Raw genomic sequence first — 121,896 nt, 5'->3', positions numbered from 1 at the left:
CTATGCCAAATTTATTGAATGAGTTGAGCAATGCCAACTCGGTCCTATAAATAAATTTGCAAGACTGGTTTCCTTGTGTAGCTCATAAGCCAGATCTAGCTGCAATCCTTCTAGAAGCTGTCCCAAAAGTATTTTGAGCCGGTTCTTCAGGCGCTGGAGTCCCAAGGCCAAAGCTGGCTTCTCAGCTGTGGTCGGCTGGCGCAGTCCTGTGAGGAGCTGTAATGCTGGGAGTGGCCACAAGAGGGGGTGCGTGTTCCAGATCCCGCCAGCAGAGCCTCCGCAGTTGCAGCAAAAACTTTTCATAAAGACGGCGCGGCTGGAGCAGCTCAGTTCCCACTTGGTCAGTACCTAGCAGAGCTGCCGGTGCCTCCTCAGAACATCTCTGGATTGCTGCTTGAGGCTGACGCAGGCGACGCACCAAGACAGAGAGCCCCAGGTGCAGACCCCCTCTCCCTCCGCCACCAGGTTGAGTCTTGCCTCCTGACCTGGTGGTCCTGCAGAAGTGACCCTGTGGCCCTTGTCCTGAGACAAGTCACAGAAGTGACCCTGTGGCCTTGCACCCTCTTTCTATGACTCCGTCTGGATTTGGCTGGCTGTGGAGACAAGCTTGGAGGGGCTGCCTGGGTCTCGGTGGGACATCAGCCAGCTCTCTGACCACCATGGTGAATGCCAGGAACTGAGGGGACAGGCTCTCCAGCCTCAGCAGAGGGACTCAGGTGAGTCTTGACACTAACCTTGCCCTGGTGCCTACCAGGGCATGGTGTCCCAAAGGCAGCTGGAGGAGACCCGATGAGCCAGATGGAGCAGAGCACTGTGTTTGGAAGTCTTTGGGAGGCAAAGCCCCAAGGTGCCTGCCCCAGGTGGGAGGGTCCCAGCCAAGGAGCCTGTGGACATCCACTGGGCCCTTATCCAGTTACCTGGGCTGGAGAGTATCAGCCTACATCGGGGTGTCAGAGGGAAGCTGTTGCCTTGGTAGCAACTCTGCCTGGCTCATGTCACAGCTGGAGACCCTATTCAGGGAGCAGATGGATCGGTGGACAGCCCCTCTCCCTGTGCTCTGTTTGTGTATGTGTGCACGTGTGCCCAGTGAGGGGACATATGATACAACAGGCTATTTATAAAACATCTGCACCTCTTCAGCTGTGGGTTGTGCTTTGGGTTAACTGAATACAGTTAAAGGAAGAAAGAGTTTAAAACCTGTGTAGCAATTTTTTTCTCTAGGGCCACATTTAGGGCTTTTTTTTTTTTTTTTTTTTTTTTTAACAAACTTGGTTTTGATGAGTTTAAAATGAGACAGTCCTAAGAAAAGCTGTGAGCTCTGTAGGGTCAGAGGCTGGAAGCCACAGGAACCATCTTCAGAAGAGCAGGCAAAGCTCCCGCCACCCCCTGCTCCTAACCTCAGCAGGAAGAGTTCATTCTGTCCTTCTGATGCCCAAAGAGGGGCTTTGAGAGTCAGGGTCCCATCTATGCTGCATCTCTGGCTGGAGGATGTTTGTTTCCACCTGACTCTGCCACCAGCTGCCCTGGGTGACCTCATTCACAGAGCCCTCCATGTTCATTGTCTCCTATCAGTCTCACAGTTCCCCTGGTGGCAGCAGGACAGACCCCCATGGTAGAGGTGATGCTTCTGGGATCTGGGGCTGGATGAGGTCGAGTTCTCCAATTATAGATGATAAGACTAGCCGGGACAGGATCCTCTGAACTCTCCATACACCGCCCACCTCTTGCCTGCATGGAGGGGTGCAGGTGGCCGAGGGCTTTCTCTGCTCTCAGATGCAGTTTGGAAGCAAATCCTTGGCCTCTAACCTGTGCTTTTAAGTGCCTTGGGTAAAACTGCCTGGGAGTAAATCCTCCCCTCCCTATTCATGGGATGACCTCACTCTGACTTGAAATGCCAGAGTCCAGGCTCTGCAGGCTTTGTCCACAGTCCCTGTGGCTTTGGCATCCTGCATGGGTGTTCCTCTCTAGCTTTGAGTCTCTCTCCACCCAGCCCCCACCTCCTGGGGCGCACTGACTCTGCACTGCCTGGTCTGGGACCCTGAAGGCAGGCACCCATGCATTCTGAACACAGCAACCCGGTGGCTGAGCCAGTGCCCTGTGTGGGAAGCCCCTGTCCAGCTGGCACCCTTCCACTCTGACATATATTAGTTCTTGCCTCTGTGGTCTTGGTTAGCTTGTCTTTAAAATGGGAAAGATGGGATAAAAAGGCTCAGTGCTCCCGGAAGGAGCCCACAGGGAGACCCTGGAGGGTCAGCGCTCTGCACCCTGTGGGGCGTGTTTGTGTGTGAGCCAGCAGTTTGCCACACCTCACCAGTCAGCCCATCCTGCCTGAGAGCAAAAACAGTCCGAGGGTGATAAGACTCAAGATCTAAGGGTCCAAATGCCCCCAGTCCCCAAGAACGAAAAAGCAGCCCCTAATAAAACCGGGGCCGGCAGAACGGGCGTATGTTTCATTTCCAAGTAACGAACAGCTGAGGTTTCCAAACGCATCTCACTCACATCTGGCCCTAGCCCCTCTCCCAGAAGGGTCCCCTGGGCTGCTGCACTGACCAGCTGAGGGGCGGGGAGGAGGCAGAGGAGGGGCCGCCTGGCAGATACATTCCAGATAACGGGCCTCCGCTGGCCGGGAGCTGACCAGGAGAGGAGGACAGTGGAATGAAGCTGGGGCTCTGCACCCCATCCGCACGGGCCGTGTCCTGTCCACTCTGGCTGCGGGCTCTGTTGCCTTTGGCAGAGTGAGGGTTAGCAAGGCAGAGGAGATGCTGGGCCCTGCTTGCAGCTCCCCAGGAGCGGGGCCAGAGGGAGGGGTGCCGCACACTGAGCTCGTGAAACAAGGGAGGCTCCCCTACAGCTGAGCAGTGACAGAGCACCCTGGCCCCACCTAGAGGCCCTCACTGGGTGGAGGCCTTGGACAGAGGGCGTGTATTAGGAGGCTAGCAGACTAGATACCCCGGGGGAAGGCACAGAGAAGCTGGGTGGGAGCCGGTTGGGCAGGAGGGATCCTGGTGGACGATGGACCTCCCTGCTCTTCTGTCCCTCCCATGGATTGGAGGGAAGGCTTCAGAGACTGGGCACACATGATTTTGGGTGTGCCTGTGCGTACACAGCGTGTGTGTGTGAGCCTACATGCAAGGGTTGTGGAGTCTCATTACTTTAGAGATAAGAGCAGAAGCCCCATCTTCCTGGGTCAGCTGAAGGGCAGTTGAGCAGTAAATGGTCAGTTCTGGCCTCTTCTCAATCTCAAAGCCAGAGGTCTCTGGAGACCAAGTTCAAGTCATGAAATGGGCTTTGGCGTTTTGCTTGAGGCCCGCCTCCCCCTCATTACCCGTCATGACGGAGCAAGGACAATGCCTCCTTTGGCCTCTGCCTCTGAAGAGGAGCCCACTGGTCCTGTGATCAATGGCCTTGCTCCCTCTAACCCCCGACAGGCTCCCTCCTCTCCTGGCCCAGAGACGCTGCTCAGCTCCTCTGGCTTCCAGTTGAGTATGCTCCTTTCTAGACCTGGGACCCCACGCTCCTGGGGTCATGTTAAATATCCAGAAGTCAAAAAGCATCAGAAACAAGGTTGACATAAACTTATGACTGACTAAAACTGTGATAAGAATGAAGCACAATTGGTTAGATCACTGAGCACACATGTGAGAAAAGGAATATGAAATATTTTATGTAAGTAATTTGTAAATTGGCTTTTTAAAAGGATTTTTTTTGTGCTACACAAAGAATGTAAATGCATCATAGAAAACTCAGAAAATCTACAAGCAAAAAGAAGTACCCGATCCCCACAGTCCCTCCCAAAGTCCTGCCACACCAGAGCCTCACCAGAGCCAACCAGCCGCCTCTGAGCACATCCTCTGTGCCCAGGTGCATTACCAAATGCACACACTGTTGTGCAAATCGGTTTGTTCACCATAAGTGACAGAGGATTTCCCCAGTCAGTGGGGACATCCCTGGAACACTATGGGATAGACCCAAGAACCAGAGGGTCGGGCTCAGGGACATCGAGGCAGGAGCCCTGCCTTGGTCTAAGGCTGCTCCATCTCTATGCTTCTGGGGACTCCAGTGAGGCCCTGCTGTGGTCCCCCAGGGATTTGGAGTAGTTCTTTCTTCCTCGGTTGTGTTAGCTGGTGACCTTGTATCCTGGACACCCCTGTGTGTCCCTCATTCCCAACTCACAATACAGCCCAAGTCTCTCTGACACATCCAGGCTTCCAGACGTCTCAGAGCTGTTCCCTGATCACCTTGTGGGTAGCCAGTTCAGCTCCCTCAGGGCTCACCCAGGGTGGCCAAGGTGCCCCCAGCCCAGGGCTCCAGCCCCACCAAGAGCTGTTGATGGAAGTGTCAGGCTCCACGACCAGAAAAACCCAGTGCCTTGGTCTTCCCACTCAGGGAGTGGGTTGGAGTCCCGAGGACCTGGGGGGTGGCTGCTGGCTCCTGTTGATAGGGAGATGGTCCCTGGGTTCTGGTCCAGGGCCACTTAGGTGGCCCCTTGGTCTGACCCTTTGTTCCTGTTCCCACCTGTAGTTGACTGTGTCTCTCTCCCTTGCCCCCCCACCCTGCCCCACCTGCCATCCCTGTGGCTGCAGGACGTGATGGAGAACAAGGCCATGTATCTGCACACCGTGAGCGACAGGGACACCGGCTCCATCTTTGAGGAGCCCTTCGATGGCAGGAGCCTGTCCAAGCTGAACCTGTGTGAGGATGGTGAGTGCTCCTAGCTGCGTCTTGGGGTGCATTGTCTTCCCTGGGTTGGGGAAGGATCCCTGCCCCCCACCTGACCTTGGCATTGCCCCGGGCACTGGTGATCTCCAGTCTAATTCTGCCTATGTTGAGTTTCATGCCTTGAAAGATCTTTCCATGTGCTTTCTCATTCATTCGTCTCAGCAAACCTGTGTGCTTAGCAAGATGGGTACCCACTTTACAGATGGGCTAGTTGAGGCTGAGGACAACTTGATCCCACACTTGATGCCATCATGGAGAGGTTCCTCGCTCCTGGGCCAGTCCTTCTGCCTCTCACAGAGTAAGGCTGGGGTCAGACCAGGATATCTGAGCCAGCCGGCCCTCACCCTTTCAGGATGAGGAGGAGCCTCCTTTCCATTTCCTGACACATTTGTGAAGGGAGAAGGCTCCGGTCATGCTGGAAGGCACTGCATCTTGAGGTTGGGTATTTGCTAAAATTCTGGAGGTTCAGTGGGTACAGCGTATCCAAGGGGTCCCTGAGCTCTTTCCCAGCACCTGGTCCTGGTGCACCAGCATGGAGCTGGATACTAAAGCTGTTTAACAAATGCTGACTGCATGGGCGAATCCATCCTCACTAAAGCATGTGCAGGAGGGGAGCATCCACTTCAAAGAGGATGGAGTGCGTCTTGCAGACCACCAGGGAGAGCCAGCCCTTCATGCGCGGGGTCTTTCTGAGACCCCCACAATCGCGCTTTGGTTTGCACGACTCTGACAATTGCCTTTATCCTGAAATTACTCAAAAGAAATGACTTCCTCTTTCCTCCCATAAGGTGCTGATGTGGGAGGGAAGTGGGGTGGCTCAGCGAGGCAGGGAGTGGGGACAGTCCCAGCAGGAAGAGGGGACAAGGACACTGGGGCTTCTGACCAACCACTTCTCAGCCTACCCTTGTGAAGAACTGTCCACTCTTGCACGTAGCTGTTCCTCTGGAATGCAGTACTCAGACATATGTTGAGGACCTTCGATGTGTCGCGTGATGTGCTAGGTACCAGGGAGCCTCTGAAGAGAAATCAGAGAAGCTGTCGTGGGAACAATTCCCCCAAAGATGAACTGGGTCGAAATATATGGACTTGAAGACTGAAAAAGATTTTATGAGACGTTGGAAAAAGGCCTACAGCTTGTTCCCTGGGCCGAACCAGAGCTTCTGTTGCTAGAGTCCTTGAGCCTGGGAAGAGAGGAGAGGCCCTGGGGGCCTGGCCCTGCTCTGCACATCAGCAAAGGTGATGTTGATCCTCCTCTGTCCCCACTGGCACCTAGGAAAGAGGCCTGGTTTAGCCGGAAGGAACTAGGGTACAGTACAGTGGGGTGATTGGAAGCAATGATCAGCACCAGGTTGGGGTGCCTGGGGGCCACAGCAGTGCGAGAGGCATGGGGTGGGGCGATGTCACCAGGACCATCCTATCCTCTCTCCCTTACCTCATCCCACCCTTGGCTTTTCTGGTCCAGATCAAGAAAGTTCATTTGGACCAGAAGGGTCCAAATGTTGTGCTAGCTGTTGTGCTGGCCAGGTCCCTAGCTGTGGGCAGGTTTGTCAGAGGGCAGCTTTAGAGCCATGCTGAGAGGGTCCTGTGCACACAGGGTCCCCAGAGGCCTGGCTCTTGGTGAGGTGCAGACAGTGGAGGCTGGAAGCTGTGAGGCCCAGACTGCCTCCATCACATCTGTGGAACTCAGTGTCCTCATCTGCCAAATAGGGTTGCAGGGGACAATTCAGGTCCCTGCCAGTTCCAAAATTCCATGCCTGAAAACAGTTGTGGGTGGTGGGTGGTGGGTGGTGGGTGGTGGTGTGAGAAGCCAAATAGAGCCATGTTGGGGTGAAACCAGCTTCTGAAAACTCCTGGGATTCTGGTTGATTCCTCCTCCCTTTCATCTTCCTAAGAGGAAGATGGAGAGCCTGAGGAAATCCAAGCCAGGTTGGGTCTGTTTCTGAAGAATTTCATTGCTTCTGGATCAACTCTGGAAAGTAGAACAGAGAGGGAGAGGAAGGGGTGGGGCCAGGCCGGGGAGAAAGAGGAAGGTGGAAAGAGATGGGAAACCGGAGGCCTGGGCCAGGGCCACCCCCATGGGCCTTAAGTGAATCAAAATGGTGTCTTTGAGAGGGAGGAGGAGTGGGCACTACTTCCTCCTGTTGGAAGCGGGCTCTGGGATCTTGGCACCGGGAAAGAAGGTCCTCAAAGTGGGGGCCAGCTATTAGGTGTGACTCAGACCTCAGTGCCCACGGACCTTCAAGATAGCCAGGTGTAAACCCATCCTCAGGTAGAGGTTGCTCCCTGGTGGCTCCCTCTCTAACCAGCGAGGTTTCCAGGCTCTATCTTGGTCCCTTGGTCCACCCCCAACATGTCACTCTCAATATGAATCCATGGGGTCTGTCTGTCCTTCCTGCTCTGGGCCTTGGTGTCATCCTCCTTGGTGCCTGTTCCCCACCCCATATTCTCTACCTGTTAGAACCCTCCCAAGTTTCACACCAGACCCTATGGCTCACAGTCACCAGCACGTCCCTGCTCAGGGCCCAGAGTTCTAACATCCAAGATGCCTGAAACGCTCTGTGTTGCTGCTGTGTTTTGGGGGGCTCTCCTGCTCTGTGCGGTCCTACTGTAGGGGGTTGGTTGTTCATCCTTGATAGACTCTTGAATCCAGGGAAGGGGATTGGCTGTCTCTGCAGTCTCTGCATCAGGAGATCTTCGAGACTAACTATATGACTTGTCCAAGGTCACCAAGGGGTTAATGGCAGGGCTGAAACCTGACTGGGATCTTCTTTCCAGGTTCCCTCCTAGGAAAGGAATTCCAAGGCGGTGGGCTGATGCTCCTGAGAGGTAGCTCACTGCTGGGAGCAGACCCTGTCGGGGAGCAGACTTGGAGCCAGGGGCAATTCAGGGGTGTGGCCGGGACCTGCAGCTGGCTAGCTCCCCTCTGTCCCTGTGAAGTCCTGGGCAGGAGTTCTCTGGAGGACACATTCCAGGCAGGACCAGCCAGACCCCACTGATCCTTACCTGGTCGCCTCCTCCTAAAGGGGTACCAGGTGGCTCCCAAGGGAGGAGGCAGCACTTCCTGGGGAGCTGAAGGGCTGAGAAGTGCTTATTTTAGGATCTGGAGCAGAAACCCCAGAGAGTGAAAAAAGTTCCCCCAAGCAACCAGGGGTGGGGGCAGGAAAGAGGGGAGAGGAGGTCCTGGGGAGCAGCCTCCTGCTGCAGGCTGGGCTGGCTCCCTCAGTGCCCAGGAAGGGACCCTCCCCCCAGGAGTGGCTCCTGCTGTCACCCAGGGAGTGGCTCCTGCTGTCACATCTACTTCTTCACTGCACTGACCTCTGCATTCCTCCCCCTCTTCCCGCCCCCCACCTCTTCCCCTCCTCTCTTCCCCCTCCCTGCCTTCATCCCATCCCTTTTGTTCACTAACCAGGTTAGAAGGGAAGGGAGGTCTGTGGCCTGTCAAGGGATGACCTCCATGAGGCCTCCATGCCCAGCTCTGTCTACCTGGCCTCCTCCTTGGAGCCCACTGCTCATGCAAAGGCCTAACAGGCAGGGACAGTCCCTCTGACCTGGTAGCTCCCAGGCCATGCCAGAGGGCCACCTGTGGTGCCAGGCCTGCTTGGCAGGGCCAGTCCCAGAGGGTGTCTTGAAGGCGCTCACCCATGCCCTCTCTGGCTGGAGCTCCTACCTCTCCCTCTGACCGGAAACCCAGCGGATGGACACGGGCCAGTGTGGCCTGCTTCCTCTTCCCTCTCTTCTTGCTCCTCCTCTCCCTCCCCTCACCTTCCCCTTCATGCCTCCGTGTCCCCCTCCCCCCTGCTGTAACAACTGGGGACTGGGGAGGAAGCCTGGCCTGGGAGTGGGTGGTGCCTGGCTGGGCCTGGCTTCTCGGAGGCACTTTCCAAGGGCCAGAGAGAGGTGTTAGTGTCAGAAAAATATTGCAGTCCTGCTCGCCATGGCCTCTGCCCCTCCCCCACTCCCGTGGCGTCATCGTGGCCGCAGATGGGAAACTGGCGGAGGTAATGAGTTGCACATGCTCCTGGCGGCGGCTGGACGCCTGCAGCCGGGCTGCTGGCTGGGCCCAGGGGCTCCCCGTTCCTGTGTTCCTTCCCCATAAAATTAAACTGTTCTCCTAGGGGAGCGCGGCATCCACCTCCCCATCCATCAAATCTCCCTGCCTCATTTGGCATGGCTGATGGCTGCGGGCGGAGGCCCAAGGGTGGGAGTGGATTTCCTGGGAGGGTCTGCCTGGGGCCTCCTCAGAGGCCACTGGCCTCTGCAGGTTGGAGAATTGGGCCCTGGAGCAGGAGAAGGGAAGGGGGTTAACTGTTGAGCACTGCAGTGCTCTCAGGAGGGGCTTTGCTAAGCACCAGCTGAGAGCCAATCCCTGGCAGAGGAGGCTGTGGGCTGCAGGTGAGCGGGTGGCCAGGCGGCCTCCTGGCCTCTGCTGCCTGATGGGCCATCCCTCCACGATGGGAGCAGATGGTGAGGAGAGAAGAGCCCGGCTTCCCATGAGGGTTTGTTGCTCAGGAAATTAAGCACATACTTTTGTCCTTTTTCCAATAAATACTAGTGTTTTAATAGTTTTTTTATCGTGGTGATCAAACTACCGGACAACAGCTTAAAGGAGGCCAGTTTACTGTGGGTTCCTGTTTCAGAAACTCGGTCCATAGACAGCTGACTGTTGCTCTGGGCGTTACATGAGACAGAACATCGTGGCAGAAGGGCCCAGTGGAAGGAAGCAGCCGGAAAGCAGGAGCCACAGGAGGAGGCACCCTTTCAGGGACAGTCACCCCCAGTGACCCACCTCTTCCAGCTATCTCCTCCTGCCTACAGTTATCACCCCACAGTCCATCCAAACGACGATGGACTAATTGGGTTAGAGCTCTCATAATCTAGTTATTCCATCTCTGAATATTCCAGCATTAACGGCAGCCTTTGGGGGGCACCTCATATCCAAACCATAATGAGGAGGTTCTGTAGGAAATACTCTGGGTCCACAGGCTCTGGGCTCCATGACGTGGGTCTTTTCTCTGACTGGAGGTCATTTGCTATGAGGGTCCTTCTCAAGGTCTGCTCCCTGAAAGGCTGAAGGTGGGGTCTCATTGTCCCCACGTGGAGGCTGGTGTCTCCCAGAGGTGTCAGGGAAGAGGAGAGGATCATAAATCTCCCAAGGGCCGCCTTCCCATAGATGGACACAGGCAGGAGCCTCTCCTCTCTGCCTTTGCCTGGACCTGGAGCCCCTAACCCACACTGTCCCCCATGTGGTGTGGGGGCAGCGGGGCTGGGGTGAGAGGATGCTCAGCTTGTCCCATTAGCTTGGTGTGCTCTGGAGTGGGCAGTCTTGGAGGACACCCAAGTGGGCCACAGGTGGGCATTAGATGCCTGGGAAGAGGGGAGGTGGTTGGGGATCGTGGTTATTCTTTATCACATCACCATTTCTGCCCAAGTCTCGCTCTCATGCTTCCCGCCCTCCATTCCCTTGCTCGTTCATTCATTCATTTCTCCATCTTCATTTTTTCAACAGAATGTTTCCAGGGTCCCTGCTGGTGCCACCCACTGGCTGTGTAGTCAGGGATGCCAGGTGGCCCAAGACAAGCTCCCGATGTCTATCACTTCACCTGTCCTGCTCCTTCTCCTCCCTCCCGCTGCAGACCCACACAGAGTTGGCTCAGGTGCAAGGCTACTGACGTGTGACCCAGTGGGAAGGGTTTCAGTGCGGTGCTGTGTCCTTGGTGCAGACCTCAGGCAGCCTCCCTGGCCTCAGGCACCTGAGTGCTACCGGCCTTGCTGTCTCCATTGTGGGTGATATTGCATGGGAGCCCAAAGCCCAGTCCTTGGAGCTGGACAGCTGGGCTAGGCTCTGGCAAGCTGTGAAGCCTTGATGAAGCTCCCAGCCTCGGCTTCCCCGCTTCTGTAGATCAGGCTGTCAACGCACCAACTCTGGCTTATTGTGAGGACGACATGGATAATTCCACAGCAAGTCCTTCCAACGTGGAATACATGTGGCCCTTTGTCCAGGGAAGATCTCCCTTCAGCCTGTTTCCTTTTACTCCAGGGCCTGCCCATGGGGCCCCTGTTCCACCCTAGTCTCTGTTCCTGGTCCCTAGAACAGTGAGCTTTGTTCCTACCTCGTTCCCAGGTGTCTGTGTTGACCCAGGTTTCAGATAATGAGCAGCATGGCTGGTCCCCTCCCGGCTTCTCACTGCCTCTTTCCTGGGCCTGTGGCCTCCCCCATCCCATAATACCCACATTCACAGATTTGCTACTACTAGGTGCATCTTGGTTCCCCTCTGACTCCTTGATGGCAAGTACTGACTGCCTTTGATTCATCTTAATGTCCCCAGGATCTAGCATTGTGACTGCCACGTGGCAGGCGCCTTAGATTCTTGATTGAATGAACACATCACCAAATCCACAAGGACCCAGATGAAGGAAGGTTGGGAGGAGAGTTTAAGAGGAAGAAAAGAAACTGAGACTTGGTTCATCCCACACATGGGTGTCATGTGCTGCCGGGAGGCAGAAAAGAAAGGTTGCTTACTGCCCTCAGGGGGCTTAGCATCCCCCAGCGATACAGGCATGTGACTTGACCTGGCTTGTAATGTGACAGATACCCTAATGGAAGTCCTGCACCCTGGAGAAAGCTGGGGGGACCATGTGTCTGGGGAGGAGGGCAGGCCTCCATGGGATAGATAGTGGAGGAAGATGGAAGGACCAGCAGGATGTGCTGTGGGAAGGGGCAGGGAAGAACTTTCCAGGCCTTCGAGGGAAGTGGCACCGAGCTCAGCTGAGGAGGGGCCCCTCCTCGTTGCTTCTGTACGCTCAGTCAAGTAGACACCGAGATGCAGGAGGAGGCTCCCCTGGGAAGCAGTGTCCAGGAGAGGGGGAACAGAGGGGACAGCTGCGAGGACCCTCTTGGACATGGAGTTGAAGTCAGCCCGGTTGGTGTGGTGCCTGGTCTCCTATTGTCCAGCTCCGCTCAGTGTCTCAGTTCGTTTTCTGTTGTGACAACATTATACCCCAAACTGGGTGAAGAAGTCCTGGAGGTTGGGAAGTCCAAGGGCATGGAAGTCCAGGGATAGCATCTAGCAAGGGCTTTCATGCCGCATCATAGCATTTTCTTGTGCATGTTGAGCCTGCGTCTGTGGGGCCAGCCCGTTTCCAGGGCTCATGGTGAATGGCTAAGGTGGATTGGGAGCAAGAAGAGCTTAACTGGAGACTGAGCAAGGGTGGTGACAGAGACCCTGAGAGGGAGGACAAGGCCACTCTTAGTAATGAGAAGTGTGCCGTTTTGTGACAAGGAAGGAAGGAGAGAGAAAGTTCTGGAAGTAGTGAAGAGCAACTCCTACCACACTCAGGTCGGTTAATGTGGCGCTCAGGAAGGAAAAGTCCTCGCCTGGTTGTGGCGGAGGCGAGGGGAGCACAGAGGAGGGCGGGGTTTCCTTCAGAGGAAGAGTAACAGGAGCCCGGAGCAGAGACGGAGGGGATGTGCGATTCCGTGGGTGCCTGGCTGGGAAGTCCACGGGCCACCGTGGGAAGATGAGAAGCTGGCCAGGAAGCTGGGGCCACAGGAGGAGGAGCAGAGCTGTTGGTGATGATGGGGGGTGAGGGGCTTCTGGGAGTGGTGGGTTTCTGTGTGTGCAGTGGATTCAAGGGCCGTGTCCCCTCGAAATTTACTCATTGAACTTTTCATCTGCAAAGTGATGGTGAGGAGGTGGGCCTCTGGGGGGTGACGAGGTCATGAGGGTGGGGCGCTTGGGAGTGGGATTAGGTCCTGGGTGAAAGAGCCCCCAGAGACCCCCTGGCTCTCTTTCTACCATGTGTGGACCCAGTGAGAGGCTGCAGTGTGGCCTGCAGGAGGCTCTCCAGAACCTCACCCTGATCTCCCAAATTCCGGCCTCCAGAGCTGTGAGAAGTCAATCTCAGGGGTTTCCAAGTCGCCTACTCTAGAGCATGTGGTCTCAGCAGCCCCCTCTAAGACGGTGGGGCTGCTGGTTATCTCAGGGCAGAAACTGATGGTGGGGCTGGGAGGTCTGCAGGGGAGGAGTCTGGCCACGACCACCCAAGGACCCGAGTCACCCCTCCCCTGCCCTGCCACAGTGGTGTGTGGGTCAGGGTCAGGGTGGCCTTGTCCTGAGGCACCAGGAGACCAGCTCATTTTGACTCTTAGGAAGGTGAGGAGGCCCATGAAGGCTAGGGGAGGCTAGCGGAGGCTGGTGGAGGCCCGGAGAGGCTGAAGAAGACCAAGGGAAGGGTGGCAGGGGTCCATTAGAAATGATAGTGCAGGGGCCCCCCTCGACTAAGCACAACATAGGCAGGAGCTGAGCTCAGGGTGCTCAGAGCCAGAGGGTGGGGAGAGGCTGTGGGAGCTGGAGAGTCTCTGCGATGGCCAGAGAGCAGAGTCCTGCTACTCAGGGTGGAGGTGGAGCCCTTTGGGGCCAAGACGAGGCTGGAGCATAGCGGGGGGCATAAATGGCGAGAGCAGGGAGCAGACAGGATGAATTATCCATGAGGGGCTGCTCCAGGAAAGAGAGATGCGGGTGGTTTGGATCGCCAACACGTCGACAGGGCCCTGGGTGGCTTCTGAGGAAAGCCTGGATGCTGACTTCAGGTGGGAGGATGCTCTCCCCTCCCTCCCCATCCCACCTCCAGGGTCTTCTGGAGTCTCATGACCCTGTGGGATGATTCCACTGCAGGTCTTTGAGATATAAACATATCTGTGAAGGGGGCCTGGCAGCCTGGGCTGGCCCAGCCCCATCCTGCAGACGTGGTACCTGGGTGACACCACAGCCCAGGTCCAGAGCTGCCTGGGGCCCAGGGTGCCTCAGGACCATGGTGCTTCAGGAGATTCAGTTCAAGTCAAGATACCCTGGGGGTCACAGTGGGTGGAGGCCTTGCCTGTGAGGAGAGAAGGGGCTTGTTCCTGGCCTTCCCTCCTGACCCTGCATTCTCCCAAGGTGGCCTTGGCCAGCACAGGGAATCTCACTGGTGGAGGAGGGACTGCGAAGGTAGGACATACCAGAGTCCAGAAGGGGGCAGCACTCAATTGGGGAGGGGAGTGACCTACTGAGGGTGGGGGAACTGAGGACAACCTGCCTGATAACTGTCAGGCCTCCCGATTTGCAGGTGACACCCAGGTTTACCCCTCTCTCCCTCCTGTTGATGGCCTACAATTCTCTGTTTGAAAGGGATGATGTGATTTGTCCTTTAAGTGAGCTTGACCTTGATCCCCTGGCCCATGCCCCCCCCCCCAGCATCTAGGTTCCCCAGTCCTGATGTCTCCGTATACCCTGCCAAATGTAGGGAAGAATACCATAGTCCCGCCAAAGTTACCAGGACTCCCCAGCCCAGATCTAAGGGTGTGTGTGAAAATGTAAATGTGACCTCATAAGGATTTGAAGCGTTTCCAGGTGCTCAAAGAGAGTGTCTTCAGTTTGTAGGATTGTATTAAGGATCCCAGAAGGCAGCTGATGGGAGGAAGGCTGGAGAGTCCTTGTCTGGTCAGCCAGTGGTTGTGAGAAGAGTGTGCTGATCTCTGGATGCCCATGGAGTCTCCAAGGCTGGCCTTCCTTTCCTTGGGCCCTTTCCTTGCCCTTCTTTGACTGTCCCTAGTAAAGGAGGTGCGCTTTGTGATCAGGAATAGAAAAATGGTTGTTCATGCTGCTGTTTCTAGATAGGTTTTCAAAGCTCCCAAGTCTTATTTATAGCTGATGTAAGTCCTGTTTTGGGGAAGAGAACATCTCTAGTCCCAAAGGAAACTCAGAATCAGAACAGCCCCTGGATACAGGGGTAAATAAGTGATGGAGAGGAGGGCATTTCTAATCTCTTGACCCCTGTCTGGGGGTAACCAGTACAGATCAAGCCAGCAGCCATGGAGCGCTCCCCTGGGGGTGCCCAAAGTAGCATTCCCTCCAGAACTGGGGAGTCCATGGGCTTGAGACGGTGGCCTGAAGGACCGAGAGCTCCTGTCTTATGGCTGATCTGGGCAGTGGAGGTGGAGCCTGGGCTCAGCTGTCCTAACTGCTACCCTTCGCTCAAGAAAGCTCAAGTAATGAGTGCTGCAAGAATGAACAGGGGTGGGGATGCAGCTCGGTTGGTAGAGTGCTTACCTTGAATGCTCAAGGTCCTGGGTTCAATCCCCAGCACCACACACACACACAAGAATGAACCAACTCTCCTTCCAGGTACCTTGCCCTGACTCCCTCTGCCACACCATCGTCCCTTTTCTGGGTCTCACGTTTCCCCCTTTCTTCAGGGCTAAACCTTCCCAGCTCTGCCGCTTGCAAGTCACCTAACCTCTGAGCTCAGTTTTCTCCTCTGCAGAAGCAGAGCAATAACACCATCTCTGCGACTGTCATTGTGTTTAGAATTAAAGTATCTAATGTTTGGCCCAGAGCCAGTGGTGGGGAACTGACAGCTATCACCCTGAGTGTCACGCTGTCGCAGGCTCCAAATCTGTTGTAAAATGCAGAGCTTATTGTTATCCAACATGGTGAGCCCAACAGAGCAGGAGATGACTGCCACTGACAAGGTGTTTGTTACTCACAATTCACACCACTCCATGAGGTCACATGGGCAGCACCAGGGCCGGTCAGGAGGCAGAGGGATCCAGCAGGGGAGGCTGGGAGCCTTTGTTGTGGTTTCTGTGTGACCAGAGGAGGCGGTTAACCAGCTCAGCATTGACTGGTGTGAATAATTCCAGTGGGCTTTGGGACACAGAGACCCTCGTTGTATGGCACCTGGCCGTGGGGTAAGACCCCAGTCATGAAGATTGAGCTTGGGCTCTGGACTGGTTGGTTTGCATCTGATGTCTGCTTATGGGTGAGCCCTTTATTATCTCTAACAACTCTCAGAGTCAGCAAGGGCCCAGATGTCAAAGCATCAAATACAGAAACTAGGAAATATGATTACTACAAAAGCCAAAACAGAGTACACACAGATAAACCCAATGGCTTGTGGTGCCCATTAAATTTATGTCTAGTGTATTAGTCTCATTGACTGAGTCAAGAGATGTTGACTGAGCACTTGCTGTATACCAGGACCTATGGGATGACAGGGATCAATCAAACACAGACTTTGCCCTCCTGGACTGGACCCTTGAAAGTCTCTATTATTTGTTAATTGATTAATGGGTGTGGCTGTGTTCACCTGGGCCACCATTGGCTGTAATCTCCCAGCAGAATCTATATGGGTCAGTTGCTGGTTCCAGGACTCCCGCAGTGACGAGGCCCACCTGGTCTGCCCACACCTGCTGCTTCCCTCTGTGGCACAGCCTGCCCTGCTTTTTGTGCAGAGGTGGCAGAGCTGCTGGCTTCAGAGACATGGCTTACTGAGTCGCATACTGGTGGCCTGGGCTGAGATCTCAACTTTCCTGTCTTGAAAGCTGGACACTCACAAGAGCCTTCCAACATCATTGAGGTGGGAGTGGGAGAGTGAGACAGGTTCCATTCCTACCCAAAGGGGAGATCTGTTCAACAAACCAGCAGAGGAGGAGGTGGGAGGGTGGGTGCATTAGCAGTTAGCACCCCAGAAAGAGTAGTGCCTTAAACACGGAAGCGCAGAGCCCGACTTCCACCTTACAAACATCTTCCAGTGAATTACTGCCTTTGACAAGGGGCCAGTAGAGGAGTTGGGGAACTTTTAGATCAGGGTCCAGGGCCTCTCTGCAGGGGGAGGGACCTACTGTCTGAATTTGGGCAGAACCCTGAGCCAGCAGCTCTTTGAGTCTCTCTGCATCAGATAACATTTCTTCCATCCATGCACTGTCCATCTTGAGGAAGAACAGTGGCATCTTCCACCAGTCCCACCACCCACTTGTTCTTCCTGGGGGTGCTCTTGGCTCTCTCCCTTCTGCCCAAGTCTCAGTGACCAGCCAGCTCACCTTGCCTGCCCTCCCCTCCCCGGCCCTGGTTTTTCTCTCTATCTCTTAGCCTCAGCTGCAAAGGGGACTGCATACCAGCCAGTGGCCCGTCTTTCTTGTGCTTGCTTTCTGTGAAAAATAAGCACAATCCCTTGGTTGTTTTCAAGAATTTTTACTTGGAAAATAGGAGTTGGAAAAAATAGATTTCATGGGGAAGTGACAAAATTATAAGATGTCTCTGAAAGTACAAGGAGAAACTGCCTTTGGTCATCATGAAATCTACATGGAATTAGCTTTGACTGTCCCTTCTTCTACCCACTCTCCCTTTCTTAGAAATGGATGTTAGAGACTCACTTGACCATGTAGAAAGCCATATCTTCCCCGGTACCTGCTCTAAGCTTTCTTCCCTGAGGTCTGGGGTTTGACCGGTCAGAGATAATTGGTGCTCATTACATCCCAACTGGTTGTTCTGGAGACAGGAAAAAAAGTTAAGCCCAGTGTTTTTTCCATTCTCTCACTTGACAATCCACAGAATATGTCATCTCGGGTTGCCAAAATGAGTGGGATTGCCTCCCACCAATTACCAACTCTGCAGCTGAGTCTCCAGTGGACACCAGCTGGTATCCTGAGGTGCACTTCAATTCTGACACTGTCTACCTGGTGGTGACATCAGATCCCACAGGTGGAGGGCTCCATCCCTCTACTGTAGATGTCAACTGTAAGTCCCATGTTGCAGCCTGTGCTGACCAATGGGCTATAAACCAGGGTTCCCATAACCCCCCTCCTGGGGTTCAGTTAATCTGCTGGAGTGGCTTATAGAGCTCAGGAAAGCACCTGACTTGCATTGGCCCCTTCATCCTAGAGGATGTTAACAAAGTCTACGGATGAAGGGCCAGAGGGAAGAGATGCACAGGGCTTGGAGGAAGGAGGGAGCTTCTGGGCCCTCTTGGGGCTCACCATCTCTAGGACCTCCCGTGTTCAGCTCTCTGGAAGTCCTCTGAACCCGATCCTTCTAGGGTTTGGGAAGCTTCTTTGTGCAGCTGTGGCAGAGTGAAGCACCGGCCACTGGTGACCAGCTGGACCTCAGCCCCTTCCCCTCCCCAGTGGTTGAGGTGGGGCTCCCAGGGCCAGCCCTGGGATCATGCCTCATCGGGGACCTTCAGCCACCAGCCACCTCATTAGCATACAAACCCCGCCCAGCATTCCCAGCATTATCCCTGGCTTTTTAGGGGTGTGGGGAGCTTTTCTGCCAGGACACACCCACATCACACCTGTTGTTCAGGGCCCTCCCAGGCTCAGGTGAGGCTTGTTACCTGGGTCCACTCTTTCTTCTGGTGGTGGCTTTCCTTGGCAGTGTCCCTCTTCTGAGGGAGGCAAAAGGAGGTCCCTAGGAAAGCCAGAGATGGTGGCAGTTCAAAGAGAGAGGTCAACCGGGGCTGCCTCCTACCAGGCAGACTGGACCAGGAAAACAATGTGTGAGTCAGTGCGGGAGATGGGCAGGCGGCTCCCTAAAGTCAGACTTGGGCGGGTTGAATGGAGATCCTTCTGGGGTCCCTCCCAACAATAAAACCCCGTCTCCACCTGCCTTTTATGAACTGCAGGACCAAAGAGAACAAAAAGAAATGACAGAGCGTGTGTTGTTAAAACTTAATTAGGTGATTAGTGAATCATTGCGGTCTGTTTTGGCTTTTATTTTTATTTTTTTTAATGCTGTTTAGACCTAGTTTCTGTGGAGATAAAGAAACACCCACTTTTATCAGGTCCAATCTGTGAGTATTCTTGTAAATGGGAGGAAAACAAATTTAAACAGATAACTCCCCAAATGCTCTATGATTATGATGAAGAAGTTGAATATTATTTTTTCAAGAAATTGAAAGTTGGGGCTGGGGGTGTGGCTCAGCGGTAGAGCGCTTGCCTAGCACGTGCAAGGCCCTGGGTTCGATCCTCAGCACCACATAAAAATAAGTAAATAAAATAAAACTATTGACAACTACAACCAAAAAATAAATATTAAAAAAAATAAATTGAAAGTTGAGTTTTTGAGGAACGGTTATGTTGATGAGGGGGGCAGCTCAGAGTGCTTTCTCATGGGCCCCCAGTCACTAGGTGCCAGGGCAGGACTTAACTCTGCCTCCACGGAGCACCAAGCCCCTGTCTGCCTCTAGGGGTTACTAGGGATGCCCACTTGCCTAACTCAGGGAGGCCGGGATCCCCAAGGCTCCCACTGCAGGGTGGCCTTGACACTGGAGGACCTCTCCTTACTCAGCTCAGCTTCCTGGGACTGAGGGGTTTTTATAGAAAATTTCTTTTGTTTTCTTTAATCCCTATTACCAAACACCTCGACATGCTCAGCCTACAATATTTTAGCAAAAGCTCTTTGGGCGTATTCTGGTTCCCATTATTTTGAGGAACCATTCACAGTTCTAACCTCTGGGAATAATAAAATAGTTTGATACAACCTCATTTTGAATGTGTCCCATTAAAAAAGAAGTCAATTTTTTTTCCAATGAATTGAGCTCTTATAATAGTAAGACTTTTCATTCACTTTCCAAGAATGTGTCTTCACATCTCTTTTGATATGATAAATACTTTACTCTTGAACCAAGGGCCTTCATGCCCAGATCTCAGATGTCATCTCCGAGTCAGAATGGGATCCAGGATCAGGGCTCAGGCCTCAGAATGTCTTAGAAGCTCCACATGATTCCAATACTCAGCCATAGTGAGGTGTCCATTCAGCTCCAAGGAACTGTTCACACAGTTTACCTACCTGGGCCCTAAGTGGCAACTGGAAGTCCTGAATATGCAAGGGAAGCTGAGCTTTTGTTTATCTTTTCAAAAAAAAGTTTTGCTCAAAATTATGTTTTTATATCCAACTAGAATTTGTCAAATTGTTTGCATAAGACAAATGTTAAGAGATGATCTTTGTAGCAAAAATACATGTTGTGCACATTTGTTCTTGCAAAGAACCATATTAGGCTCTGCTCTTCGTTGGGCAGTGCTGGGTGATGGGGAGGCAAGCAAGTGCCTCAGAAGACCTTGCAGAGGAGTGGGGAGACAGAGATGCATGTAGACAATCACACCTGAGGAGGACGGTGCTAGAGAAGCATGCAAGGTTCTGACATGGTATTTTTGGCGATAGTTAGCAATCCATGATGTACTACCTTCCAGGACATTCTTAATCTTGAAGATCTAAAACATTTGGTTTTGCTCTTTCTAAGTGAGACCTCTCTGGTGTGCATCAGCTCTCTTCTTGCAACTTGTCATTGAACCATGACTGACTTACTTTTTACGGATGTCACCCTTCCCCAGAATGGGACAATATGCACTACCCAGTGGTTATGGAGACAACTTTGAGCTGTATACTGGTGTGAATGTGCCATGTTAATAATGAGGTTTTTATCAATATAGAATAGTAAGATACTAGTGTTTCACATGTGATGTTGTCTTTGTAAAATAAATTTAGCTTAAAAAAAACAACAATAGTGGGGTGATGTCAAAAAATCAATAGCCCAGGGATGCCCAGCTGTGAGCAGGTGGGACAGTTCTATGCAGATGAGATGCCTAGAGATGGAGGCCACTGCTGCCTGCCTGCAGCAGGCATCAGGAAGCCACATGCTCCACGCTGGTATCATCAACCTCTCCCAGCCTAGCATTCTGGGCTCGCTCTTCAAGTTGCTTAGCATTTATTTTTTAGGTTCTGTTTGTTCACGCAGAGCCACTGACCCTCTCCAGATCTCTCTCTCTCTCTCTCTCTCTCTCTCTCTCTCTCTGATACTATGGATGGAACCCAGGGCTTTGTTAGGCAAACACTCTTCCCAGCCTGTCCCCACCCCTCTGGAGAGCCCTTCCCTTGGCCCCCTGATCTCTAACAGGCCACCGTCACTTCTAGAGGCCACAGCAAGATGGGAAAACTTCGCCCGAGATCCTCCTAGAGCTTGGAAGCATTTTCCCTGTCTTCTCCACCACTCTGGTCTGGAGTGTGCCCGCGCCTGTGAACAACAAGGTTTAATCACTAGCAGCTCCGTCAGAATCTGCCCCCAGAACTGTTCTCACATGGAGGAACAAAGTTTTCCTCTTAAAGCCATAGTTCTAAAATTAATAACTGCACATGGGATGATAAGGCAGAAGACAGAGAGGAAGGACTTCAGCTTCCCCAAAGGCCTGACCCTCAAGCCTCCTGGCTTGTGGTTTCCTCTGCATGGACCCTGGGCTCCCCCCACAGATGCGATCCCCACCTCTGTACATGGGAGGCACTTGCTCTGCCCATCTCTGCTGCTTCTTCCCTGGTCACACGCCTTCCTCCCCTCCCATGCAAGCTTCCAGAGGACAGCAACCAGGGCTGAACCTCTCTTCAACAAACACTCGCTGAGTGTCTGCAGGTGCCAGGCTCTGGCCTGGGAACTGGGAAGGAGGGGTGAAAGGACTCGGCTCCCTCAAGCAGCCTCCTGGGTTTGTATTCCCCGGTGTCTGTCTTAAGTGCCTTTTGATCTGCTGCCACATAACAAATTACTCCCAAACTAACAGCATAAAACAGAAACTTACTCCTCACACATTTTCTGCAGAATTCATGGGTATGCAAGGAAAGCCAAAATCGTGTTGATTTTTTTTTTCAGATAAAGTTTTTGCTCAAAAATATGCTTAGGTGGAATATGATCTGAGAGGAATCCCAGAGCAGCTTGGCTGGGTAGTTCCAGCTCAGGGTCCCTCATGAGGTAGAGCTGGGGCACAGTCACATGAGGGCCGGCTGGGCTGGAGCATCCAGGCTCACCCGCGTGGCTGTTGGCTGAAGGTCTCAGTTTCCATGACACGGGCCTCTCCCTGGGGTGTTGGTGACATGGCAGCTGGCCTTCCCCCAAATGCATGTCCAGAGAGAGAGGAGTGAGCAAGAAGGAAGCAGCAGTCTCTTCTGTCTCATCTTGGAAGGCACACATCAAATTCTATTCTCTTGGTCACACAAACCAGCCCTGGAGGTTACACAAGGGCAGGCTTGTGGGGAGCCATCTTGAGATCTGGCTGTCACTGTAGGGCAAGTGATAGTGGACACTGAATGAATGTGTTATTTTTACCTCTACAAAGCTAAGTCAAGGCTTCTACTTTTATTTTTAATAGAGTTTTAAAAATTTTTTATTTTTAAATTTTTATTTGTTCTAATTAGTTATGCATGACAGTAGAATGCATTTTGACACATCATATACAAATGGAGTATAACTTCTCATTCAACTGGTTGTACATGATGTGGAGTTACAGGTCATATAATCATATATGCACATAGGGTAATAATGTCTGATTTATTCTACTATCATTCCTACCCCCATGGCCCCTCCTCTCCCTTCAAACCCCTCTGTCTAGTCCAAAGTACCTCTATTCTTCCCATGCCCCTTATTGTGAATTAGTATCTGCATATCCAAGAAAACAGTCGGCCTTTGATTCTTTGAGATTGGTTTATTTCGCTTAGAACAATATTCTCCAGTTCCACTCATTTACCTGCAAACGCTATAATTTTGTTCTTCTTTTATTGATTATTATATACCACAATTTTTTTTATCCATTCATCTGTTGAAGGGCACCTAGGTCGGTTTCATAGTTTAGCAATTGTGGAATAAACCTTATTTATTTATTTTTTTTAGCAAACTGTATTTTATTTTAGGTTTACAGAAAAAATAAATGAAAAGTGCAGAGAGTTCCCATACACCCCCTACCTCATGCACGGTCTCCCTCAGTGCCAATTTCCCCACCAGAGTGGTACATTTGTTATGATTGAAAAACCTCCACCGACTTATTATCACCCAATGTTCTTAGTTAACATTAGGGTTCACTGTTGGTGGTGGACATTCTGTGAGTTTCAACAGATGTATAATAACATATTTTAAAATTGTACACAGATGCAATTTATATGTCAATATGGAAAGGCGGATGCCATTGAATGAAGAATCTACTCCTCAGATTTCTTGAGAGAGAAGTACACACACTGTGCATCATGTGTGGGCACAGAGGAAAAGCCAGGTTTGGGCAGGGGGAGGCGTAAGGCGAAGGCCAGAGTCTGTGTTGGGGTGTCCTAGAATGTTGGCAGGGCTCGGCCAATATGTCTGGGCAGGCTAGTGTGAATGGTGCAGGCCAGCTTTGGGCTATCGTGCTATTCTGGGCTGGCTTGACCCTGAACCCGGTCGAGCCTGGGTGATTTAGGGTAGGAAAATATGTGCATGGTGCCTCAGAGTCAGACATGCAGGTGAATGGGGACTTGGCCTTGGACCAGCTCTTCAAGTTAGTAGTTTGGCAATGTGATTCCTGGATGCTAAATAGACACATGGAATCTAGGAAAACATACTGAGAGCATGTGCACCCACTGTGACAGTATCACACAGAGCAGGTCCACTGCCCTGCAGATCCCCATGCTCTGCCTCCTCATCTGTCCCGCTGCCCCAGCACCTGCCAATCTTCCATTACCTCTGCATGAAAGCTGTGTGGTTGGAATTACAGGGTGCACATCTTTTTCAGATTAACTTCTTTTACTTAGTAATATGCATTTAAGGTTCCCCCCAGGTCTTCTCATGACTTATAGCTCATTCATTTCACTTTTTTAAAAACAAAAAAGTAACCATGATTTTTGCCCTGGCTTTGCTCATTGTATCAGTTTTGTATTTTTAATCCTCCACTAAGCTTAAATAATCTGAATGGTTTACCCAGCTAACATTTTGCTGAAGAAAAAAAAAATACAACTCCATAGTGTTTGGGGAAGAACAGGACTCATCTTGCTCTTAATTTCTATCTTTTTCCCCTTCAATCGTATTCTCTAAGCATCTTGCAGAGCATGCTTGTTCAGTTTATCTATTTGTGGAAAACCACTCTCCGAAAGCCTTATCATATTCTATTTAAAATAGACTTTGTTTAATATACAAAATAATCAAGTCTTACTGAAGGGACTAAGTTTTCTCCGGGGAAGGTCTGTGTTCTCTGCGTTGGTTGATGAAGGAACCTGTGCCAAGAGGCTACTCGCTATTAGAGATCACAGGTAGAGGGCAAAAGCACTATTCTCTTTTCACGGGGGAAAAAAAATAGAGCAAGATCATTGCAACGTGACCCATTCCTTCAGTGAGCTAGCAACACTCGTGCAAATGACAAAGTTAACAGTATAGATGGCTGTGTGGCTTTCTTCCCCTCGTTCCACAGTGAGGCTCCCAAGCAGGAGAGCTGAACTACCATTGGGATAACAAGAGCCAATATTCGTATAACACTGTACAACTCTGTGCCACCATTCTGGCTCTTGAGGGAGAAAGACTTTTCTCTGAGAAGGTGGGTAGCGGCTTTCATCCAAAACAAAACACACAAGCAAAAACCAGGAAATGCTATCAGATGCCTATGTACTTAGGAGAAAACCAGCCACGGGCCCCAGTGAATGGAGAGGGATAGAAAGCCCTAGGAAAGGAGATATGGAATGAGTTAGAATGTTAGCTTGTTCAAGTCTTAGAGGACAATCAAGGGGACTCTTTAAAATCAGTCAGCATTTAAGGATGATGAAAATGCTATTTGAATTTGTATCTATTGACTGCTTGCTCCGTGCTGCACCCAGTGCTCTGTGGATGTGTGATGTAATTGTTGTGCTCAGTGGTTTTCACAGAAATATTTGTAACAAAATGTAGTAAACAAGTGAAAATGTTCCTCGGGCCACAGCACCTTTGGAAGTCCAGGGCTGTTTGGATCCTGAGGCATTGTGTTAGCCAGTTTTCCATCACTATGACGAATACTTAAGATAATCTACTCAAAAAGAGAAAAGGTTTATTTTGGCTCACAATTTTGAAAGTTCCAGCCCAATCAATCGACCCCGTTGGTTTTGGGCCTGTGGCGAGGCAGCACGTCATGGCAAGAAGCAGGAGGCAGAGCAAAACAACTCCCCTCGCGACCAGGGAGCAAAAGGTGGTGAGGAGGCTGCGGAGGGGGTCCCACATCTCCTCCAAGGCTTTCATCTAAAGACCTCTCAGTAGGGCCACCTCTTAAGGGATCTACCTCTTCCTAATAGCACTACCTTGGGGACCAAGCCTTAAGTGCCTGGGCCTCTGGGGTCATTTAAGATCCCTATGACAGCAGCCATCAATAGTCACCCCCCTGTCCCTCATGGTAACAAAACCTCCTGAGGCCAAAGGATACCTGAGACGTAAAACATGCCTCGAAGTATCTCCTTAAAAATAGAACCCTACCAAGGGATTGTAAACGCCACACCATCTTTCAAGACTCTTCTCTTGTCTCCCTTCCTTCTTTTCTTTTCTCTTTCCTTCCTTCCTTCCAAATGGGGTCTTGATACGTTGCCCACACTGGCCTTGAACTTGCGATCCGCCTGCCTTAGCCTCCTGAGAAGATGGGCTACAGGCATGTGCCGCTGCGCCTTGCTAAAAATGCTATCTCCTAATCTGATGCTGGGATCAAACTTTTTTTTTCAGAGATGAGGTCTTGCTATGTTGCCAGCCCAGCCCTGATGTCTCCTGCTTCAGTCTCCCAGGTAGCTGGGGTTCCAGGCATAGCCACCACCTGGCTTAAGACATATTCTAACTATCAATGATCTGTCAACACACGTCGGTTTCCACACCTTCCTCACATGCAATGCGCTTTGGTTAGCAGCACTCTCAGTGCAGGGACAGTCCTTCCACGGGGGCTGGTGGGAATAGGTAATCGGGGGCATGTGTGCGTTGAAAAACGTCCTGCAGTGATTCTCTCGAGCACTGCGGGACTCAGGATGGGACAGCATCCCTTTCTTTCCAGTTTCAGTTGATGTAGCAGGTAGAGGTGAGTCAGTTTCCTGTCCTCTGCATGGGCCATCTGAGAAGCTCACCTCAAGGGACAAATTCAACTCAAAGATCTCCTGGATCCTGAAGTGGGGTTGCCAATAATTAACAGTTGACATTTTGCGGGGCTGGAGGCATTGAGGATTGAACTCACGGGTCCTTTACCCCTGAGCCTCATTCCCAGCCCTTTTTTATATTTTATCTAGAGACAGGGTCTCACTAAGTTGCTCAGGGCCTCACTAAGTTGCTGAGGCTGGCTTTGAACTTGTGATCCTCCTGTCTCAGCCTCCCTCATCTACAGTTGATATTCTTCATCTGTAAGTCAAAGGTCGGGGTTGGACACATGGTCTATAAGGTCTACTACAGCAACGATATTTCACTGTTCCATTTGGGGAACAGGGTGAGGTTCCTAAGCTTTCCATCCAGTAAATCAAATCCAGTTGGTGATGGTCAGGTCTGGCTTGCCAATGTGTTTATTTAACTTTCCAGTGTTATTGGCTTTTAATTAATTGCCAATATTTTAAAAATATGGGGATGTCTCTTATTTGTTTCTAGCTCATCTTGGAAATTCTGGATCTGGCAACACGCAAGCCCTCAGTCCTGGGCGACAACCTTTTACAGAGCGGGGCATGCTTGTTCACAACCCCACTGGCCCGTTTTCCTCATTCCCATCGCTTCCTGGTCACTATGGAGTTGAGTTTGCGAGTCCTGTTTTAAATTCTCTCCGTATTCCCTGGACCACAAGAGACAGTGATGCTTGATAGAGGGTCCATATCCAAGCCTCTTTCCATGTTTTTCTGCTGCTTACAATGACTCAAGGGAGGTGTATTCTGTGAGCACATGGGCTGTGGCCATGCCTGCCTGTTGGTTCATGACCACAGAGGGTGGGAGGAGAGCTAGAAGCTGAACGTCTTGTGATGGTTCCAGAAAGCTCCCCACTAATGACAGATGGGCAGAAAGAGCAGAAGGGATGCTACGTAAACATCTGTGTGCATGGGTGAGAAATGAGATCCACAGAGAAAAAAATGTATGGGGTTTTCACGTGTCTTTTCCCCTTCCTCCTCTTATCCTTATTGTCCAGGTCCATGCCACAAACGGCGGGCAGGAGGCTGTTGTACCCAGCTGGGCTCTCTGTCAGCCCTGAAGCATGCTGTCCTGGGGCTGTACCTGCTGGTCTTCCTGATTCTCGTGGGCATCTTCATCTTAGCAGGTAAGAGCAGCTCTTTTCAATTCTGGACTTTAGGATGAGAAAGGGAGACGTGGAGCCTCTGTCCCTCCTTCCTAGTGTCATGAGCCCACACGCTGTCCGTGTCACCCTGGAAACCACAGAGGGAGAAGCCAGCTGGTCTCTCCACCCAGGCAGGATCCTTCCATAACTTTGCTGGCTTCATGTGAGAGCAACTGGCGGGTGTCACATGAGCTTGTGGAATCTCTGCGTCTGGCAGGGGAGGTCTGGTGGCTCAGTGTGGCTTCTGACACTTGCTGCACTGTCATGAGACCTTACTTTACCCTGGGTCTCCTAGACCCTGGAGTGTGGTCTGCACTGAGCAGGCTGAGCATCTTCTTAGCTCCTCGTCCTGGAGTGTCGTGGAAATAGTCCCAAGCCCCTTGGGTGTTGAGGCTAATTGAGATCATGGTCAACCCACGGTTCTTTGCAGCTCCTGGGGGTGAGATGAGTTTGTCCCAATTCAGCCAGGCTCTCCTCCTCAATTTCTATTTGCAGGATGGGCAGCTGATGGGCTGGGGTGTGGAGCCATTCTCTAGCCAGGGAGAAGTAGAGCTCATAGACTTAGGAAGGGTCCACATGGTAGTGGTGGTGGCACCGAGTGGGGTCTGTTGACCTTGTGCTTTGAGCAGCCAGGCTCATCACCTACAGGATGTCCCACCATGATGGAGACAGGAAAGCAGTAAAGCTGTGGTGGTCTCCTCTGGTTCCCTTCCAGAGAAGGGCTACCGAGTTCCCATCTTTCTCATTGGAGAAGCTTGATGAAGTAGAGACACAAAGCCACTTTATTTCAATCCAATGTGTCTCTCATGGCTGTACCAGGCTCTGTGCTAGGATTGGGTACACAGCTAAATAAGACCCAGAGGCTTCTCTCAAGGAGTTTCAAGTCTGGAGGCTGAGGCAGGGCAGATAGAGTCCTCTCTCAAGGTGGAACACAACAAGCCCTCTGATGGGACATAAGTAGCACCATGGTGAAGCCCGGGAGGCAGGCACTCTGGGAAGGAGGCTATTGCGTGGAGGAGGGTGGGGTTGGTCCCAATGAGGCTTCTGGCCAGGAAGAGCTGACTTGCAGTGCCGAGGGTGGGGTCCTTGAGTTAACTCCAGGGCAGGAGTCTGGAGGTCCAGCCCTTATAGGTCACCCTTTGTTGGAAAACTGAGGTAGATGCCCAGGATCTCTCTGGTCTTGGAGCATTACCCAGCAAGTGGGACTACTCACTTGGGCTTGGTAACGGGATGCCCAGTGCTACCTGTGCCTTCAGGCCTCCATGCTCAAGGCATCAGGGGTGATGTCTGTCCCACCAGCCAGTGACCTGGGGGGCAGCCAACAGCAACAACAAGAGAAACTCATGATTCATCCCAGGGACCAAAGGACGGTGTCCAGCAAGATCTCTCCTAGGCCAAGCCAGCCAGAGGATGATTTGAACATGTTCTTGGGCTGCTCAGTGAGAGCTTGGGATCTGGGTTTTGTGGGTTTGGCTGCCAGGACCATAACAAATTTCTGGAATGTTTGGAGAGTGTTTCAACCCAGCAGGAAAGCCAGACTGTGGTGTTAGAACTGCCCTACAGAACAGGAACTTTTAGGTGACAGAAGGGAGTATAGAGGAAAGGCACACTGATGGTGGGGCCAGGGATGGGTCTTGGACGCCTGGAGGGCCCATAGGGAATCATCCCCTGGGGAGAAAAAGACTTGCAGGAGAGGAACGTTCCCTTCTGTTGGCTGAAGGGCTGCCATGTGGAAAAGGGTGGACACTGTTCTGTATGACCCAAGGGTAGAACTAGGACCAATGGGTGGTTATGGTGAGCAGGCAGATTTCCATTCACAACAGAGGAGACTTTGCTAAGCAGTTGTTCTGTCCAGCTTGACGCAGAAAGGCTTTCCCCTGGCTTGGAAGTCGAATGGGATTTATGATGACATCTTGGAATCTTCAGAAACGAGGGTGGAACAGGACTTCCCAGTCCCACGAAAATGTTGCCTCGCTTCCTGAGTTGTTCCAGGTGGAAACCTGGGAGGATCTTCTGATCATCATGGTCACCTTTAAACCTAAAGATCTAGGGCTCCATGTGGCCCGTGTGGAATGAGAATGTTGAGGGGGTTGGACTGAAGAAGCAGAGTGTCATGCTTTATCTCTTTGCTCTGGGTGTGGGCCACTGTCACCTCCCCAGGTTCCTGTCTGAAAAATCCTCTGGGAGAGGCCTGGGGAAAGTGCCAATGAAGAGTAAGGTCCCTGGCTCCCTCTGTCACAGGGAGGGGAACGCGGTGGGCAAGTCTGTGTTCCTTCAGGAGGCTCTGCCTGATCTAGGGGGGCTTCTTCAAATGACCCGACTGAAGGCCTTCAGTGATACGCCCTTTTCAGCAAATGCTAATATGGCGGAGAGGGTCACATGTGTCAGTGTGAATCAGAGCTTGCTTGGTCTTCTGTTGGGGTCTTGCTATGGGACTTCTGCTTCTTGGATAAATCCTTGCCCAGGACATCTGTTTGAACCACTCTTAATCTTCAAAACCTCCTTGTCGACACAAAGAATGAATGAATTATCCCCTGTAACAAGTGCCATGTTGGAACACCTGGCTGGCCGTATCTCACTGGAGTGCCAATACTTGTATTCAATATTACAAAACCATAATCTCATTATGCCAAAATATTACTCTTATAAACCCCCCATAGACTTCTCACAAATCATACCCTTGCTCAAATATTCAAAATAAAAGGCAAATACTAAGTTCCCAATGAGCACTTCAGGCAAGATATTCTCAGTGAGAGAGTAAAGGGAGGGAAGACTCTGTCTCACCCACAAACATTGTGGGACAACACTATGGTGACTAACTGTGGTCATCTGGAATCACCTCTTCCTCCTCTTCCCAGTGGCAACTCCATTGACAAATTTGAGAGGCAGAAAGGGAAGGTGCCAACACCTGGGGAGCTGATTTGGGGGATGTTACAGCATCCTAGCAACAAAGAGGACCTGATCCAGGGAGAGCTCCTGCTGAGACAGGGTCCTCTCCCACCTGAGCCAACCTTCTGAACAGCCAGCACCCATCATTGCCATCTTCTTTTGTCAATGCTTTCTTCCTGTGCACTTGGTGGGTAAAGGGTGAAGGAAAACCCTAGGAATAAAAAGTCACGAGATACGATAGATGTACTGGGTGGGTTAAAATGCTAAACACACACACACACACACACACACACACACACACACGGGTAATGTGATGTCACTTGTGCTATGTGCTAAATTATGCCAAGGAGAGCCTGATTCCTGAGGTTGGCAGGTTGGGGAAGGCCTCAACCTGGGGGAGACTTGTCCAGATATTTGAATTAAGTGACCCTTTTTTTTTTTTTTGAATCACCTTGTTTCAAATAGGTGAGTCCCTGGACTCCACAGAGCGCTCTGAGCCCACGTTATTCATACGGTAGATCTGACTCCATCATGCACCTTAGGAATAAGCGCATGGTGCCCCCAGCCTACCGGGACACTCCGATCAGAAACAACCCCCTGAGGGTTCGTCCTCCTCATTCTCAGGATGCTGCTGGGGATGTTGTTCATGACATCCCAGAATGTTGACTTCGGAGGACCCAGGAGGAATTATTTTCTGTCTCAGTTGCAGAAGGAGGAATGCTTTCTTTAAGCAATTAGTTTGTTTTCACTTTGAGGAGGCTGTGACTCTGAAGTCATTAAAATTACTTCCAAGGGGGCAATTAACACAGACGGAGCCAGCTGCCATCCCATCCTAACATTCAAAGATGATTAAAATGAGATCCAGGAGACGGGTGGGTGGTCCACCTGTAGCCAGCGCACAGACTGTAGGGAAAACATTTTTGCGAGAGGCTCATTGCTGTGCCAGCAGTGTTTCCCTACTCGTCCCCCCGTGTCTCCCTCTGCTTCTACATTGGTGTATGCGACATATCCTTATGAACCGCCTTGATCCCTTTTGGAACAAGGAAGGGTGTTGTGAAGTTTTGTCTTTAGAAAAAAAAAATCCTCCCTGTTCTATTTGATTCTTCAAGTGCATGGTGTCTTTGAATATGTGAATGGATGAATAAATGAGTGATGGAGATAAGGAAGCTTGGAAAAGTACCTGGGATTATTTCAATTTAACCAGGCAACTCGAGGACATGAACAGTGAATCACCATGCTAGGACTTAAGTAGGCGTGCAATTAATTAAGTAAACACACTTACCATAATGTGTACCAGACTGGCTCCAAAACCCAGATGTGTCCCAGTGGAAAGTACTACCTGATCCTCCCTGTCTCCATGTTCTGAGTGTTGTGGTGGCATTAAACCCTGGCTTCTCCGTTACCAGCTAGGTGACATTGGCCAGGTTACCTGACCTTTCTGGACCTGAGTCCCCCCATCTGAAAATGGAAGGAACTGGTGCTCCTGCCCGCCTCACTGGGTTGCTCTGAGGGTTAAAGAAGTTGGTATGTCTAAAGCAACCAGAGCAGAGGCTGCCCACAGTAGCCTGGAGGAAGCAGGAGCCTGTGAGTGTTGTCATTACCCCAGTCGTGCCTATTATTGGTATCGATGCTCTTTCTTTTTCTTGGTTTCCTCTGCAGCCAGTTAAGCCTGATAACATAAATTGAAATTCAATCCCGGCTCATCTACTAATACTCTGTACTCTTGGAACATCATTTTTCCATCTGAATATTAGTACATTCGTTTGTAAAATAAGCAGGTTGACCAGGATCTAGACACATTTTACACCCTGAACAACACACACATGGAATCGTAACTCAAATAACTGAGTTATGATGACCACTGATGATTTTCTACTCTATTTTTTTTCAAATGGTCACAACCCATCCATTTATTTCACAATCCATGAATGGGTCACAAGTCGTAGTATACAAAACAACAGGCTAAATGATTGTTTTACTTTTCTCTGTGTCTTTCAAAAATTTTAAGAGAATGGCTTTATTCCCTTCAGAATGTGGGCTTTGAGGTCAAATATCTGGGTTCAAACCCAGGCTGTGTCTCAGAGGCTCTATCATTTTGGGGCAAGTGAGGTAGCCTCTAGGACCTCTGGTTTCCTCATCTGTAACATGGGGGTGCACCCCAGAGCACTGATGTGAAGACTAAATGGATTAATCCGTGAAGACTCTAAGACCTTGGCACACAACAGGAGCTCAACATGTATATTATTATTATTAACATGTCCATAGGGATGTTGTTTTCAGGTAGCTCTTGTTTGGCCAGAGGACTGTGCCACTGTGACGGGTGACGGACTCGTCTTCCTTATCCCCCTTCACTCCCTCCCACGGCTTCCAGTTCCTGTTCCAGGAACAACTCAGCAAGGCCTTCCCCCATCCTCACGGTGTTGGTCATGGAGTTGAAATCCCCAGAGCTGGCCCTCCCCCCACAGTAGTCACCCCTGAGACCGGGTCTGGAGACCTCTGTGTGTGGAGGCCTTGCGTTTCACTTCCACATTGTATTGAAACAGCCAGTTTTGGTGGCCGCACCCCTTCCAGTCTGCTAGAGCTTTCATCCTCATACCCCTCACTGCCCAGCACAATGCCTGCGTTGTGGGCTAAGCCATGGCCATCTTGTCCCCACCCTGTCACAGGTTTGAGTAGGAAACACAATTGGACATCACTCGTGGTGTGTCTAGATCCAGGTCAACCTGCTTATTTTACAAAAGAATGTACTAATATTCAGAGGGCTGAGGGCAGACGGCTGTGGCCGAGTGGGATCTGGTCTACCCATGTTGCTGCAGCCTAAATTAGCCTGAGGCCCTCCAGAGGTGATGCACAGTACTGCACTTCCTACCGCATCCACAGCAGGAATCCCACGCAACCCATAAACGTCACATCCATCCCCTTCCTCCCCAGCCCCAGGTCTCTTTCTGAGGACACTGAGGGCTGCCCATTCCGGGCCAGTGCAATCAATCGGCTTTGTTGGTTTTATTGTTGCTTCAGATGTTGTCAGTCCTCCCAGTGGAATGTCATCACGCTGGCTCCTGCCAAGTGTTGCAGGCGATTAGATCCACTTGACTCTGGAGGCTGACATCTGTCATTTAGTTTTCCCTTTCAGTTTGGTGCCATCAGCCATCAGTCATGTCTGAGCCAGAGCCTCAACCCAGTCCCCATCCCTAGCCTGCTGCCACGTGTCCAGTTCCCAGGAGGACGTGACCCGGGGCTCACAAGTGCATGCGTGTCCTTTACCCTGCGAGGGCCAAGTCCTAGGAGGTGAGGCGGGGTCACGTCTGGGATCCTTGCAACCTCTTCCTTGAACTGAGACTCACTGCCTCGCCTGTCTGTGTCCCCCTGACTCTATGGGCTCCCTACACTGTCAGAGCTCCTAGCAGAAGGTACCCCACTCTCACCTTAGGGCGTGGGAGAAGAAGGGCCAGGAGAACTCTGCCACCTTGGCTTTCCCCACAAAAGATTCCTGCACCAGGTTGGATGGCCCTGAAGTCCCCCACAGTGAGAAAAGCAGAGGACAGAGGCAGCCGACATGCTACCTGTGAATGAGGTCATTGTACCCTCTGGTCTCAGCCACATTGGTACTTACAGTCATTAGAGAGGAAAAGGCAGAGGACAGGTCTCAGCCACATCCTGCTGGAGTCCTGCCAGACCAAGGGCCAACTCGGACCTCCACGTTTGTAAATAAAGTTTTATTGGAACACAGCCACACTCATTCATTTACATAGTCTCTACGGCTGCTTTCGTGCCACTGTGGTGCTCAGTGATGATAGTCAACGAGGCCTGCAGAGCCTGAGATAGCTACCACCTGCCCCTTTACAGAAAAAGTTGGCCAACCCTGTGCTAGGCTCAGCTGATCCCTGCATTTTGAGCTTCATAGTTTTCAAAGATTTTTACATAATTCTGTCATCTAATCCTTATAATAATCTAAGAAATTAAGAAGGTAGTTCATTTTCTAAGGGAGGAAACAGACCCCTGAGGAGCTGGTGAGTTTTGCTCCCACAACTGCGGGTTGGGTCTTGTGGTTACATGAATGTGGATCTTCTCTCACCCGAATCTCCTGGTCTGAGGCTGGATCTGCTGCCCAGTGCTGAAGTGCACAGGTGCTGGAGCCAGACTACCAGGGTACAAACCTCGGCTTTGACACTGACTGTGTGACCTTGGGCAGGTTATTCTAGCTGTCTGATCCTCAATGTCCTCACCTACAAAGTGGACGGGATTACCTCCCCACTCACAGGGGCGGGGCAGGATGCCACTGATCACCATGTAATAGCCTGGAATATGGTTGGTGTGCGCTGGTGTCTGTCAGGTGAGTATAGCCAGGGACAATCCAGCCCTCATTTCACCTTGCTCCATTGGACTGTCCAGGGAGACTCGTCAGGTGCTCTGATTCCTGTCCCGGAGCCCTGATAGGAACATGCTGGAGAGCCCTGGCAAGGAGGAGGAACCCTCCTCCCTAAGCAAAGGGAGAGGGTGGGGGGCTGGGGAGCGCCTTCTCTTTTCCCAGCTTTGCCCTCCTCCTTCATGGCGCAGCTTCTGTACCTTCTCAACCCACTTTCCTTCTACCACCTTCTGCTGGGCATGCCCAGGCTGTGAAGAGACTTTGCCAACCACCGTGGCTCTGCATTTGGACCGAGATGGAAGCAGATCAACTAGCATGCCCTTGTTTTCCACCCTTTCAGAGAGAAGGAGTAAGAAAGTCTTGGAATTTCTATGACAATCCTGTAGGCATCATGCCTGGCTGACCCCACCCAAGGGCACGGAGCCCTCTCCCACCCAATTCAAAACATTACTGACAGAGCGCCAATGATGTGCTTGGCACCATGTGAGACACTAGGAGGTCTGAAGAGGAATAGGAGAGGCCCTGGCCATAAAGGTCAGGCCAACTGGTAGAGCAGATAGGCATGGAGTAAACAAGACACAGCAAGGGATGGGCATTTGGAACCAGGAAAGCCTGAGTTCAAATCTCAGCTCAATTGTCTGTGAGCTGTGATCTGGGGAAATTACTTCAGCCTCTCTGAGCCTTATCTTTAAAGACTGTTAAAATGGGACTAAGAATAATCCCTTGATGGTACTGAGACTCAGCGAGATGACTCGCAAAGTGTCTTTGCACACCGCCCACTTTCAACAAAGGGTCAATAAATGCTTCCCTGTAAACCTCAAGTTAGAAGTACTGAGGCCTCTGGGAAGCTCCCGTCCAACTCACTGGGTGTCCTCGGTTGCCCCACCCACCTCACTTGACATCTCAAGTGACTAGGAGCTCACCTTGTGCTGCGCCCTCCTCTACAGTCTCCAGCTGGTCTCTTCCCAGTGACCATCATCGAGTCCCATCTGTCTTCTCTCTAAATTTTGCCCTGGATCCCAGACTAACATGTTTCACTACCCCCTGTGACACCCCACTTGGTTATTTAGGAAGCGTCTCAAACTCAGCTGTTGATTTTTCCTTCCAGACCTGTTTCTGCTCCATCTCTGTAAGTGACACTCTGATCTACCCAGTGGTACGGATCCAAAACCAAGCCATGCTTCTAGATTTTCCTCACCTCCTTTCCACGTCCACTGCACCAGCAAGCCCTGACGGCCCTCCTCATCTCTTGCCTGGGCTCCCTTAGTTATCTCCCATGTAGGTCGCCAGAATTAGCCAAGAAAAATATAGGAAGCCCAGTTACATTTGAATTTCAGGTAATTCTAGTATAAATACATCTTGGTATTTGGTGGGAGGACCCAGGAAAGGGGAGAGGGAAGCAGAATATTTCTCATATAACCCATAGTCTCAGGCCTGAAGGGCTGTTTTTGTTATTGGTGTTGATAGCATTGGTGGTGTTGGTGATGGTGGTGATGGCAGTGATTGTTGTTGTTATTGGTGGTGTTGGTGTTGAAAATGGTGGTATCGTGGTGGTGGTGATGATGTTTTTGTTGTTGGTGGTGTTTATGCTGTGGAATTGGTCATGCTGTTGGCACTGGTAGTGGTGGTGAGGGATGTGCCAGTGATGGTGTTGGTGTTGGTATTGTTAGTGTTGGTAGTGTTGTTGATGATGGTGTTGTTGCTTGTGGTATTGGTGTTGGTGTTGACATTGTTGTTGATGTTGTTGGTGATGCTGGTGTTTATGTTGGTGCTAATTGTGGTGGTGTTATTTGTGTTGTTGTTGGTGGTGGTGGTATTTGTGTTGTTGGTGGTGATGGAGTTAGTGGTTGTGTTAGTAGTGGTGATGACATGGTTGTTTTTGGTAGTGGTGGCATTAGTGGGTGGTGGTGTTAGTGTTGGTGGTGGTGGTTTTGGTAGTAGTGGTGGGCAGTAACTCTTCCTAGTCTGTCTCTGGTTCCAGAAGAGACTAGTGGCCTGTAGCTGTGGCCTCCAGGGAGATGGCATGTTTGGTTTTGTAAGGACAATGTCCAGATCCATCCCACACCTTCCATCTCTGAGAAGCCCTTGAGACAAGAGAGAATCTTCCTTTGCCCCAGTTGCCCTCTCAGTGGGCAGGCCAGCATGGTCTGAAGGCTCTTAGGCTTCCCTGGACTCCTGCTGCTGTCAAAAACCCTGAGATCTGGCCAAACCGCTGCCCAACCTTTCCAGTACAGTGTCTGCCAGAGTTTTTTAAAGCTGCATCTTTCCTGGAGGGCTCGAGGAAAGGCATTCTTATAAACCCATCAGCACCTGCTCCTGACCGCCCACCACGGCCGGGGATCGAGGACCAAAGGGCGATTTCCTGCAGGAGTCAGTGTGCTTTCAGGGTCTCTGGAAGCAGTTTATTCCCTTTGGCTGTGAAATCCCAGTCTACTTGTCTCAAGGAAACAATGACAAAGAAGGCCAATGGCATAGGTACAGAGCTCTTTGGAACATTATTCATAATCACTGAAAACTGGAAAAACCCTAAATGTCCAGCCTTTGGGGATTTTAAAAACTAAATTAACACAAAAAGAATATTACACAGCCATTTCAAATGATAAGTAGGAGCACCACAGGAGAGCTCATGTTAAGGACAAAAGAGACCTCTTGGGTGCATACACCATGAGGCCATCATGCAGATATGCATACAAAAGGCCAAAGAGGGGATGAGAACTTGGAGAAGTGAAAACCACCGTGGCCAGCTGTGTGGGAGGCTGGCGGGATATATTTTTCTCTTTCAAGTTCCTCTAATGTTGGTGCTATTAATAGCCACAGGACTCATTCTCCAACCCAGAGGAGTTTCTGCTGTCCTGAGGGAGGGCAGCCTGGCAGCCCCCAAGTGGGCAGCAGGTCTCTTCTAGCCTCTGTCCAGGTGCTGTCCCCACCTGGCTAAAGGTCTTTGGCCAGCAGAGGCTCCTGGAAAGAGCTGCAGCCTGAGAGTGCAGGGGAGGGCAGAGGCAAGGAAGAGGAGCAGTGTAAACCGGAGCCCTGGTCCTGAGGGCTGTCGTCCCTCTGTACATGGGGCCCAGGCCAGGGGGGAGAAGCTCCGGGACCCCAGCAGTGCACCTCTTCCTTGAGGGTCCCCAGACACAGGCTTCCTGGAGCCTCCCTAGGTGCTAAAGTCTATTGCTTTGCTAATTTTTAAAATTAGCTCTATCTTCTCTGGGAGCACGATTTCCAGGTCCCAGTTTCCCTCTCAGCTGCTTTTCTAAGGTGCCTCCTCCCGCCTGAGAGGCACCCCTCAGCGATTCCATCCCCGAGTCTCCTAACATGAATCCCTGCCACAGTCGGACACCTCCTGCATCTTCTCTCTGTGCAGGCAACACCTTCTAAAGAGCTGCCCATGAGGACTCCAGGGACTTCCCTCTCCAGGCCCCAACCTAGACTCGCCGTCCCCATCCCCGCCTCCCTCATTCCTCACCGAAACTGATGGCACAACCATCCAGAGCCTGGAATCAACCTCGTTTCTATCGTTGGACTCTAAGTTTTCCAACTCAGCACCTGAGGGACAGGACAGAGCCGGGGGCAGTGAATGAGTTCTCCATTGGCCAGGAGGAGGCCGCGTTGCGCCCAGGCTTCCATGGCAAGGAGGAGCAGAGGGCTCCTGCAGCCTGCTCGCCCCCACCCCTGAGCTCTGGACTCGCCGACCCCACCCAGGGCAGCCTTTCTTGACCCCAAGGGAGGCTCCCAGCTGATCCTGGCCCCTGAGTACCTTTCCTCCCCGCTCCTACCTCTTCCTCTTAGCCTTTGGCCCCAGTTGTCAGCCTTGAGCCATTAGTTGCCCCGGATTCCATTGTAGAAAGAGAAGGAGGTGAAGAAGATCAGTGCTGGGTTCTGCTTCCGGGTGAGGCGTCCAAGTACATCGGACTTCCTGCAAATGTGACCTGCTGCCACCCGAATGAGACGACATATTTAAGCCCCTGTCTCTGTGTTGAAGGGTTTCTGTCCCCTTTCTTTCTCTTTATGGCTTATGACAGGGTCCCCACCTGTTATTCTAGCCGGGACTGTGTCTGGTCCCAAAAGGAGTCAGTGTGTGTCATGTCTAAAAAAGGGCAAAGGGACAAGGGGAAAAAATCCATTCCATTCCTCAGTGTTTTGCTGCACTTTATATGGAACAGCAGAATTTTTAAATTATTTTGTCTGAATATGTGCACATGGCCCATAAGAAAGGTCTTGTTCCCTGTGGGAAGTAGGGTAGGTAGCAGTATTTCTCAGGGACATGGGAAAAGATGCATCCTTGGCCTTAGATGGTGGCAGCAGAAGCAGAGAGGACCCTGTCCATGACTTTTGCAGGGACCTGACCGTACAAAATGGGAGTTGATCAGAAATGACTCCCAGGCATGTCAGTCTCCAAGGGCTGCTATAATCAAGTGTTGTGAACTGGGTGCTTTAACAAAAGTTCATTTTCTCAAGGCTCTGAGGCCAAAAGTTCAAGATCTAGGTGCTGGCAAAGCCACCTTCCCTCTGGAGTTTCCAGGGAAGAATCCTTTGTGTTTTCCAGCTCCTGGTGGGACTGACTGTCCCCAACATGTCTTGGCTTGTAGCAGCCTCATCATAATCTCTGCTTCCATATTCGTGTGGTCCTCTTCCTTGTCTGTGTCTCTGCCCACTTACCCTCTTCCTGTACGGACACTGGTCACGTTGGATTTAGGGCCCACCTTAATGTAGGATGACCTCATCTTGATCACATTCACAAAGACCCTATTTTCAAGTACCGTCGTGACATTCAGGGTTCTGGGTGGACATGAACTTGGAGGTGTGTCACCATTTGACCTGGAACACCAGGGCATGGAAGTCCACTTGAAGTCATTCCTCGTGAAGAGCTGAAAGGATAAGAAGCATCCTAGACCCCTTTCTTCCAGCTGAGTCTGGGGAGCCTCCCTGCTGTGAGAGAGAAGGACTTGGCTCCCTCCCACGGCTGCAGGAGACACTTCCCCAGCTCTGCCGACTTTCCAGCCCTCCAGGTGGTCTGGCGGGGCACCCTCCTGTTCTAGAGTGGGCTCCACCTTCTGTGGGCAAATCCATGGCTGCACCAGGAAGGCAGGTCTCCAGGCTGGTGGACCAGGCTTTGCCCCTTTCCCACTGTTCCCCTTTGTGGGCGTTCAGTGGCTCCTGTCCTGCATTGTATGGAGGCCAGGTGTTCTAGGTCTGACCCCGCTAAGCTGGGACCCCCACATGAACTAGCTTTGGGAGTCCCACAGACACGGCTTTCTGATCCCATTCTGTTCCCATTTTACTGTGACTCTGGGCAAATGACTGAAGCTCTGAGAGCTTCAGTTTCCCTATCCACAAAGGGGATCCTAATGCCTCCTAGGAGTGCTGTGGCAATCCCTGAAGGAGACTCTGTATTTAAGCACCTGCCATCCCTCTCAGAAAGGAGTGAGTCCCAATATATTTAATGGCAATTCTTGGTGCGGTGTTCATAAAAAACTGCTTACTTCACAGTCATCTGTTTTTTTGCTCATAGAGCTGAGCACTCAATAGGCATTTTATAATAGCTTATGTGGATTGACTGAGGGCATAGACAATGTCTGTGAACACATATTCCAAGTGTAACGTGGCCACTGGGTTCCTGGGCATTGCTGAGGATGGACAAGGTCAGCATCACTCTGAGACCAGGCCCTTGGACTAGAGTCCCCACTCTGGTCTACCAAACATTAGAGGGCCCATTCTGTTTTTTATCTGGCCAAAGACCAACCCACAAGGTGAGGCTAGAACATGCCTGCCTGGAGCCCATGTCTCCTTCTTCTAGAGCACGCTCCAGGGACCTGGGACTATGCAATTTCCTTCCCTGAAGGTCAGCTTTCTTCCAGGGCCTCTGGTCTGCTGAGGGTGAACCACATGGCTGGCTGGAGGGTGGTGAAGGGGGAGCCTTTTCAGTAGAACCTGGGGGTAGAAGTTGGACATGCAGGTGGGGATGTCCCTGGGCGTGAGTTTAGGGCCCACGGTGTGGCAGGTCTGCACAGGGGCAGGGAGGTACTCCTCAAGAGGCAGGGCCTGGACCAGTTTCTGGGTAGGTGTCCATGTTCCTGGCACCTATGAGGCCTGGCTCTGCTCCAAGCCCAGGCACGGGAGATTTAATGACGCTGAATATGTTGGTGTCACTGCCTCAGCCCCTGGGGCTGCTCTCCAGTTGGCAGAGAGGATGTGCTAAGCCCTTTCCTCTCGTTGGTAATTTTGGACCTCCGCTGGCCACAACACTCAGCTCCAAGGTGGCCGCTGAGTGACGCTGCTCTGGCTGTTTCAGGGCTCTCAGCTCAGTGCCCGAGGGAGGAATGATGATGTCTGGAACATGTTCACCACCTCCCAGCCTCTCTGCTCAGGACCTGCGGGCACTGCCAGAAGCCAGCCTGCTCTCTCCTGGTGTTCTCTCTAGAGAGCGGGCGGGCTGGTCTCTGGCAGTGCCTGCAGCCCCCAGGCCCTCTTCAGAGCCAGACTCCAGTGCACATTATTTCCACGTGCAGACAGACTGTATGGGGGTCTCAACCCCCAAACACTGTCAGGGTTTCCACCTGGCTCCAGTCGCCACGGTCATAACGGTTTCCACTGGAAAATCCCTGACATCTGGTTATGGGGGGAGGAGGTCGGGTGGAGGTGAAGGATGTGCTCCTGCTAATCCCTACTTCTCTTGCCTTCCTTGGAGAAGCTGTTTGACAACGTTGGCCTGATGTCCAAGCTGCCCAATTTATAGCACCGCAAACACCCCGACCTTCCACATTTGGCAGCTGCCAACCAGCACCAACTCCGCCACTGTGTTATGATAGTAATTATATTTCACATAAAATAGCTCACGTTGTCCTCCCAATACCATGAGACCTGCGACTATGAGGCCATTATCCCCATTTACAGATGAAAACACTGAGGTCCAGTGAGGTTTCTAGTTCTCAGAGTACAAAATATGTAGGTGCTTATTAAATTTAAGTGGTAGTCAGGGTCAGGGCTGGGGTTGACTGTTTTCCTAGTCAAGAGCTTGTCCCACAGACCTTTGCCCCACATGATTTCCACCTGGCCCCCCAGAGGGAATGCAGGTCAGCTAGCCTGGAGCCTGAGCCAGGCACACAATCACCCACTGGGCTGTCCACCGCCCCACGGGCTCCTTGGCAAGAAGCATCAGGGAAACTGAGGCACCCAGAAGTGAGGAACCAGAGGGCAATTTTCTCCAAGGAAGGTCAGTCCCAAGCCAATTGGCGTTTGACCCTTTAGGGCTCGGCTCACACAGCCTGGCTTGGGTGGGGGGGGGGGGTTTATAAGGTCTGCGTTAGGCACAGGCTGGGGCATCCCATTGCAAATCACGAAGCGAAATGCATGAACTCTCAAGGACGGATTTTTAAATTTTCTTGATAAAACGGGCTTATGGAAGAGTTCCCATTCCCTCCTGTAGCCCATTGCTTTCAATTTAACTAGGCTTTGGGGGCTGGAATCGTTCTTTTCCCCCTTTTGGTCTTGGAACGCATCCCACAGCTGCAGCGGCCTGCTCTCAGCTGTTTGTTTTTCTTCCTAGGAGAGGGATCGGGAATGTACCCACCAGGCCCCATGGGAATGGCCAGTCTGAGGCGCTGTCAAGTCCCCAGCCACACAAACCCCAAACACGAGGGGCCCATGCTGTGCCCTTCATCCCATCCCTGTGGGCTAGTGGGCAGAGGCTAGCCCGCAGCCCAGATCTGCCCACAGAGCAGGCCCCGCTCTCTCCCCTCCACCTTTTTATTTAATGGTAGAGAAGACCGAGGGGGGAGGAGAAAGAAGACTCCAGCCCCCGGGCTCCAGGCCAGGTCCTGAGACTTGAATTGTGAAAGCTGAGCTGGGGCTGCTCTGTCCCTCCCAGTTGGAGCAGCCATCCTCTAGGCCTGGGTGGGACTGGGCTGAGTCTGAGTAATTGCTTGCCTGGAGTGCTTGCCTGTTTGGATCCAGACAGACCCTCCCCTAAGTCCCCACCATCCCCTCTGGGGTGAAGCCGGAGACCCAGCCCAGGCTTAGTCCATCTTCCCACCCCCACCCCACCCACACTGCTGCCTCTTAAATTACCCGTTAGAATGGTTTTATTGTGTTAAAATGTACAACATAAAATTTACCACTTTAACCATTGTTAGTGTGCAGTTCAGTAGCACTAAGCACATTCACATGGGGCTGCCAACATTGCCACCCCCAGCTCCCAACCGCTCATCTTCCCTAAGGTGAAGCTCTCACCCATTCAGCACAAATTTCCCATTCCCCCTTCTCCAGTCCCTGACAACCCCTATTCTACTTTCTTTGAGAAATGTGACAGTTTTAAGTACCTGATCATGAGTGGGATCACACAGTATTTGTGCTTTTGTAACTGGCTGATTTCATTGGAATTACAACTTTGAGGTCTCTGTGTGTTGTAGTATGTGCCAGAATGTCCTTCCCTATATAGACCGCACTCTGCATATCCACTCATCTGTCCATGGACACTTGGGTTGCTTCTACCTTCTGGTTGCTATAACGGCTACTGCTGGTTGAACAATGATCTGTTCAAGTTTCTGCTATTAATTCTCAGTATATGCCTAAAAGTGGAATTGCTAGTCCTGTGGATTTTTAAACTAGTTTGCCCTTGAAAGTCGAATAGGACTTTCTGGCCACTAGGACCTCTGTCTGCTGGGAGAGACAGAATGTTATGCCAGATTCATGGGACCCCAATAGAGCTCCAGGAGCCGAATCCGATGCAATCACACGAGAGTCTTTATTGCAAGCTGGAGCCTGGACTCACAACCGTTCCCGACGCGGTCCCAGGGAGTGAGTCCTGGTCCTTTGTTCAGTGAGATTTTATAAGTTTTGGGGGGATACTCTATGCGTCACAACATCACACCTCAAATCATTCCATACCACGGGAAAATCAACAACTCTTAACATTGATTAGCACATTCAATGGCGGGAACAAGTTGGGTAGGGTGATTGGTTAATACCAGAGGGGGATTCCTTTGAACTGATTGGTTTAGGCCACGAGGGGTGTACGTGCTAATCTACATGGTTTCCCAACATGTTATCAACCACCATAAACTACTGGGGGGTCATCTGGCATTCCAGGTATTTTCCCTGTCTAATGCTGATTGGAGATTGCAAGGGGGGGGTTGCTATGGGTCCTCACCTAGCCTAACTGAGTCAGGGACATCTGGTGCCTCAGACCTCTCCTGTTATTTATCTTTTTATTTGTTTGTTTGTTTGTTTATTTATTTTTAAAGAGAGAGAGATTTTTTTAATATTTATTTTTTAGTTTTTGGCAGGCCCAACATCTTTGTATGTGGTGCTGAGGATCGAACCGGGCCGCATGCATGCCAGGCAAGCACATCCCCAGCCCCTCTCCCGTTATGTATAGACAAACAACTCAGCAGGGTGGGTATGTGCTCAGGAGTGCTCTGTGGGTTTTTCCAAGGATAAGGGTCATGCCCCCTTCCTTGGACAGGCTTTGCTCTGAGGTAGAGGCTGGTTTCTCAAAAATGGAGTCACATTAGTTTCTCAAGAGGTTGAAAGAAGATAGAGAAGAAAACCAAGAGCTATGAGGATAATGGATGTCAATCATCCTACAGGATCTCAGCCCAGCTAGGCCACTAAATGGGACAGGAAGGGGGTTGTTAATAGAAATGCAGATTCCACCCATTCCTGAGTCAGAAAGTTTGACATTCTACTTACTGGCTGAAGATGGGGAAAGGGGTCTTAATCAGAGTCTCTCTGGCCTTCAGCACACATGGGGGTATCAATAATGACCATGTAGCCACCATACCCATTCTTCTGATTGGACCCTTACATATGTATGGCAGTTAGCCACACCTGACTGGCTTGTCTCTGATGGTCTGTATTAGTGTGTGAGAGCTGCCACAACAAAATACCACAGACAGGGTGGTTTAAGCAACAGACATTTATATCTCACGGTTCTGGCAGCTGGTAGTCCAAGATCAAGGTGTAGGCAGGTCTCTCTTCTTGGCCTACAGATGGCCACCTTCTCCCTGGTTGTCACTCCCTACACATAGGCCCAGGCTCCCGTGTTTCCTCCTCTTTTTATAAGGACATGAGTCAGATTGGATTGGGGCATACTCTCCCAGCCTCATTCTACCTTAGTCACTTCTTTAAAGATCTTTTCTCCAAATCTTTGCCTTTTGAGGTGTCAGGGCTGGGGATTTCAACATATGAACTTTAGGGAGGCACCGTTAAGCCCATGACATGCTTCTTGCCTCCATCAGTCAATGGATGATTATTTCAGATTCTTTATATTGCCCATCAGAAGAGTATCATCAGGATACTGATGATTTACATTTTTTCCCATAATTCCATTGCTCTTAGGGTGGGTACTTTCAATAACGCCAGTTTTCATTGAGTCCTTGGGTTTGAGTGTGTGTGAGCATTTGCTTCCTATTAAAGCATACACATTTCCTGTGTTGTTACCCAACAGGCCTCATGGATGTCATTTTGAGGGCTTTAATAAGTCCATCCAATTGATATGCCCTGATCTAATTGCTCATTCACGCCTTCCCCAGGTTTTCACACTACAAATCAGAGGACAATGAATTTCTTTGCGCTATAGCATTTCCCATCTTTTGGATTATTCCTTAGGGTAAATTCCCAGGAGTGGGATTATTTTACAAAGGATCCGAGTATTTTTATGGCTTTCGATACATTCTGCCAGAGTGCTCTCCAAAAGAATTTTGCGCAGTCATCAGCAATACATAAACACACTTGTGTTCCCCAGTCTCTCCAGCATGATGTAACATTGTCGCAGGATTTTTCAAGAGAATTACTTTTTTTCCCCGCTTTTCTTTCTTTTTAAAAACTTTTTGGAATTTTTTTTTGATAGCTGATGATCTCATAACGTTCTCCATCCATTTGATTATTAATTGCATCATCTCTTAAGGGGACTCACTTGTGAAGCCTTTTGCTTCCGGACTGTAGAAGGTCCCAACGGGTATCGATGAAGTGTCTGCCACATGCTGACCACTATGGGGTGCTGTGGGATGAACAAGGAGGCAGGAGGCCTCCTTATCTTGCAGAAAGCTCTAATCAGCAATCACATCTTGTTTATTTGTTGTTGATTTCTTTGTACCCGACCCACTGCTTTCGATTTGTGCATGCTGAGTGAATTTTTGTTGTATATAGTTCCAACCCAGATGGCATGTTTATCTTCTCTGTGGTTCGCAGGGATCTGCACAGAATTCAGAGGAATGCAGAATCAGAATCCAATCTGAGCCTGAAACCCGGAGACAGAGCTCAGATCTGGCAATTCCATATGATGAACATGTGGTCGTGCATGACAGAACTGGAGAAGATGAGGCTCCACAATAACTTCATTTTTTACTTTAAGTTGACACATGATAATCGAACATTTTTATGGAGTACAGTGTGAAATTTCAACTCATGTTTGACAACAATTAAAGCAAGGTTTGGAGTTTGAGGTTGGCGTTCTGCTCCACATGAGTAAATGTGTGATAGAGCTGCCCTCCAAAAGCTATTGTGACCAGTTCCATTGATAGCGATGGAGTGGGTAGAATAAGGGAGGTGATGGTCCTGTTCAGCTTCATGAAGGTTAAAGAATTGCTTCATGTTTGACTTTTTTTTTCTTTTCGATTGTTTTTTAATTTGAAAAACATTTGAACCTGTATAGAAGTTGGAAACTCTAATGAGTACCCCTATAGCCTTTACTTTGGTCCATCAGTTGGGAACATTTTGCTATATTTGTGCTCTTTCTCGTCTTCTCTTTCTCTTTCTCTCTCTCTCCTGGTTATAGCCTTATAAAAAAATTTTGTGAAACCATTTGAGAGTAAGGCACAAATCTTACCCCTAAATACTTTAGTATGTATTTATAGGAACAAAGACGTTCCCTTATATCCCAACAATATTATTGAATGGGATTATCGAGTTTAGGAAATTTAACATCCATATAATATGATTCTAAATATATAGTCCATATTTAACTTTCTCCAATTGCTCCAATAATGGCCTTTAGAGGGTTATTTTTTTTTAAAAGAGAGAGTGAGAGAGGGGAGAGAGAGAGAGAACTTTTAATATTTATTTTTTAGTTCTCGGCGGACACAACATCTTTGTATGTGGTGCTGAGGATCGAACCCGGGCCGCATGCATGCCAGGCGAGCGCACTACCGCTTGAGCCACATCCCCAGCCCATAGAGGGTTATTTTTACCCTGATCAGGATTCAGCCCAGGATCACACATGTAGTTGATACGTCTCTTTCACCATCCTCTGTCTTCTATATTTCATTTTATTTTTGTGTTTGTTGGCACATTCTAGTTACACGTACTAGCTGCGGTCATTTGACATAATCATACTCTTTGGTCTTCTTTTGTCTAGAATGGCTCCTAGCCTTTCTCTGCATTTTATGACACTGATATTTTTGAGAATACGGGCCAGTCAGTTGGTATATTGTCCCTCAAATTGGGTTTGTGTGATTGTTTCCCCATGACTGAATGATGTAGGTTACACATTCTTGGCGGTAACTATGAATCCTGCGTAGGAAGTAAATTGTGTCAGCTTGTTCCTCTTTGGTGGTGGTAAATGGCATCCTCCAGGTCTATCTACTGAGAGGCATCTTTTATTCTCTTCATAGTTTAGAAGTGATCTGTGGGAAACACTCTGAATCTGCACAGCTGTACTTCTCCCCTTCACTCAGTGATTTTAGCATCTACAGATAACTCTTGCCTTAATTAGTTACAGCTTGAGTATCCCTTAACCAAAGTGCTTAGGACCAGAGGTATTTTATATTTCAAATTTTTCTGAATTTTGGAATATTTGCCTATACATATCAGATATCTTGGGGATGGGGCCCACGTCTAGACACAAAATTCATTTGTTTCAACTACTCCTTATACACACAGACTGAAGGTAATTTCATGCAATATTTACAGTGTACTTGTGCTTTGACTGTGACCTGTCACATGATGTAAAAGGTCAAACTTTCCACTTGTAGCTTCAGGTTGGTACTCAAAAAGCTTCAGATTTGAAAGCATTTTGGACTCTGATCTAGAATCAGTGGAGTTCATGAAAAATGACTTTTATATTCTTGGTAAGGCGGGTACAGAGTTGCTTGAAAGAAAGAGACAGCAAGGCAGGCTTGAGCATTAGGGAACACAAAGGTGTTGGATAGCTTTGATTGCAGGTTAGCTGGTCCTGCCTTTCTAATCTAACTATGTCTAAGGATCACTCTAATGCTATGCAATTCTAAAATCCATTTCCTCTGTACAACTTTGTACACTTCACACAAAGCTGCCAGTTTTTGAAAAATTGTAAAGAAGAGATTCATGTGGTGTTTTTTTATTACAAGATGTTAAACGTTGTCATCAAAATTTTTCTCTTTTGTAGGAAAGGCTCTGGATCTATCTAATGCCATGTTGTGATTGATGATTATGTCTGGAACAATTTCATATGACTCTTTTGCAATACTAAATGTTTTTACAATAGTGGAGATATCCAACCAACTTAATAATGCAAAGTACTCTGGGGACCAATCAATCCTCAGTAACTCTTACTCTTAGCATTAATAAGTTTTTAATTGAAAAAACTCTGCCTATTTGTGTAGAAATGCCTTTGCATTATTGTCAGAGATGAATTCACATGGATGGATGGATGGATGGATGGATGGAAGGAAGTATGGATGGATGGGTGGGTGGATGGGTGGGTGGATACCTAGTTCTGGTTTCCTCAACAGCAGTGAGGTATAGTAGAAAGAATATAAACAAGGTTTCAAGAAATATGAGTACTAGCCCTGGTTCTGCCTCCAATGGTCTAGGCAACCTGGGACTTTTCAGATCATTTTTTGTCCGCTTCTTCATCTGAAAATGAGAAGTAAGGGGTTACTGAGGTCACTTTAGGCTCGAGGGTGTATGATCTTCCTGTTCTGTGACACTTCTCTTTGGAAAACAGAGATATGAGAAATTTGAGGCTCCAAACCCCATGTTCTGAGTGAGGAGACCCAATAGAGTCTGACCCAGATTCCTTACATACTATTAGTGAGAATGATTTCCAACCTCCTTAAAATACTTTATGACAAGCTCAACAAGTGGAGAAAGACAGATCTGAGAAAATCAGCCAACATCGCTCCAACCAAAGGCCGCGTGGAGCCCCTGGGGGAGCAATGTTGAGCTGTTGAAAAACAAGCACTTATGGAACAAATTGTCCAGAAAGATAGAAACAGAGAAACACGCTGGCTGCCCTCGCTGATTTCAGACTCCAGCCTCATGGGACTGTGGCCAGGAGGCAGCCTGGAGGAAAACTGGAGGGGCTCTACCCAGCCTCGGTGGACTCCTGCTGGAGCGAGAGGGTGAGATTGTGCTGGGTGGAGCAAAATTGAGGTGCAGAATCTGGGCTTCGATTTTGCATTTGCCGTTCACAAGGGTGTTATCCTGAACGAGCCACCGGATCTCTCTCAGCCTCATATCAGCCTCATAATCTGGGTATGTGAACAGTGACCTCAGAGGATCACCTGAGATAGAAGACTTGCTGTCCCCACCCACCACCTGGCACTAGGTAGACCTCATTAGTATGACCTTCTTTTCTTCTTCTGTCCAGTCAGGTGGATGGACTGTTGGGTTCCTTGTCCCCGTGCCTCTACTGAACTGCACGGTCTGATCTAAGAGGGTTCTTCTGTCCAGGACTCCCTGTCCTTACCTGTAAAACAGAGAGGGACGTCCAGGTGGTCATAGGCACCCCTCGGGCCTGACAGTGCTGTTGTGTGGCCTGATTCCTGTGGCACCAGCAGTGCACTGTTGTGGGCCGAATGGGCCGTGTGTCAGTCAGCTTTTTCGTCACTATGACCAAAATACCCAGTAAGAACACTGTTAGAGGAGGCAAAGTTTACTTGGTGCCACGGTTTCAGAGGTCTCAATCCACAGATGGCTGACTCCATACCTCTGTGCACGAGAGGAGGCAGAACATCAGGGCAGAAGCGCGTGATGGAGGAAGGCAGCTCAGGATATGGTGATCAGGAAGCAGAGAGAGACTCCCTCACCACAGACAAAGTGTAAACCCCAAAGGCACATCTGTGTGACCCACCTCCTCCAATCCCACCCCCACCTGCCCACAGTTACTGCCCAGTTCATCCCTATCTGGGGATTAATGCACTGGCTGGTTTAAGACTCCCATAACCCAATCCCTTCACCTCTGGACTTTCTTGCATGGTCTCACTCATGAGCTCTTGGGGACACCTCATACACAAAACATAATAGGCAGGGATAAGAGGCCCTGTTGGGAGGCATGGGAAAGGCAGAGCACGTTTGTTGGCTTGGGATTGAAAGATGCTGGATGGAGAGAGCTGTTCATGCCACAGATCCCAGCTCTGACTCGGTCGCCTGCATGAGGGTCTCTAGGGCCGTGTGGTTTCTCTCCCCTATGCCTGACCTCACCCATCCTTTTGAGGGGTGGGAAGAAGGGATAGGGTATTTGAGCCAATGAAGCACAAAAAGTCTTTGTTCCACCACATTTGATTTAATTCTCTCCATCATTTGGATATCTTGCCTGCACATTCAAAATGCTAGGCTTCCCACAGCATCTATCTCTGAGAATGCTATAAAAATGAGCAGATCTGGGTGGGTCCGATATTCTATATACTTTAAAGCGTCCAGCGTAGTGCCTGGCAATCGGTAAGTGCTGAAGTAATGAAAGTGTTCCCTCCAGGAAATATCAGAAACCCATCATCACATAAACAGAAAGAATATCTCTGCAATAAGTGTTGAAAGAATCCCATGTTTGTTTCTTAACAAAGTTTAAATTACTCGTTTATGTCTTCAAAATACGTGCTTGGTCAATTTGCTAGGTCAGTGATGCAACAATGGATTCCAGAAAGGAGTCTCTGTTTCATGACGGGCAGGTGCTCTGTGTGGGTAAAAGGCTGTGTATTAAGAAAGTCCAGTAAGTTAGGGTTTTTCTTTTCTTTTTTTTCTTTTTTCTTTTCCTTTTTCAATGGAATGAAAACTTCTGGAGATAATATAACCCTGTGCTCTAAAAGTGCAGCGCTCTCGTCTGTCTTTCTTGACATTATTTCATTTCAGGAGGAGGCTCTGTTTTATTGCAAATCAATGGGGATTTATGCTTAAATGCAGAGGAGTGCCCAGGAAAGGCAGGGAGCCGCTACTGTGGGACAGGTTCCTTTTCTCTGGTGGACTCCACTTTCCATGTGGGTTTGAGAACACACTAAATGCGCCAGGAGAGGTTTGAATTTCTTTACAGTTTTAGTGCTCAGTTAGAAGGTTATTGAGGGTCCCTTTCTAGAAACAGCTTCAAGAAAGCACCAACAGCTCCCAAGACAGTATAGAGAAGAGTCCCCAGAAGAGGATTAAAAACATATGTGGTGCAAGCACACACTGTTAAGTTTACCTTCTTAAACATTTTACGTGGACAGTTCATTTGCGGTAAGTATATTTACATTGCTGTGTCCCACTAGAAGATCTGAAGTTTCTAAACTGTGAATAATCGGATTTCTGCAAGTCATTGTCCAAGGGCAGCCCCAGCGATTTGAAGACATGCTTGGTCCTGGGAGCACCAGATGGTCTGGCTCCATGGGACTCAGAATGGTCACCTCCTAGGCTCTTGTGAGTTGGCTGCATCCATTAGCCTGATGGTATGACCATAGCTTGCAAATTGGCCCCCACCTTTACTATGCACCCCAACTTCTTTCCAGTCCAATAAGAGCCATTATTAGCAACTTATTTTGGGCAGAATTTTGTCTCCCCAAAATTTATTTATTGAAATCCTAATTCTCAGTTGCACAGAATGTGATATATTTGGAGAAAGGGTCTTCGTTTTTGCCATACCAAGGATTGAACTCAGGGCCTTGCACATGATAAGCAAGTGCCTACCACTAAGCTACATCCCCAGCCCTGGTGATAGGGTCTTTAAAAGGGTGATTAGACTAAAATGAGGCCATTAAGGTGAGCCCTAATCCAATGTGACTGATGTCCTTATAAAAAGAGGAAGTTTGGACATCCAGAGAGATCCTGGGCACACATGTGCACAGAGGGAACACCATGTGAGGGCACAGAGAAGGCCATCTTTGAGCCACTGAGTGGAGCCCAGAAGAAGCAAGTCTAACAATACCTTGATCTTGACGTCTAGCCTTCAGCGCTGTGAGGAAATAAATGTCTGCTGCTGAAACCACCCAGGCTGTGGTACCCTGTCATGGCGGCCCTAGCAGACTAATACACCACTTATTGGGCATTTTAAAATATATACCCACTTGCAGGATGGTTTTAGACCTGCCTCTTCCTGAATAACTCATCTGAGGTGAATTCAGTGTGCCACGGAGTACCCTGAGCAGTCATCTTGTGACAACTCCAGACCAGGACATCACACCACTTGGTTTCTGTGATGTGGTTTTGGTTTCCCCAGCCTCCACCCTGGGAAGCCACATAGGGGCCAGTGGGAAAGTTCTGGGGAAGTTGCATCAGACCTCCTGGCCCCGGAGCATCTAGGGCATATTTTGTCCCTTCCTAATTATAAAATCTGACATAACTTCATTGAATTTTCATTCTCAGCTCTTCAGTGTGGGGACAGTAATGCCTACCTCCTGGGCATCTGAGGGTTTCAGGGGATGAAGTGTACAGAGTATCTGAGGAGCAGAAGGGAGTTCAATCAGTGGGAGCTAACCAATGATGGACCCAGCACTCTCTTCCAGTTTGCTTGCATATGCAAAATACCTCATTTGTCCCCTTTAGTTGAAGAGGCCTCTTACCTTCAGCTAGGACTTCACATCTGCTAAGGACATGTTGATTTTTGATATTGTCATGTACAGTGTTACTCTTGCCAGCTTTGCAGCTGCTGTGGGTCATCCATAGGCAGAGTGACCCTGCAGAGCTGAGGAATGGCACAGGGTGCACTGTCATTCAAAAGTCCTCAAGTCTTCCTCTTTCTCACCTCTAATGCCAAGAGGCCACTGAGTCCTGTCCATTTTATTTCTGTCCTGCCTTGTGTCCGAACACCCTCTTCATCTTAGGCCTGGGCACAGTTCAGGGCCCTCTCTCTCACTGGGACCATGGCTGCCTCACCCACTTCTCATCTCCAAGTTCTTGTTCCTTTCCAGTACATTCTTCACACCTCTGATGGAAGCATCTTATGAAAATGCAGAAAGCACCCACCCTCACAGACACATGAAGGTCTACTAACTGTGCTAGTAGTGTTCAACTTCTTTATGTCATCTCAAAGTTGGATCTTGCTTTTGCTTTTACCCAATGAACATTTTTAAACAAAATAATAGGTAAGCTACATGTGGTGGTGCACGCCTCTAATCCCTGCGGCTCAGGAAGCCAACGCAGGAAGATCCCGCGTTCAAAGCCAGCCTTAGTAAGTGAGGCGCTAAGCAACTCAGTGAGACCCTGTCTCTAAATAAAATACAACCTAGGGCTGGGGATGGGGCTCAGTGGTTGAGTGCCCTTGAGTTCAATCCTGGTACCAAAAAACAAAACAATGGATAGATTCTTTCTTTTGGTGTAAATTTCCCCCAAATAAACTACACGAATGAAAGAGTTTGTATTTTGAACTTCTCCATATTCATCAACTGCCAGACCCGTAGAGTGAGTTGGGTCCCCACATACACAGATCAAATGCCTTAATGAGCAGCCCAAGTTCATACTCTCTGTGGTTTCTTGGGACAATGGGGAATCAAGACGTGAAGAAGCCAAGAGCAAGGAAGACAGGCAGCAGCCGGCCAGGGTCTGTGGAGGGAGGAAGGAGGGCCTCTCGTCTCAGCCTGGGAAGACTGTGGACATCAGAGCCTGAGCCAAGGTGATTGTGGTAGGGAGCTGTGGGAGGTACCTGAGCCAGGCAGCTGATTGTGAGGAGATGGTGAGGAGCAGAACGAGGGATCCAAGGATCGGGAAATTGGGAAGGAGGAAGGCAAGACAAGCACGTGGCCTTGAGTTGGTCTCCGTTGAGTAAATGGGGCTCCCTCCCCTGCCAGCAAGGGAGCTGTTCAAGAGCCTCCATCCGTCTTCCAGGCAGCGCTTGTCCTCCAGCTCCTGCCTCCATTGGTCAGGGTTTCCCCAAGGGTCAAGACAACGCATGTGTGAGTCTCAGTTCATTCCCGTGACTCTGGGAGGTCGTGCGCCATGTGCAGAAAGTAAGAGATGGCAGTGCGGCTGGGCTGATGCTGCCAGGTTGCTCCTATGGGGACATGGTTGCCACAGCCACGGATGGAGCAAGAGGCAGCTGAGAGGACCCCAGGCACAGCCCAAGACCTGCCAACACACCTCCTGCAGCCCACCCCTGTCTTTTTCCAGGAGGAGACAAAGCTACTTCTGAGATTCGTGACACTGCATTTTCCCTCACTTAGGCATTTGGCAACTATTTACTGAGGTCTGAGGTTGTATGTCAGGCACTAGGTAATCTAGATAGAAAGCCCTATTGAATTGCATTTAGGAATTTGCAGAGAATCATTTGCTTTCCTATTGGATGCATGCATCTTCTGAAACCCTGGGTTTCTGGCCGTTGCTGGTCATGGTGTGAGACCTTAGAGCTGCCCACATGGGAATCTGGGGATAATCTCTTCGGGAGGGTTTTGATTTATAATTCATCTCAGATCCCACTTTCACAGTAATCAGCAGGAGGTTATCAGAGACTCTGTGTGCTTAGGCCACCAGTGTGGAACCTTGGTGCCAAGTCACAGAGTGTCCAGCCCCACCCCAGGGACGGTAATAAACACACTGGTGGAGTTTTCTTCCTTTGAAGTTCTGACAGGCCGTCCTCACATGGGTATCTGTGACTGCCGGCATGTGCGTCGGGCTTCCTTCAGTTCCTGCTCATGCTCACCATTGTGCCAGGGACAGCCTCTATCTGTAGATGATGGCTGTCTGGTATGAGGCCAACCTACCACTCCAGTGAGGCAGATGCCCTCCTTCTTTGCTCATTTGTTGGACCTGAAATTGACCGTCTTTTCTTGCTCACTTAGAGCCCCACCAGTTTCTGAATGGACAGAGACCAGCACAGTAGGACACTGAGCTGACACAGACTACCTGTGGCCATCCAGGTGCCACTGCATCAAAGTGCATGGGCCAACTGTACAAAGACAGAGCCTGCCTGGCTTCCTTGCCAAAGGGGCTGCCGTAGCTCTGAGCTGCAGCAGAAGCTCCACACTCTAACCTATTTCATGCAGGGGCTGGTGGGGCCCAGGCAGGAAGGAGAATTTGACCTCTAGCTTGTAAATATTTACCCTGTGTATCCTGCTGAGCTAGAAACCAGGCATGTGGTAGTTAAAATAATAAAAATAGGTTCACCCCCAAATTACTGATCTGCTGCCTTTCTCCTGGGTCCTAATGACTGTAGACACTGCTGCTGAGCATGGGCCATCCACTGAGACCATCATTCTCTTCTCTTAGTAACCTCCTCTTATCATTTCTCCATCACCACTGAGCAGCCTGGTTTGGGGTGCTGTGGCTTCTTCTACTTTAATGACACTAGTGTCCTCCTCAGGCCTGTGGTTTTTTTTTTTTTTTTTTTAAGAGAGAGAGAGAGAGAAAGAGAGAGAGTTTTAATATTTATTTTTTAGTTTTCGGTGGACACAACATCTTTGTTTGTATGTGGTGCTGAGGATTGAACCCGGACCGCAGGCACGCCAGGCGAGCGCGCTACTGCTTGAGCCACATCCCCAGCCCCTCAGGCCTGTGTTTGATGCCAAGGAAACTTCTAAGCCCTGGATATTGCATTGGTTTCCTGGGGGCTGCAACCAATAACTGTATACACTGCAATGGGCCACATGGTTCTGCCTGAACAATAGGTGGTTTTCCAAGATGTAGACAGACTGGCAGAAAGATCTTCCCCCTCCTTGTGTCAGAAGACTTCTATGAGATGCCCACTGGGCCCTGGTCAGCTTCATCAGGGTTTGCAGAGAAGCCATGGGGAGGGGCTATGCAGCCTCTAGTGAACTGGACATTTCTCCATTTTACAGAACAGATTGACTGAGGCCAGGAGTGTGAGTGACCCACCTAAGGCACACTTCCTGGCCTTGCTCCTGGGGCTCACACCACTGCCCTCCTCTGGAAGTTTCACTAAGGAATTGCCAATACAAGGAAGCTTCCAGAGAAAATGAATCCATGACCCCACCACAGCCAGGTGACCTCAGGAATCCTCTGCTGAAGAATTCACCTCAGGCCAGGATTCCATTCTACACTCAGTGTGTCTCACCGTGTCCACCCACACTGGGCACACGTACTGTGCAGGCTGGTGGAGAGCAGACAGCCTGCTCTCTTCCTGTTAGTCTCTGCTCAGGATGCCCCAGCGCTCAGAGGCACCTGGCAGCACATCACAAGTGGGGAAGAGGCTCTGAGTTGGGCCCATTCTGGTTCTGAACTGGCATTGTGAGTGGCTAAGAGGAGCAGAGCCAGCTCCCCTGGTGGAAACCAGAGCTCCCTGGGTGGACTTGGGCCACCTTTGCCTAGAGAACAGCCCATGAGGTGGGCTACTCCCCTCCCTCCTGCTGTGCCCCAGCCCCCACTCACCCCTCCCTCCCCCTCAGGAGGTCCCTGGGCCACCTGGTCCTCTGAGCCCTTGGAGGCCCCAGGCCCTGCCCAGCAGCCAGCTCCTCTCAGCACCTGCAGCCCTGGGTCCTCCTCCCTGTCCAGGAGCCTGCACTCAACCTGTCCATATGGGCACAGCTGAGGATCAGTGCCCCTGCCCAGAGAGCTCCTGAGGGTCCTCCATTGTTGGTTGTACATTCCACAACCAATATTAACATCAACTCAAACAAAAGAAAGGAAACTTCTCCAACAGCCCCCAACCTCCAACAGAGCACACTGGTTTTCTTTCTCTAGCTCCATCCGTTTGCCGGCTCAGGCTTTGCAGTTTGATTCTGTCATATCTCCCCATCTAATGTTATTATTTCACAAGTGTTTTCCACCCTTTTCACTGCCTTTTGTGTAATTATGATTTTGATGACTGCATCAGAGTTTCTCAAGGGAGCTCTGAGAAAAGACAATTCTTCCTCTGACTTCACTCCGCAGTCAGTACAGAAGACTCACGTGACCATGGGCGGCAGTAGGGCTCCTCCACACACAGACCAAACAACTGTCAGTTCTGCAGTGGACAGCAGTGGTGTGCTCACTACTTCAATTCTGACCTCATCAGCCTGGAGCCCGAGACCACACAGGTGGAGGGCTCAGTCCTCCAGAAATACCCTACATTCTTTGTCAGCCTCAGGGCCTAGTGGGTTTCACTGTTTCTAACTAATCAGCAGTAAATTAGGGTTCCCATGAACCCCCACCTTTGGTGCAAAGAATTTGCTGAAGTCATTCATAAAACTAGAGAAATACTAAGTTTGCTGGTTTATTATGAGGAATATTACCAAGGTAGAGATGAGGGATGCTCGAGGTGACGAAGGTGCAGGTGGCTCAGAGCTCACAGGCCTTCGGGTAAGTTCCCCTTGGAGTCTCCATGTGTTTAGCTCTCCAGAGGTAACCCGAATCTGGTCTTTTGGGGTTCTTAGGAAAGCTTCATTATGTAGGCATGATCAATAAGTCATTGACCATTGATGATCAACTTAACCTCCAGTTGATCACCAAGGGGGAGTTTGGGGATTGGGCCTGAAAGTCCCAAACCTCTAATCCTGTCTTGGTCTTTCCAGTGACCAAGCCCTGCTCCTGAAGCAATCTAGGGGCTGCCAGCACCAGTCATCTTAGTAGCACACAAGAAGATGTTTATCACCTTGGAAACTGCAAGGATTTCGCAGTTTAATGCCAGGAAACAGGGTGAAGATCAAATACGTATTTCACAATACCACAGGGACACATTGTAATTTGCCCATTCTTTTTGCTGGTGAATCTCTTTTCCAACCATGGTAAATAAATGCACAAAGCTTTCCCCATCTTTTGAAATTTTTCCTAACAATAAATTCCCAGAAGTTGGATTAGTAGGTCAAAAGGTGTGGACATTTTTATGACTCTTAAAAATTCCAGCCAAATTGCTTCTCCAAAGTCATACTAATTTATATTTACGTTATGGATTTTAAGCTGTTTCCCACACTCAGGAATCTGCCTGTTCTGACCACTTCTCACCACCTACTCTCTTGGAAGGGTGGAATACATCTGCTGATGGAAGGATTATTCTCTGTACCTGCAGTGGGCAGCAGAAACCCATGTTCCTACGGCTCCAGCTATCTGGGGATGCTAAAGGACCCTGTTGTGACTGAAAGTTTGTGCACTACCCCGCCCATGCAAATTCAAATGTTGAAGCCCTAACCCTTAACACAATATATTTGGAGTCTGAGCCTTTAAGGAGATATTTAAGGTTAAATGAGATAATAAAGGTGGCCCAGTCCCGTAGGACCAGTGTCCTTACAAAAAAATGAAAGAGACGTCAAGAGAAAAGGCCATGTGAGGACACAACAAGATGATGTCCTTCTGTAAGCCAAAAGGAGAGGCCTCAGAGAAACCAACCCTGGTGGCTCCCTTGATCTTGGATGTCCAGACACCAGTTTAGTCTGCCCATTCTGGGGGTCTTCTGTTACGCAGCCAGAGCTGACTTCTACAGTCCTGCAGGATCCTCCTAGTCACAGCTGCAGTCTGGGCCCCAGAGTGACACTGGCTAGTTTTCCAGCTTCATAATTTGCAAGGCCCAATATACAACAAAAATGCAGGGTTCTTTCTCCAAAAAGCAAGAGAAAGCTGTCCTGTGCTGCCGTGCTCTCTCGACTGTCACAGTGGTTTTATTTGCTGTTTGTGTTGGGCATCCACAGACACAGGGACTGTGAGCCAGTGCAGACCCTCGTGGGACCTGGGCCCCCACCTGTGCCTCTTCACGTGACTGTCTCCAGTGGAAGCAGAGTGGAGGGAGCAGGTGGAGATGGGAAGGCAAGACCCATTCCCAAGGGTGAGGGGTCGGGGGTCTGCTCATGAGCTGAGGATCCATCATCCCCTGGGAAAACACAAATTCAAAGATCAATTTATGACCAGTTCTGGGAGAGGGACTGGACGCACACCAGGAGTGGCAGCCTGGGTTTTCTCCTACCTCTTGGGTCAGGAGGGTCCTAATTGAAATGTTCATCATGTTAGGTGCCAGAGTTCTACTGATAACCATTTTGTTACAAAGTCTGAAAGAATATTATGTTGTGCATTTAAATGAATTTTCCGTTCAGGTCTCAGGGATCCAGGCCTCAAGTAACTCAACCCAGTTTTGCAGATCACCTGAAAGTAGGTCCCCTTTCATTCCTTGACCCTCCTATTGACAGGCTGGCTTTGCAGATGCATTTCAGCCCCTGGTCCTTAATACAATGCTCTGTGAATTCTGATACCCTCCTTTCTTCCTTCTATGTCACGATGGGCCTGAAGATGAAGAAGGACTTGCCCTGGGGCCTTGGAGGATGTGTGGACTTGGAGCCACTTCTACTGGTGGGATGGCCTTGAATGGGTGACCAAATCACCCTAGTTTGGGTTTTTGTCTGTAAAATGGTGACACTATCTACCCCAGGGGTGGGAGGCCCACTGGAGATCACAGAGCATTTGGCAGTGTGCACTTGAGAAGCGGAGATCTGATGCTGTTGTGAGCAAGGGAGGAAGGCCGTGGGCAGCAGGGACTGCGGAGCCCAGTAGCTGAGCTGCCCCTGCTATTCGGGAGCTGCTTCCTGTGCTAATAGGCATGATGATTCCACTTCCTGAGGTTGCTAGGAAGGATAAAGGAAGCAACTTCTTTTAAGAAATAGGGACTCAGTTTGGCATACAGTAGATGTTTAATAGAATCTCCTTTCCTGCTTCCCCTGCTGGAGTTCAGCATACATGTGACTGATTCCCTCTGCCACAGGTTTAAAGGACAGAGCACTAGAATATGGGACAGATGGCCTAAATCCGTCCTTATTTTATGCTTCAGGCAACCTCTTATTGTTCTGGGCCTCCATTTTCTGGTCCTTAAATGAGATTATGAATCTTCTCCCTCCCTACTTTCCAAGAGTATTTAGGTTGGAATCAAATGGATGTGGAGTATACAGTGACCCAGGGTTGTTAACACCAGTGCCCAAGGTAAAGTCACTAAACATCAGAGAGAAAGCTTGGCCTTCTTCCCACCACACACAGACGTGCCTAGCTGGAATGATGGGTGTGCCTGGTGTGTTTGGGGAAAACAGCGGGCTGGTAAGCTCACATCTGGAGCCCCCTGACTTAGCCTGAAGAAGACTTTTTATGAACACGAAGGACAATTTTGAAGAGGGGGCAGACAGAGGGATGGGGTGTGGACAGCAAAGTGAGGCAGAGCCAGCAAGAAGACTGCAGGAGACATGCATGCGCAAGCCTCCTAGCCCAGGCAGAGGCCTGAAGTAGTCATTCAGACACCGATCATGATCATACATCATTAGGATCCAGCAATCAAAACTGAGCCAGAAACTGAAATTGAATCTCTACGTGATTTCTACCAAGCAGCCAGAGTCCAGCCTGCGCATATGAGGGGGGAGCTCACTACCTTCAAAACACGTTCCACATCTGGGTCTCTGACTGCTACCAAGTCTTCTCTACTCTCCATGTTTTCAGGAGTATGGCAAAGTCCTTCAGGCTGGGGATTCTGGAACTGAACTTCCAGGACCCTAAGTCAGTCTCCCCTGTCTCTCCTAGCCATGTGGCTTAGTGAGTTACTTAATCTCTGCATGCTTCAATGTCCTTGTTTGGAATAGAGGATGCTAAACATACTCGGGGGCTTCATACTTATCTCACAGGGTTGTTTGGAGAGGTAGTGTGCTAATGTGGAAAGCCCTGAGAACAATGCTTGGCATACAGTAAATGATCCGGATATGCCAGCTATTACTGTAGTCGATGATTGATTTTCCTGTTTGTGAAAGTATAAAAGTTGAAGAATATTTAAAACACATTAAAAGTAGATACACCAGGCACAGAGATAAATGAACTGTTTGCATAAACACGAATTAAAAGAGTCACACTCAAGTAAGAATTGTTCTCTGTTGAGGACAGCAAACATCTGGAAGGAATTACGGGGGGAAGAGAGTGGGTGGTGGTGGAGTGTGAGCAGAGAACACTCGGTGACTGTTGGAAGGAGATAATTCACTCTGGAGTGTGAGGCCAGGCCAGGCTTAGACAGCACAAGCAGATGCCCAAAGGGTATTCACCTCCTAGATGATGTTCCCATTAGCCTTGGCTCCTAAACTGTGTGCATCATTCCTAGGAGGGAAGGCATCGCCTTGACAAGATCACTTCTGAAATTCAATTCGTACTAACAACAAGGTCCCATTTTATATCTATGAAATTAACAATTTGAAAATTGTAATACACTGTGCAATGAAGTTGACACAATTAAAAGTCTAAAATATACATATCAATTCATATAATTTGGGGAAGTCATTTAGCTATGATTTTTAAGTCATAAAAATATCCATGCTTTTTGACCAATTTCTGGGGATTTATTGCTAGGAATTTTTTTTTTTTAAAAAAGAGAAAACATTTCAGCATTTATTTACCATGATTGAAAAAAAAAAAAAAGATTACCCAGAAATAAAATGGGCAAATTACCGTGTGTTCCCTTCAGGGACTCTTATGCAAAATCATAATTACACAAAAGACAGAGAGAAGAGTGGAAAACACTTGTGAAATAGTTATAACATTAGGTGGGGGAAAAAACACCCAGAATCAAACTGCAAAGCCTGAGCCTGCAAATGGATGGAGCTAGAGAAAGAAAACCAGTGTGCTCTGTTGGAGGTTGGGGGCTGTTGGAGAAGTTTCCTTTCTTTTGTTTGAGTTGATGTTAATATTGGTTGTGGAATGTACAACCAACAATGGAGGACCCTCAGGAGCTCTCTGGGCAGGGGCACTGATCCTCAGCTGTGCCCATATGGACAGGTTGAGTGCAGGCTCCTGGACAGGGAGGAGGACCCAGGGCTGCAGGTGCTGAGAGGAGCTGGCTGCTGGGCAGGGCCTGGGGCCTCCAAGGGCTCAGAGGACCAGGTGGCCCAGGGACCTCCTGAGGGGGAGGGAGGGGTGAGTGGGGGCTGGGGCACAGCAGGAGGGAGGGGAGTAGCCCACCTCATGGGCTGTTCTCTAGGCAAAGGTGGCCCAAGTCCACCCAGGGAGCTCTGGTTTCCACCAGGGGAGCTGGCTCTGCTCCTCTTAGCCACTCACAATGCCAGTTCAGAACCAGAATGGGCCTAACTCAGAGCCTCTTCCCCACTTGTGATGTGCTGCCAGGTGCCTCTGAGCGCTGGGGCATCCTGAGCAGAGACTAACAGGAAGAGAGCAGGCTGTCTGCTCTCCACCAGCCTGCACAGTATGTGTCCCCAGTGTGGGTGGACACGGTGAGACACACTGAGTGTAGAATGGAATCCTGGCCTGAGGTGAATTCTTCAGCAGAGGATTCCTGAGGTCACCTGGCTGTGGTGGGGTCATGGATTCATTTTCTCTGGAAGCTTCCTTGTATTGGCAATTCCTTAGTGAAACTTCCAGAGGAGGGCAGTGGTGTGAGCCCCAGGAGCAAGGCCAGGAAGTGTGCCTTAGGTGGGTCACTCACACTCCTGGCCTCAGTCAATCTGTTCTGTAAAATGGAGAAATGTCCAGTTCACTAGAGGCTGCATAGCCCCTCCCCATGGCTTCTCTGCAAACCCTGATGAAGCTGACCAGGGCCCAGTGGGCATCTCATAGAAGTCTTCTGACACAAGGAGGGGGAAGATCTTTCTGCCAGTCTGTCTACACCTTGGAGAACCACCTTTTGATCGAGCAGCACCTTCTAGGGGATGCCAACAAACTAAACTGTCTACAGAAGAGGGCAGCCCAGATGTTTGGAGGCTAGAACTAGACTTGAGCAAATAAAGGAACTGCAGACTTTAAACCAGAAAAGTTACCATGTAGCAAGGATACAAGTATCTTTGAAATCCTGAAGCGCTGTCTTGTGAGAAAATTAAAAAATTTCCCCAGTCCTATACACCACCAAAGAGCAGGATCAGTGGATAGTAACTCCAGGGAGGCAAAAAATCAAGTCTGAACAGAATGCAAAATGTTCTAAGAGAACTAACTGAAAGTCAAAAGACGAGTATAAGCAAAGGTTGGGTGACCACTTGGCTCTCTGACCTTCTTGGGTGAAAGTGCTGGGCTGGGGGGAATTTGAGACAGACTCCAACTTCTCCAGCCTTCTGCACCTCTGAACTTAATCCGAGGTGACGTTCCTCCTCCAGGGTGGCCACCACACAGTGTGCTTCCAGAAGCATCACTGAAGGATTGCAGTAGCAGATGTTCACGTGGCCCAAGAACCCTCACACCTATTTCCCCCTTCCCAGTGTGAAGTTCTGGAAGGGAACTTACTTTGAATTTTCTCATTGTTTGAACAAGATTTGTATCAAGGTCAGGGTTCTCTCATTTCCAAGATTTACAAGGCAGAATTCTCCTTGTGCCTCAGCTTCTCCCACCTCCTACTCTGTCTCTCCCCTGCTCCTGGTTTCCTTTTCCTCCCTTGCAGAGCAGAGCGGGGAGACAAGCATCTCTAGACACCCCAGGCAGCATCACACCTGGCTCAGTGCAGTCCATGAACCCCCAAGAGACAGAGATGCCGGAGTCTAGCAATAAGGTCCCTTCTCTCCGTATCACCAAAGAGCTGTTTATAAACAAGAAAAGGGACCCCAAGGAAAGGATGAGGAGTCCCCAGGATGGCTTGTTTGCTAACAAGAGGAAGAGGGCACCTAGAGGAAGGTCGGAGGAGCAGAGAGGGACGGTACAGAGATGGAAGAGCAGGTTTCCCTGGCCCAGAGGGGCCATTGCTGCAGCAGGAAGAAATGGGACCTTGAACTAAGGAGGCCATAAAATAAACACTGTCCCTGTTGTCAGACGGTGTTCCTTTAGGCAGTTCGGGAGGCGACTTGGGGGAAAGCCCAGGCTCCAGAGAGACCCTCTGGGTTAGGATTTGCTTTACTTCCGTGGGCAGCCTTCACTGGTCTCACTGTGAAAGAGATAAGTGCACTGGCTCGGTCCACTTTAGGCTGCTGCCTTAGAGTGGGTACTTTACAAACAACAGAACTGTGGTGCTCACAGACCTGGAGGCCGGGAAGTACAAGGTCAGGGCTCCAGCAGATTCAGGGTCTGGTGAGGCCCTATTTCACCAGGTGTCATACATGACACCTCCCGTGTCCTACATGGCAGAAACAGCAAACAGTTCCCTTGCACCTCTTTTACAAGGTCATAATCTCTTTCCTGAGGGCTCTGACCGCAGGGCTTAGCTGCCTGCTCAAGACCCCACCTCTTAATATTATCACTTTGGCAAGTAAGTGATTTGGGGGCGGGGCAGGGTGGGGATCACACCTTTGGAGATTTCTGCCTCCTAAAGTTAAGGGGATCACAACGCCCAATATTAAATGGAGCTGCACAAAACTGCTGTTACACAACCACTTTTCAATGCACAACAGCAGTTTCTTATGGGTCATCTTGTCGCAGGAGGTTTAGCTCAGCGGGGCAGTTCACCTGCACCCCTAAGCTACTCAGGATCCTTTAAGTTGCAGAGCCCAGGTCACATCCCAGACCAATTAAATCGCCATCTCTGCAGTTGGGACACCTAGCTGGGTGAGTCTAAGGTGTGAGCTCGTTTGGGACCATTGAGCTTCGTTAGCCCAGCGCTCCGCTTTTCCTTCTCCTGTCTCTTACTGAGCATCTACAGCATGGCAGGCTTGCCTCCTGTCGCCTGAACTTCCTCCCCAGCAGCGCTCACCTCTCCTCTCCTCCGCAGTGTCCAGGCCCCGCAGCTCCCCGGACGACCTGAAGGCGCTGACTCGCAATGTGAACCGGCTGAATGAGACCTTCCGGGACTTGCAGCTGCGGCTGCTGCAGGCTCCGCTGCAAGCGGACCTGACGGAGCAGGTGTGGAAGGTGCAGGACGCGCTGCAGAACCACTCGGACTCGCTGCTGGCGCTGGCGGGCGCGGTGCAGAGGCTGGAGGGCGCGCTGTGGGGCCTGCACGCGCAGGCGGCTCAGACCGAGCAGGCGGTGGCCCTGCTGCGGGACCGCACGGGCCAGCAGAGCGACGCGGCGCAGCTGGAGCTGTACCAGCTGCAGGTGGAGAGCAACCGCAGCCAGCTGCTGCTGCGGCGCCACGCGGGCCTGCTGGACGGGCTGGCCCGAAGGGTGGGCGTCCTGGGCGAAGAGCTGGCCGACATGGGCGGCGCGGTGCGTGGCCTCAATCACAGCCTGTCCTATGACGTGGCCCTCCACCACACGCGGCTGCAGGACCTGCAGGTCCTGGTGAGCAACGCCAGCGAGGACACGCGCCGCATGCGGCTGGTGCACATGGACCTGGAGCTGCAGCTCAAACAGGAGCTGGCCACGCTCAACACGGTGACCGAGGACCTGCGCCTCAAGGACTGGGAGCACTCCATCGCGCTGAGAAACATCTCCCTCGCCAAAGGTACCCTCTGACCCCACCCCAGCCCACAGAGCCTCCTGGGGTCCCCCCCTGCTCAGGCCTCCCTCCTGCACGTCGCTCCCCAAGGGTCCCCAGTGCATTCCTCAGTCCAAGCTCAACTCCTTCTTTTAAGTCTTGCCTTTCGAGACTCTGGAATTTTCTGTGGGAATGATCTAACTCTGCCTACTTCCAAGGCCTTGCCCAGGTCTCTCCCCTGGGTAAACCTACCTAGGACAGAGTGGACTCAGCCTCTACATCTGTAGGCAGGAGAATGGCCACGGGGACTAACCCGGGTCTGGGTAGCTAGAGCTTGGACGCGCTGGCTGTAGCTCCAGGTCTCGGGGCTGCCTGAAGAAGAAGACCTGGCTGCAACCTCAGGTTCAAGTAGGGCCATGGTGAAGTTCCAAGGAGTGGAAAATTCCAAACTAAGCTTTCTAGGCAGTTAGAAGGTGTCCTCGTACAGGTGAAAACATATTTCATTTAACCATTAATTAGTTTCATTTGTAACTCAAATGCAACAGCAAAAATGGGTAGGGCCTCCATTAACCTCCTGCCCTGGGACCCAGAGCCCAGGGACCCGACTTCCCACTCTTTACTTCTGGCTAATCAGCCCCTCCCCAACCCTTCCCTCTCCAATTCCTTCCTGAAGCACATGCTGTCAGAGGTGCCTTTCACGCCACGTTGCCTGGTGCTCACACCCCACAGCTCCTCAAGGGCTGTCAGAGTCATTAGACTCCCCTCAGCCTGCCAGTCAGCACCAACAATGCCATACTGATTACCTACTGTTGGTTGGGTACTGCGCCCAGTGTATCTCATCGGGCATCTTTCAAACCAGCACCTATCTGAAGAAGCATCATGGTCCCCACTGGATTGCTGAGGGAAGCTTAAATAGCTAGTCTGGGTTATAGGACAGGGAGGGAGAGGATGGAGTGGGATTTGAACCTGGCCATTCTGATTCTGGCACCAATGTGTTCTCTGTCACATTCCCCTCTGTCCTGCCTGCCTTCCACCTCCATACGGGAAGCACAAACAGCTGTCTGCAGGCACCCAGGCACCTCCTCCAAGGACTGCTCATGAGCTCTCCCCTGCCTCTGAGCTTCCACACTCGGAACAGCGAGTTTTATCCTGGTGCTTTCCATTTGTAAAGTCCTTTGCTCTCTTGTGCATTTTTAAATTTTGAAATGACAAGACAAACTGTGAGGCTGGTTTCAGGCGGGTGTCTTGATGAAGGAGGGGTAGGATTTTGGCTCAAAACAATCAAGGCTCAGGCAGAAGTGCCTGATTACTCAGGGCCACGTGGCTGATAATGATCCAAACTAGGATTTTTTTTTATTTCAACAGCTTTAATAAGATATAATTTGCATGCCACAGAATTCACTCCTTGTAAATTAGTGTGCAATTCAATGTCCAAGAGTTTTAGTCCCAGCACCCAGAGTGCATTCTGCTGCCCTCAGTCCATTGGTATGCTTCTGTGTCCCCAACCTTAACAATGCATACACAGAAGTGGGGCTCAGTGAACACTCAACAACCATTGGATCTTGAGGCCAGGCAATCAGAGGCTCCCCTGCTCCATCTGTCATCTGTTCCTGATCACTTTGAGCTCAGGGTCAAAGGAAGGTAAGCTATAGAATTTCTTCTTTCAAATTTATGCCCCTGCTTTTCTGATCTTCTCTGTTTCTTGACCTCCCCTTTCTGTAGAAGTCCACGTAGGCACCTCCTAATAACAGTAGCCACACTGCATTATGACCTATGATGAACGAGGCACTTTACAGACGTTCATTCCCCTAATAGATGCTCAAAACCGCTAAGTCTCACATCCTGGGAGAAGTCTTATCTTCCTCCCTTTGTAGATAAGAAACCCAAATAACATTCCCACTGCTTCTTATGCAGTTGGCAAGTAGCAAAGTCAAGGTCGAAACGTGGGTCTATGGGGCTCAGAAACCCATCCTGCTCTACAGCTGCAGGCAGCAATGGCGGTTGGAGTGCTGAGGCCGCTCTCTGGGGCTTCTTTTACAGTGTCACTCAGAAGAGCTTCACCCCGTGACCTAGACACTCCTGAGCCACCACCTCAGTGATTAGGGTTCAACATATGGATTGGGGAGGGGGCACATGACATTCAGACCACAGCCCTGGGGTACCTGGCTCTTCACCACTGGACACCACTGGGCCCCTCCAGCTGTCAGTGTCACCCTTCATCTGCTGTGTCCACCCTTTCCCATGTCCCTCTCTCACTGTTGCCAGGTACCCAGTCGTTGTTTTTAGAAAGTCTTGTATTTGGTTTATCTGGTGTAATTTCCCTTCTGCTTTACTGAGTCAGAACTCTACGCTGGCTTTGGATGGTGGATGCTATACCACCTAAGCTCCCGGGCATTTCCTACTTCTGTCTGGAGTGACCTCAGTTCCTCCTAAAGGTCTTTAAACACACATACAAACACTCACACACACATATATACACGAACCCTACACATGCACCTATACACATGTACGTGTGACACATGGACACACACGTGCACGCCCACAGGTATACTCACAGTGACACACATGTGCGCATGCATGTCATACCTATGGCTGCCTTTTGCCCTTTTCTGGCTCAGATTCCACAAGTGACTCAGGTATGTGTATTTTCAGTATGAGCTTATTTTCATTATTCTTGAGTTTGGCTCAAATGTTTTTCATTCTCTCTTTGTTATGCGGTTTTCTATGAGTTTGGTCTGCAGTTTGTCTTTTGCAGATATTCACAGTGGGGCTTTATGTTTTCTGCTTTGTTTTGGCAGCAATGATTAGGTTTGTTGAAATCTGTGTGTGGATTTCAAAGAATTAGAGAATTTAAGATTATCTGAGAGAGGAGGCATCAAGTAGGAGAAAGATAACCAGAGGGGGAGCCACACAGGGAGGAGAGCACTGGGCACTGCCTGGAGGCAGACTTCCCAGGCTCGTTCAGATGGTTATTTGCTAGAATCAAAGTTTTCTAAAATCACAGTGGAAACAGATCTCAGAAATGATCTAGTCCTGTTTTACAGTGGAGGACTCTAAGGCCCCTTGAGGAAAAATCATTTGCCCAAGTCAAATGGCAAGCCTGTGGCCCAGTTATGGCTAAAAATCACATCTCTTTATGCACAAAAACAAGTTTTTTAAGCAGAAATATCTGGGAGCTTCTTTTTCAAGAAAAAAAAAATGCCATCTAGGAGAGCAGAGAGTCCAACTGAAGACACATTTTAAGGGGATGTGGAATGGAATCCAGGCTCTGAGGCCGGGACTTGGGCCTCTAGTTAACAGGGATCTGTTGGAGGGGTTGGCATCCCTGTGAACAGCGCCACGTGTGAACTAGTGGTCCTACTCCATGGAGGCTCAGATGTGTGGATGGGGAGGGGATCCCCGGGCAGGGTGTGTGGCCCTGCCGCATCTGACTCTGCTGCCGTGGAGTGGAGGGCACGCTGTGGAAATGACAGTTGCACCCAGCTGGTCCCACCTGCTTTGCCCCTGAGACTCAGAAGACCACTGCCAGGGCGGTCCCTGCACCTTTCAGAGCTCGAGTCTCCCTGGCTCTGAATAGGACTGGTGGACCCTGTGCTTAGAGAGATGCCTGAGTGACGAGGGCACGGGAACAAAGTGCTCAGGGACAGGTGCCCCAGCTCCAGTGCTGGTGACTCCGGGAGCCCAGAGCAGAGCACTCAGTGGAAAGGCTCCACCCTCCATCAGGGTGGGTCAGTGAGGATCTGGGGTCGGTGTCCATCACTGTACTGCGGCTTCAGCCCAGGTCGTCTTTGTTCTGGGCAGGTTGTTCCCCCAATTCCAGCATTCACAGGTCCCCCCCACAGGACCCAGGAAGTGGGGAGGGTTTGCTTCCTTCTCTGTTGCCTGGCCCCCAGGACAATCCTGGTGCTTCTCCCAAAGGCTCAGTCCCTGGTCCTCATCTGGTGGGAAGATGCACTTAGGGAGCATCTCCCGACAGCCAGGCAGGGCAGGACTGCAGAGGGATACGTGGGCAGGCTGGTGGATCGGCCCTGAGCAGAGCGGGATCCTCCTCCCTGCCCAGCCTCCTCCTCACTGCGGCCTGCCTGGCTGATGGAGAGGACACCGAGCGGATATAACAGGGGACAGCATAAGCATCGAGAAGTGACAGAGCTCACGTGCACACCACAGGGAGCAACTGATCTGCCAGGGCTTCCTACTGCCCAGTAGGACTGTCATTCTTAGAATCCCAACCAGGGCTGCGTGAGGCACGAAGCCACAGAGAGAGGGAGCCCCGATGTACACATCACCTGTCCATGTTGGGGACCACAGTCTAAGGGGGTGACTGTACCCAAGGGGAAGGCAGGAGCTCACGGACACTCCAACAAGGGCACTCACTGCACAGCCATCTCCCTGCCCAAGGAGCCTGAGGAGTCAGAGCTGTGGGCATGAAGGTGGCCTCAGGGCTCAGGGGGAAGGAACTCTGAGAAAGGAAAGGATTTAGCCAACGTCTGGGGCCATCATGAGGAGCAGAGTTTGCTGAGGAGGAGGGGAGTGTGTGTTTGAAACATCCCCCACCAGCCTGCGCAGAAGATTCAGATGCCAGCCTTGTGCGGGGTCTCCCACGGGCTGTGTCTGAGTGCACTTGGCTGTTTTCAGGATTTGGAGAAATGAATCAGGCAGCAGCGTACACAGCGGGCTGGAGTGGGGGGAGCAGAGACCAGGGAGACTTTAAAGAGGCAGGAGAGAAGCCAAGGACCCATGTAGGAGGTAGAGACATGGGGCCCTCCTCCAGAACAAGCCTGAATGATCCTGGGGGAGGGGACTGAAGGGACAAAGGAAGAGGACTGAAAGCAGGCCCCCGATTCCTGAGAAGAGCAGATCCTGGGAATGCATTGCTAGACAGCAGCTGCGGTCCAAAGAGCTCAGGGTACCAGGGGACCAAGCCCCAAGAGGCTCTGGCCAACCTCTAGGCTCTTCTGAGTCAGACTGGCCACTGTGGCCTGAGGATGGGACCAGATATGGAGAGGAGTGCCCACCTTCACTGACCAGCTTCTTCCAGTTCACCTCTGCCAAGGCCCTCACCAGCCCTACCTGTGTTTGCATTGGTGTCCATGGACATTCCTGTTTGGGCAGTTTGGGATCTACCTCCCCCGGGTGAGCTGCCCAATCAGGGTGATCTCAGGGGCACCTCAGAATAGCATGACGCAGTGATCTTATAACAGAAGCAGTATGAAAAGGCAGGTGTGGACGGCCAGGGCTGGCCTCTTCAAGCTTCCAAAGCCTTCAACATCCGGCGTGTCATGGAGTCCGCACTCCTGCCACAACTGCATGAGAAAGGGCTTCTTACCCCCCTTTAACAGAACCAGGACCTGGGCCCATGTTCAACTGTCTCCATGTTCAACTCCCATTTTCCTAATTACCTCCACTCCCTGCTGCCCACCTTCTGGGTTGTTCCACTGGGCGGTCATCCTTTCTCTCTTAGCCAGTGACGCTCCTGAGAAGATCTGTGCCTGTGTCTGTGTTGGTCAGCTTTTTCTCCCTGTGACAAAACAACTGAAATATCACCGTATAAAGAGGAAAGGGTTTGGGGTCACAGTTTTGGAAGTTTCAGTCCATGGTCAAGTGGCCCAATTGGTTTTGGGCCAGTGACAGGTCAGTACATCATGGCAGGAATGCACAGTGGAGGAAGCCACTCACTTCAGGGGAGCCAGGAAGCCAAGAAAGAGAAGAAGCCCAGGGTCCCAGTGTCTCCTTCAAGCCATGCTCCCATGACACAACATCCTCCTATTAAGCCCCACCTCTTAAAGGATCCACTGCCCAATAATGTCAGAGGCTGGATCTAGCCTTTAACACATGGGCCTACAGGGGACATTTTAGACCTAAACTGTGGCAGGTTCACCCCTGCACCAGCTCAATTCCTGAAGTCCTGGGCTCCTGAAGAGCAGAGAAGAGTGAGAGGACGTGAGTGTATGGGGTAGGGTCCAGCAGGTTACCTCTCTCAGCTCCTCTCTGTCCTCAACCTGGAGGGGAGGTTGCTGCATGGAGTCCGGAGCTCTTGTGTCTCTTAGCTTTTCTTTTCATTGGCTGCATGATCTTAAACCTGTTCCAGATTGGTTCTGTGACTCAGTCCTGTGCTCTAAAAACTGGGATGGATATGGCCAGTATTATTTTGCTTTTCTACACAGACAAGAGGACGATGGCTCAAACCCCAGCCCTCCTCAAATGCTTTGTACAACTCATGATTTTTTTTAAAAAATGTTGATTGCTTTTTCCCTGTGCATGTGCCATTGAACTATTAAACAGCTGTCGACTTTGGTTAGGGTCTGAGGATAGTGCCAACTTTTGGAATGTATCAGTACATCTCGATCTTGGCAGCCTGGTTGTTTTGTGTGTATTAACACCCTCTGATCTCATATGCTCATTAACTCATCAAATATTTATTGTGCAAGACTTCACCGCTACACTGTGAGTGTGTGTGTTGTAGTTTCCTAGGGCTGCCATAACAAAGCCCCACAAACTGGGTGGCTTAGAATAATAGAAACGTATTCCCTGATAGCTCTGGAGGCTGGAGTCTGAAATCGAGTTGTGCCCAGGGTTGTATCCCCTCTGAAAACTCTGAGGGAGGGTCCCCCTTTGCCTCTTCCTGTGTCCTGGTGGCAGGGGATCCTGGGTTCCTTGGCTGGCAGACGTGTCTCTCCAGGTCTGCCTCTTATCATGTGTTCTCCTAATGTCTCTCTGTTTTCTTTTCTTATGAGGATGCTAGTGATTGGGCCCCACCCCACTTCAGTGTGACCTCATCTGCTAATCACATTCCTAACAAGGGTGAGGAGGTTCAGAGTGGGCATGGATTTGGAGGGGCACTACTCCACCCAGTTCAATAGGTGTGAGTTTTACTGGAGAGCCTGAAGGCTGGGCTTCCATAGCAGGGGTGGGATGTAAAGGACAGAGTCCTGCCACAAGGGACTGGACTGTGCCCATAGGACAAGGCCATGTGAGGAGCATGTCAAATGACACCAGGTTCTGTGCCAGGTGGGTTGTTCCCGCTTTCAGCAGGAATGATGGGTGAGGGATGGTTTCACCAGGAAGGTGGCAGCGAGCAGCCACTGGGCTGGTGGCTCTCGGAGGTCAATAGTAGCCCTAGGCTGGGCACCTGGGAAAGGCAGGTGCAGCCGTGGGTGGCAGGAAGGTTCTAGGGAGGGAGAAACGTCTGGCCCTGTGGGTGTGGCAGACTGGACAGTTGCCCTACAGACCTGGAGTGAAACCACAGCTCTTCACTGGCCAGCTGGCTGTGTGGCCTCAGACAAGTAACTTCAACAAGCAGGTTATGGGGACTGAAGCCAACCACGTAGCCAGGATCCCTGCCATGCCAGAGCCTCGCCCCAGGAGGCAGCCCACTCAGGAGCAGTTAGAATCCCAGCTTCCACGGAGTGCCCAGCCAGAAACCCGAGCCTGCTCTCCGTCCTCCTGCGCCCTGCACCAGCCGGAGCCAGGGTCTGTCTCTACATTCTAAACAGGGTCCCGGGCTGGCTCTAGCTCAGCGGTTCCTTCGACAGAAAACTTACAATCTAAACAGGGTCCCTCTGATGCCACTTCCCTACCTGGGCTCCAGCCCCCCACCCCAGGTGGATGGCAGCCTCCGCATCTGCCTACCCCCCATCCGTTCCCCACACAGCAGCCTGAACCTTCCTCCTGTGCAGGTCCCATAGGGCTCTTCCCTCAGGCCCCTCCTGGGACTTCTGGGACACTCCCTCAGGTTCCAGTCTGGCACTCAGGCCAGGCCTGTGAGTGACCCCAGCTGCTTACTCCCCCACAGCTTACACAGAACTGTCCTCCCCACCCACAACGTCCCAAGTTTTCAGTTCTGGGAATACTTCAACAGAATTCACACAGGTGCATTAAAGTAGGTTAGAGATCATAACCAAGAGCCTATCTATCCTTCATGATTGTTAAGAATGAAAATAGATTGTCTTATAAATAGGACATTAGGCCAATGGAGTATCTTTTGCTTATATGAACCTACATTAATAGGTCATTGGGTGAATATGATGTCTGGGACAAATAGGCTAAGCCCCTGGAGGGACAGCCCCTCTGCCGGGACCTCTCCCTTTGCTGCCATAGTCATCCCAGGTCACCATGGCGACTACCACAGACTGGGGGCTCAGACCACAGGCCTTTCTTTCTCACAGCTGGAGGCTGGCAGTGGGGATGAGGGCCATCGTGGTGGGTTCAGGTGAGGGCTGTCCTTCTGGTCTGCAGACAGCCACCTTCCTACCGTTGTCTCCCCTGGCAGAGAGCACTTGTGTACGCTGGGGGCTGGGGAGGGGGGAAGCCTGCTGAGTGCTAGTGCTGGTGTCTCTTCTTATAAAGCTGCTAATCCCATCGTGAGGGCCCCACCCTCATGACCTCCTCTGATCCTAATCCCTTCCCAAAGGCCCACCTCCTAAAACCCTCCACTGTGGGGGGGACGTCAGCATACAGATCAGGAAGGACACGAGTGTTCAGTCCCCAGCACCCCTCACTGGCTCCTGTGAGGTGTCACTGTGGGTGCTGCTTCTTCCAGGGAGCCTTTCCTGATGTCCCCAAGACAGAGCTAGGTAGTGTCCCATGTGCTTCTAACACATAAGGCTGACTCTCTCGGCCTCCGAGGTCCTGGCTTCTTCTGCAGACATCCTGGCCCTGTTCAAGAAAGCACCTTCTCACCTAAGTGCTCTCTTCACCTTTCAGGGCCACCTGGACCCAAAGGTGACCAGGGGGATGAAGGAAAGGAAGGCAAGCCTGGCAGCCCTGGACTACCTGGACTTCGAGGTAATAGGGTTGTCTGGGAGGGACCTGGGTACCCATGAGTCCATCCTGCCTCTCCTTTCTCATTGAGGTAGATGTTGGGGCTCCCTGGATGGTGCCCATGGCGTGGCTTCCAGTGCTCTGTTCTGACAGTGGAGGCTGTTGGTGTAGCCAGAGGATGGAGCAAACCCCTCTTCTTAGGAAGGGCCAGGACCTTGAGGGAAGGAGTACAGGAGAGGACCATGGCTCCACCCAGGAGTCAGGGTCCACATGGCCAGGGCCTCCAGACCAGCCCTCCCATATGCTCTGCCCCTCCATGTTCCCACTAGGCGCCAGCTGCCCCTGCCCCACCTTGCCTCCTGCTGAAACTGCCCAGGCTCACGGACATGTCAGGAGCACCTGCCCCTCCATCTTGCTGCACATAGGGACAGCCCTGCAGACCTCAGGTGGTGGGCAGGGCACTCTGAGGCCTTCCAGGAAGACTCTTCTTAGACTCATCCTCTCAAAAGTCTAAGAAGTTAGTTTCTCAAACTTCACAACAGTGTGTTCTTGAGCCATGCAGCACACAACGTTTTTCCAGGACAGGGTAAAGATTTCAAAATGATGGAAGGAAAGGAGGTATAGGGGAGAGGGCCTGGTTACGTATTTTAGGAATTATGTCTCTTAAATCTCCAAGCATGTTGCCAATGCAGCAGAGCCAGGGGTGGGAAGGAGGAAGCCCCAGCCGGGCCTCCATGCTGGCCTCCCCTCTCAACAGAGCTCTGGAAACCAAATCGAGGGTGCCCGGGGCTCCCCAGGCTGTGCAGCCACCTTTTCTGCCTAATGAATCATAGGGTGTGGAGCTTTGGGCACAGCCTGCACTTAGAGTCAGAATTTTGTGGCCATCGGACTCTGGGAACAGATAGGCGGTGTTAGGAGGGGAGAGAAGGAAATTCCATCAGCCCTCTCCGTGGTCCTCCCACCCTCTGGAGGCCACCCGTCCTCTTCCAGCCATTTGACACTAGTGCTGGAGGAGTAATTGCTGGGAGACAGGTTTCTTGTGAAACCAGCTAGCTTTCCAGGCAGGAAGGAACAATTAGTCAGTTAATTAAGGGTGCTCTGCTTTGCAGGGATTACTGTGGGCTTAGGTCAGGCCTCCTGGGGGCCCTGGGCGCTCACTTGGTGAGAGCGTTTGTTGATTCTGGCTCTCCATGGTGCAATCAGTGCAGGCGGTGGCCATGGGGCCTCATGGCCAGGAGCCCAGGGCTGACTGGGCGGCAGGCCGTGCATCCCATTTATTGACCTTGCTGATCTCCTCCATCCTCAGCTCCAACGCCTTTCCTATACCGCCTGTATTTATGGAAAGGAAGGGATCTTCTGTACTTTCTTTAAATAAGATGGGACACTGCTTCCTCTTCCTCCTAATGGCCAAAGCCATACCCCTCCCTGAGTGCCAGTAAGCCCCTTGGATCCAGCCTGAGGTGAGGCTCACCAACCTGGAAAAGCCCAGCTCAGGTCTTGCCTCTGCCCTCTCCACGGAGTGCCCTTGGGTAGGTAGGTTACTTAACCTGCCAGGGCGGTCACTCATCTGTAGTACAGGTGAGATAATGCCTCCCAATCTGTTGTGAGGAGTAAGTGAGATACTTCATGCCCGGCACACAGAAAGTGTTCCCAAAAAGTGTTTGCTGACTCTGAACCTCCAGCAAGCATAGGTAGAGAGACTTGCTAAGTGGGGCTGGCATCACCAGCACTCATAGCAGAACTGGGCCTTTCAGTTGGGAGGCATCCAAGCCTAACTGGTAAAAGGGCTCATGGGGAAGGTGCATGCTGACCTGTTAGACGCTGCTTTTGTAACATCTTTAAGACTCGGCTTCGGAGGATCACGGTTGTGTTAGACTGTTGAACCAGACAATGACCTCTAAGGGATTTCCAGTTCTGAAGCTTTGCCATTGTCTCTTCTCTCCCCAGGTCTTCCAGGGGAGAGAGGTACCCCAGGACTGCCTGGCCCCAAGGGCGATGATGGGAAGCTGGGGGCCACAGGCCCAATGGGCATGCGCGGGTTCAAAGGTAATAATGAATCTCAGTGCACCCTGGAGCTTCTCTCTCCGCCAGGCCCCAGGCAGCATGGGAGGTTGGAGGGGTGGACCAGGGGTCTCATCCAGCCTCTGTCCAGCTGAACATTCTTGGGCAAGTGCCTCGATCTCATTAAGCCTCAGTTTTCATCTGAAAACCAGAAATTCTCATGCTGCCTGCCATCTCCGTAGGCCATCGTGCGAGTAGAGCAGGTGTGGGTGTGGAAATGCTGCAGAGGTGTGAGGGGCCTTACTAAGGTGCCGCCCAGAGCTGCAAGCAGAGGATTCCAGTGGGGGCTGCAGGACAGACAGGCTGCAGGCCCGACAGCCGCTCCTGGCCAGTGCTGCGGGCTTCCCGTGTTCTGCAATGCTCCGTGTTTCCCAGTATTTTCAACTTAATTCCCTTCTCAGATTTACACGGCCGGTGTTTCCTCTAAGTGCTTTTTCTTCCTATGTCCAGTTCCCTTGTTCAGTTTTAGGGGAACGTCCTTGAGAGTCAGCCCATGTCTTTCCATTTGCTTTTAAGATTGCCAGACCTCTTGTCAGCACTGCAAAAGATGAGGACGTCCGTTGCTCTTTTCCCAAGTTTTCTGCTCGTCACTGGTTGCAATAGCTCAGAAAGCAGTATTAAGAACCATTCCCACGCCCTCGTCTGGGATGGTCTCTTCATCTTGGAACACTGGCAAGTCTTAGTCTCCTCTCCAGTTGGTGGTGAAACCGGCTGAGGGTTTTCCTTTCTTTTATGATCCCCATTTAAAAATTCATTTGAAAACAGATTATAAGACCGATATATCCTTGTTGAAAAAAAAAATTAGATAGTACTGATGTGTTCCAAGGATAAAGAGCAAGAACCCCTCTTCCCCGGGGGGTTCAGCTATTATTCTTTACAATGACCACCGTGAACTCTTTGGAACACATCCTGCCCGACCTTTCTCTGAGTACTTACATATATATCGTTGCTTTTGTTTTTTTTTTTTTTTTTTAATAAAACTTGGACTTTGACTTGCTCTTTTCATTCACAGTAAGCTGTGAGCTTTGATTGGCAGATACTTTTCCAGAGAGCCTTGAAATAGGATCCCCTGGGTATTTTCATGCCCTTTGAGTGGTGCCAAGGCTTTCGAACTTCTCTGTAGAGTGAGGTGCCAGCTGGGAAAAGAACGCTTCTCTTTTAACCATATCCTGTGAAGGGAATTTCAAAATTCCCTGGAAACTCTTGCTTGTGTTTTCATCTCTCCCACCAGAAAATCTGCCTGAGACACAAACGGTCTGTATGTCCCTGAAGCCCACCTCTCCTCCTCCCTGTGCTCCTTAGAGGAGCTCAGATGTGGCCTTCTCTGTGCAATACTGTGTGTTCTCTGAGTTTGTGTGCTGGATGCTCATCGTCTGTGCTGTACCTAGGAGGGAACGGGACACCCTCAGCCAGACCACTCTTTCCTGGGGTGACCAGAGCAGGTGACCTAATCGCAGAGCTCCTGTCTCCCCTGCTGTGTTCTCTCGTTGCTGGTGGCTCCTGCCTGGGGTTTTCTTCAGGATTGAGTCAATAACTCTGCAGATGATGTTTTCTTAACAATTAGAGTTTGTTTCCATTCCTAATACCCGTCTTCCTCCTGTTTCAGGTGACCGAGGCCCGAAAGGAGAGAAAGGGGAGCGAGGAGACCGAGCCGGGGATGCCAGTAAGCAAGTCCTCCCGGGTCACTGGGTGCTGTGCCCACAGGGGTGGAGCTCATGCCCATCACCATGAGGTCAGGGTCCAGGGACTAGAACCACATGCTGCGGTCAAGTGTCAAAGAGGCTCCCTCCCTTCTGGGGGGCTCTGCTGGTCCAGCAAGATATTGCCAGAGCCCAGGGGCAGAGGCTGTTTCTGGAGGTGGTAACAACCTGTGCTTGTGTGGGTGAATCTGGAGGCTCCCCGCTGGTGGCCTCTGGAGCTGGCTGTGTAGAATCTCAGTGCCTCCGTATTCTCATCTACAGAATGGGGATAAGAAGAGTCCTTGCCTCCTAGGGTCAAGGTGAGAGTTAAAGGAGTCGATCTATGTGAAGTTCTTCACCTGGTTAGGACTCGGGATGTGCCACTATTGTCATTCCTTCCCATGCACCAATTCAGACCTCCTTCCTTAAATCATCAGAGACGCTTGCCAAAACTCAGTCACTGACCTTACGAAAAATGGGGTGTTACATAGGGAAGAGCACAGAACCCAAGTGGAATCTCCTGTTTCTCTCCCTTGCCACTAAGAGGGTGGTGAGGTTGGAGACCACCCAGATGCTCCCTGCAGCGGGCACAGGGGTGCCACCTTATCTGGCTGTGCTGCTCTCTTCCAGGGTGTATGTGTAGAATCTCGGAAAGATTGCCAGACAAGAATGAAGAGAGTCTCCCGGCCAAGTTTTAAACAAAAACAAAGCCACCAGCACGTCGTACTGCTGGCTCCGAACCGCGGCCGCCCCGCGTGAGGGCGTGAGCCCATTATCGCCTCCTTGGGCATCACATTCCCGGCTTGGCCCTGGGAGGCCTGGGCCTGGGAGGGGTGCCCACGGGCTCCATTCCGTGGACCCCAGGAAAAGAGCCACTGCAGAGTTATAGGCTGGCCTAGACCGAGGGCCCCCCTAAGAGGCTGGGCATGAACGTGTTCTTGGGGTGCTGGGCTGTTTCTGACAGAACACTGCCAAGGTAGCTGCGGAGATGGTGGCATTTAGCTCTCAGAAATAAACAACTCTGACAGCTCGGGCAGGAAGGGAAGGACTGTGGGGAAAGATGAGCTTTGAGGGGGAGATCGGAAACGCTGCCACATACCGGAGGGTCTGGTCAGGGCCTCTCTGGCTGCTGTTCTTCCTGCTATTGACTAGAGAAGAGACGGGGGTCAGAGCCAGCCAGGGACCGTGGGTATGAAGCATGTTCCGGTCACTGTCTACCTGACTTCTGTGGCCAAGCTGGCTGGGCTCGAGGCAGGGCACAGAGTGGGGAGGTGGGAGCCCAGGGCCCCCTGGGGATGGGTGGGAGGCCTGGGGAAGGGCCCCCATTCACTTGGCCCTGGGGCCTGCTGACCACACAGCCAGAGGCCGATGTCAATCTGGATGCCCCTCCCCAGGGACTGAGGCTTTCTTTCCTGCCTTGAAGAGACTACACCCTGACTGGAGTCCAGAGCTCAGACCCAAAGCTCTGAGCTCTCCCTTCCAAGTCCCCCAGATGGCCTCCTGGGGGGTGGAACAGGAGAGTGAGGGCCTCGGCAGAGGCAGTTCATCGACAGGAAGCTGTTCACAACACCGGGAGGAACACAGAGACACACAGGAGTCACTGACACCAAAACCGGAAGGCCATTACCTGTCTTCCCCTTATCAGGGGCTCAGAGAGGAGGCCTGAGTCCCACATCAGTAGGCAGGGACAGCCGAGAACTGAGTGCCTGGGTGTTCAGGGACGAGAGCGCGGGCCCTGGTCCTGGACAGTGGGTTCCTGGACAGCAGGTTCCTGGACAGTGGGGTCTTGGAGAGTGGGGGTGAGCCCCAGAAAATCCCTAGTGATTCCCTCCCTCACTACTCAGTCTAGGTCTAGTGATGGCGGAAGCAGGCGACAGGAAGCCAACCTCGGGGCAGCGAGCTTCCTTTATTCTGCAGTGAAGTCAGCCCATCGGTCCGGGAGGCTCATTTTCTGGGAATGAAGATGGACCCTTGGGTTACAGGAGTTTACCATGAGGGTGAATTAATCACTGGAGACTGTGGACATGCCGTTTGGGCAGTCAGGGACCTGGTTGTGCATGTTGAAGTTTTAACTCAGGAAGGCAGTTGTAGAAAGTTTGAAACTCCTTGTCGCTGGGAAAAGTTCACACCTTGGTACTCCCTGCTTATCTTCTTCCTCTGGGACCCACTGTGACCTAGAGCTCCACCATTTGCTTTTCTCCCTGCAGGACTCTTCTACAATGGGAAAGGGTGAAAGTCCAGGGCCCAGGGTTTTGGTACTGGTCTCCTCCCTGCAGGACCCATTGTGGTTGGGAAGGGGTGAGTGTTTGCTTTTGGTGGAGATGCTGGGATGAACCTGGGAAGGGATGGAGTTTGCTTTTCCCCTCAGGGCCCATCATTACTGGGAAAGGATGTTCTGGGAGAGGTTGAAAGTTTGGCTGATTTCCCTCCCTCCCCCGAGTCACACTGTCCCTCTGTTTTTCCTGGGGAGCGTTCTTGCGGGGACATTATTTTCCATAACCCTTCACTAGGTGCCCATGGAAGGGCCCCAGATGGAGGGGAACGTTGCAGTGGTAGGTTCAGGGCTGAGGCCTGTGCCTGTCCCCTGACCTGTGCCTTCCCACGGCCTCCACTTCCTACCCTGCCGCCGGCCACGCCAAAGCCAAGCTATATTCAGACTCCTGCTGACTCCAAGGCACTCGGGTCCTGTCCCAGAGGTGTTAACTATATCCCTGAGAGCCGGGCTCCGAGGAGAAGCCCGAGGCTCATCTTTCAGAGAAGTGCGGAAATTCTGACAAACCCGGTGCCCACTTCTGAGACTCGCTTAGTCATTCCCTGGGCCCTGGGCAGCCCCGTGATAGAGCCTACAGGGGGGGAAGGATGCTGTCTGCAGCAGACAGGCACCTCCTCCAAGAGCCAGTGCTGTCCAGGAGCCGCTGTCCAGGCTGCCTGGACACCCAGCCTTTGCCCAGGGATGGGGAACCTTCAGCAATGCCTCCGCTGATACTTTTAGCGCAAAAACCTCAAGCTCCAGCAGGTGGGGATGTGACTGTACTAAAGGTCCAGAAACAGGATGGACACCCCCAGGTGGGCTGTGGTCCATGGGCGTGTTTGTTTGAGGAGGACATTACAGAGAAAACCTCTAGGGACCTGTGTTTTGAGTCAATACTGTAGTATTTTTTTCAGAACAAATGTCTTGCCATTGTTTACCCGTGTTTTGATCTGGAGTCATGGGATTTTAGGGTTTGGATGAGCTTCAGATCAGTTCTTCTCCCTCCAACAGCCCCGCCCTCCAGTTCACTGAACAGAGACCAAGAACAGAGAGGTGGAGGGACCCAAGGTCACCCTACCAAATCAGGCCTAGAGTCCAGATTCTTGAGGTTGCTTGATGAGAAGCAAAATGATTTGGGTTATTTTGTTGTTGTGCTCTGGGTTTTTGTTTGTTTGTTTGTTTTCAGGCAAAGGCGACATATCAGTCATTACGTTAAATGCTGGGCTGTTGGAAGTTTGGCCAGGAAAAAAATAAAAGTTCCACATTCGCATCTCAAGAGAGAAGGACATTTGTTTTATCCTAGTATACGGTCTGTTTGAAGGAAAAATAAACAGTGTTTTCATAGTGAGGGAGTAGGTAAAGGATTCAATTTTGTTTAAGTCTCATGGCATGAATTTAAAGCAGGATATAAGTTCAGATTGTTTAAAAAACTTTTCTCCATTTGGTTTCACATGGAAAAAAATATGCAGCATGACACGGGGTGAATTCTAAGCCAGTGTTTGTTGATAGTTATCATTGGAAGCTCAGAAAACCTTAAAAATGTTAAACACTTTGTGTATATTTTCCATATTTAAGGAAATTTGGAGGCAGGATCCCAGTAGACAAGCAGCATACAACATAATTTAAAATAAATGATCAGGGGAGAGCTTTCTACACAATTTTTCTGTCTCTGTTTTAGAGTAAAGGAGACAAAGAGAATCCTTGGAGTCTGGGAACTCCCTTCCTCCCATCCCTGTGCCCTGGGGAGTCCTTCAGGATGATGTCCCACCTACAGTTGGCCTTGTCTCAAGCCTGGAGAGACAGAGCTATTGCATCTTTTATGGACAAATAATCTTTCTTTATTAACCACACATACAATCTTAATTTCTTAAATACCATGGAAATCCAAGCAGCAATGTGATTTAAGAGTAAATCAGGCTGTTGAGAAAAATGAACTGTAGCTGGGTGCTGTGGCTCATGCCTGTAATCCCAGGGACTCAGGAGACTGAGGCAGGAGAATCACAGGTTCAAGGCCAGCATCCGCAATTTAACAAGGCCCTGAGCAACTTAGTAAGACCTTGTCTCAAAAAGGTGAAGGGGGCTGGGGATGTGGCTCAGTGGTTAAGTGCCTCTGGGTTCAATGTGGTACCAATAAAAACGAAAGGAAAAAAGAAAAATGAACCACCCTCCTACTACTCATATGCGTTTGTACCTGGTAGGGTGAGAAGTAGTTCCTGCACCTTAGGCCACTTAGCTCTCAGGGATATAATACTCGGGAGGTATGTTATGCCCATCAAAGGAAACAGAAGCTGGGGGTAGAGAGGAAAAAGGACTTGCTGGTGGTCCCCGGAGTTCAAGGGACAGCCAGGACACCAATCTGGTGTGTCTGGCCTGGAATCCACTGTTGCTCCTCTGCTACCCCTCTTTACTCACCTTTTATTCAGCCAGGGGTCCTCAGGGCCACACTGTCCTGAGTGGATTAGGATGAAGTGCTAATTTCCTCTTGGCAATTCTCTTACTTGACTTTCCAGGCCACCTTTTCTGGGTTGAGTTTTCCCTTATCCACTCAGTCTTGGCCGCCCTGCCCGGCTGTTGTAGCTCTGAGCTGGCCCAAGCCGACTCCTACAGAGTGGGCTCTGCCTCTCCCAGCAAAGGCTTCCCACCCTGTGAGCCTTCCAGGTGCTTCCTGGTGACGCTGAGGCACCTGCCCACAGCTGGCAGTGTTTGCTGGTGCCTTTGTTCAGTTTTTGCATTCATCCATCCCTCCATTCATTCATTCATCCTCCTGGTCCTTATAGTTTCTGGCAATTGCTCAGCAAATGCAAACACAAAACTATACATGGAAATGTGAAAGGGTTTTTCAAATGACTCCTTCCCCAAGCTTGTGTCTGTCCAGTAACCAAAATGCCAGGGGACACAAAATTCTCTCAGGAAAATTGTCCTGAGGCAAAACCTGAAGCAGAACGGGAGACGCCGAGAGAAGAAGAAGCCCCAGGAAGTGGTCAATGTGGGGTTGAGATGAAGCCGAGCAGGGCCAGCTCCAGGGAGAGCAGGGCCAGAGCTGGCTGTGGAAAGGAGCAGAGTGGAGAGATGGATGCCCAGGAAGCAGGGCCTGGCCTCCCAAACTTCTGTCATAAGGAAGATGGACGTGTGGACGAAGGCAAACACCTGGGGAAGAGAGCCTTGGTTTATTCATTTCCTGGTGAACTTTTGTGGGCAGGGGCTATATACCAGGGCCTCGCTAAGGGCGGGTGACTCAGTGTAGCCCTGACACAGGCTCCATGCAAATGCAGTGCAGTGTGGGGAGGGCGATGGTGGAGGAAGCGAATCAGGGAGGGGTCCTTGGCTCAAGTCCAGAGGAGAACGTTGGTGTCCAACAGGTGACTGTGGAAGGTGAAGGAGTCCTAGGTGCAGAGAAGGTACAGGAAACAGATGTGTCCTCTGAGAAGCCTGCGTGCTTTGGCGTGGCAAGGGTTTGGAATGTAAGAACAAGACCTGGGGCGAGGGGCGCATGGGGAGCCCTGTGGGCCTGCCAGTGGTCAGCGGGTTGGGCATGGCCTTGGCCTTCAGCCCTGGGAGGCCACCAGCAGGCTGGGCACGGGGAGATGGCTGTGAGGAGCTAACAGGCACCTCGCCATCCTGGTGGCCTTCCACACCCACCAAAGCCTGGCATGGTAGGCAGGCCCTTCCTCCCATGGACAGTCCCCACTCCAGTCCAGCCCCTTCTCCACCTTCAGCAAGGCCTGTTGGTCAGAACTGAATTTCTAGAAAACGAGACCCAACTCTATGGGCTCTGCAGGAGCAGCTTGCCCTGTAGAGTAGCTCAGAGGAAGAATGCCCAAGCCCCTTCACATGGTGCCGCCTGTGCTTCTCCCCACCACCCACTCCCTGGGATTCAGCTCAGGTCCACTCTCTCTACCCGGAGGTAGCACGGACCCCATGGGTTGGACGCTCACTCCCACAGGGCAGCCCCTATTTGCAAGTCCGAGCCTCCAGAACCCTTGACCAGCCAGCTGTAAATTAGGGGTTCCCAATTATTTGCTAGAATGGCTCCCAGAAGTCGGGGAAAGAGCCAGGGTTACCAGGTTCTCATAAAGGTTACAACTCAGGAAGAGCCGGAGGGACGCATTGTGTGGGATGTGGTGTGGTGGGCCACTACCCCCCAGCAGTTCCACGTGTTGGGCAACCTGGAAGCTCTTATAACCCCGTCTGTTGGCTTTTATGGAGACTTCATTATGTAGACATGACTGATTACATCACCGGCCCTTCTGCCCTTCCTGGAGGCTAGGGCACAGGGCAGGGCAGAGGAGTGGCTGAAAGTCCCAACCTCTGATTGGTTGGTTCCACTGACAAACAGCACCCCCACATCCTCAGGAGCTTTCCAAAGTCACCTCATTACCACCATAGGTGTGGCTGAAGGGGGCTTGTCATGAGTAACAGGGACACTCCAGTGCTGTCTCAGAAGCCAGGGACAAAAGACAAACACAATCCACGACGTTTCTGTCTCACCATGAGGTAGTCTCGAGAGCTTTAGGAGCATTTCCTATGACCACACTATCACGGTAGCAAGCTGAGCTCCAAGACCTTTTCTGACCCACGGGTGGGTGGCCCTGAGGCCAGTCCCTTGACCTCCCTGACCACAATTTCTTTTTTGTTTTTTTCTTTTTCCTCTTGTTCTGTGCAGCTATGGGCCTGGCCTTGCAGATGTTCTGGATTGCCAAGATTCTCTCTTAAGCCTTCCCAAAACTAATCCAGTGCCTCTTCCTGAAAGCTTCTAGTCACCCCCTTCCAGGAGAGCTTTCAGACTGCCGGGTGCAGAAAATAGTTCAATCCCGATCAATCCGCGGTGTTCTTTGATTTGGTAGCTTCTCATAAACTCAAGCATTAAAGGGGCCAGGTGGACAAATGAGGGAGTGTGGGGGAAGCTTCCTGAGAGGCAGAAATTGCTGAGCTGGTCAAATTACATTCCTTTTTTTTTTTTTTTTCCTTCCCATAATAGGGGTTGAACTCTCACATTCTTGGCAAGTGCTCTACCCCTGAGCTACATCCCAGTCCTCCATTCATCTCTTCTAAATGGTATTTTCAGCATCCCTGGCCAGAGGGAGAGAGACCAGGGCTGGGGCCGGTGTCCAGGGAAAGAACCAACCAGGAGAAATGAAGCCCATGCTTGGGAACAGAATGGTGTTAAGAGGTCATTAACCCGCTTGCTAGTGTTTGTCTTCTAAATATATGCTAAGTGAAAACAGGAACCAGGGGCCAAGGTCTGAGAAAGATTGCTAGTTGGAAAATAAATAAATAAACAAGCCAGTGTTTGGAACTTATGTTCCCAGTGAGCTGCCAGGTGGGGATGGGGACTTGGGAGGGTTTGCATGGTGACTTTCGCTTGCTGCTGACTGCTCCAGCCTGTTCTTTCTACGGGGTAAGCGAGACCACCTGGCCGCATGCTCCTCTCTGCTCTGCGCCCCTTCCTTCCACTGGGGCCCTGCAGGCGGCTCCCCGGGGACTGGCCTGCCCGCTTCCTGGGAAACAGGGGATGGTTTCTGGGACTTACCTGTCAGAAAACTCTTTAGCAATACAAACCTCAGGCTGAAGGTGAGCACAGAATTTTCTCTAAAAACACTGCCTTGAGACCACCAAAGAACTGAACTTTGGGTCTTTGATGTGGGTTTTATACCAAGACGGTTTTAAGTTGAGATGAAGTTGAGACCTACATTAAAACTAGCCGTGGTTGGGCTGTTTGTTTGGAAAGCATTTCAAGCAAACTTGGGAGTTATTCTTAGTGTTCGTGACCTTGAGCTTTCTCCCATGGTGTTAGGAGGTAACACCATGAGCTGCAGATGAAGCCGAGGTGGCTGCCGCTGCCTCACCTTCACAGACTCATGTCCCCTCCTGTCCTTTGATGCAGAACACACCTTTAGAGGGTATTTGGGACCAGCGTGAGTGGACTTACCTACCTCAGGGTTGGATTTCAGCCTGTTTTCTTCAGGGAACTGTTTGTAGAATTTACATGGAAGAAAGAGAAATGAGAGACCAGGAAGCCAGGGCCTCCCGGGGAGGTCTCCCAGGGCTGTGGCAGGAGTGGTGGGAGGGATTCGCGGCTTCCTCGCTGACTCAGGAGCTGGGAGGGTCACTCGCCGCAGCGCCCCAAACCGCCACAAGCCTCCCTCAGGATTGCACTGAGCTCAACACCACCAAGACCCGACCACCCCAGTCACTGGGCTCACGTGTATTTCAGAACAACTCTGCGTCTTGTGTCGTGTCTCCTGTGGCAGAGCAGGAAGCCACTGAGAGGTTAATCCCGGCCCAGGGTCACGGAGTTGGAAAGTTCCCAGCCTGGCTCTCTCTGCCCCTGAAGCTTTGCAGTAAGGGCTGGGGAGCATCCTAACAGGGGACACAGTTCTGGAGCCCGGAGTAGTAGAAGTGGGGGCGTCAGTGGGAGCCAAAGCCAGGAGAGGCCACTTGGCTGGGGCATGGGCCTGGAGGTTGGGGCAATGTGTCCATAAAGTCTTCACCAAGAAGCGGGGAGGCCTTGTGCATAGCAGCTAGGACGGCTTCAGGCCAGCCGAAGTGAGCGGGGCAGCCCTCTTTTCCTGGCACCCCGGGGCGTCTTTCCAGTCCAAAATGCCCATTGACTCTCTGGCCCCTTGCTGCCCTTTCGGAGGCTCCAGAAAGAGGAGGGCTCACCAGTCTGCTCAGGGCACTGCGGAGAATTCCTACATTCCAGCTCCAAGCAGGGCGTCTGGGCCTTGCTGTTGCTCTCCCCTGCTCAGGGTGTGCTCCCAGTCCTGGGCTGGCAGGATGGCTCCTCATCAGTACTTGACGTGACACATTTTGAACACCTGCTAGGGACAGCAACATGGGTGAGCCACTCTCCCAGTTTCCAGAGAGCACGCAGAGTTGGGAGACAGGACGAGTCCACCACGAGGCCCGTGGAGATGTTTCTCCAGCTCCTACCCAGCTAGGTCCCGAGCACTCCATGTGGCTGCGACAGAGACCCAGCACAATGGAGAGCCAGGTGTGGTCACTTTATCATGTGACTTGAAGAAAGTCACTCTCTCTCTGAGCCTCAGCTTCCTCTCCTGTAAAATGGGACCGTAGAAGAAGGCTGCACAGATCAATTGAGGTGTCGAATAAAAACACTCTGAAGGGTCACCCGGTCCCACATTAAGTTCAGAGCAGATTACCTGGAAGAAACGGCATTTTCTAAAGCACACCCACAGGCCGGGCCACAGTGGGAAAGCCATGCCCCCCAGGAGAGCAGAGAGGACGAGCCGTGCCTCCTTTTGCTTTGCAGATGGCTCCTGTCCTCCCATATGGATCACATTTCCTGTGGAGAAATGTCACCCCAGCCTGGGAGGTGGGGCTGCAGGCCCCTGCTGCAGGCCACGGGGGCATGGGGAGTTCTTCCCTCACCAGAGAAGGAAAGTTCAACTTCCTTAGTGGCAGATGGTCCAAATTACCCCTGGGGCCCTGCTCTGCAGCTGCAGAAATGCAGAGCCTCTTTTCCCAGCCCCATGTTTATTTCTGTTCTCCACAAACTCCCTTCTTTAGTCTTGTTTTGCTTTGGCAGGGGGACTGCAGGGCAGGAAAAACAAACGGCCTCACTAGGCCCGACCAGCTCCGCTTTCCCTCCTCTCCTCCCTTAGACCCACGGGTCCCTGGGCTCCAGGGCCCTTCTGATGGCAGCCAGGCAGGTTCAGGCTCCTTAGTGACCCTTCCGTCTTCGAGCCCCACAGGGCAGGGTCCATGATATTCCTATAGGCAGGACACCCAGAGGGGGTGATGCCTCCATGCCTTATAAGACTTATAAGACCTGACAACTGGAGAGTCACGTAGCTCCAGCTTAACCCGGGATCCATCCTCTCCGACGGGGCCCTTGCTGTGCGCACAATATCCCAAACTGTTCAAAGCCATCCCTTGCACCTCCCAGGTGATTCCTATATGCAGTCAGGACTGAGAACCGTAGCTTCAAGTCTAAGACTCGTTCCCTTAGGCCCAAAGACAAGAAATACAGCGGACCCCACAGGGCTGTTGAGAGACAGATGGAAAGTGCTTTGCATTTGTGGAGGGCTCTCTCGATATTTGCCTTACGTGTTTATCCTGAGAGTCGGCCTCTGCTCTTCAGTCTGACTCTACTCTGTAGTAGCTCTGTGGCCCTGGGCAAATCACTTGACTCTTCTGGGCCTATTTCCTCTTCTGTTAAAGCAGAGCTTTAATAAGGCACTAATTGTGGCACTGTTGAGAAGACTAGTTAGAAAATGCTTGTGTGCAGTTCCTTCACCCTTCAAGCTTGACTTGCAACCTCTCCTGAGAGTGCCTACCACCTGCTTTACTGTAGTTGGGCTTGGGGGTGACTCTGAGCCAGGTGTGGACAAGTTCTGTGGACAGTGTGGAGTTCTAAGGCCACCCCGGCCAGGTCTGAGAGATGTAGCCCTAGATCTGCTGAGGGGCTGCGCCGTGAGGCGCTCATTCAGTTGTACTGAAGGAGAAAGATAGTTTACATCTTGCTCTGCAATCACAGCTGTAAAACCCAAAGCACAGAGTGTAAATAAGGTGAGAAATAATTGGATAAAAAACACCAGACACATCCAGAGATGCCAGTGCCCAGAAAATGAAACCAAATGCTCGATTTAAATGAAATAAATCCCCAGAGATACTGCGGGTTCCCTTCCATTCCCAGGGGCAGGATGAGCAGCTGTCCGCAGTGGTACAGAGAGGAGAGGTTCCTGTGTTGGAAGTGGGGCGGGGCCAAGGTCAGTCCCCAAGGCCACTTCACTCTGGCACGCAGGGTCTTAGAGCCGGGGATCTGGAGTGAGACCCAGCCTCCTTTGTCTGGACCCCCGTTTTTCCTACCTGCGTATTTCACAAAGCAGCGAGAGCAAGGAAACGTTTGCTTGGGCGGAGAGTCTGCACACGTTAGGAGATTTATAAGGTTTGCGCTGGGAGCCCAAGAGTGGCCTGGGCCTTGTGTGGAATTCCTGGGCCATTCCAGAGCTGCTTTGCTTAACGAATCACATCCAGTTTGCATTAGTGTGCAGAAAGTTGCTGACAGCAGGAGCCAGGCTTCTGCCGGATGTCCTTGTCCCCCTTTCCCAAGTACGCTAAGGAGCCAGGAACTGGTGCCCTGGGGAGAAGAGAGGAAGTGAGGAGACTAATCCAATCCAATCGGAGGAGTGAGCCCCCTTGTTCCTATTCCTAACACAGCACAGTTGCTCTGCAAAGAGCTTGTGGAGGATCTGATCCCTGTCCCTCCTGGGGCGCTGGGTCCAGGCTGTCCTGGGCAGCACAGGGAGACGGTTCAGAGCTGCTGGACGGACAGCTGGAGGCAGATGGGAGCTCACGGTGATGGAGCCCACCATGTGCAGATGCCGCGCGCCGTGCTCCTGCCACTGCTGCTCCATGCACTCTGAGAGGTTCGGTGTTGAGAGACGGCTTTGGGCAAGGCAGAGCTGGCATTCCAGCCCCCTCCTGAGTTCAGAGCAGCCTCCTTCCCCCTGCCCAGGTTTTCCCCCCGCTCAGGAATCTCCGCCACCCTGTCTGACTCCATGAAAACGCACTGACACCCGGGGCCCACAGAGGCAGGCTGCCAGTCAGCCCTGAGATGGGCGTGTGGCATACACGGGTGCTCTTGGTGGGCTTTTGGGATTCATCCTACAGATGGGCCTTGTTGAGCCTGGAGTGAGACGGTCATGCAGAGTCCAAGGCCATTCTGGAGTTCATCACCATGGGGGATCAGCTTGGCACTCTAGAGTCTCATCTCAGGCTAGCCTGCTGACTCCACATCCCTGCCCATCAGCACTTAATTGCAGTGGGAAAGAATCTAGTGTGAACTGCACTCTACTCAGTTTACACAGAAGTGTTGATTTTGAAAGGGGAAATGACAAACCGGCGGGGGGTGGGGGGGAATCGGCAGAGTGGGGAAGTGAAGAGTTACAAAGAGCAGGAAGGGGATTGTCCCATGGGAAACCACCTGGTTTGGTTACTGGAGCTTCCCAAGGGGTAGTTCCTGCCCTCCCTGGAGCCTGGGGCCAGGGGCCCTGGACTCAGGCGCTGGCTGGAGCCAACAGTACCTCTTGGGGCAGCCTTGACTTCTCCCAGGTGGGCACTTTGAGTAGGGCTGGGTGATTCTAGGATGAGTCTTGAGCTGTTGGAAAGGTCAGTGTCTCACTCAAGTCTTTATAGACCCAGGTTGAGGCCCAGATGAGAGGAGGACATGGAACTGGCTGGATTGGAGCCAAGGAGAGAACTTTTGCCGTCGATCCCTCGAAACACGGAAGGTGTTTGGCAGTGAAGGATTGAGGATGAGATGGCATCTCCATGTCTCTGAGACTCCAGAGAACATGGTGGACTAGCCCTGCCCCTCTCCCTCCCTGGGCTTTCTGCTCTCCCCTCCATCCCATGCTGCATTGTCTCACACATGAGCTTTTGGGGGATGCCTCACATACAAACCTTAATAGATCTTGATTAAGATGTCTTTACAAATAGGTGCTTTGAGCAAACGTATCTTCGCCCTTTTGGTTCTTACCCTGAATTTATCTGTCTTCTTCCTGTTATAGGAGGAATAGTTTATAGGGCTGAGATCAGGAAGGGGTCCTGAAATAGCCATCATGTCAGACCTTCCAGCACCACTGACACAGGCTATTGATGAACCAATTTGCTCTGGGCTAAGTATTTTCTTAAACTCCTGACCCGCTGCTCATGTCTAACTGCTACCTCACCCAGAGGCATTCGGAAGGGTGTTCCAAAGGAGCCGCTAACAGAGGCCAGCATCCATCCACCCAGCCGCCCTCGTCCCACCGCATCAGACCAACTAAACATCATGTCAAGTGCTAAGGGCTGTGGGCAAGTAAGACATGCCCTCCCTCCCAAGGGAAGAGGAGCTGTGGGCATGGACCCCTCCCAGAGCTTCCCTGGGCCTCCCTCCAGCAGGACTCTCTCCACTCTTGACCTCTTGGGTAAGCCACACACCCACTTCCCTTGGCATGATGGCATCAGGCCCAGAGTGGCTGAGCTGCTGCTCATGTCCAACTGCTACCTCAGGAGCAGGGTCTAGGAAGGGAGAGATCTGGCCTCTCAGTAAGAGCCGGTCACTGCCTTTCTCTCAGACTCAGTTTCCTTATCTCTAAATGAGAGGTTTGGCCTGGAAGCCCTTGAACTCTCTGCCAGCTTTGGCATTTTGTGGTCATCTCTTTCATATGACTCCAGGGCAAAAACAATACTGACTTGTCGTCACATCCTTAGCACCCAGTGCAACCCTGGGATATGATAGGGATTGCATAAGTGCATCTGCATGGGTAAATACAGGAGCAATGGGAAAAAAAACACCTACACTGATAAAAGGTAGGTTAAAGAGTTAGTATAGACAAGGCAGCATTAGCACTCAATCTGTGTATAGAAATAGGATCACCCTGGACTTTCCGCACAAGCCAAGCCTGCTTTATCCTTCCCCTGCCTGGAATGTGTTCATATTAAAGTGCAACCTCAGAGATAGCCATGTTTCATATCCTCCTGTGAGACATGGGAGAGGCCCATGAATTTTTATGAATTTTGCATGGAAGCATTACTGCTCCAAGGTTGAAAAACATTTCTTTTCATGTAACTTCTTAATCAAAATTGTAAATCAAATCAAAGTCATGAATCTCAGTCAAAGTCGGGAAGCAAATGAGTGTCCCCTGCTTAGAGAGCTCAGGAGGAATGGACGACTATGGGAGAGAAGTAAGGGTGTAGAAGGAGAACTGGCCCAGGAGCTAAGTGCCAAGTTCAGGCCCCAGCTCTTCTACGCACTGCAGGATGACCTTGGGTGAGGCACGTCACCTCTCGGCCCCCTTATATGTCACAGGAAGACTTTGGACTATGTCATCTCCAAGCCTCTGCCAGCTGGCAAGTTCTATGCTTCTTGGTCATTTGTAATGATTGGAAAAGCCCAAAGATTGTGTCATAATTAACTAAAATAGCTCCACACACTCAGCAATGGACATCTGTAGCCTGCAACTAAGCTGATGCAAGTAGTTACCAGAGAGAACTCAGAAAAGGCAAAGCTTCCTAGTCCAGACCCTCCTGGTTCCTCTCCTTGACCTGCCTCCATTGACCCTCCTCACCCTCTTTACTGGAGAACCAGGTCAGGAAGTGGGAGACCTGGGCTCTGTGGCAGGAAGGTGGATGAGGGCCGTGGGGCTGGCCTGGGAGAAGCCTGGGTAACAGCAAGGTTCCTCAGCAGGCGGGGGGACAGGAGGCCCGTTTTATGGGCTGGGAGAGAGCCTCAAGCAGAGGCTAGAACCACCGACACCCCAGAAAACATGTGGGGCGGGGGTGATGATTGCTTTGAGCCTGCCCCCTGTCCTGGAGTCCCCTCATCAGACCAAGCAGTGATGATTCTGGACTGAGCCTGGAACCGAGAGCACTTTTCTCTGACTGCTCTGTATAAAAGGGGAGATTCTCTGCCCCAGGGTGTTGGTGGGGACCATGGGCCACCAGGACAGGAGGTACAAGAAGAAGAGAGACCCAGTCCTGTGGACATCTGGGTGTCTCTGCCAAGGATGGGGATGGGGGCAGGATGGATATTACAAGGACAAACTCTTCTCTAGACTTGTGAGCTGAGTTTCCGCACAAGCCAAGCCTACTTTAACAGTCAAGTTGGAACCACCCTCATTGTCCTCCATGTTTTGGGTAAGGAATAGCTATTCACATTTCCTCATAGCTTGGGTTTTCCAGCCAAGAGATGGAATGCTGATGATATCACTCCTGCACAGAGCTGGGCAGGGACGAGCCTTGTGGTCAATCTGTCTTCCCTACTTGCAAGTGGCAGACACATGGACAGGTGGACCCCAGTCTGGGGTAAGGACCCAGAGTAAGAGGAATTGTGTTATATTCTGATTTGGATTCACGACCCTCGCCCATGAATCCAAATTAGATACCCACATGGAATGGAGGAGCGGTGCTTTCCTTGGGGTTGCTGATTCTCATTTTGCTCAGGAAGGATTTTCCAGGGCTCACCAAGGTGGGATGCAAAGGAGGCAGGGGGCCTCTCCGTCAGTGAAGGGCAGGTATTAAGGGAAGTGAATGCCATCTCCGGCCCAGGACTCCCGTTGCTCATCATGGTCGCTCTAGCCCTTTGCCCTCTCACTGGACCATACCTTCCTGAGAAGTGCCTGAGTTTCACATAGTGGGAATCCCTGCCTTCCATTCTTACCCGCTGTCTTGAGCAAAAAGAGGCATCTCCCTGACCCCAAGTAGCCCACATGCTCAGGGACCGGGGTGGGGCATCTGAGGTGAGGAAGAAGCTCCCTGGACTAACAAGTGTCCTGGGAAGGTCACAACCAGGCTGAGGCCGCCTCTCAGGCGCCATGTCTGAGTAAGTGGGAGTTGACGCATCAACTGTGGGGTGGAGCATTTCCGGGCAGTGTTTGGTTGCCCAGTGGGAAAACTTTGCCCTGGGGCAGAAACTGCTGGGAAAAAGCCAAATGGAAACCCTCTGCCCACAGAAACCCAAACCTCTCAGCAAGTCACGACATGCTTCTCAGGCTAGTGCTGGGGTCGCTACTGGAGTGTGTTTGGTGACTCCCCAAGTGCCCTGCTGGACGTGGCCTTGCTGCTGGCCTAGAAAAAGTGCCATTCACCTGCAGGATGCCTCCCTATACCTCTTGTTCAAGGACCAGCCCCTTGGATTGCCACGTCCTTAAATTGGGGCAGTCGGTATTATAAACAAATCAAACCTCAGCCTGCAGTTTCCCAGGGAGGTAGTGACAGAGCTGAGATTCTGTTAGGGGAAGAAAGGACACAGAAAAATATACCCTAGGACCATATTCTGTAAGATAAAGCCAGAGCAACATCACATCCAGGGGAGGTGACACCCTTCTGGGGCATGCAGCATTTGTTGACCCAATGGGCTGGGGGTAGTTCACCATGGGAGCAGCCTGGAGTCTGGGGACCCGGAGACAAGTGATGAGGATCCAGCTCCAAGGCTTGATGAAGCGACACTGGGGTCTGGGTGGAGTGCTCTCTAGTTTACCCCCGACTCCAGGCACTGTCTCAGTCCCTGAGGTCAAGTGGCACTAGTTGGAAGAGAGTGGCCCACTAGGGGGTCATAACTTTAATTGGTGCATGAGGAACATGGGCCAGGGGCCAGGGACATCCTCGAATGTGACGCTGTGAGTTCCATAATTATGGTCACCACATGTTTCTAATTTTTTGAAATTGTCCTGTTTCCAAATATTCTTTTGCCACTTCCATATACATTGAAATCTCCAGGGAATTTCAATATTTTCATCATTCAAATGACATTTTCCTTCTCTTCCCATCTGTCACTACACGTGGACTCGGGATTCTGCCAGTCTCCCCCACTGGAGCACCAGCCCCACGAGGGTGGGCCCTTCCTCATGGTCGTACCCACTGCTTTCTATCAGACGCTTAGTCCCTTATTTGCCTACGAGAGTAAAGGAATGGAGTGAGATCAGGCTGGCCAGAGCAGAGAGGCTGTCAGGCACCTAAATGTCAGCCCCGCTACCTGTGTCACTTTTGGCCTCTTCCTGTTACTGTGACTCTGACTTGACACCCTGCATACCGCCTGCGCCAGAACCCACAGCATCCTCCTGCCAACCCCCACGCACACTGACCTCACCCTGAGGCTTCTGTGTCAACCTCCTGATGTGGCACAGTCCCCTGCCATGTGATGCACTGCTGACAGAGATGATTTCAGCCATCTATACAACACCCCTGTGAAGCAGGGGTTGTCCCCATCTCACAGTGGGGGAAATGCCCTCAGAGAGGCCAGAAGACTTCCGTAAGGTCACTAGAGTAGGAAAAAAGAAGAGGCCCCAGTGAGTCTGGCATCGTTCTGAGCTCTCCTTGCATATCACTAAATTTCACTGATTCTGTGACATACGTTTCGGAATCTCTGAAGTCGGGAAGCATCCAGCAATTGATGTCATTTGCCACCATAAAGAAGGTTCCCTTCTTAATGGTATTTAAAATAAGGGAGGTGCTTCATAACAAGGGGCGTCCAGGTTTGGTCGACCACTCACTGTCTCTCACAGAGCATCAGGGGCAGAGTCGGAATCCACACCCAGGCAGGTCTCCCTGGCTTCAAGACAGCCTTAACTGTCCCTTGGTTTTCTATGTTCCTCCTACACCCTCCTCCCTGACAAGTGTGGCTGCTGGTCACCAGGCTTCAAAAGATCAAGAGGAACCTAGCAGCCTCACTCCTTGGTATTTACCCAAATGAGTTCAGACTTCTCATTGACACCAAAACCTGCACATGGATGTTTACAGCAGCTTCATTCATTCAGAAAAACCGAGATGCCCTTTGGTGGGTGAATGGATAGACACACTGCAGCCTCTCCAAACAATGTTGACCATCCCTGGGGAGAATGGAACTAGCAAGCCGTGAAAAGACACGACGGAAAAGTGAACGAGTCTTGCTCAGGCAAAGAAGCCGGTCAGAAAAGGCCGCACGTGGCTTGATTCCAGTTGAATTGAGAACTATGGGGGCAACCACAGAAGCAGGGCAAAGCTCCGTGGCTGCTGGGTTGAGGGTTCTCAGGCAGTGGAGCTACAAAGTGTGACACAGTGATGGTGGGCACGTCTCATCATGCGTTTGTTCAAACCCACAGAATGTGCAAAATTAAGAATGAACCTAGGGGGAAGCTGTGGACTTCGGGTAATGACAAGGTGTCAATCAATGGAGGCTTGTCATTTGTAACAAATTCCCATTCTGCCGGAGGATGTTGATCTCTGTACCTTCCAGCCAATTGAGAACCTGAAAGTCTTAGAAACAACAACAAAAAAAAAAAAAAGAAAGAAAGAAAGAAAGAAAAGAAGGAAATTGGGGGTGAAGGAGGCTGACCGCGGGCAGCAGGGACACCCTGTTTCTGTGGCTGCAGCCCAGCCTGCTTTTCCCTCCCTCCTGGAGGGAGGAGAGTCAGGAGGTGCAGGTGGGGGTCCAGACCCAGGTGGTGACTCAGTCTTCCGGCAGGTGGTGCAGATGTCACAATGATCCGCCTGGTGAATGGCTCCGGTCTGCACGAGGGCCGCGTGGAGGTGTACCACGACCGGCGCTGGGGCACCGTGTGCGATGACGGCTGGGACAAGAAGGACGGGGACGTGGTGTGCCGCATGCTGGGCTTCCGTGGCGCCGAGGAGGTGTACCGGACAGCTCGCTTCGGGCAAGGTAAGTCCTGCAGAGGAAAAAGACTGGGGAGAGGGCCCGCTGATCCTAGTCCTGGTCTCCCCTCTCCTCTCTGAAGCCCCAGCTCCTCTGCTGCGATCCTGCCATCCCCCAGGCACGCAGCCAACACCCAGGCTTGTCTCCTCTCTCCCCTCCTGGCCCTTGTTCTCCGTCCTGTGTCTCAAGTGCATGACTAGTCCCTTCCCACTGGATAGCTCCTCGGATCTTTGCAGCTTGCTTTCTCACCCCTGCCACACCTTTGTGCAAACTTGACAACTATACAGCACTCAGTGATGGTGTTCCACACGTGTTACACATATTCACTCACTGAGTCCTTACCGCAGTATGAAGGAGATAGAGATTTCATCCCCCTTTCCAAAGAGGAAACTGAGGTTCAGACAGGGTGGGTAACTTGCCCAAGGTCCCACAGCTGGCAAGTGGCAGAACCTGTCATCAGACCCAGGTAGGGGTCTCAGGAGTCCATGTCCTACCCGCTCTGTCTCTGCCTCTCTGATCCTTTTCTTCTCCAGATGAACACCCCCAGATGTTCCATCTTGCCCTCATATGACAAGAAGATGTCCTCCTTGGCCATTCTGTGGCTTTCCTTTTGACTTGCCTGGGCACAACCCCCTTCCTACAGATGGGACAAGAGGCTTGGGGCAAAGGGCCAAGACTCTAACCCTTGGCAGCAGCCGGCTGTAACCATTCTTTCTTTTCCTGTTACAAGGCCCCAGCTCCGGTCTCCATTCACCCCCCATGTGTGTCTCTCAAACTCTGCCCTTTTCTGCCAGGACAGCTGTGGCAAATACCACAGACTGGGTGCCTTGAGCATCCGGAATTTATTTCCTCTCCATTCCAGAGGGGAAGTCCAAGATCACGGTGTTGGCCGGGGGTTCCTCTGGGGCCTCTCTCCCTGGCTGCAGATGGCATCTCCTCCTTGGGTCCTCAGGTGGTCTTCCTTCTTCGTGTGTGTCTAATCTCTCTGCTAAGGACACCAGTCCTACCAGGTTAGGGCCCAATATAATGACCTCATTTTACCTTAATTGTCTAAAGTCTTCTCCAAATACAGTCACCTTCTGAACTATGGAGAGTCAGGACTGTGTCCTGTGACTTCTGGAGGGAGACAAATCAGCCAAAAGCCCTCAGCATGCTTTCTACAGTCACCGTCTTAATCTCATTTGGGTTGCTATTGCAAAATATCAGAAGCTGGGTAGCTCATCAATAACTGGACCAGGTGGCGCATGCCTGTAATCTTAACACCTTGGGAGGCTGAGGCTGGAGGATTGCAAGTTCAAGGCCAGCCTGGGCAACTTAGCAAGACCCTGTCTCAAGTAAAAAGGAAAGAGCTGGGAATATAGCACAGTGGTAGAGCATCCTGGACTCAATCCTCAGTACCACACAAAACAGATAACAGCATTTTATTTCTCACAGTTCTGGAGTCTGCAAAGCCCAGGATCAAAGCACCAGTAGATCCACACTCAGGTGATGGGCCTCTTCCAGGCTCACAGAGAGCTCTGGCTGTGTCCCCAGAGATGGAAGGATCAAGGAAGCGCTCCAGAGTGTCTTTTTGAGGACACTAATCTTGTTCATGAGGGCTCCACCCACATGACCTAATCACCTCCCAAAGTCCTCATAATACCCTCACCTTGGGGCTTAGATTTTTTAATATGTGAATTTGGGTGAACATAGCATTCAGTCTGCTCTGACCACCATCCACACATGGACAACAAGGAGCACACTCCGCACCGGCCAATGTGGGCTGAATGACCATAGTACCCACCTCCACCCACACTCAAGCACACACATTCGCACTCACGTGCAAGACCTTGAATGTGAAGAAACCTGGTTGACTCAAAACCAATACCACGGTTCTGAGGAATCCTGCGCTCCCCACACCTGTTTAGTAGTGACCTGTCCCTTGGCTGTGTGGTCTTGGGCCTGCTGTTTCTGCACTCTGGGTCTTGTGTCCCCGTCTTTAAGTAAAGGGCTTGCAGGATCTGTGATTGCTGTCCAGTCTGGGCCCTGGGAGTTAGGACACTGCTGCTCTCCTTTCAGGAACATCAGCACTGTGCCGAGGGGTGGGATTTGGCCTGGTCCTCCCACACTCAGGAGCTAGGTCTCTCTGCAGGTCTGTGGACGGCAGCAGCCCACCATGGCAGCTCTTTGTTAGTGGACTAGAGCTGGGCCTGTGTGCTGTCTTGCCCCAGGCAGCAGCTGCTGGCACCACCCCAACCTTGTGCTAAATGGCTACAGGGACTCTGTTCAGCATGAGGGGAAAGGGTGGTATGTCCTCTCTCGATGGGGAATAGTCAGGTCATGTGCAGACTGGCCCTGGAAACCTCTATCCTCAACCCCAGGATGCAGTTCCTGCTTGGAAGCTCATCTTTGGGTGCCCTTTGCATCTGCTGAAACTGGGGGTGCCTGCTGAGACAGCTGGCAGGAAACACCTGGAATCCTGTCACAGCATCTCCCCGAAGAAGAAGAGGGAGTCCTTGCTCTTCGGTTTCAGGCTCCATCCAGCGAGGATAGGAAGCGAAACCATAGACTCTTTTCAAGGAGTCCAAACAGACACTTTGAAGGCCGTGGCAGTCTTGGCCTTGAACCAGCAATCCTCCAAGTGAAGGTCGCCCAACCCCAGCACATGGCTCCCAGGCTGGACCAGCCATCCTGTAGACTGCGGCCTCCTTTTCCTGGATTTTTGTATGACATAACCCGGAGGAGGAAGCCCTAAACTCCCACTCCATCCCTCAAAGCAGTGTGAGGACTCAGGTCTGTGGAGCCTCAGCTCTGGACCACTGCTCCCCGCCCGTCCACTCACCTGTCTCACATGCTACTCAGGCCCTGGGAAAATAGGTGGCCAGTGTCACTAAAGGGCACACGGAGGGAAATAGAAGCCTGGGAAGGGAAGAACTCGAGGGGACAGCCACAGCTGAGGCCCAGCCAGGGGCCCTTTCTGCCAACCCAGGCTGCGCTCCCACGCCTCTCCCCATTCCCACAGGAAGGTTCAGGACACTTTCGTGGGACAGGTGCTAGGTGCAGGCAGGGCACAGAGCCAAAGGAGCCTTGCCCTGACCACACATGTCCAGCTGGGGGGGATTCTAAGCATGATAAGGGCTCTGGCGCCACAGAGTGCTGGGCAGAAGGGAGGGGAGGCCCCCTCTCCTGGCAGTGGGTGGGGCTGGTAAGGTCCCTGGCCCCAGCCTCCTACCCACCTGACCCCTGCCTCTCAGTCCTGGTTCGCCCACTCATCAGCTTTCCTCCATCGTCTGTGTCTCCGCGTCTTCAGGGTGCACGTCCTCTGACAGCCACACACAGGCCCATCCCTCCTCCCTCAGCCTCCCAGAAAGCTCTTGCGCTGTTCCAGGGCCCTCTTGTACCCCTTTCCTCTTTAAAACTTCTTATCCATCAGCCCCCCTCCTCCGCCTCTGTGATCCTTGAATTCTGCACGCTGTCTCTGGAGGCCATTGCCATACCCGGGGACTCATCATCAACCCAGATCTCTCTCTGAGTCCAAGAGCGTTCTGTTGAGCTCCAGACTGGAATGTCCAGTTACCTCCCAGATGCCCACAGGTACCTCAAAGGACCTGCCCAAACTCCCAGCTCTTCCCTCTTGCCAGATCCTAACTCCTCTGGTGGGGCCCCAGCACTGCCCTCCCAGTCAAGCCCATCCAAGCCAGAACCCTGGGGCGCTTCTCCCTGTCTCCTACTCAGTCCCCGAGTCCCTCTGTCTCTACCAGTGTCCACCGCTCTGGCCCCTCTTGAATCCATCCTCACTGTCTTCACCTTAAGACCTCAGGCAGGGTAGAACGGTGATTAGGAGCTCCGACTCTGGGGTCAAACCCCCAAGTTGGAATCCTGTCTCTGCCACCTTCTAGGTGGTGACCTTGAGCAGATTCTTAAGCTCTAGGTTTCAGTTCTCCTTTTTAAGTGAGATAGCAAATGTTAAAGGAGATCGCGTGCCACCAAGCTGTTAGAACATGGCCCAGGTCTCTCTGCTGTGCGTTGGGGGCAGGGGGCTGTCAGTCAGCAGGGCTTTGGTAGCAGTTCCAACCCTGCACATGCCACCTGCAGCTGGCCCTGGTGCCTTCCTCCTCGTGGCTGCCTGGGACCATTCTAAAACGAGCACCTACGCAGCCCGGCTCCTTCCTGGGTCCTTGGCGGGCCTTTATCTTGGGATCACTTTGGTTTTCTTCACTTAGCACCCAAAGCCTTCCTCATCTGCCTGCTGCCCACGCTGTCCTCCCCTGGCGGTGTCTGCTTTCTCAGAGGACACCGGTGCTGTTTCCTGTCGCCTTGTCTCCTCACTTGCGATTCTCTGCGAGGCCTTTCCCTCCTTCCTCTGCCAGGGAGTTCCTGCTCCGCATGAAAGTCAGCTCAGTTACTGCCCCTTGAAAAAAGCTTCTCTGGCTCCTTCCATCTCTCACCTCAAGATGAAGACGCACCTGCTCCATGCTCCGGTGGCAATCTGGGGCACATCTCTGTCATGGCCTCTCACACTGGCCTGGCCTTGGAGAGACGCGAACATCTTGGGGGCTTTGCCTTTACAGTTCAAAACCCAGAATTGGGACATATTAGGAACTGGATGAATATAGGAGGGAAGAAAGGAGAGAAGCGGGGGAGAGGGAGAGATGGATGGAAGGAAGGCAGTGAGGGAGGGAAGGAGGAAGGGAGGGAGGAGAAAGGGAGAGAGGAGTCCAGTGCCTGCCTAACCTGAGCCCACCCCAGTGTAATTGGCAACATCTCCAATCCCTGACAGTCCTCCCTGTGGTCCGACACCATTACTTTTTTTTTTTTTTCCCAGAGAGAGCTTAGTAATCAAATTATCTGTTTCCATGGAGAAAAGCAAGGAGAGACCCAAATCAGAGAGAGTTGAAGCTGTTTTACTTTTTAAATTTGCCCAGGAGGCACTGGAGAGGGAGAGGTGTGGCTGGAGCAGGTTGGGGAGGTGGAAGGGCTGGGATGAGCACAGCTGGAAGGATCCCAGAACAGGGAGCATCGCCCCGAGACAGGTGCAGAGAGGGGACTGGGATGGGCACAGTCAGACAGCTTCCCAGGTGGCAGCAGGCGGATGGACTCGGGAGTGTTCACTTCTAATTATATCGTTATTACCATTTTGACCTTTTTTTTTCCTAAAATAAGGTGCAAGTACTGGGACATTGCTTAGTGAAAGAATCAGCCTACATTTTCTGCATAGAGTTGGACAGTAAATATTTTAAGCTTTGTGGGCTGGATGACCTCTGTCACAACTACACAGAGAAGTGAGGCACGATAAGTAACCAAATGGACCAGGCCATGTTCCAATAAATCTTTATTTACAAAAATAGGCATTGGGCCACATTTGCCCTGTGGTTTGCCGCCCCTGGCTAGGTGTTGTGGGTTATGGACTGTGATTCTGTAATAAGAAGCAAGTCCTGGACCCGTTAAGTGTCAGAGGCCAGCCGAGTCATGTCCCTTAATAATTAGAGAAACACTAACAAGTCACTTCATCTTCTGGGCCTCAGTTTTCCTCGCACTTAAATATCTGTCAAATAGCTGAGAGGCTCAGATGGAAGCCTGTAGGATTCAGTGTAACCTAATCCCACTATTCATGTTACTTTAAATAAATATATAGAAGCTCCCATGTGAGCTGCACACGACAGATTTTTTGCTTTGCCTTTTGTTGTTTAGCGATGTATTCCAAACACCTACAATAGGGCTGAGTATAGAGCGGGACCTCCAACATTTGTTCAATGAATGGTCACTTTCAAACCTGGCGCTGTGCACATCAGGCCACCTGGGCTCTTTGCCTGGCCCCCCTCACAGTGGAAGAGTGCCTTGTTGCTTTCTTCTCTTATCTGTAAAATGGGAAGCATGGTGCCTGCCCTACTAACCCTAGAGGACTTTATCATGTCACTATAGAACTGGGCCCTGTAGAGTACAGACCTGACCCAGCAGAGATCCTCAGACTGGACTGTGCACATGAACCCTGCCCCCCGCCAGGGGTTTCCCCCAACAAACTCACTGCCCTGGTTTTGGGACGGCACCTTGAGCACTCACATGTCACTTCTAAAGCTAAGGTAGGGATTGGCAGCTGGAACCCCCAGAGTACTCATTTCTGTGACATAGCACGAGAGGTCAAGATGCTTTGTCACTTCCTTCCCCCTTCAATGAGGTCCCGCATTGTTGTCAAAACCAAAGATGTTCCAGGCTGCTCGCTTAATGACCCTATTCCCATTTTATGGCCTTTCCATGTCTGGATGTTGGCCAGGGCTCCCTGGCTGAACACCAACTAAGGATTGGAGTTTTGAGACCCTGTACGCACATTCGGGCCGGGTACCCTTGGGCCTGCTCTTTGTTAGTCTCCTTTATTTGCTTCTTTATTTGCTTTGGGTGTGACTAATCCCAGAGAGCTCTCGGGTCTGTGGCCTTTTGCTGGGTAGTTTGTAAACTGATGTGTTTTCCCGGAGATGTTTAATCTGCGAGCTGTTGCTGTGCTTGAAGGGCCTATTGTGCAAGAGCCACAGCTCAGCAGGCAGAGGAGACCCTGGGGGAGGCATGGGGTCCAAGGAGCCGGCCAGTAGGCCTCTCCTTCCTGATCTGCCACAGACGCCCTGCAGGGCCATCCCCATAATGGCAGATGGTGACAAGCTCTACATAACCAGAATATGTCCACACCACTTCGTTCATGTGGTAGATTCGGTCAGCAGTGTGGGTTTAGATGTTCCCTTGACATTCTTTGTAAGGGGATTTCACTGAGCAGCTCAGTGACAGAGTTTTGTCATTCATTTTGATAGTTGACTATTTCACTAAAGAGGAGAGGGATTTCCTGACCGCTGAGATGAACCGCTGAGATGACTCATGAGGGTGGCATAACAGGACCAACCCAAGCTACCTTTCTCTTATGGTGCCACTGGGATTTGAACCTGGGGATGCTCTACCACTGAGCTCCATCCCCAGCCCTTTTTTTAAATTTTGAGACGGGGTCTTGCTAAGTTACTTGACCTTGAGATCCTCCAGCCTCAGCATCTGGAGTGGTTGCCACTGCACCCGGTCCTGAATTGCCTTTACTACAGGTTTTCTTAGATTCCACAGCCCTTTTCAACACAGGAACTACAACCTCATTGACTCGCTCAGAGTGACCCCACCAGTAGCATTATTAGGACCTGTTTTATGACTCTTAACCCGGTTGTCATAGACCCAACAAGTGAGGGTGTTGGGGTGACCCACAGTGCTGGCTTGGCTTCAACTCGCCAGGTTTTAGCTCTGGAAGTCCCACATCCTGGGAAGCCCCTTCTATTTGGAAACCAACCTGGTCACTCCACATGGTACTGAGACTTGAATTGAGGCGTGTCCCACGTCAGAGCCCGACTTCTGCCTCTGCCCGTGCTTCTCAGTGCACACACAGCTCCTTGGTTCACACGTAGACCCTGGCTCAGTAGGGCCTGGCCACCACTGAGGGGCTCCACTTCTAATAAGCTCCCAAGTCCAGGACCCCACTCTGAGTGACAAGGCTACTGCTTCCCTAGGAGCCCTGGAGCTCAGTCCCACCATCTGGGCCAGACATAGCCATCAGCCCAGAGAGCCCAGAAGTTCCCGTCTGTTTGTCAGTGGTGGCACAGGGTGACTACTGTGCAGCTTACTCCATTCTTCCCTCCACAAGCCCTGACCTGGCCAGCACTGCCATTCACTCATGGAGACTCACTTGGCTTCCCTAGTTTAGCCCCTTTAAGTTCATTGAGGTCCCACGGTGCCAAGTCTGCTATTCTGTGCCCCGACGCAATCCTGGGAGAGCTCATTAAGGCACCAGGCCCTCCACACTTGGGCACCTTCAGACTAGCAGGGTGACAGGGCTGGCTGGAGATTGCCTCACCAACCTTGGATTTGGAGACCTCACCTGATTACTTATGGTTTAAGGATGCTCTTGAATATCCTCCAATGTATATCTGGCTTCCAGAATCATTGTTTTGGGCTCACAGAATGGGACCATCTGCCTTAATGCTCACAGGTTGGAAGTGATGTTGGTATTGACAAACTTGGCTCTGGGGCAATCCAGGGTCTGGCTGATACTGTCCCCTGATTAGACCCTGCCTCACTATCAACAAAGGCTTCCTGTTACCATATCTCCCAAGCTCTGCAGTGTGTCTTACAAAGCGTGATCCTGGAGGCAGCAAGACGTGAATTTGAGGTTACACTGCCACTTATAAGCTGGGTGACTGAGTGACCTTGCACCAATTTTTCTCTGAGCTCAGTTTCCCTGCCTATAAAATGGGTGTTTGTTAATACCTACCTCAAAGCACCGTGGTGAGGACAGAGGAAACTAATATGTATAAGATGCCTGACACATAGGAGATACGAATGTTGTCACCTCAATTATTATTATTCTCCTCCCAAGAAACTGAGCCTAGAAATAAGCATGAGTTTTTGGTGGGGTGGAAAGGGCAGAAGGAAGCCCCAGATCTGAGAAGTGCCTACAGGGCCGTCAGGGACAGACTGTCAGGGGCAGGCAGGACCATGCCCCGTCTCCTCCCGTTTCCTGCACCCCTGCTAAGAAGCCATGTTGACCTGTCTCCACAGGCACAGGGAGGATTTGGATGGATGACGTCGCCTGCAAGGGCACAGAGGAAACCATCTTCCGCTGCAGCTTCTCCAAATGGGGGGTGACAAACTGTGGACATGCTGAGGATGCTGGGGTGACATGCTATAGACACTAAAAATGGGCACAGCCCCAGGTCAAGCCCTGTCACCAAGCCTTGCTCCTGCGTTTCTGGGGTAGGGACATCGCTTGGAGCTACCCTGGCTGTGCCTCTTCTCTGCCCGGTCCAGTACCCCCAGCCCCCATAGCCCTATCCCCGGACCGTGGTGGCTTGCCACTCTCCTTCTTGACATCTGCTCGAGTGCTCTGTGGGATCTGTCTCCCTCCCCCCAGGGTTCCTGCATGGGGAGCCCTGGTGGACTGGACCACTGGTTTGCTCAGCCATCTGAGCCAACCACAGGGCCTCTTATCCACGTTCCCTTCAGTCTCTTGGTTACATTTGAATGCTGAGAAGATATCGGAGACAAACATGGCAATGGAGATGGGTGGTGTTACGGATCTTTGACTCTTCAGATAATTCCCAAGCCTCATTTAGGCCACGAGTTTCAACATCTGCCTCCCCAGCAAGAGGCAATCCTGAATGACTTGGTTTCCCCTCTTTCCTCTGCCTCCACACACTGGGGGTTAGTTTGGGGAGGGAACATAGAGGAGAAGCCACCTGTAGGAGCAAGAGGGAATGCAAGACTCCAGCAGAAGCCCAGCTGGAGCTGGAGAAGGGGAGTGAAACCAGCATTTATTCAATGACTACCGTGGTGGGCTACATAGTACCTTGGTGCTAAATTAATCCATTTTGCTACATTGGTACAAGGCATGTCAGTCCAGGTAAGGTACTACCTCCAGGTAGCACTCACCTAACCCATTCTCCTGGCCTTCAAGTCAGAAACTGAGAGTGCTGAGGCCAAGTTCCCACTGGAAGCTTAGTGTGTCTTTGGGAGGCCTGAGCAAGAAGCTTGGGTCAGAGACACGGGTGCTTAGAAAGCCACACAGATGTGAAGGGCTGATTGGGAGGGTGAGCGCCCATGTTAACTTGACCGCTTGGTCATCGGGCAGTCAGGGTTAAAGGCAAGTCGAGTGTTAGGAGGTGGTGACATTGCACCTTCTAGGACTCTTCAGGTGTGTTCCTGTAGTCAGGGGACACAAGTCCTGATGGGTCCTATAGGATGGAAGGAAGTGAGGACTCCCTATAATTTCCAGGGGAGTGAGAGGCCAGGGCCCTCCACTCATCTGCAATCTCTGTCCCCTCCTGGTGATTGGGAGGTCAGACTCTGAAGTGTACATGAGGAGGAGGTTGGACTGGGCCATGTTTTGGGGCTGGGGGCTGCTACCTGGTAGCAAGTACTTACAGTCCACCTCTCCTTGGAGGAATCACAAACTCACAGTTGGATACACGATCGCCTGTCACCTCAGGTGAGCATTATTGTGTGTTGGGAAACTGAGACCTGGGTTCCTTCAAGCATGGGCCCAGCAGAGGCCTGGCTGACAACTAAGCCAATATGTGCCCTTGGTCATTCTTTGCTTACAGTATGCTTGTTATTCACCAGTGTCCTAACGATCAGAGACTCTCCTTCTGATCAGTTGCTATGTTTACATAACACACATGTGCTCATGCATCTTTTCCCAGAGCCAATATATGTATGCATATATAAACACAGCACTCCTTACTACATAGCTCAGCTCATTGCAAAGTTTGCATTTAAAGCAAAATACTAAAGGTGGAAAGATGTCACTTTGAAAAGAATTCACAACTCAGTTCTAGCAAAGAAATTGTTACCCCACCAGTGAAGACTCAGATAAATTTTTTACTTGGTCTTTTCATTTGGGGAAACACATCTTGTTTTAAATAAAATAAAAACAATGTTGAAAAGTGTTTGAATCTTAAACATAGAAGTCGGCTAGTTTACATACCTACCTAAGAGGACATGGAACTGACCATGGACCTGTGTATTTCAGGGACTAAAGGAAATTAGGCCTGGCCTAAAATATATCAAACCTTTTGTAAGAAAGAATTTCAATAAAGTGAAAAACATGTCACCAATATCTTCTCCATCATGTTTTTTTTTTTTTTTTCTCATGAAAACCCAGGGAGTGTGGGGAGGGCTGTGAGGTTGATAGCCTGATCATTTTCCAGTAGGGCTTGGTAACAAGGGCTGTCTATGAAAAGCTGCTTGACTACTTCTGGAAGACAGAAGGATCTAGACCAAGAGCCTGATGGAACATGTCCTAGTCTGTTTTCTATTGCTATGAAAGAATACCCGAGACTGGGGAATTTATAAAAGAAAAGAGATTAATTTGGGATCACAGTTCTAGAGACTGGGAACTCTAAAATTAGACAGTCACACTTGGAGAAAGACTTGAACTGCCTCCGCTCAGGGGTGAGCAGGTGCATGCAAAAGACAAAACACGAGAAATGGACTTGCTCTGTAACAAACCAGTCTGGCAGTCACTACGCCAGTCCTATAAGGGAGAGAACTTGTGGGAGAAAGGCATCCATCCATCTATGAGGACTCTGACCCTATGACCCAAACTCTGCCAATGCTGCATTTTGAGGAATTGAAGTTCCAACATCGAACTTTAGGGGAACACAGGCAAACCTCAGCAGAACTTGATGTCTGCAGCCTTGTTTGGGAATCCAAAGGAAACAGGCCTCAAGCAGAACATCACAAGTGATGGCCAGGAGAGAACTGCTTTTGAATTCAATAAAAAGAAGACCACCTGTCTACCGGCATTTCCTCCCATCTCCAGAGCTCTCAATGGGGAGAGCTGCATACCCCCAGGCACCTTTGTGGAACTTCTTCTGCGCCATTCCCTTCTTGCAGGTCCTGAGAGATTGGGCAAATCATGGTGCCCTTGCCTCTGTCCTCGCTCGTCTGCCTCCTCACTCAGTGGTTTGCTGGACCTGGGCCCCTCCCAGGGCTGCAGTGAGACAGAAAACCCAGACCAAGGTGGGGCTCCCCTCACTCGTCCCTCTTTTCTCAGGGACCACAGTCTTCTGCAACTTGTTGTCCAATGTCTGAAATGATAGGTTTCAAGTAGTTCGTACAATTTGCAATTTCCTGGTTATGGAGAGGGAGGGTAATTCTGGGAAATTCTCTCTCAGGGCCAGAAGTAGAGGTCCTCCCAGTGGCTATTTTCTGGGCCAGGAGAATCATAAGGGAACATGCTTCGTTGTTCAAATATAATACAAGGATTTGGCAGAAACCAGCTCTGGAATGAGTCCCCAGGTGGGAAGAGGTGACAGAACAGAACAAGCAGAGGCTTCCCGCAACATTCTCTCCTGGTCCCCGTCACCCCAGATTCCCTTCAAAGGTCAGCCCCGAGACTCTTGGTTGGCTCTCCTTAGCACTGGCAGAGTTAAGCTATGGGTGAGCAATGAGGGAATAACTTGAGAAAAACACAAACAGGCTTAAAACAGAAAAATGTTCAAAATAGAAGTCTCAGACTATTCAATAACTACGTCTATTGTGGCCCCAAAGAGTTGGGAACACTTTCCTGGCCCCTTGCCCAGCTCACTGGCCTCTCGGCTCCTGCTTATGTCCACACATTGGTGTTTGTCACTTCCCATCCTGTGTTCTCCTCTGCAAATAGAAGGCAGCGTGTTCCCCATCACCACATGGCCCCACTCCCTGAGACCTGGCCCTGGCTCCAAGGGACGGACCTCATGGTTGTGCAATGGGCAGAGCCAGGTCCGTTTTCGGGGATACAGTGAAATGACTTTCTCTCTGGTGGAACACACAGGAACTGTGAGGACAAAGCTCTCGCCCTTGGTCATTTGTATGTTCACCTAATCCATATCTATTGAGTGTCTACCATGGGCAAGGCCCTGTCCTATGTCCAGGAGATACAGGGTAGGGCGAGCGCTTCGTCCCTGGCCTCATGAAGGTTACACTCTAGCTCTTCACCTTTCCACAGGTTTTTGTGCCACATTAGCCCCCCAAGAGCAATACTATCCAAGAACAGGAAGTCCACAGGTGAAGGCAACGGTGGTTGCTTGCCAAGCCACTTATGCAAAACAAATAGCTAACCGTATTTTAAAAATTAAAAATGGCATCTTCATTGCTAATGAGTTAGCAATAGTACACATGGCTCTGTTTATATGAATAATCAACAACAGGGGATGCAAATGGTTAAAGAGTGAGAATGTAATCCCATCCTCGCACAATAGTAGTAGATGAGCAGGGACGGAAGACAGAAGCCATGGTCAGCACTCCTTGACTACTTGTCATGGGACTCTCCCGAGGCTCAACACAACCCATCTCCCTGAATCTTTATACCCACTGGCTCTGTCCTAACCATCCCAGGTCTCCACAGGAGGAAACTTAGGTATTGAGAGGATCGTGCAGGAATTGGAGAAGTAGAACCTGAATCCAGGAAATCATAAGCATTACTATTATATTAGTTTTGTAACCTAGCAACAAGAAAACTCGACTCTAAAGAGGACAGAAGCAAAATCATAGACCAACTGTGTTAATAGAATAGCCCCTGAGTCCTGTTCATGTGCCCACAGAGATAAACAGCTCTACATTCAATTAATTGCATCCAAATGACCCCAGTGTAGCAGCTATTAAGAGTGAGCCCCCAGCAAACCAGGCAGAGATTGCAGGCTTCCTGTGATTCCTAATCGACTCTGAAACGAAGCAGAAACTCCTCCTCCCTGGCCAGTCCCAAAGGATCTGGCTTTGCAAAATTTTGAAGGAATCAAGGAAAGAAAGAGTTGGTGGATTGGATTTCAAACCAAACCATTTGGGCTTATAATTTCTTCCCTCTCTAAAATCATTTGAACTATTTATGTATTTGCTTTCAAATCACAGATTGGACTGAGGAGGAAATTTTGTTGACAAGGAGGGATGTATAACTCGATGCAAGGAATGTCAGAAGCATCACCAGGCATATTATGGCCAATGGAATCATCTTTCCTGAATCAGAATTAAGAGCCATGTACTATTTTACAGTGACTGTATTTCCCGAGTCATCTAGTTATAGTCAGACAAATGCCATGGTTCTGCCGTGTGCTTCTGAGGTGTAGTTATGAATGAACTTGGAAAAGGTCAGTGCTCTGAGGTTCTTCTTGGGTGGCTTAGTATTAGTCAGGAGGGAGCAAAAGGAAGGCAGGTATTTCTCATTGACCCAGGTGGGGTGTGCCAGAGCGAGTTGGTTCAGCCTGGTCTATGAGGTTGAGGTGACTGACAGGAGGAAAGTCAGGGGAGGAACTGGGTTGGTGAGCAATCTGGAGACTTCTACGAGGATTCAGAGTTTTGAGTTGGGACCCAGAAACTTCAGATTCTATAATATAAACAAACCCAGAGAAAGGCAATTAGATGGTGTGAACTCTCTCCTACTGTCAACTTCTTATCTGAAATTCCAGGTACTAGTGTCCTCTGATGGCAAGATTCCCCTGCCTGTGGCGAAGAAAATTTGAGGATGCCATTCTGGGGGTTGTTTCATGCACTGGATTGATCCATCCCCCTTGGAGGCTGTGCCTTCGCTGTGCCTTCGTTCAGGGCCATCTCCTGTCAGGTGGCGAGGGCTACTGCCTGAGCACCAGCCTTGATTGGAATGTCATGGCCTTGGCTGTCAATAGAAAGTCTAGGACCATTCATTTCCTACTCATCTCAGAAAATTAAAATCAGAAGTTTTTATTGAAATTTACACACAATGACATTCACTTATTTTACTAAAATGATGACCCTAATCAGTCAGATTTAGTGAAATACCCAGCTAGGTACCTTCTCCTGCAAGTGTTGTGATGCCCAAACTCTAACTTTGTGCAAGGGTTGGATCAGATCCTGACATGATCATTCCTTGCTTCTTTTAGAAGCCAAAGTTGTGTTCTGGGGCATCAGCCCAGCCTGGCACCCAAAGTCCCTTGCCACTTCCCAGGGACCATCCATTATGAAGTGATTATATTTCAGCCCCAACCACATCCTGAAACTCAGCTTTGCAGTACCGCCTGACATTGAAATGGCGCTTGGATTCTGGGGACTCCCTGGTGGCTCTGCACATAGAGAGCACTAGAGGGAGAGTGTGAGGCTTGATCCTGTCCTGCTGTCCACTGCTACAGGTAGGAGGCTCTTCCTCCTTGACCCTTTCCCAATTGCTGGAGGTTTCTGTAAACATGGCCCCAGCAAGAAGTCCTCCTCCTGACAGCCGAGGTTCCTTCCTGTAGCCTCAGCTGGATCCAGGCTGCGGGTTTCCCCACACTTTAGAACCCGCCCCAGACACAGCATGGGATAGAAGGCGGAGCTGCAGCTCTGCAGACACCCCCCCTTTTCTCCCCGAGTCCTCCTGGTGCCCTTGCACGAGGTTGTCTTTGCCACCATCATGGTATTCACTTACCCTCTGCACTTTCAATTAACCAGATAATGATTCTTTCCACTGTATTTCCTCTCAAATAACTGGTGCTACACAGTGAAATGTATGAAGTAATTGCTGGCACTCCCCCTTCAGAGATAGTCACCGAATGCCACCATTTCTTCTGTGTTTAAACACTCAAACAAAACGTTGCTGGGCTGGGGTTGTGGCTCAGTGGTAGAGCGCTCACCTAGCAAATGTGAGGCACTGGGTTCCATCCTCAGCACCACATATAAATAAATGAATAAAACAAAGCTCCATCAACATCTAAAAAATTTACTAAAAAACATTGTTAATAAACATCAACAAAAACTTTGGCTCTCGCCTTATTTAAAATATGGGACAGAAATTTTGTAAATAACTTGGAAGACACTATACCTATGTCATAAGCCCTAAAACAGTTTTGTAGGTTAGTTTTCCTACAAAAGTGACACCGAGTCTACAGAACCCAACTCAGATGAGCATCCACAGCCTGAGGTTGGTGTGATGCTCAATGAGCCCCTCACGGTCAGAAGGGGGAACACTGTGGTAGGTGCTGGAGATACAAGTCTCAAAAGACGCCCTCTGCTCCATCCAGTCAAGTCTGAGACGACTGCTGAAGAGGCTCACAGGATTGTGGGCAAGCTGCCTACTATGGCTCTGGAGGAGCCAGCGGGAGACCAGGGTCACATGGCAAATGAGATTGCTCCAAACCACTGATAAAGAGAAAACCAGGAAGGCCTTGAGGGGGCTTAGCATGTGTGAGGTCCTGGGTTCAAATCCCAGAACAAGAGAGGAAGGAGGAGAGGACGGAAGGAAGGAAGGAAGGAAGGAAGGAAGGAAGGAAGGAAGGAGGGAAGGAAGGAAGGAGAGAAAGGAAGGAGGGAAGGAAGGAGGGAGGGAAGGAAGGAAGGAAGGAAGGAGGGAAGGAAGGAGGGAAGGAAGGAAGGAAGGAGAGAAAGGAAGGAGGGAAGGAAGGAAGGAAGGAAGGAGGGAAGGAAGGAGGGAGGGAAGGAAGGAAGGAAGGAGAGAAAGGAAGGAGGGAAGGAAGGAGGGAAGGAAGGAGGGAAGGAAGGAGGGAAGGAAGGAGGGAAGGAGGGAAGGAAGGAAGGAAGGAAGGAAGGAAGGAAGGAGAGAAAGGAAGGAGGGAAGGAAGGAAGGAAGGAAGGAGGGAAGGAAGGAAGGAAGGAGAGAAAGGAAGGAGGGAAGGAAGGAAGGAAGGAGAGAAAGGAAGGAGGGAAGGAAGGAGGGAAGGAAGGAAGGAAGGAAGGAGGGAAGGAAGGAAGGAAGGAAGGAGAGAAAGGAAGGAGGGAAGGAAGGAAGGAAGGAGGGAAGGAAGGAGGGAGGGAAGGAAGGAAGGAAGGAGAGAAAGGAAGGAGGGAAGGAAGGAGGGAAGGAAGGAGGGAAGGAAGGAAGGAGAGAAAGGAAGGAAGGAAGGAAGGAAGGAAGGAAGGAAGGAAGGAAGGAGAGAAAGGAAGGAGGGAAGGAAGGAAGGAAGGAGGGAAGGAAGGAAGGAAGGAGAGAAAGGAAGGAGGGAAGGAAGGAAGGAAGGAAGGAAGGAAGGAAGGAAGGAGGGAAGGAAGGAGGGAAGGAAGGAGGGAAGGAGGGAAGGAAGGAAGGAAGGAAGGAAGGAAGGAAGGAAGGAAGGAAGGAGAGAAAGGAAGGAGGGAAGGAGGGAAGGAAGGAGGGAAGGAAGAAAGGAAGGAAGGAAGGAGAGAAAGGAAGGAGGGAAGGAAGGAAGGAAGGAGGGAAGGAAGGAAGGAAGGAGGGAAGGAAGGAAGGAAGGAGGGAAGGAAGGAAGGAGAGAAAGGAAGGAAGGAAGGAAGGAAGGAGAGAAAGAAGGAGGGAAGGAAGGAAGGAAGGAGAGAAAGGAAGGAGGGAAGGAAGGAAGGAAGGAGGGAAGGAAGGAAGGAAGGAAGGAAGGAGAGAAAGGAAGGAGGGAAGGAAGGAGAGAAAGGAAGGAGGGAAGGAAGGAAGGAAGGAAGGAAGGAGAGAAAGGAAGGAGGGAAGGAAGGAAGGAAGGAAGGAGGGAAGGAAGGAGAGAAAGGAAGGAGGGAAGGAAGGAAGGAGAGAAAGGAAGGAGGGAAGGAAGGAAGGAAGGAGAGAAAGGAAGGAGGGAAGGAAGGAAGGAAGGAGAGAAGGAAGGAGGAAGGAAGGAAGGAAGGAGGGAAGGAAGGAAGGAGGGAAGGAAGGAGGGAAGGAAGGAAGGAGGAAAGGAAGGAGGGAAGGAAGGAAGGAAGGAAGGAAGGAGAGAAAGGAAGGAGGGAAGGAAGGAAGGAAGGAGGAAAGGAAGGAAGGAAGGAAGGAGGGAGGGAAGGAAGGAAGGAAGGAAGGAAGGAAGGAGGGAAGGAAGGAGGAGAAAGGAAGGAAGGAAGGAAGGAAGGAAGGAAGGAAGGAAGGAAGGAAGGAAGGAAGGAGCCAGAGATGGGGGAAACATTACAGAGAGAGGAACAAAGATAAAAGCAACAGCAAATGTCTCTTTAAATCACTCAAAGGAAAAAAAGGACGCTGCCAACCTAGAATTCTTAGCCCAGTGAACATACCTTTCGAGCACAAAGGTGAAATGCTGATTATTTCCAGATATACAAAAGTGGGAAGGATTCGCCAGCATATCTGAGCTGCCGGAAATGTTAAAGGAAGTCCTTCATGCCAAAGCGACACGATAGGAGACGGGAACATGTAGCCACCCAAAGACCAGCATCCTGCAAATGTCACCACACGGTAAATATGACCAAAGTCTTTCTTGGTGCTTAAGTTTCTGTGAAAAAATAATGAATTGCTCAAAACTAATAATAATAATAATAATAATAATAATAATAGCAGCAATGTCTTGTCCTGGAAAGAACAAGGAAGAACTGGAACTTTCGTACCCTGCTAGTGGGGATGTAAAATGATACAACCACTCTGGAAAACAATTTGGCAGTTTCTTAAAGGCTGCAACACATACCTACCACAGGACCCTGCCATTTCACTGATAGGCATTTGCCCAGGAGAAATGAAAGCACATGTTCACACAAAGACTTATACACGAATATTCCAAGTAGCTTTGTCTGACAAGAATTGGAACAACTGAAATGTCCACCAGCAGATGAGTGGCTAGACAAATATTGGAGCCATACGATGGATAGAACTGTGGATGAACAAAGCTGAAATCCTGAACTTTAAAAGGCAGAATTAAGGGCTGGGGATGTAGCTCAGTGGTAGAGCATTTGCCTAGCAGGTATGAAGCCCTGGGTTCAACCCCAGCCCGCGCACACACGCACACACACTTTGAGATAGAAAAAGACGATATTAACAGATCTGAAGCAAAACTAATCAAGAAGAAAACAAGAGAAGACACAAACAAAAAAAAAAAACTATTGGCATGTAAATGAGGACAGAGTAGAGAGGCAGCAGAGAATAAAATGAAAATAAGAGAATATTATCAACAGCTTTATGCCCGGGTATTCTCCTGGAAAATTAGATGGAGCTGCAAAAAATATATATATTTTTAAATAACAAAACAGAATCAAGATTTAAAAACTTGAATAGTGCAATAACATTTAAGGAAATAGAATCTGTGATTGAAAATATTCCCACAAAGAAAACACCAGGCTCAGATGATTAAAAGGTAAACCTTACAGACATCCAAAGAACAGAGAATCTGAATCTTATACGGATAGTTCCAAACACTAAGAAAGAGAAAACACTCCATCCAATTCATTTCATGAAACTTGAATCACTTTCATAACAAAACAAGAGAGAAACATAAGAAAAGGGAAAGATGATAGGCGAATCTCATCCACCAACAGAGAGCCAAAACCATAAACATCATATTAGCAAATAGAATCCAGCAAAAATGGTTGGGTGTGGTGGTACACGCCTGTAATCCCAGAAGCTCAGGAGACTGAGGCGAGAGGATCATGAGTTCAAAGCCAGCCTCAGCAAAAGTGAGGCCGTAAGCAACTCAGTGAGACCCTGTCTCTAAATAAAATACAAAATAGGATTGGGATGTGACTCAGTGGTTGAGTGCCCCTGAGTTCAATCCCAGTAACCTCCCTGCTAAAAAAGCAATCCAGAAAAAAAAAATCACACATTGTGCCAAGTTGGATTTATTCTAGGAATACAAACTTGATTAGAAAATCTGTTAATGTAATTCAACCTATTAACATATTAAAGGAGAAAAAGTTATCTTAAGTAGATGTAGAAAAGTCAATATTCATCAAAATAAAAACCCTTTGTTAACTCACATGAGATGGGAACCTGTCATAAAGGTGTCTAGGAACAATTTAGTCATAAACAGACTCAAATGCACATATTACTAATATAAAGATTCTAATAAATGAGATAACAATGCCAGTGGTCTGTGCTGCCTTTCAGCAACGTGCCAGAGATCTTGAGATGCACAGTAAGAAAAGAAAAGGAAAAACTATGAGGACTGGAAAGGAAGAATACTAAGTGTCTGCAGGTGATGTGGTGTGGACAGCCCAGGATAATCAGTGGACACACATCATGGAACAACGAGAGCTCAATACGTGAATAGGTGACCCAGATGTGGACACACACACCTCCTCACTTTTAGACAGGCTCTGAACTCAGAAGTTCAAAAGCAAAGAAAAAATATATCTATGTGCCAATTTTTATGCCTCTTGAAAGATATGAATAGCAGCAAAATACTCCCATTGAAATAGTCAAACAGATGAACTCATCACCCAGGTCCTGTCTCGGGGTCCACGAAGCCCTTGGCCACTGGGTCCCAGGCCACCTCTCCAGCCCCATCTCGTCCTGCTGCCCACTCCCAGCTCCTCACTCCATCCCACCTGACATCCTAACACGTCTGCTGTTCTCTGCGTGGACTTCTTCCCTCTGCTGCCCCTCTCCTGCCCTCACCATGTCCTTTGATCTCAGCCTAAACACCACTGCTCCCTGAGGGAGCCTGCCCTGATCCCCACATGAGGGGACGTCCCTCCCTCGTACCAGCTGCCACGGTACCCTGACACCTCCCCTCCTTTATGTCTAGTGTCTGATTTCCTTGGTAAACTGTCAGCTCCATGAGGGCAGGAGCTGGGCCTTCTTCTCCCTGTCACCAGCACCTGATAAAGGGCCTGATAAACGTAGTTCTGTGATCTGGATGTTTGTCTTCCTCCAAAGTCTGAAGTTGAAAGAAAACCTAACCCCCTGACCCAGGTGATGGTGTGAGAAGGTGGGGCCTTGGGAGGTGACCGGGTCAGGGGTGGAACCCACATGAATTGGGTTAAAGTCCTTGTAAAAGATCCCCAAGGAGAGCTCCTTTGTCCCTTCTGCATATCCACAGGGAGAAGATGGCTTCTTATGAGCCAGGAAGCAGGCCCACACAGACACCAACCTGTTGGAGCCTTGTCTTGGACTTTCCAACCTCCCCAGCTGTGAGACATAAACTTCTGTTGTTTATAAAGTACCAGTCCATGGTGGTTTGTTATAGCAGCCCAAATGGACAGAGGTACGAGGTATTTACTATGTGATAAAATAAGATGGGAAGGGAGGAAAAAAAAATCCTTTCCTCTCTGCAATAGAGAGTGGAAAGAGGACTTACATGGAGGTGGAGTGAGGGGAATGGGGGTGTGACTTTGCTTTCTGGGAAACCATCCCCATCTGTGGTGGAATATTACTTTTTTTTTTTTTTTTTTTTTTTGGTACCGGGGATTGAACTCAGGGGCACTTGGCCACTGAGGCACATCCCCAGCCCTATTTTGTTTTTTTATTTCTTTTAAAGTCCATTTTGCCCAGAGGCAGTTTCCCAGCCACAGAAGGAACGGGATCTTTCTTGGAAATCACAATATCTAATCAGTCATTACTGGTGAACTGCACTGCTGGGAAGAAATATTGATAAAAAATGCCAAGTCCCCAAACAGAACCTCTCACCTTGGCGTCTCGTGGAGCAGACTTAGTTACGCTGTGGAGGCCATTCGGTGAAATAGATAGATTGTGGAATGCTAAGAGAAAAATTCCTTTGGCCAATTAGATTTAGTAGTTTATTTGAACAAGCAAAACAAAACAAAAGGAAGCAAAACAAAGTAAAGAAAAAAAAAAGGTCTAGAGAATCAGGCAGCCTCCAACCCACAGCGTGATCTGACATTTATGGAAAGTGGAAGTGGGGTACAGAGACAACTTAATTGGTTACAGCCTAATTAGTTAATTGTTTCCAGGGCCTCCTGCTTTAATTAAAGCTCAGCTACTGTGATTAAATTCCAAATTGGTTTGGTCTGTTGGTTAGCGCAGGAGCCTAGTCCAAATAGACCGTACCTACAAAACTTTATTTAACCAGAACATGGGATCAGGAGACCTGGATTCAAGCCTAATTCCAGAACATCCCGGAGAAACCTCTGGCTTCAGGCTCATCGTTGTTATAAGTGGGTGCATCCTATACACCTCATGTTATGAGGATTTTTTTAAAAAAAAAAAAGTTAAATTGAAAGTGGTTTTTACAAACTCGAAAGTGTTATAAAAATAATGTAATTTGTAGGAGATTTTGGCCTTTGGTTTATTGGGGAGGGAGTAATTATAATTTAACATGGTAAGGAGTGGAAGGATGATAGAATGTAGTGTAAATGCCTTAACAAACACATTCCAGGACCAGAATAAATTAGACTGCATTAGCTTACCGTGTCAGAGTGGTCTCTGAACCAAGATTTGCCTAAATTTGCAAAGAAACATGGGATTTGGAATTTTAAAAATCATTCCACATGATTTGTCTGCTCATGGACCCTTGGTCCCAGCACTTTTAGAAGGGTAGGCGCTGAAGTGTGTGTGGTGTGGGAAACGCAAACACCCCTCGTGGCCCATTTCCCTGTACTGGGTATCAGGCCAAGAGCTAAAGGGAACTTCCAGGGCAGGAAGCAGGCAGGGGAGGGGGGCGGAAGGAAAGCTTCCTGGGCTTCACAAGATCACTGTCAGCTCTCTGGTGACATCTGCAGACCAAGGAGAGACTGAAAGCGTCAGGGAAAAGTCACAAAATGCCTTAGGCCAATATCAGTGCGGTTTCTAAAGCCCCCTGAGGCCCAGGCGGTCACCTGGAGGAGGCCTTCAGATGCAGATTCCCACTGGGGCCCGGATCTGCCCTCTCTAGGAGCTCCAAGTGATGCTTTCGGGCTGCTTGTCCAGAGCAGGGACTGTCAGAGGTGGAAATGACAAAGCAGGCCCTCTTACAAATGGAGAGCATGCAAGAGGTTTCTTTCCCTAAGCCTGATTTTCTTGTCTGTAATATCAAACAGTGTGAGCTCAGAAAGTCTTTCAAAGACAGCAGAAAAAGCCACATTTGTCACTTTGGCATGAGGATTATTTTGAGCTGGACGCAATTTAGAAGAAACAGATACAAGAAAACCTCCCTACCCTTCCTCTGTATGTCTAAAAGTGGAACAAAACCTTGTCCCTCCTCCTCTCTCCATCAGGAAGGATTAAGTCAGTCCCCAGAGATGGCTTGAGACCCGTATTAGCCAGGACTAGGCCAAGGGAATCTATGTGCCCATCTTGACTGTCAAATCTCTACCTACCATGAGTTCCACACACCTTTGCCTTGTCACACTTTGCCGCTCATACAGACTCAGAGTCCGATTCCTTTGTTCATCATTTGTCTGAAAATGCATGGCCTGGTACATGTATGACTGAACATGTGGTACTAGGCTGCGTCATGTACGGCCAGAGAAATGAAAAGTTGTGCTGCAGTTTGTACAATGAATCAAAATGCATTCTGCTGCCATATATGCCTAATTAGAATAAATTAATAAATAAATTAAAAATGCATCATTCACTGTTTAAGACTAATAAGCAAGAATTTGCAGATGACATCTTTGGCAGTTACTCTTTCCCTGGTTTTTCTCTTGTGTTTACATGAAACATACATTTTAATACACTTGATTTTCTCTTGTCAATCTGTATTTTGTTTAAGGGTCCCAGAAAAGAAGTTACAAGGGGAGAGGGAATACTATCTTTGCCTCCCCTGCACTTCTCAATTCTAATATTTGACAGTGAGATCGCTTGCCCAGAGCCGGGCTGCTAGATGGGGCGGTGCACCCCTCATCTTTGCCCCTCAAAGATTAGACTGATCAGACTGGATGGCAGAGGCCACCAAAGATCGATCTGAGAGCCAAAAGCCATGGATGTAAAAATGGCTGTCTCATACAATGGATGTTTTTATCCCTGTCTTTGATATGCTGCTTGGTGAAGAAAGTAACCAGTTTTAGATGCGGTAGAAGATGCTCCTAGTTTCCAAACAAAACTTATATTTTCCAGATGGTAGGAGCCCAATCTAGATTGCCTGGGGAGAGGGGAAGGGGACTCTCGGTGTAAGAAATAACATTAAGTCCTTCTTACTATTATTTCTGGCCACAATAACAAAGAAAAGCCAACACCTCCAAACAGACTGCTCCAGCCAGTCATCTTCCAGGTGACAGTGGTACTTCCAAGCCGACTTTCACGGATCCTCAGGGTATCTGCTTCCCCAGGTCCTGTGGGGAGGGGGGACGGGGTCCCGGGAAATTCACAATTCCTCCTGGTAGCCATGCTAGGGGGGAAGCAAATAGGACTATTGATTTTTGACTCGAGGATGTTTAAAGACAAATCCAACTATATTAGCTATAATTGGTCCAAGCTTTGGAATGAATTACCTTCAAAAAATAGCTGACACCACACTTTATAATCCAGGGATTTGGAACAGAACACCCCCAAACCACAATTAATTGGCAGAATATGGAAAATAAGCACTGACTCATGGAAGTCATTAACACAGCCATTTAAAGGAATGGTTAAGCTATATGAACTTAGAGACGCAGAATCTGGCACGAGGTAGTGGAAAGTTCCCTGAACCGGGAAGCAGAAGATAAGAGCTTTGCCCCTGAATCTTCCCCTTACTGGATGTGTGTCCTTGGGTCTCTCCAGGAGTCAACTTTTTACATCCGTGAGGTGAAGGATGATCTCCCGGTTCCCTTCCAGGCCCAGGATTTTATTACCTCAAAATGAGGAGAGCCCAGAGTAAAATTTACAACTTCTACAGAAGAAAAATGTCCTAGTAAGACCCTCTTGGACTCTGGGGTGGAAGGCAGCGCTCTCTGTTCTGTTCTGGTGGGACCCAGGGAGCTGCAGACGGCAAGCTGCTTGTCAGCTGGGGCCTTGGTCACATTCAGGGTTTCTCCTCTGCAGGCAGAGCGGTGCACACAGCAGGACCCTGTGCTTGTTGAGTGGAGGAGGGCCTGAAAAGAGTCATCTTGATTTAGAAATCCGCAAGTTCAGGCAAAGCTTCAGCGCAGTTTCCTTCCCTGTATTCCAATGACAGTCCTGTTTCCTCTTTAAGTCCAAATTCCAAACGAGACAACTGCTGACTCCATTTCCTGACTTCCAGCCCCCACCCCCAGCTTGTTCGGATCCATCTACCCATTTAGGGCCACCGACGACGAAGTCACAAGCTTACCAATGACGTCTGTGTTGGTAAATCAAGCAGCCCTCTTATGGGACCTCTCACCAGTTACAGTTTTCTCTCTTAAAATCTCTTAAAGCTTAACCCTGCTATCCACCTTCTGTTTAAGGCATGCTCCTGGGGCTGGTGCCCTCCCCCTCTTTGGGTTTCCCTCTGCCTCCCAGGATTGCTTATCCCCAGCACCCTTCCCAGGCTCACCATTCCCCCTGGAGTTCTGGAGCGCCACAAGATCCAGCCCCCAGACTGAACCCAGGGCCTTCCTTGTGCATTCGAGGTAAGCACTCTGCCAACTGAGCTATGTCCCACCCCTATTAACAATTAGGCAGACAACTCGGGGCAGATGTTTCGGCAAAGACCATCTGCCTGTCAAGTGGGTGCGTGAAAAGATGCTCAACAGTGTTAAAGCCGCACCACACACCTACCCCACCGACCAAAATTTGATGAACAACAGCAAAACCTGAAACCCACAACATATATTAGAAGTGAAGATGCAGGGCAACTGGAACCTCATACCTGCTGCAGGTGTACAAAGTGACACAGACATTTTGGAAAATAGCTGAATTGTTCTATTTATCATTAACCATAAACTTTGACAAGCCAGGACCCTGATCTAGGTATTTATCCTAAAGGTGTGAAAACCTGTATTCATATTAAAAGCCTGTACGTGGCCGGATGCAGTGGTGCACACCTGTGATCCCAGTGATTTGGAGGCTGAGGAAAGAGAATCACAAGTTCAAGGCCTGCCTCGGAAACTTAGCAAGACCCTGTCTCAAAATAAAAAATAAAACAGGGCTGGTAGGTTACCAGTGGTAGATTACTCCTGGATCATACATGGTACTGTTTTTTAAAAAAAGGCTGCATGTAAAACTTTACAGCAGCATTATTCATCAATACTGAAAAATGGAAGCAACCCAAGTGTCCTTGAGTGGCTGAGTGGCACACCCCAGGTGATGTCACATTACTCAGTAACAGTCAGAAAGGGCCCACAGCATAGATGGCTCTCAGATGCACTCTGCTAAGTGAAAGAAGCAAGATCCCAAAGATTATATGCCATATGTTTTCACTTATAGAACATTCCTGAAAAGGTGAAAATATAGAGGCTGAGACTGCCGCAGTGATTGACAGTTTTAGGAATAAGGGGAAGATGTGACTACAGAGGAATTTGGGGCGAGATGAAATCATGATGTGTCCCCATTGTGGTGGTGGTTATGAGAATCTATGCACTTGCCAAAATTCCTGAACTTTACTATATGTGAATTTTAAAAAATGTAAGTACACTATGTCCCAAACCAAGTCTGGGACCCCGTTCCTCCTTCAGGACACGCTGTGCTGCGTCCTCCTGCAGCTCAACAGGGCTGGGCTCTGTGGCAGCTGGGCACAGGTGGGGTGCCAAGAGCCCCTGCTGCCACTCCACCCGCAGCCACTCCCTCCCTGGGCTCCCTAGGTTTCAGAATCATGGACTGATTGCTTCATGTCCATGAGTAACCCCAAGAACTGGTTGTACACATGTCTGATTAATCACAAATAATGATTCAATAACCACACTTCCCTGATCCAGCCAACCATTGCCAGCCGATTGGTGATTAACCATCACCAATAATAAAAATAAACCCCTCATTTGCATAGGGTGACCTGATCTAAGGTGGTTTTTCTAAGTTTGGTCTTCATAAATGCCCTGTAAGGTAGCTCCAACAGTTATTGCTCTTTCCATTGTGTAGACAAATTAACTGAGGCATGTGAAGTTTAGGAAACTTGCTTAAAATCACTCAGTGCCTAAATGACAAAGTTATAATAAAAGCTTTCTGACTTCTAGTCTAATATTCTATTCCGCTTACCAGGCTGTCAACGTATATAAGCAATCCTTACCATCAAAGTGAGCTTCATAGATATTATAATCGCCCGTGTAATAAAGATAATTCAGAAATGGCCCTTCCTCTTAGTGGAGACACAAAGCTGCCTCACTTCCTAGTTCACCCCAGCTTTCTGCCCTTCATGCTAGTGAGGGGTAGCCTTGTCCTTTGATGCAGGAACATTAGTCTGACCTACCCTATGCCATCATCTTGCCATCTGTCCCTTTCTACCTTCCTCAGCAGAGGCAGAGAGAGTCTGCGCCAGTCCCAGAGGCTGACCCCCATCAGTCTATGGGGGTGGAGCTCTGCAGTGCTCATCCAGCGGCAGCCTGACTAGCTCAGAAAACAGTCTCTACTTTTTCGAAAGGCCTTATCTCAAACCTAATGTGTTTTTCGGTGTGTGTGTGTCACTTGTGGTATATGGCATTGCACATTTCAACTACAAAGATCGAAAAATTCAATGCAATCACCAAGAAGTTTCAAAAGTGCTAAAAAAAGAATTAGGAATTTTGAGAATTAATGGCACATGCCTGTAATCCCAGTGACTCAGGAGGCTGAGGCAGGAGGATTGCAAGTTCAAGGCTAGCCTCAGCAAATTAGCAAGGCCCTAAGAAATCTAGTGAGATCCTGACTCAAAATAAAATGGTCTGTGGATGTGGCTCAGTGGTTAAGCACATGTGGGTTTAATCCCCAA

The 121,896-nt window shown here is 50.4% G+C and overlaps 1 protein-coding gene across 1 annotated transcript; it reads left to right on the top strand.

Moving 5' to 3' along the window:
* The first annotated feature begins 210 nt into the window (after nucleotides 1-210).
* On the top strand, nucleotides 211-105,633 carry SCARA5 (scavenger receptor class A member 5). The gene is made up of 9 exons (XM_081269815.1): nucleotides 211-716; nucleotides 4,584-4,701; nucleotides 26,414-26,542; nucleotides 63,487-64,161; nucleotides 72,838-72,918; nucleotides 74,842-74,940; nucleotides 76,562-76,618; nucleotides 94,835-95,029; nucleotides 103,580-105,633. The coding sequence occupies exons 2-9, from the start codon at nucleotides 4,590-4,592 to the stop codon at nucleotides 103,714-103,716; spliced, it is 1,485 nt and encodes a 494-aa protein (XP_081125941.1). The 5' UTR covers nucleotides 211-716; nucleotides 4,584-4,589; the 3' UTR covers nucleotides 103,717-105,633.
* Nucleotides 105,634-121,896: the final 16,263 nt, after the last annotated feature.

Source organism: Spermophilus citellus (genome assembly GCF_964194105.1).
Source record: "Spermophilus citellus genome assembly, chromosome: 16".
NCBI lineage: Eukaryota > Metazoa > Chordata > Mammalia > Rodentia > Sciuridae > Spermophilus > Spermophilus citellus.
This window is presented reverse-complemented; position numbering and strand designations above follow the sequence as displayed.

What these genes read in the sequence shown, in the direction of transcription:
- SCARA5 (XM_081269815.1), top strand. Translation starts at nt 4,590, where the DNA reads ATGGAGAACAAGGCCATGTATCTGCACACCGTGAGCGACAGGGACACC. An exon ending in AGACCGAGCCGGGGATGCCA is followed by an intron (nt 76,619 to 94,834) that starts GTAAGCAAGTCC and finishes GTCTTCCGGCAG; the next exon opens with GTGGTGCAGATGTCACAATG. An exon ending in GACAGCTCGCTTCGGGCAAG is followed by an intron (nt 95,030 to 103,579) that starts GTAAGTCCTGCA and finishes CTGTCTCCACAG; the next exon opens with GCACAGGGAGGATTTGGATG.